The sequence below is a fragment of the Esox lucius genome, chromosome 16 (genome assembly GCF_011004845.1).
Source record: "Esox lucius isolate fEsoLuc1 chromosome 16, fEsoLuc1.pri, whole genome shotgun sequence".
NCBI classification, from domain to species: Eukaryota; Metazoa; Chordata; class Actinopteri; order Esociformes; family Esocidae; genus Esox; species Esox lucius.
Window position 1 is genome coordinate 34463439 of NC_047584.1, and position 144179 is coordinate 34607617.

General features: G+C 42.7%; 6 protein-coding genes and 1 pseudogene across 13 annotated transcripts; 4 read left to right on the forward strand and 3 right to left on the reverse strand.

Moving 5' to 3' along the window:
- Nucleotides 1-8322: 8322 nt before the first annotated feature.
- Nucleotides 8323-31250, reverse strand: LOC105027337 (cystathionine beta-synthase-like protein). Of its 3 annotated transcripts, none has more exons than XR_003777178.2 (15): nt 31114-31250; nt 21354-21728; nt 19225-19331; nt 15812-15946; nt 15516-15595; nt 15228-15432; nt 13993-14084; nt 13653-13778; nt 13226-13310; nt 11851-11956; nt 11496-11708; nt 11112-11220; nt 10789-10873; nt 9440-9693; nt 8323-9179 (listed from the first exon to the last, which is right to left on the reverse strand). XR_003777178.2 is itself a non-coding variant. In XM_029113619.2 (14 exons), exons 2-14 carry the CDS (start codon nt 21719-21721, stop codon nt 9527-9529), a joined length of 1878 nt encoding a protein of 625 aa, XP_028969452.2. In that variant the 5' UTR covers nt 21722-21728; nt 31114-31250; the 3' UTR covers nt 8323-9526. The 3 variants fall into 3 exon arrangements, 1 of the variants encoding a protein (XP_028969452.2); XR_004574602.1 differs by lacking the exon at nt 8323-9179 and adding an exon at nt 10403-10494 and having other exon boundaries at nt 9625-9693; XM_029113619.2 differs by having other exon boundaries at nt 8323-9693.
- A 1563-nt stretch (nt 31251-32813) lies between these two features.
- Nucleotides 32814-43321, reverse strand: LOC105027334 (annotated as a pseudogene).
- A 1332-nt stretch (nt 43322-44653) lies between these two features.
- Nucleotides 44654-50527, forward strand: gabpa (GA binding protein transcription factor subunit alpha). Of its 3 annotated transcripts, none has more exons than XM_010899411.5 (10): nt 44654-44761; nt 46078-46180; nt 46292-46436; nt 46770-46854; nt 47144-47368; nt 47461-47655; nt 48041-48097; nt 49058-49186; nt 49513-49705; nt 49802-50527. In XM_010899411.5, the coding sequence occupies exons 2-10, from the start codon at nt 46104-46106 to the stop codon at nt 50016-50018; spliced, it is 1323 nt and encodes a 440-aa protein (XP_010897713.3). In that variant the 5' UTR covers nt 44654-44761; nt 46078-46103; the 3' UTR covers nt 50019-50527. The 3 variants fall into 3 exon arrangements, with proteins under 3 accessions (XP_010897713.3, XP_010897714.3, XP_019910419.2); XM_010899412.5 differs by having other exon boundaries at nt 44669-44761; nt 46083-46180; XM_020054860.3 differs by lacking the exon at nt 44654-44761 and adding an exon at nt 45176-45726.
- Nucleotides 50528-51055: 528 nt separating this feature from the next.
- appb (amyloid beta (A4) precursor protein b) lies at nt 51056-75835 on the reverse strand. Of its 3 annotated transcripts, XR_003777177.2 has the most exons (19): nt 75501-75835; nt 67503-67670; nt 67296-67425; nt 67089-67201; nt 66535-66719; nt 65657-65883; nt 64670-64840; nt 60325-60458; nt 58130-58204; nt 57807-57965; nt 57550-57678; nt 57161-57260; nt 56988-57055; nt 54771-54915; nt 54626-54679; nt 54090-54178; nt 53668-53814; nt 53409-53579; nt 51056-53359 (listed from the first exon to the last, which is right to left on the reverse strand). XR_003777177.2 is itself a non-coding variant. In XM_029113617.2 (18 exons), exons 1-18 carry the CDS (start codon nt 75558-75560, stop codon nt 53478-53480), a joined length of 2256 nt encoding a protein of 751 aa, XP_028969450.2. In that variant the 5' UTR covers nt 75561-75834; the 3' UTR covers nt 51056-53477. The 3 variants fall into 3 exon arrangements, 2 of the variants coding, with proteins under 2 accessions (XP_028969450.2, XP_028969451.2); XM_029113617.2 differs by having other exon boundaries at nt 51056-53579; nt 75501-75834; XM_029113618.2 differs by lacking the exon at nt 64670-64840 and having other exon boundaries at nt 51056-53579; nt 75501-75832.
- Nucleotides 75836-78115: 2280 nt separating this feature from the next.
- On the forward strand, nt 78116-94727 carry si:dkey-192g7.3 (T-lymphocyte activation antigen CD80). 2 transcript variants are annotated; one of them, XR_003777179.2, is made up of 7 exons: nt 78116-78217; nt 79626-79684; nt 86046-86345; nt 86462-86764; nt 91832-92049; nt 93385-93509; nt 93657-94727. XR_003777179.2 is itself a non-coding variant. In XM_010899407.3 (6 exons), the coding sequence occupies exons 1-6, from the start codon at nt 78204-78206 to the stop codon at nt 93735-93737; spliced, it is 882 nt and encodes a 293-aa protein (XP_010897709.1). In that variant the 5' UTR covers nt 78116-78203; the 3' UTR covers nt 93738-94727. The 2 variants fall into 2 exon arrangements, 1 of the variants encoding a protein (XP_010897709.1); XM_010899407.3 differs by lacking the exon at nt 91832-92049.
- A 26546-nt stretch (nt 94728-121273) lies between these two features.
- Nucleotides 121274-132950, forward strand: piga (phosphatidylinositol glycan anchor biosynthesis, class A). Its single transcript, XM_034286999.1, has 7 exons — nt 121274-121440; nt 121803-122315; nt 124568-124838; nt 125289-125421; nt 129066-129198; nt 129488-129694; nt 131752-132950. Exons 1-7 carry the CDS (start codon nt 121306-121308, stop codon nt 132046-132048), a joined length of 1689 nt encoding a protein of 562 aa, XP_034142890.1. The 5' UTR covers nt 121274-121305; the 3' UTR covers nt 132049-132950.
- A 709-nt stretch (nt 132951-133659) lies between these two features.
- On the forward strand, nt 133660-142071 carry asb11 (ankyrin repeat and SOCS box containing 11). The gene is made up of 6 exons (XM_013137822.4): nt 133660-136673; nt 138341-138420; nt 139106-139213; nt 140540-140708; nt 140807-141130; nt 141304-142071. Exons 1-6 carry the CDS (start codon nt 136583-136585, stop codon nt 141426-141428), a joined length of 897 nt encoding a protein of 298 aa, XP_012993276.1. The 5' UTR covers nt 133660-136582; the 3' UTR covers nt 141429-142071.
- The last annotated feature ends 2108 nt before the right edge of the window (nt 142072-144179 follow it).

A 144179-nucleotide genomic window follows, 5' to 3' on the forward strand; every position in this document is an offset into this window, starting at 1 on the left:
GTTTCCTTGTTTAGACAAACACATCCTCAACAGGAAACTCTGACCCTGTTCAATGGAAACCAGTAAGTAAACAGGCCAGTTTCCGTAAACCTTTGATATTCCTTTTAATTATTATTGAAGGTGACACGCACCACAGACATTATAAAACAGCACACCCACAAAAATGAAATACACAAATGGATTTGTTTGTTATTTTAACTGACATTTATAATCAGTCAGGCCTGAGATGAAGGAACACCTGCAGGGTAGGAGAAGACTTAAGACAGCTGATGACCAGGGGGGTGTTTGTCTGACAGAGATGACCTGGGGGGTGTTTGTCTGACAGAGATGACCTGGGGGGGGTTTGTCTGACAGAGATGACCAGGGGGGTGTTTGTCTGACAGAGATGACCAGGGGGGTGTTTGTCTGACAGAGATGACCTGGGGGGGGTTTGTCTGACAGAGATGACCAGGGGGGTGTTTGTCTGACAGAGATGACCAGGTACAGCCATCCCCTGACGTCAACCACCTGGCCTTGGTGGATAGGAGCTCCCAAAATGGATTCCCTTTTTATTCTCTCTGAATGAACAAAATAATGCACAAACCCCACAACAATACTCAAAAACACAACACAGACAGGCGCACACGCACATAAAATTGGTAAATTAGTCCAGGACACCAGTTACTGTAATTAAACTTCTAGTGATCCTTGGTCTGTCATTGAGTCTGTTAGTCTCTCTCAGCCAGACATAATATTCAATCTGCTGAAATGTCTTTCCCCCCATGGCAAAATTTGTAGAATTACAGGAAATTGTACGCTCCCCCTTTCTTTGTCTACCAAAACACTCTACAACTCTAGAAGGTGAAATGTCAGGTTTATGATTGATATACTTCGAACATAAATTAGGCAGAAGGGCTCAAATGGAAAGCAGAATCTTCCCTGCAATGCCTCAAACTGGTTTTTGTTTCATCTCTATCTAACAAACACCCTGTGATGCCACATGGTGTGCTCTATTGTGCCTGTTCCTGCAGGCTGAAAAGGTATTTCCCAGGAGAGATTGGGCCCTTAACGTCATGACGTGGAATCGGAATTCTGTTGGACTGGGAATAAGGGAGGTACAGACACATACAGACACATACAGACACATACAGATACATGCAGACACATGCAGACACATGCAGATACATGCAGACACATGCAGACACATACAGACACATACAGACACATACAGACACATGCAGACACATGCAGACACATGCAGACACATGCAGACACATGCAGACACATGCAGACACATGCAGATACATGCAGATACATGCAGACACATGCAGACACATGCAGACACATGCAGACACATGCAGACACATGCAGACACATGCAGGTACATGCAGGTACATGCAGATACATGCAGACACATACAGACACATACAGACACATGCAGACACATGCAGACACATGCAGACACATACAGACACATACAGACACATACAGACACATACAGACACATGCAGACACATGCAGATACATTTTGACACATACAGATACATGCAGACACATACAGACACATACAGGTACATACAGACACATACAGATACATACAGACACATACAGACACATACAGACACATACAGATACATGCAGATACATACATAGTCTGTAGGAACTGTCCCTTTCCACAGAGATAGACATGCACACAGACATACAGCTCCAGAAAATATTAGGAGAGCAATGCCCCTTTTTCTTTCCTTTCCAAAAAAGTTGAAAAGGAAAGTTTTGAGTGAGAAACAGAAGCCTTCAATTTGCAGTGGTCTCTTAATTTTAACCCTTCTGTTCCTCACTCAAAACTTTCCTTTACGACTTTATTGGAAAGGAAAGAAAAAGGTGCAGTGGTCTCTTAACTTTAGAGATAGACAGGCACCCATACAGATATTGTATATACACTGATAAAACACACATTTCTTGCCAATACAGAGAGAAAAAGGCAGACAAACAATTACACACAAACACACAGAAAGAACCTCATGCTGTCTCTAAATCATGTATATCCCCCCAGCTGTTCTGTCTCTTCTGAAGTACTTTACCATCCTGCCCTGAGGGAGGGTGGTGGGGAGGAGGGGTGTTTAGATGGTGGGGAGGAGTGGTGTTTGGGTGGAACTTTACCTGGGTGGAGGGTTGTTTAGATGGTGGGGAGGAGTGGTGTTTGGGTGGAGGGTTATTTGGGTGGAGGGATGTTTAGACGGTGGGGAGGAGTGGTGTTTGGGTGGAGGGTTACTTGGGTGGAGGGGTGTTTAGATGTTTGGTTGGAGGGTTATTTGGGTGGAGGGGTGTTTAGATGTTGGGGAGGAGTGGTGTTTATTTGGGAGGAGGGTTATTTGGGTGGAGGGGTGTTTAGATGTTGGGGAGGAGTGGTGTTTATTTGGGAGGAGGGTTATTTGGGTGGAGGGGTGTTTAGATGTTGGGGAGGAGTGGTGTTTATTTGGGAGGAGGGTTATTTGGGTGGAGGGGTATTTAGAAGTTGGGGAGGAGTGGTGTTTATTTGGGAGGAGGGTTATTTGGGTGGAGGGGTGTTTAGATGTTGGGGAGGAGTGGTGTTTGGGTGGAGGGTTATTTGGGTGGAGGGGTGATCTACTGCAGAGACCATGTGACATATCTGCTCACCACTCTGGGTTTCCCTCCAAACACCACATCCACCCGCGACCAAACCACTCTGTCCAACCTACTTTCTTACCCCATTCCATTCCTCCCCCACTCTTCCTCTCATCCATTTTTTCACCCATATCACACTTTTATCTCCCTCTCCTTCCCCTGAACTCCCCTCCAGGCTCAGACAGCCATCTCACAGCAGAAACATCAGGCGGAACCAGAGAAGGTGGAGAAAGAGCGCAGCATCCATGAAGCAGGGGCTGTGGTTGAAGACGGTGGGGTGAGGACTGAAGAGACCATTGAGGTCTTCTCTGTGGCCTGTAGCCATTTTGACACCATGTGATTGCATTTACTGAGTATTGTCCAGATTACAGTGGATATCACAGACTGATTCCTGGAACGCCTTAGTTTTGCACAAACATTTTCATAGTTCTGCAAACCAAACATTAAATACAATTTGAAAGAACTGATTATGCCACATTTTGGTTATTATGATTGGATGAATGCCCCCTTTGAAGATAAACATCATAAAGACCAGACTGGGTCGTCAGTGTGTCCTATGACTCATACATTACATACATTAGTTACTAAGAGCATGTGTGTGACAGACCTTGGGCTGTTGACGTAACTGTCTTGTTGTAGACATGGTCCTGAGTTACCAACAGCAGTTACCAAACACGTTCTCAAGACTGGATGGTGCTGGAGATTCTGCGGTTCAATTCAAAACTGGGTAAAACAGCTTTTCAGTATTTTAATATAGTCATGCAATGCTATTCAGAGTTAAATGGTTCAGTGCCTATAAAATATTAAAAAGATTTTTATGAATTATATTTTTGTCAATTGTGCTTGTTTTTTCCAAGTATTTTATTTCCATTCTGTTTTTTGTTTTTATTGTTGTAATATAGGGATCAGTTGTAAAAGAGACCTTGGTCTCAGTTGATTTCTCTGTATAAATAAAGGTAAGTTAATAAATAAATGATGACCCAGGTGGTGGGATAATGTAACTGTTCAGGCATTATCTAACAGCCGATCTGAGGTTGTGATCCGGTGTTCCGGAACGTTTGTCAGTGACACCTATAACCAGGTGATGAAACCAACAGAGGAGTTACTGACGAACATTCTCCGTCATCGCCCACAGCAACCTCTGTACCTGCTCTGAAACTGATAGAGCTCAATTAGGTCCATAATGAAACCCCTCAGCGACATGGCATCCATACCCCTCTGTGTGTGTCTGTTTACAGAATTACACTTCTGGGGGAAAAAAGTCCCTGAAAGGATAGAAATACAAGGTGTGAGCTTGTGTTAAAACTGAGAGCTTGTGTTACATTTTGCAGAACCCAGTTAGGAAACATGCTCTTTGGGTTGGAGTAAGTTATTTGGGTTAAGGTTAGCGCTACAGGGTAGGGGGAATTTTGTTGGGGTCGAGAATAGTAAAATGTGTGTGTTTGTATGTCTCCGTTTGATGCACAATACTCTTTCATTGCTGTTTGGGAGGTGTCATAATGTCTATGACTCACTAGTCAGAATAATGCAATCATGATAAAAAGTTCATAACTTTTCTACTGCTACCAAAGTGTGTTTGTTCAGTACTGGCAAACTAGCAAGTCATCTTCATTTGCGGCAAGACATATTAAAAGAAATCTCCTATACTGTATTGCTTTAAAGTAAACCTGCGCAGCTTCCGGTATGTGTAGGTTCCCCAAGTGTCTCCGTTTCACTGTAGCCTATTTAATGTGCAGCAGCCATAATCTTCGTTAAGGTTTGAGCGAACCGAAAAGGCAGAAAAGTGTGGTGTTGCAGAGTTCAGTGCACGTCGCTGCTGGACGCAAACACACTGCCTGACAGAGCAGTTCCAATACTACTGTGCTGACTGAAACGTAATGTTTCTGAATCAGCAACTGACCTGTCCCTGATAACAGCCTGGTAGTCAGTTCACCAAGAATGACAAGGCATTTTGAATTAACATACTACGACCAACTAGCATGTATTTCCCCTTCACATCCTACTTCATTTTCTGTCCCTGTCCAGACCAATCAAGAACACGGAATGCTCCCTACAGCTAAACGGAAATCTCCAGTATTTTTTGCAAATGTAGTAACTTATGAGACAGACCCAACTCAAATGTTGACATAAATTAAACCTAATCACCTAAACATTTGCAATCTTACATACATTAACAGGTCAGTCAGTCAACACTTTACAGTTGCAAACATGGTCATTATTCCTCTGGCCATGATAAATGAAATGAATGCCTATTTACTGCTCATTTGTTTGTAAGAACATTAATGGGTTCCAATGTGGACCCATCATAGCCAATACAAAACATACTCATCTTGCTCCTCTGCTGTGAGATCAGCTGCTTGCAGTGTGACTGAACTGGTCCACATGATCCAGGCTAGCAGTTAGCCCAGTTGTCGCTGCTAGCTCATCATCACCGCTGTTGTGGCTAATTGGAACTAGGAGTTGGCTGGTTTACTGAAACACTGCATTTGTTTTGACAACTTTCTTGGTCTGGAAGATGTTTCAACCTTCGTGTTTTTCTCTTCTTGGGTCCCATTAGGAAAACCAAGCATTTAATTTGCCGTAACTTGTTATTGCAAATGACAAATAAACCTTTGAACATTCTTATTCTATGTTTCTGACATTATGAACAGGTTAGACTACTAGCTAGAGTGGACTTGACCTGAAGAACGACAAAGGTCGTTGCCAAAGTTTGGGCCAGTGTGACAACCAATCACTTATTACAATCCCAAATATGGACAACTGCGCTTCAGTAAGCAGCATCACCTAATACGATTTTCAAATCAATGACATTGACAAGACCCCTAATTTGATTAAACAAAACATTTGTAGCCTAGGGTCAGCTGGGCACTATTGTGCAGGCCCCCCAGACTTAAATATATATACACTCACCTAAAGGATTATTAGGAACACCTGTTCAATTTCTCATTAATGCAATTATCTAATCAACCAATCACATGGCAGTTGCTTCAATGCATTTAGGGGTGTGGTCCTGGTCAAGACAATCTCCTGAACTCCAAACTGAATGTCAGAATGGGAAAGAAAGGTGATTTAAGCAATTCTGAGCGTGGCATGGTTGTTGGTGCCAGACGGGCCGGTCTGAGTATTTCACAATCTGCTTAGTTACTGGGATTTTCACACACAACCATTTCTAGGGTTTACAAAGAATGGTGTGAAAAGGGAAAAACATCCTGTATGCGGCAGTCCTGTGGGCGAAAATGCCTTGTTGATGCTAGAGGTCAGAGGAGAATGGGCCAACTGATTCAAGCTGATAGAAGAGCAACTTTGACTGAAATAACCACTAGTTGCAAAGCATTTGTGAATCCACAACACGCACAACCTTGAGGCGGATGGGCTAAAACAGCAGAAGACCCCACCGGGTACCACTCATCTCCACTACAAATAGGAAAAAGAGGCTACAATTTGCACAAGCTCACCAAAATTGGACAGTTGAAGACTGGAAGAAGGTTGCCTGGTCTGATGAGTCTCGATTTCTGTTGAAACATTCAGATGGTAGAGTCAGAATTTGGCGTAAACAGAATGAGAACATGGATCCATCATGCCTTGTTACCACTGTGCAGGCTGGTGGTGGTGGTGTAATGGTGTGGGGGATGTTTTCTTGGCACACTTTAGGCCCCTTAGTGCCAATTGGGCATCATTTAAATGCCACGGGCTACCTGAGCATTGTTTCTGACCATGTCCATCCCTTTATGACCACCATGTACCCATCCTCTGATGGCTACTTCCAGCAGGATAATGCACCATGTCACAAAGCTCGAATCATTTCAAATTGGTTTCTTGAACATGACAATGAGTTCACTGTACTGAAATGGCCCCCACAGTCACCAGATCTCAACCCAATAGAGCATCTTTGGGATGTGGTGGAACGGGAGCTTCGTGCCCTGGATGTGCATCCCATAAATCTCCATCAACTGCAAGATGCTATCCTATCAATATGGGCCAACATTTCTAAAGAATGCTTTCAGCACCTTGTTGAATCAATGCCACGTAGAATTAAGGCAGTTCTGAAGGTGAAAGGGGGTCAAACACAGTATTAGTATGGTGTTCCTAATAATCCTTTAGGTGAGTGTGTATATATATATATATATATATATATATATATATAAAAAAATAAAATATTATACTACCCAGTGGCTCCTTGACAGATGCTAAAAAGACTGATAAGTCTGTGCATAAAAAAAGTCCTGGCAGGGAGAATTAGGAGGATTATCCAGTTTTCAGGCTTCACTTTTCACAATTTATTGTTTTATGTACCTTTTTTTTTTTATGCAGGTTCAATGAGCAGCGGAGTTATTTCACTGTGAAACAGGCACAACGTTCCTGTGTCACGGTGTCCGTGTCTTGGGGCAACCATACTACTGGTCAAAAGGAGATGCCTCTGATGCTTTCAAGACAACTGGGAACTCTGGAAAAATATTGTGACGTCATTGATCTTCAGGTCATAGTCTTAGTTTCTAACTAGAGATTCTTCCCACTCTGAGACAGGACACCCCAGGAGATAGGACATCCCAGGTGACTTTCATTTGACCTTATTAGCACAGACTTTTAAAAATATGTATTTTGGAGTGAAAAGATTTTTTAAATACTGAGAGGCAAAAGAATGTTGTCAGGGCAATCTGAGGAAAAACTAGTGGGTCAGGGTATCCGGACATGGTGATGAGTGTCCTGTATAAGAGGATGTGTAACTGTATCTGCAGCTTAGTGCATTTCCTCTACAGGTGGAACTGAGTCATGCATGATATGTACAGCCTGTTCACAACAGGAACACCACAGAGCAGTTCTGAGTGCCTTTCAGATGAACACTTATAGAGCAGATTAGATATTTCCTAAAGTAGCTTAAACACTGAATCACTCCAAGCCAATGTCATCCATGTCCTCCCAAGGCATCCTGGGTAAATAACCAATTACCCAGAGGCCTGGAAACAGAAGGATTAGATGGGCAAACTGAGTGTAGAGGGGTTATCATTTGGCTGTTCTGTTCAGTCATTTTATCCTTACAAGTAAAATTACAAGCTAAAAAAAAAAAGTTACTTCCATGAGATATTTATTTTTCAAGCTTTGGCCAAGAGTTGAATTTGTTTTTTAGTTAAATGTTTCTATTGGCCGGGGGGCAGTGCTCGAAGCCTCAGCTTCCAATAACTATGTACTGCTGAAGCATCGTTTTGAGTCTGATATAGTGCTTCCTGCAGAAATGTACTCCTCCATCTTTCATTTTCACCACCTTCCTGTCCAATAAATCATAAAAATCCAGAAAAACAGATATTGTAAACAAATCTTAGTGTATCAGAACAGGCAAAACCAGTTTTCATTAAGCACATGCAACTGAACTCATAAGCAAGCACTGCCTCCTTGTGGAGCAAACAGATAGCAAGTCTGAAAATAATACACAAAAATTATCTTACTATTATTATTGCTACACCCTTAATTTACAGGTAATTTGAATGACAACATCACATTTGCAGCAACAACCTAGGGTTAGCTGCCTGAGCACAACAAATATACCGGAGCGCAATAAATCTTCCTGGCACGATTCAATCTAGCATTGTTTTTGTTACTGGTCAGATGTTCTAAACAATATCTCCTGGCTAAAAATATTGTTGGTAGTAAAAATAATATTGAAATAAAAGTTGCGCACAAACATTAAACCTTTGATCAAGAGGAAAATTAACAAGCCTTTAATGGAAAATGGTAATACCATCACAAAACAATATTTATCAGAAAATCAAGATTTTTTTTTTATGAACAGCTGAACCCAGAGCCACGCTGAAAATGAAGATGGGAAAATCATTCAAATATCACTGTGCAACTTCAACCACATGCTCCACTTCATGTAAATACCGGAGCATTTTAGGAACAAGTCAATCACGTTCACATTCCTCCTTGCTAATGTGGAATAGATTACAACAGCTATTCATCAATGATCATACCTTACATAATATAGTACATGAATGATTGTATATCGAGTCAAAAAGCACAGATAAATAGCAACAGTTCCAACAGCCCAACCCCAACTGGCCCAGACAGACAGGCCTGCATAAAAGACTTGTACTATGAGGGACTCTAAGCTTTAAATACTCTCCCCACCCAACTACTAAATATGTCTTGTCTCAATACAAGAAAAAAAAAAAAAAGACAACACAAATCGTGATTGGGATGCAGATTGGTTTGTGTCAAACCCACCTATCCTGTAAGCCAAACCTTTCCAACAGAAGACAATAGAGGTGCATCCTTTCGCCCATGCAGTCCGAATATTGTCATGTAACATTTCTTATTTTCTATGCTGAATAGGTGTCTATTTCAGATCTAAAAACAAACATTTTCACATTTAGGTTGTCTTTCCTTGTCACTAGATGGTGATGTAACTCTGAAGTTATCAACCAAACAGCCAAGAATTAGATAGATGGGAATCTTAATACATTTCACAGTGGTAAGCTATATGATGACTATTTAGCTGACAGATTCCAGTGTGCTGAGCTGCTAGTGTAGCAAGCAGTTTCTAATGGTTTTTTTGTACCCTGAAAAACAAAAAGGAATATTTTTAATTTGACCTTAGATATTAAAGTAGTAAATTTACTTTCAAGACCAATAATGAAGAGGCAATGCTGAAGAATGCAGCCAATGGAAAGGCCTCTAGTTACTACATTACATGTATTTGTATACATTCATTTTAGCTAAGCTACATAAACCGCAGCATAGACTACTACATCATCATCATAACCTTACAACTCTGTAAGACTTAACCTCAACCCCCACCACTCCAACAGGTACTCATCACCTAAGTCTTCCTCTTCATTATTGTTGCTCAGAGGATTTGTACTAGCAAGCTGGCGGTCACTTCCTCCTCCGCATAGGAAACAGGAAGTCACAGCTCGTCCGTTAGTGAGCACTCAGACGTAATCGAGCACTCGGACAACGTGCGCTCCCGTGTGCTCTCTCGCCTTTCGCGTGTGGTGATGTAGTTGAGCATGTCGATAGCTGTCACAACTCCGAACACCATCTGTCTCAGACAGGGGACACCTTCAGCCACATCTACACCCAGAGGACAACACAGTTATTAGGGGACACCTTAGTACAACTAGAAAAAACACACTGTAGACAGTATTACAGATTTGTATCGTCAATCAAAAAGGTAAAATTACTGTTCCAATCAACTAAGTCCAAGATTTAAAAGATGAAGTGGAGAAATACCAAACTCTTTATCCAAGAATGAAGAAATACGGTGTTCGATAACTGGGTAATCTGCCAAATCAAATTGTTTACCAGAGGTTATGCAACTACCTTCCCGTTTACCAGTGTTACATCCCAATGAGAGTCAAATAAGCCCTTGTTTTTAAGGGGGATTGTGGGGCATTGTGGTTAAACCCAGGTTCCAGAGGTTTTCAAGCCATAGGTAATTTTGTATGCATTATTAAGTGATTGTAGGTGAATATCATTTTTTTTATTTTACAAAATATTTAAAAGGTTTAAAGTGAATTAGTCTGGTTCCCTGGCACAGCCGGGTACGTTCACCAGAACGCCCCCAGTGGACTTTGCCACCAGACCAACAATTTATTTACTTACGAGAACGCCACAAATTAAGAAAGCTACCAAAGTCAAGCTGAGGCAGCTAGGCCTGGGAGCAGGCTAAACGTCTTTATAGAGAAACAGAGGAAATGAACCAGCAGGAAGAGTTGAAACCATGACGACATTGCCTTTGGCTGGGCATTATGTCAGCAGACAGGTGTTTACCATAAGTTACCTGGAGAGGAACCTGGAGGACACTTATCAACGACCCCTGACCCCTGTAGGAGGGACAGCTCAGGGTTTTGGGTCACTTGATCACTTGATCACCTGGCCAACAGATAAGAGCAGGGGTTTCTAGGAATGTTTTTTTCTATTGTCTGAAAGAGGTCTAGGAATGTTCTTACAGAGGTCAGTTTCTAGGAATGTTCTTACAGAGGTCTGTTTCAATGGTGCAAAAAAAAGCAGAAGTAGCTATAAAGGCGAAAAATAAATGTAAGAGATGGGGGAAAAATGATGAATCAGGGAAAAATGATACAAATAGAGAAAAGGAAGTGGGTGATACCAGGAAGAAAGAATGATGGCAGATGAATGGGAGACAAGTGAACAGAAGGATAAACTCACACTGGATCTGCTCATGTACCACCAGAGCAAAGTGATCCGTCTCCAGGATACGGGACAGCTTTCCCAGGTTATCTGTAAGTCGCACCTGGGGGCGGAGGGGGAGAAATGACAGTCAGGAAACTCCTTTAGGAGACCATCCCCAGCGATAACCTCTAGGAGACCCTCCCCAGCGATAACCTATAGGAGACCCTCCCCAGCGATAACCTATAGGAGACCCTCCCCAGCGATAACCTCTTATTTGATAGCCATCTGATCTCACAGTGGAGGCCAGGTACTTGTGAGTAAGACGTATTGCTGATCTGCTTTTAGCGGAGAAGACTGACCTGTTTGAATTGTTTGTAGAGCACCTTGGAAACAGGGTCAGAGGCCTTGACCTTTCCAGCCAGCACTGAAGACAACATGTTGCCCAGGGTAACCATCCCTAGAATCATGCTACACACACACACACACACACACACACACACACACACACACACACACACACACACACACACACACACACACACACACACACACACACACACACACACACACACACACACACACACACACACACACACACACACACACACACACACACACACACACACACACACACACACACACACACACACACACAGAGAGAGAGAGAGAAAACACAGTCTTTCTCCAAAATTCAAACAAGAGGGTACATTGACAACCAGGTAACTATGGCGACTAAATCGTACCCAGACTCATCAACAACAGGTGCCTGGTCGAAAGCTTTCTCCTTGAGGATGTTGATGGTCTTCTTGATGTTGACCGAGGGGAGTACGGTTAGAGGAGCAGACAGGTTCAGGCCCTGCAGAGTCACATTCCACCACCAGGGTTTGGACTGCATCAGGTCTTCTGGAGTTAGAAAGCCCTTATCACACATCCACTTGTCGCTGAGGAACTTGGACCTGATAGAGACAAGTTAGAACAGCTTTAGAACTGAGGGTACTCATCCCTAAACACAGGTGCTACATACCAACTAAAAAAAAACGTTGCTTATCAATTCTCCTTCTTCCCACATGTTCTCCCCCTCCCTCTGTAGTTGCTTACATGTAGTTGCGGATGGAGTCTGGAAGGATGACCACACAGCGCTGTCCCTCCTTCAGCTCCATGGCCACTTTAACTGCTGCGGCCATGGCGGTGCCAGAACTACCTCCTATGGAGAGGGAGGGATGTTTTTCCACATTCACAGGGTTGTATGGTCAGTTCCCTGTCAGTCATTCACAGGGTTGTATGGTGCGTTCCCCGTCAGTCATTCACAGCATTGTATGGTCAGTTCCCCATCAGTCATTCACAGGGTTGTATGGTCAGTTCCCCGTCATTCATTCACAGGGTTGTATGGTGCGTTCCCCGTCAGTCATTCACAGGGTTGTATGGTCAGTTCCCCATCAGTCATTCACAGGGTTGTATGGTCAGTTCCCCATCAGTCATTCACAGGGTTGTATGGTGCGTTCCCCGTCAGTCATTCACAGGGTTGTATGGTCAGTTCCCCATCAGTCATTCACATGGTTGTATGGTCAGTTCCCCATCAGTCATTCACAGGGTTGTATGGTCAATTCCCCGTCATTCATTCACAGGGTTGTATGGTCAGTTCCCTGCCAGTCATTCACAGGGTTGTATGGTCAGTTCCCCATCAGTCATTCACAGGGTTGTATGGTCAGTTCCCCATCAGTCATTCACAGGGTTGTATGGTCAGTTCCCCATCAGTCATTCACAGGGTTGTATGGTGCGTTCCCCGTCAGTCATTCACAGGGTTGTATGGTCAGTTCCCTGCCAGTCATTCACAGGGTTGTATGGTCAGTTCCCTGACAGTCATTCACAGGGTTGTATGGTCAGTTCCCCATCAGTCATTCACATGGTTGTATGGTCAGTTCCCCATCAGTCATTCACAGGGTTGTATGGTCAATTCCCCGTCATTCATTCACAGGGTTGTATGGTCAGTTCCCTGCCAGTCATTCACAGGGTTGTATGGTGCGTTCCCCATCAGTCATTCACATGGTTGTATGGTCAGTTCCCCATCAGTCATTCACAGGGTTGTATGGTCACTTTCCTGTCAGTCAGAGAACAGCTTCCGTATCCCACCATACATCTGTTATTATCAAAATAACAGTTGTCTATTCATGCATCATGTCACTTAAAATGAACCTTATTTTCTTTGTGTTACTGCGGAGTCATTAATAAACATATCAGCTTTAAAACCCCTCACTAATCATACATCTGGATTTAGTGTCTGTATGTTAAGCCTCACAGCTCTGAACCACGTGATATGGAGGCAAAATATCTCCAATGACCCAACATGGCAAAGGATCAGAGAGCAGAACTCTTCACAGGAACAACTATCTACCTGTACACGCAAGATCCCAGGAGAACCTGAGACAAAGCTCCAATTTCTGACAATGAGCCAGTTGTGTGTTTGTTAACGTACCACAAAGAAGCCCCTCCTCCCTGATTAGCATGCGTGACATAGCAAAGGACTCCTCATCATTGGATTTATACCACATGTCAACCACCTGAAAAATAGAAAAATATTGACATATATGCTACCATCACACATGCATACACACATGTATGCATGTTGAAGTTATTAGTGGTTTCCTTCCACATGCAATTTCAATAAATATTTTTTCATGAGTGTTTTTTATCTCCTTTTCTCTGTCATAAGTTAGATCTTAGGGTAAACTCAGAAAATAGTAGGTTCCTGGAGGATCTTTTAGGGGTTCTTAAAAATAAAACGCAATTCTGACAGTTTTCAAAGTTAATTACCCCTAAATGATCTGAGAACATGTTTCTGTTCAGAGTGTACAGTTAGGAACCACACAGAGGTGAACTCTGGAGTGGTTGGGGTCACTCACAGATCTGTCCAACACAGTGGGGATAAAGTCATATCCAATCCCCTCCACCTCGTACTGGGTCTTATCGGTCTTGTTCAACTCCTCTGGCTCAGCCAAAACAGAACCTTCAGGGTCCACACCCACAATCTACACATGAAAAGAAATGTTAAGTGGACACCAAGAACCTAAATAACATTTAAAACACAAGAAAAAAAGGGTTTAATTTTAAAAACCTATTCCGGCCGAATGAATATGACTTTGGCAACACAGGTGACGATTTTACACAATTCAAAAATTTCTAAAACAACATTGTTCTAGAAGAACACTGTCTGAGATGTTGGGTCTATGACACACGTTCTACCTTAATGTTGGGGCATCTCTCCTTCAGCTTGCGGGCAATACCAGTGATGGTGCCACCTGTGCCAGCTCCTGCTACCAACATGTCCACCTTCCCTGCAAGGCCAAAGAGCAGAGAACTGTCTATTAGAGGAGGAGTAGTAGGACCATGTCGTAGTATGAACTGTCTATTAGAGGAGGAGTAGTAGGACCATGTAGTAGTATGAACTGTCTATTAGAGGAGGAGTAGTAGGACCATGTCGTAGTATGAACTGTCTATTAGAGGAGGAGTAGTAGGACCATGTCGTAGTATGAACTGTCTATTAGAGGAGTAGTAGTAGGACCATGTCGTAGTATGAACTGTCTATTAGAGGAGGAGTAGTAGGACCATGTAGTAGTATGAACTGTCTATTAGAGGAGGAGTAGTAGGACCATGTCGTAGTATGAACTGTCTATTAGAGGAGTAGTAGGACCATGTAGTAGTATGAACTGTCTATTAGAGGAGGAGTAGTAGGACCATGTAGTAGTATGAACTGTCTATTAGAGGAGTAGTAGGACCATGTAGTAGTATGAACTGTCTATTAGAGGAGTAGTAGTAGGACCATGTAGTAGTATGAACTGTCTATTAGAGGAGGAGTAGTAGGACCATGTAGTAGTATGAACTGTCTATTAGAGGAGTAGTAGGACCATGTAGTAGTATGAACTGTCTATTAGAGGAGTAGTAGGACCATGTCGTAGTATGAACTGTCTATTAGAGGAGGAGTAGTAGGACCATGTAGTAGTATGAACTGTCTATTAGAGGAGGAGTAGTAGGACCATGTAGTAGTATGAACTGTCTATTAGAGGAGTAGTAGGACCATGTAGTAGTATGAACTGTCTATTAGAGGAGGAGTAGTAGGACCATGTAGTAGTATGCGTTTCCACACACACACAGACAGACACACAGTCACACACACACACAGACAGACACACCGTCACACACACAGTCACACACACAGTGACACACACCGTGACACACCGTCACACACACACACGCACACACAGACAGACACACCATCATACACACACACGCACACACAGACAGACACACCGTCACACACACAGACAGACACACGTCACACACACAGACAGACACACGTCACACACGCACACACAGACAGACACACCGTCACACACACCGTCACACACACACACAGACAGACACACCGTCACACACACACACACAGACAGACACACCGTCACACACACAGTGACACAGACCGTCACACTGCTCAAGGATTTCCTCCGCTGTGGTGTCGTAGTGTGCCAGAGGGTTGCTAGGGTTACGGTACTGGTCCAGGATGTGAGCATTGGGGATCTCGTTTTTCAGCTGCCAGGCCACACCCACATGAGACTCTGGCGAATCAAAACGTGCGGAGGTGGGGGTACGAACGATCTCAGCCCCCAGTGCCCTCAGCACATCCACCTGTCAAATCACATAACACATAAATTTGAACGAACACACACACACGTACACACGTACACACGTACACACGCACGCACGCACACCTTCTCCATGCTCATCTTCTCTGGCATGACGATGATGCAGCGATAGCCTTTAACTGCAGAAGCCAGGGCCAGACCAATCCCTGAGGAGACAGAACAGACCGGGTTACTGGTTACAGGACAGACCGGGTTACTGGTTACAGGACAGTGGACTCAAGGTTTCAGTGAAACCACGTAAAACCACATATTAAAACATGACAAATGCACCTACATGAACAGACTACAAAAATGTACCAACCCTAACAGAAATACTGGAGGGTAACTATAGAAAAACCTACATATCCCACACACACACTCACCTGTGTTGCCAGAGGTGGGCTCGATAATGGTGTCTCCTGGTTGGATGAGGCCATCTCTCTCTGCATCCTCCACCATCCTCAAACTGATACGGTCTTTCACACTGCCCCCGGCGTTGAAGAATTCACACTTAGCCACTACACAGACGCACACACAGACGAGAAATTAGAACATTTAAAACATGAGCCAGTCAGCCCGTGTTCTAGTTCCTTTGTCACCATTGGTAATCATGAATCTGATAGGGTGGCTAGGACATGTGGAGTTCCCCAGGGATCAGTTCTCAGACCGCTTTTGTTCAATCTCTATATACTACCTCTGGGCCAAATTCTACAAAACAACAACATTAACTACCACAGCTATGCCGATGATACTCAAATATATATGGCTCTCGAACCGTATGACAACAGCTCAATAGACTCTCTGTGTCACTGTATCGAGCACATAAATACCTGGATGAACCAAAATTGTCTACAATTAAACCAAGATAAAACTGAGATGTTCGGCAACAAAAATAAAAAAAAGTATTAGAAAAGAGTTGGAGTCTCGGGCCCTAAAAACCAGGGACCAAGTGCGTAATCTTGGTGTTCTGATAGACTCAGACCTCACATTTTATCATCTAAAAAATATATAGCCAGAATCAAAGGCTTGGTGTCCCAAAAAGACCAAGAGAAGCTCATCCATGCTTTTATCTCTAGTAGGGTTGACTACTGTAATGGCCTCTTAACTGGACTCCCGAAAAAGTCTGTAAAACAACTGCAGCTCATTCAGAATACTGCTGCTAAAATCTTAACCACGACCAAGAGAACAGAGCACATCACTCCAGTTCTTAAATCTTTGCAATGGCTTCCAGTCAGTTACAGAATAGATTTCAAAGTGGTGCTTTTAGTTTATACATCTCTGAATGGTTTAGGACCCAAATACATTTCTGATATGTTTGAAGAATATAAACCAAGCAGGGCTCTTAGATCCATGAACACAGGTCAGCTAGTAGAGCCCCGAGTCCAAACTAAACATGGATAAGCTGCATGTAGCACTTATGCTGTACACAATTGGAAAAAACTACCAGAAGATCTTAGACGAACCCCAAACGTATACATTTTTAAATCCAGGTTAAAAACACTTCTTTTCTCATGTGCCTATGACTGAGCACTTAAACTTAACCACACTGTTTAGCCTTATAGCTTCCTCTGTTTTTATCCCATTTTTTATCTTTATATGTTTTCTTATTGTATTTTTTTATTATGATGTTTTCATTTGTTTTGAAGTTTTCATCGGAGTATTTGTTTTTATGTTATTGTACTTTCATATATTTTTCTTTGTAAAGCACATTGAATTGCTTTGATGTATGAATTGTGCTATATAAATAAACTTACTTGCTAATAATACACATATGATAAAATCGTATTCACTAGGTGAAACTGAAGTTCTATTTTTCAAAAAACTCCTCTTGGTTGTTGGATACCTTATTTTTTTGTCACCTATAGACATTTGGTGCATATGCTTAAAGGAGACGGGACCTATGCACTGTTGTTGAAATAAACTCGTTAGCCCCACTAGAACCCCCGGAAGAGATCCGCAAAGACGCTGATTTTTAGTAGCCCATTCACATGGGAAAAAGGACTTAGTAATTTTCTAAAAACTCCTCTCGGTTTTTCCATGGCCTATTCATGGACAAACGATGCATTTGCTTAAACTACGAGTCTGGACCTATACACTGGACCTAAACACTAGTGTTTGGATTAAGGCCTTTTGGTAGCCTGTCCACTAGGTGGAAATGTTTTGTATTTATCAAAAACTGTTAGGCCTTGTGGATCTTTTGTTTATCAGTTCATCTGGTTGCATTTTCACTATCCCTTAATTGTAATTGTTCTTTTTGTATGCTTAATTTTTATTTTTATTTGTACAGTTATGGTTACAGACTCTCCACCGCCATACATTCTAATTTTGAATGTAATTCATTTGCCAAAAAAGAGAAAACAAATCAAATTCTCTATAGATACCACAATAATATTGATACTGTGAATTATTTTGGCCACGATAACCATGTAAAGACAATCTGATATCGTGACAGCCCTACTCGAGTTCACTGTAAAGTCATTGGAAGGGGGCTGTCCAAAGGTCCACAGTTTCTCACACTCTCCCCCTCAAACTTCAGTCCAACAGATGACTGGAACAGACTCCCAAACCCAACGGACCAGATGGCCAAATCAGAATCATGTGGATACAGGCCTCTTTCTCCCACTAAGCTGTGAAAATAATTCACAGATTGACTTCAAACAATAAGGCCCATATTATTATTTTTTTAAAACACAGTCACTGGAGAGGTTTCTGCTGGATGGGGCCTTGCGTGGGCAGGGCCTGGCAGGGGCAGGGCCTGATTTCACAGATTATGAATGCAAACACCACACACAGAGGTACTACTAAGTGTTGGACATCATTATTCTGTACTCATGGTCACCTGGATAATCAACCGGAAAACTGTACAGCCAGGACAGGATCAGCCACTGGTCTGTCTAGCAGGTTAGGGGCCCAACAATCCCAAATCCCCTCTAATTCCAGCTAATCGATGCCATGGGTGGCACCGAAAAAATATTTCCCTCAGACTTCATGTCCTGACTTAAAGCTTATGACTTTTACAGCGCTGCCTGTTGACACCTGATACAAGAATGTGCCCCTCTCCTGCCCCCTTCCCCCCCAACTTGGCCCTCACAATGTAACCTATTCTCACAGAACAAATGGTCTTTTAGGTGGCCCTAGCCTTTCCCAACCCAGAGCAAAGCACCTCTGACAACGTTGCTACAGTCCTGCAGCAAAGAACCTTGAGACTGACATGAGCGATTCGGATGTTGACCAACTGAAAGAATAACTTTCATAGCACAAACATGTTAGAACAAGTCCTACTGATCACCATTTCACAGGTAAAAGGAACTCCTTTCCTCGCTCTTGAACTGTTCATTTGTGTTTTTCCTTGATCAATACTTGTTTTTTCTTGACATTTCCCTCTCACTCTCTATATAGATTACCTCACATTTAGTCATTCATTCTTGAAATTTCCTCATATACACACCACCTACACCACACCCACCAACGACAACCCACACACAAACACACACCAACACACTCCCTCACAGCTACAACCAAAAAGAGGAGATACGCAAATCCAGACTCCCTGTGGGGCCACACCCTTATAACCCTTATATCAGAGCCGGATTCAAATACTATATTACATAATATTTTGTTCAAGGGTTAGAAAAGTAAGTAATTGTTCAAATGTTGTGTATTTGGAAATATATTTGAAAATCCTCCTAAAATGTTCAAGATATTTAATTTATACAAATAATAATTCAAACACTAATAAAATATATGTTTTGGGCTGAAAATTAAAAAGTGTAAGTGCAAATGTAGAAATACTCACAGAGTTCACACTTGAGACCGAACATTTTGGGTATTTTGTTCATGTGGATGAGTGGTGTGTCTCCAATCCTTGCCAGGACGTTTGGTAGAATACTGGGGGTTTTAGTCCTGAAAGGTGACAAGGAAAATCAGAACAATATATATAGTGTCTGAAAATAACCAAAGAAACAAGGCAACCAAAAACCTGTAACATTATTTATATAAATAGGAAATTTTTGTTCCTTGGGTTGGTTTTATAACAGGTGAAGCTGTATCCTGATGCAGTCAATACACAGTACTCTCACAAGGTTCTGTAGTTTCTTGTTTGTAAGGCAGCGTTCAGCTATTGATGTTTTATATAATAACTACAATGATTGAGTGGAGAGATTTGGGCTTGTTAACATTACACAACATTTTCCAGAACATATCGTAGAAGACTCAAGACGCTAGATTAAATTGCTGTGCAAACTATCAATAGTTTGTGACACCACCTTCTGATGTAGAGTGCGCCCCTTTTTTATAGAGCCCCCCTGGATTTCACATGGATATCGCTCGATTTTCCCTCAACTGACAGAAACAAGTCTATTAGCATGGTACATCTTGACATGGCAATATTTGCCCACGCTTCTTTGTAAAAGCGCTCCAAATCTGTCAGATCAGACCTCTTCAGATCACCCCACAGATGTTCAATTGGATTCAGGTCTGGGCTCTGGCTGGGCCATTCCAAAATGTTAATGTTCTTCAGGTGAAGCCATGCTTTTGTGGATTTGGATGTGTGCTTTGGGTTGTTGTCGTGCTAAAAGGTGAACTTCCTCTTCATCTTTCAAACAGAGGCCTGAAGGTTTTGTGCCAAAATTGTCTGGTATTTGGAACTGTTCATAATTCCCTCAACCCTGACTAAGGCCCCAGTTCCAGCTGAAGAAAAACAACCCTAAAGCATAATGCTGTCACCACCATGCTTCACTGTGGGTATGGTGTTCTTTTGGTGATGTGCAGTGTTGTTTTTGTGCCAAACATACCTTTTGGAAAAAGTTCAACCTTGGTTTCATCAGACTATAACACATTTTCCCACATGCTTTTGGGGGACTTGATGTTTGTTTTTGCAAACTTCAGCCAGGCTTGGATGTTTTTCTTTGTAAGAAAAGGCTTCCATTTTGCCACCCTACCCAATAGCCCATTCATATGAAGAATATGGGAGATTTTTGTCACATGTAGCACACAGACAGTACTTGCCAGAAATTCCTGCAGTTGCTTTAATGTTGCTGTAGGCCTCCCTGACCAGTTCTCCTCATCTTTTCATCAATTTTGAAGGGATGTCCAGTTCTTGGTAATGTCTCTGTTCTGCTATATTTTCTCCACTGTGTTCCACGGTATATCTAATGCTTTGTAAATTATTTTGTAACCTTCTCCTGACTGATATCTTTCAACAATGAGATCCCTCTGATGCTTTGGAAGCTCTCTGCGGACCAGAGCTTTTGCTCTGAGATGCAACTATGAAAATGTCAGGAAAATCCTACTAGAACAGCTGAACTTTATTGGTGATTAATCAGAGTCACTTTAAATGATGGCAGGTGTGTAATGACTTCTATTTAACACAAGTTTGAGTGTGATTTGTAAAACAACCACATCTCCAGTTATAAGAGGTTGTGCACACTTATGCAACCAGGTTATTGTAAGGTTTTTATTTTTCATTTTTCCCCCTTGAAGATTTCAGTTTTTTTTCCAATTGAATTTTTCACATTATAGGTCGCATTAAAAGTGGAAAAAGTTCTGACATGATTCGTCTCATTCTTTAACATCACAAAAACCTGGCATTTTCACAGTGGTGTGTAAACTTTTTATATCCACTGTACATCTCAATCATGCCAGTGTAAATTCATACACGATGGAAATGATTATGCAAACTGAGATAAGTCTACCTTGTGTTTCATTTTCACCCTAGTAATATAAACAAGCCCTTAGCGTCAAAGTTGCCGGACTGGAAGTCAGAAAGAATTTAGCTCAGGCCAACCACCCCCAAGAACTGCCAAGTCATGATGAAACACAAAACATCTCAGACCTGCCCAACCTCCTCTCCCTAAGTGAAACAGAGCCTGGCCAAATGAAAAACTCTTGCAAGTGTAATTACAGGCCAGTGTTGATGAGACTCACCGTGCCAGGTGGGAATGAGGGGACTCTGCAGAAGACCCACCCAGTTTCCAGGTGCATCTGCTGGGTAGGTCAGGACGGATCCACTGCCTCTCCTCCACGTCTGTGACCGTGTTCTCCAGGTCATTCTCCCCCTCATCCCCACCCACTTGGCCCGACTTTGGAGCAGCCCTTTCACTTTTCACCTGAGCCGATCCACTCATGGAACGTTTCTTGCCATTCAACATGGCTTTTCCGTTCTCATCGGACCCCTCATTCAAAATGACAGTCCCTCTGTTGGCCTTGGCATCGCTGTGGTGGAGCTTGGCTGAGTGGGGGCAAACAGAAGGCACCGGACCCGAGGAGTCGGTGATGGAGGGGACCACGGGCATAGCTCAACTGGGGGGGAGACAGAGACAAAGAGACAGAGACAAAGAGACAGAGACAAAGAGACAGAGACAGAGAGACAGAGACGAATTTAATGATATGTGAATGAACTGAAAGGCCTGGTAGAATGTAAAAGGGCGGTTAACTTCTCAGCTAACACGCGTTGCCATTAAATTCGCAGTTGCAGTCTATTACAGAGACGACAATCCTTCCTGTCATTATTTTGCACAGGAAAAAACTACCCTACAGGACTTCACCCCCCCCAACCGGACTCTCACACACCCTGAAATAACATTCAAACATAGCTGACACTAGATCCATTCTGCAGACGTCATATGAGAAGTTGAGTTTACAAAAATCTATTCTGCAGACGTCATATGAGAAGTTGAGTTTACAAAAATCTATTCTGCAGACGTCATATGAGAAGTTGAGTTTACAAAAATCTATTTTGATTACTGAACTACAGTATGTGGATTAACACCTGCTAACAGAATAAAGTTCTGTTCTCCTAATGGAAAAATTTCCAGGAAAGTGAAACACTACTATTTGGTTGACTGAGTTCAAACTCATACAGATCTCAAAGTGCACAAGCTTTTTTGCTAGCAAACACCTAATAATCTTATTAACTTTAGAAACCAACTGCAGAAATGTTCCCCAGCTAACTTCAGCTCTAGGTGGAGATAATCCAAGCCTTTAGCTTGGAATGGACTGAAAACTCCAAGAAGAATTCAAATTAATTTGACATTGGGAATGAATAAGAAAAACAACTCAAGACCTCAATAACACAATGTCCAGCGCAGTACAGAGTATAAGTATTTGGAAGCACAATGGATTTGAAATGAAACAATTACTATGGTTAAAGTGCAGACTGACAGCTTTAATTTATGGGAATTTGCCTCCATAAACACAAACTTCTTTGGTCCTTGTGTGGTCAGATATTACCAACTGACTAGTCAAGATTATATGTGAACAGCTCTCTTGTTCATGTGCTTATGATACAAACAAACAAAAAAAGACTGAAGCCAATTGTCTAAATACTCATGGTTCCTTTAAATGGAGGAACTATGTACAAAACCTGCTGTTATTTCTCCATGTATAATTCAATAAAGATTAGAATTTTTTGGTATTTGCAAGAAACAAAACTAATTTCCACTGAATGTCCATTATAGAACTAACTTTACAGTGCTTTGGCCACATAACTCAAACAACAGCAAATATGACTGATCATATGAAGCCATTTATTATCACACAGTTGTTTTGCTCCTTTTTAAATCAGAATGATAACAAAAATCACCCAAATGGCCCTGAAAGTTTAAATACCCTTGAATGTTTGGCCTTGTTGCAGACACACAAGGTGACACACACACACACAGGTGAAAATGGCAATTAAAGGTGACATTTCCACACCTGTGGCTTTTTAAATTGCAATTAGTGTCTGTGTATAAATAGTCAATGAGTTTGTTAGCTCTCACATGGATGCACTGAGCTGGCTAGATACTGAGCCATGGGGAGCAGAAAAGAACTGTCAAAAGACCTGCTTAACAAGATAATGGAACTTTATAAAGATTATAAAGAAAAGAATATCAAAAGACATCAAAAGCCTTGCAAATGCCAGTCAGTAATGTTCAATCACATATTGTGGGGGATCTCTTGATACCAAGCCAAGGTCAGGTAGACCAAGAAAGATTTCAGCCAAAATGGCCAGAAGAATTGTTCGGGATACCAAGAAAAACCCACAGGTAACCTCAGGAGAAATACAGGCTGCTCTGGAAACAGATGGTGTGGTTGTTTCAAGGAGCACAATATGACAATACTTGAACAAAAATGTGCTGCATGGTAGAGTTACCAGAAAGAAGCCTTTACTGCGCCAATGCCACAAAAAAGCCTGGTTACTATATGCTCGACAACACCTTGACACGCCTCACAGCTTCTGGCACACTGTAATTTGGAGTGACGAGACCAAAATAGAGCTTCATGTTCACAACCATAAGTGCTATGTTTGGAGAGGTGTCAACAAGGCCTATAGTGAACAGAATACAAACCCCACTGTGAAGCATGGTGGTGGCTCACTGATGTTTTGGGGGTGTGTGAGCTCTAAAGGCACGGGGAATCCTGTGAAAATTGATGGCAAGATGAATGTAGCATGTTATCAGAAAATACTGGCAGACCTTTTGCATTCTTCTACACGAAAGCTGCGCATGAGACGCTCTTGGATTTTCCAGCACAATAATGACCATAAGCACGAGGCCAAGTTGACCCTCCAGTGGTTACAGAAAAAAAAGGTGAAGGTTCTGGACTTGCCATCACGGTCTCCTGACCTTAATATTATCGAGTCACTCTGGGGAGATCTCAAACGTGTGGTTCATACAAGATGACCAAAGACTTTTGTTATAGAAATTTTGAACTAAGGTACATTTGATAAATGTCTGTCTTTCCATTTGGCTGATATGTAGATCTTTACTTTGATTGTGACACACACGTCTGTATAATATCAGAGGATTTACTAAATTTAGCCATGTTTTAATTGATACTGTGAAAGTTATTCTAAGAGCTACAGACCCCCTGGAGCACTCCACTCCCTGACACAAAAAAAACAGTTTGAGATGGATTTTAACTTGTTTGGACTCTTTAAAAGAGAAACAGACATTATCAAAATTGGGTATTCTAATTCTAATTTAATTTCTGTCCTAGTAAGCAATCATTGGAATGTTGATGGTTAACAGAGGTTTCTTTAAGGTGAATGAAGAGAAAAAAGGTTTGTTTCACTATTGTCTGGCCTGGGTTGTTTCTCAAGATAACAACAGTGTCCCTTTTTGATAAGGTGACCATTCTTCAAGACCAGGGTCTGTTATCCTTAGGTTCATAGACCACCCCCCACTCCAGTGTGAGCCCTGGGGGACAGGGAGTAAAAAGGGGGGGGTCATGATTTATGACAGGATTTCAGAGTGTCTTTGATGTGCTAGGATAATAAGAAGAGACTTGGAGAATTCACACGGAGTTTCATCTTGTAGAGAAATTAGGCTAAATAACAGTTATGTTAGCTGACCTTCAAGATGGTGTGAAATCTTTTGATTTGCAATAAGGTATTTGATCCTTTATGTGAAACAATGGTGAATTTGATTATAGTTCTGATATAACACAATCAGATGTAAATTACATAGGTGAACTGAGAATTGTTCATGAACTACTCTTAGAGAGGGATACTTCAATGTAATCAAACTATCTTAAATTATGAGTTATTGGAACAGTAATGGAAAATGTGAAATTGTGTTATTCTGTTCTTTGTGTTGGTTGTTAAACCAACTATAGAAAAGAGTGGAATTGTTATTTTGCTACACTAGCAGAACAGAAGCACCAGAAATGTTAATGTTTTAACAATAATGTTACTGTTTACAACTGTTCTAATCTATTTGGACAAAAGAAGTAGAGAGATAATGGAAATATAGGGATTGAGTGTTTGATAGTGTGTGACTCTAATGTATCAGCGAGATGCAACAAGCTAATGATGTACTGTGCAGTTGGAACTAATCTTCTCAAGGATAATTCACACTTCAGATACAGGACATTTGAAAGCGATTCGGCAATAGAGGACTTGTTGGAGCCCAGAGAGAGACTGAGCTTGGCTTAAAAGGACAACTGTGAGGTGGCTGAGGTGAGATGGATCACACAGACAGACTGTCCTACAGCTGAGAGAGGAGTCGACTCTGGGGCGCTGCACATCTAGGTGCCGCACGTCTACAGGATGCTGAGTTCCTGTGAGCTGGACTGAATCGAGTCCTGATGATTCTGCAATGTGATGGAGAAGGCACCCTCCGACCGAGAGGATGGAGGCGTCGGAAAGATCTACTGCACAACATCATGCTACGCTGATTGGGTCCATACCAGGTACATCTCATCTGCTGTCCAGGTAGCTGAGAGAGGAACCTGGGGTCGACGACACACGCTACACGAGGATTTCAGTGTTTAAAGGTTAGACACAGTGAATTGAAGTCACTGAGGGAAAAGTGAATTTTATGGTGCTCGTAACCAGTCACTTTCTACCTGGCCTTTAGCTCTAGAGCCTTTAGCTAAAACTGGTCATCTTGGAGTTCACAAGGGAGAACACAGATTCTCCTGGCCTGGCTGATGAAGCAGCTAGAACGAAGGACAACACCTTGGAATATACATCTGACTCTTACGTTCTGTTGCATCAACCTGTCAAAGAAATGGTTCATAACTGACTGTCTGACGTTTGAAGGAGCAGAACATTTGTGATGACTTTGGAAGTACATCTAATTGGAACCATGGAGAGGACTTTTCAGTGAATTGAGCAATTGGCATGAGAGGACTTTGTAACAGTGATGAATTGAAGGATGCATTCAGTGATAGGCGTTTATGATGATTTTAACGTAAAAGTTTTGTTGTACTATGTTTTGATTCTGTATGATGACAATGTGTGATCTTGGATTTTATACGAAGGTAATCGTCAAGAAGAGTTTAAATCAGGATTCAGACATTTCAGATTTGTTCAGTTCTATAATCATTAAGGGTAATAATATTGACTGTGTCATGTTGTAAAAGAGTACTGTTTTGTTGCAGTCTACATCCTAATGAGTGAACTGTTTGAGGTTTGATACCAAGGTTTGACATGGTATCAAGAGGATGGAGTGTTATAGAAATTTTGAACTAAGGTACATTTGAGAAATGTCTGTCTTTCCATTTGGCTGATATGTAGATCTTTACTTTGATTCTGTATAATATCAGAGGATTAACAGGTATTTGGGCCATGTCCTCCTGCCTAGAAGAAGGGTGTCAGTCTTTTGTTCCTCAGGAATGTGGTCCTTGGGGGGAGTAAGGTCAGTTGGCCCCTTTGGGTAAACACTACAGTAAACATTATGGCAGGAAGGATAAGGTGGGGGAAGATAGCATTTGACTTGTGTGATAGAACAAAGGGAATGTGTTTGATTGACATGAGACAGATGGCAGCATCTTACCACACCCCTTTTTCTATGTGATATATACGGTTGAATGAGCTATATTGAGTTAGAGACTCCTCAGACGATTATGTGTGTGTAAGCGGTTGACGCGTCTCTCATATGTGCATAATAGTTAATAAAACAGTTATAATGTACAAAGAGAACTTTGTCTCTGTGTTCCTTACTCCGAGTGTCGATACATGGAATTTCCATTTTCTGATAACATGCTATAACATAGTTATATAGTGTGCTATGCAACCATTCATTAGCTTATTGCACTCTAATATTTCAACAACTCTATCGATTGCAGCTAGGTCACACTTATGTATATTACTGCCATACTTCCCATATCTAAATGTTCAATAATACTACCTAGATTGCTGGTTTACAGCACACTTTTTTATTTTATTGCTGCTAGCGTACAGTAAGGGGAAAAAGTATTTGATCCCCTGCTGATTTTGTACGTTTGCCCACTGACCAAGAAATTATCAGTCTATAATTTTAATGGTAGGTTTATTTGAACAACAAATAAAATAACAACAAAAGAATCCAGAAAAACACGTCAAAAATGTTATACATGGATTTGCATTTTAATGAGTGAAATACATATTCGACCCCTCTGCAAAACATGACTTAGTACTTGGTGGCAAAACTCATGTTGGCACAGAGGTCAGATGTTTCTTGTAGCTGGCCACCAGGTTTGCACACATCTCAGGAGGGATTTTGTCCCACTCCTCTCTGCAGATCTTCTCCAAGTCATTAAAGTTCCAAGGCTGATGTTTGACAACTCGAACCTTCAGCTCCCTCCACAGATTTTCTATGGGATTAAGGTCTGGAGACTGGCTAGGCTACTCCAGGACCTTAATGTGCTTCTTCTTGAGCCACTCCTTTGTTGCCTTGGGAGTGTGTTTTGGGTCATTGTCATGCTGGAATAACCATCCTCAATGCCCTGGCTGAGGGAAGGAGGTTCTCACCCAAGATTTGACGGTACATGGCCCCATCCATTGTCCCTTTGAGGCGATGAAGTTGTCCTGTCCCCTTAGCAGAAAAAAACCTGCAAAGCATAATGTTTCCACCTCCATGTTTGACGATGGGGATGGTGTTCTTGGGGTCATAGGCAGCATTCCTCCTCCAAACACGGTGAGTTGAGTTGATGCCAAAGAGCTCAATATTGGTCTCATCTGACCACAACACTTTCACCCAGTTCTCCTCTGAATCATTTATATGTTCACTGGCAAACTTCAGACAGGCCTGTACATGTGCTTTCTTGAGCAGGGGGACCTTGCGGGCGCTGCAGGATTTCAGTCCTTCACGGCATAGTGTTACCAATTATTTTCCTGGTGACAATTGTCCCAGCTGCTTTGAGATCATTGACAAGATCCTCCTGTGTAGTTCTGGGCTGATTCCTCACCTTTCTCATGATCATTGCAACTACACAAGATGAGATCTTCCATCAAGGGAGATTAACAGTTATTTTGTGTTTCTTCCATTTGCGAATAATCGCACCAACCATCCTAGATCTCACCAAGCTGTTTGACGATGGTCTTGTAGCCCATTCCAGCCTTGTGTAGGTCTACAATCTTGTCCCTGACATGCTTGAACAGCTTTTTGGTCTTGGCCATGGTGGACAGTTTGGAATTTGATTGATTGCTTCTGTGGACAGGTGTCTTTTATACAGGTAACAAGCTGAGATTAGGAGCACTCCCTTTAAGAGTGTGCTCCTAATCTCAGCTCATTACCTGTATAAAAGACACCTGGGAGCCAGAAATATTTCTGATTGAGAGGGGATGCATTTTTCTGGATTTATTTTGTTATTCTGTCTCTCACTGTTCAAATAAACCTACCATTAAAATTATAGACTGATAATGTCTTTGCCAGTGGGCAAACGTACAAAATCAGCAGGGGATCAAATTATTTTACCCCCCTCACTATATATTGTAGCTTTATTTTATTATTATTTTCTGTCCAGATATATTTTTGCTTATATATTCTTGTTCCTAACTCTACGTAGTTTGTCGGGTGCCATGTCATAAGAGTTTGGTGCATTTGACAAATAATGCTTGAAACTGAAATTAAACTATACATTGACTTCCTTATTCCTTGTATGGATTCCATGTATCCATGCACGTTCTCTAAGACAAACACTGACAATAAACCACAGGTTTAGTAGTAACACTATTTAAATCACTGCAAAATACAAATAAAATCCAATAATAACGTATATTACTCAGCCGAACCCAGTCACCCTGAATTTTAGTAATAAGCATTTTGACAATACCGTACGGAAAATGAATACATTTTAAATATTTTTTTATTTTGGGATACTTTTAAAAAGAACACAAAATTGCCAATTAATGTATTCAAGCAAATGTAATTACTACATTTAGAATATTAATTTTTTTACAAATATTACCAAATGCATCCAAAAAAAGCTGTCGAAAATATATTTTTGAATACATTTAACACATTTTTTAAATGTACAGGGGTATTTGGCATGCCATGTCTGCCATGATGTTTGGCTTCCAAGTCTAGTGTGCTAACCACTGCTCCAAATAGGAATATAATTTTATATACCTTATTTAGGCTAGTCGTGGCCTAAATAAGGTTGCTACAGTACGTTAGAGTATATTGGTGAGTGCAAGATGAGATGCATTTTGTAAATCTATAAATACAGCTACAGAAAAGCTTAACACACCACTGCACCTTTTTCTTTCCTTTCCAGAAAAGTTGAAAAGGAAAGTTTTGAGTGAGGAATAGAAGTGTTCAATTTGCAATGGTCTCTTAAATATTAACCCTTCTGTTCCTCACACAAAACCTTCTTTTCGACTTTTTTGGAAAGGAAAGAAAAAGGTGCCGTGGTTTTTCTAGAGCTGTATATATGGATTTCAACACCTAAACGTGAGGTCATCAGTGCATCACTAATGATGAACATTTGAAAGTGTTGTTTTTATATTAACTGTGTGAAGAAAAGTGCACTGCATTTGTTTAGAAAATATGGTCTTATTGTCTGTAATATAATTTTTATTCCAGCAACAAAAGAAAAACCATCCCTAGGTTACACCTAACGGACCCCACAGTCCTTGCCAGGCCCAATATTCACTAAAACCTGAGACCTCCAAGGGAATAACACCTGTGTTTAGCTGTAAAAGAGTTCTTGGTCTCAGTTTGTGTTCCTTGTTGAAATAAAGGTATCATAATATTCAGGTCTGCTGTGAAGTGATAAAATATAAGCCTTACATGAATATCATTTAGGACTGTGAACATTAATTGTTTTGACATACATTTGGACAAAATGTATATATTTATAAATTATTATAAATCAACATTTCAGAAATACATTTTGATATCTGAAATGTCATTTGAATTAAGTTAAAAGTATGTATACATTTTAAAATACATTTCATAATAAAAAGGTGAAATATATTTTCATACCTGAATTGTATTTTGAATAACGTTGAATAACAATGTATATGACATATATTCATCAAAAGATTGTACATGCATTTTGCAATTTCAAAAATATATGAATTTCCGTATGGGAACCACTCCAGCCTCCCTTATGGTGGTATTAGTGACACAATGACAATATACATAAGGATGACAATAAAACACCAATCTCTTGAATTCCAATGCAAATGAATTATAACGAGCTCAATACTACCGGATTTGGAAACTTCTAGTTCCCATTGGGAAATGTAATTTGAATGTCACTAAAAACACGAGAGTGGTGATATTTCACAACTGACTTTTTCAACTAAAGATGATAAAATGTGTTTCGGTACATTTCTTCCTCCTCAATAATATGGACAATATAACTAAACCGACCAAGCCAGTTAACGACTGCATTTGAAATGTTAGCAAACGTAAAGCTGATAATTTCTTTAATTAAAAAAAAAAACATTCTCACGTCAATTTAGATACTACACTACTACGAATAAAGATGTAGCTAGAGATATTTATCCCTTCCCCTCGGTTACTAAACTACTAATACATTCTACACACATTCCTTTCAATGGAACGTAATATGATACGGTCATGATTTATAGGCAACATTTCCTGAATGGCTAGAATAGATGATGCAATAGCCGCATTTTACATTGTCCACGTTAGCTAAAGCAGCCTACCTCGCCAAGTACTACCGATGATTCTCGGACGTAAATGGTGTTTCATCATGCTTGTTCCTGTCACTCACTTTTGTCACATTCTCAAATTACAGTTTGACACCACAAATGTAATCCACCCTAGATCTAAAAATAGCACAATATTGTATGTAGCTAGCTACAAGTCATTATTGGAATGCGACAGCGCTGCAACAGAACAGGAGGCAAGTGATGTTGAAGCGCAACTTGTAAGAAGCTCCCGTAATAAATACGGAAAAAGAAAATAAGAATAATATGTAGATTCATATAATTCCTCTTTATAAAACACTGATATTCACTCACCTTTGACCTTATGTACGTAGTTGTAATATGATGTACAGTACTATACTGGTCTGCGATCTAATTACAAAGACGACCGAACACCGATAGCGACTGGGCTAGCGGTAACACGCTTTAAAGAACCACAACACCGCCCAATCTGATTCTCGTGTCCTTGTTTGGTGTGTCCGTTGATTGGTTACCGAAGGGGCGTTTGTTTGGTCTTTCTCTTCCAATCAGTGTTTACACATTTGTCGGGCCTTCTCGCAGTGTGGCACATGGTCCGGAAGCAGTCTTCGTGTGCATAGACACGCTTTCACAAGTGTAACAATAATAATTGTTGGTTTTCAATTTAAAAACCAATGGATGCATAAAATGGCAACCAACTACAAACGTTGAACTAATTTGTCATGATTACACTTTAACAGCTCTTTTGTTCATGCGCTTATGATACATACAAACACATCTGCCTAATAAAAGACTGTGAGGCCAATTGCCCAAATACATGTGGTCCCTTTAAATCAGACCTGGGCAAGATAAGGCCCCGGTCCGGATACGGTCCGCGATACATCCAAAACTTTAAAAATAAAAAAAAATACTTAATGAGGTCTGCAGATTACGTTTTTTATTTTAAATTAAAAGTCCCGTGGCACTCCCACTATTAAGTACAGCAGTATCATCCTGTCTGTTTAAAATACATTTAAGTTGAAACAAGCTATTTGCGTTGCTATGACACGTAGGGACAAGCACCACAATCTATGCGCGGAACTTATAATTTGTTCACTGTCGCACCTGATGGCGTCATCTCTGGAAATGAGCCTGCCTAAGAAAAGTTGATTAAGAGAGCAGGATATTTAAAAAAGAATGGACAGGAAAATATTTATTTGCAGATGTCGCAGGTAAAGCAACTTGCTTAATATGTAAAGCTAACGCCGCAGTTTTTACAATTTGCAGATTTGTACAATTAGAGAGCAAGCTTGCGGACAAAAACAAAAAACTGTCACCCAATGCTAAAATTCAACAAGCCCAAGCACAGATCCAGCCTCACTGACGAACATCTTGCAGCAGTACCGCACACTGCTTCAACAGTGACTTCACCTCACTTGTCAACACCCATACGAGGCTCACCTCTTCTTATTGAGTAAGTGGCCCTAAAAGTTGATTTCTTGGGTCTGGGCTGCTGGAATAGCGGTCGTTAAAAGCATGTAGTGCAAAACATATAATATACTGTATGAAGTTAGATAACTGCAAATGTTGGTATACTTGCCTTGAGTGAAAATCATCAAGTGATTTAATTGACTTATGTCTGCCCTAATAACTTTTTGTTAATAATATACCTTCTGTAATATAGCCTACTCTGTAAAGTTAGGTTTTAAGGCAAATATGTGTTGCAACATTTCCATTGAGTATAGTGTTGCATGGAAAAGAAATATGCATAAATATAATATGCAAGTTAACAGAGTTAGCTATGTTGTGTGTCTTTTAGGCATGTTGGTAATAAAAGTAATCTGGCCTGCGATGCTCTCTGGAATTTTCAGTGAAAAATATTGCCCACCCCTGCTTTAAATGGAGGCCCTATGTACAAAACCCACTGTTCTCAAAGTATATTTCGATATGGATGAAAATAAACTCAGACTGAAGCAGAGTGTAGTTTAACCCCATTATCATGGGATCGACCACACAAAAATTATTCTCTGTAATCCAGGTTATGGAAGACAAAAACGTTGCATCGACCTCATGGTCCCTTTCCAGGTTAATTTGTGCTTATTGGTCAAGCATTTTCTGAGTGGTAAATCAGCTGATGGAATCAAGTTACTGGAAACAATGAGTGAAGTCAGAACTATGACTCATTGAAATTCAGTATAAAAAAACATTTCCCAGAGTAACTATTTAGAAATTGATCCAGTTTGAAATGCATACAAATACTTTTTATTAATTAATGTAAAGGCATGTTTTCTACTTGTTGAATAAAAATAAAATAAGTCAAACATTTTCAAATTAATTTTGGTCATTGAACGCAATTATATGGAAAGGCCAAGGGGGAAGTAATTATCTGTGAAGGAGGGCAGAATGGTGGGATTTGGGGATGGACAGAGTAAAGGGAAGGGGTTGGTGACTTGGTTTAAAATCTTCCAGAACGTTCCCTGTCCCTGGAGTGGCGTTTCTCACGGTCACGTCCCTCACCTCCTCCCCTGCCTCGTTCCCTCAAGCGGGAACCCCCTTCTCTGGTACAGGAGTGGGAACGATGCCCCCCTCTGAGGAAGACAGAAAAACAGGAGCCAGGTAAATGAATTTACTTCACAGAGAAAAACAGGAGCTAACAAGAAATGGGGATGATTAGGTTTGCCAAGACCCCGGTGATATCACCCCAACTCTTAAGAAAAGTGCCATGAGGTCTTCAGTGACCAGAGTCAGCACATCAGTTTTAACTTTCACACCGAAATGGATTAAAAGAAAGCCGTCTTGCGGATGGCACTTGAACACAGCAGTTCTGTGAGGAACCGTAACCCGTCTTTCTGTGAGGAACCCTAACCCGTCTTTCTGTGAGGAGCACTGACTCCTACCCTCTCTTCCTGTGCCGTCCATACAGCTCCTTTCTCAGCTCCCTGGAGGTGGGCTTCAAATGCATGAAGTTACAGAAGCCTCCTCGAGTGCACTCCCTTGGGGGGGAGGGGGGGGGGGACTAACTTCAAAGCACTGAGGGATGCCGGGGGGGGGGGGGGGGTAAGTAGCACAGCAATTCTTGAATTAAGAAATCTCTGCAATGACTCGGCTTGATTCAGTATTTACAGAATTGAAATAACCTAACTTAATAATAATGAAGTTTTAAAGGATTCACTATTAACATCTTGTGTGTTTTGGTGCGGTTGGGTACTGACCCCATCTCGTACTGGCGGCAGCAGGCTTCTCTGAAGTCGGTAACAGGAGACAGCTCAGCGTGGATGGGTTGACCATTAAACCACTGCTTTCTCTGCGTCCTCCTCACCATGGAACTACCCATCAAGACAGAGTTCATCATGTGTATAAATTCTAACGAGGCATAGACCATTTGTGTTTTTCATGGAATAAGAAGAGGAATTCTTTTAAACAAGCATACACAGAACCCATCATCAACGTCAAACATGCCTACCTAACATTTGTCTAAACATAGTCTAACCTTAATGCACACACACACCTTCACATATACGTTTCCGACCAAATGGTCTCCCAGATTATCACACACATTCATCTCCTCTACCTCTCCATATTTCTCTTCCATCTCTGTGAAGACCTCCTACAACAAGAGAAACATAGGGGAAGAGAAGACATTTTAAAATAAAGTGTATTTTCCAAGCATTATCAACACACATGAAAAAAGGCAATCAATGGTTTCAATGTCAGTATGTGTGAACAGTTTCAGTATTGTGACACTAGGAGAAATGATGCAAGGTTTGTCTGAGTTGCAATCTCCTCTCCAGTCAGGAGGTGCCCTGCTGATGTAACCAGAAGTGTCACTGACTCACCTCAAAGAACTCATCATAATGCTCCTGTATCTCCATGTCACTAACAGCACCTGGTGGGAACAGGTTGGAAGACGCAAATAAGGACCAAATCACTGGTGACATCAGCACTGTTTTCATTAATTAAATGCACAACACAAACATTTGGAATCTCGACTGACTGGAGGGAATCTTTAATAATCCATCTAACAGCACCTGATCCAGTAAACATTGTAGACTGAAGAACGGAGTGCCCGGAGCTAAAGGGTCAATGGTCAAATCAAGTTAATTGTGGACTGGTCAACTGCCCTTTGTGACAGCCTAGTGTCTTATGACACATTTTCATTTAATTCAGTGGTAAAAACAAGACTCTTAGAAAATTCTGCCTTGAATGGATGCTGCCTATAGGAGTATGTATACCTTGAGAATAGATTAGTAATCCTGTAAATTAAGTTCCAATGTCCAAAACTTTTCACAAGTCTTAGATTTTTAATTAGTAGAAACATATTGTATGCAAAAACATACAACAGTAATGTGGTTCCAGAAATATGCCCTGAATGTCATTTTACACAACACTAGTAGCAGTTGTATTATAGCCTTTTAAAAGGATCCCGATCAAACATCACTACATGAATGAAGGTATTCATCTTTCAATGTCAGATAAAGAGCAAATATAGCATCCCCCAAAAGGATGTGTGGGCAAATGAAGAAAGAAAAAGATAGAAAGCAAGGGAAACGTAAAAAAAAGTACGTAAGAAAGTCCCTGTTAACGGTGGGAAACTTACAGCGTAAACCACCGGCAGACTGAGCAGTGTTTTGAGGGTTACGGTAAATGTTCAAGAGGGCAATGGTCTGAAATACAAAATTTACATTTTTGAGATATCTTCAGGAAGATTTCTAAAATGTTACTTAAATAGGCGCATTTACTCCCACCCCCCTCCCCAGAAATGGTGTTCTAGTGTCGCAGCCAGGCTCTGAAAAGGCCCTGATAGGTAAGGATCCACGGAGCTGGTCCAATCTGAAAGACAGGAAGCTGAAAAAAGCTAATATTTCAGAATGACAATACGACTGGCAAATAATATAAATATAATACAATCAACTATTTATTCAAAGATGATAAACAAAACATTGATATCAGGTCGTAGGGGTTCAACATTTCTACCAGAACATGCTGATTCATGGGTTACTGAATGCCAAGATACATTTTCAAAAGCATGTTTTGCCAGTCATTCTGAGATCATCAGCCAGGAGACAGAAGATGTCTGCATAAGAGCTACACGGTCACAGACCCACGACTTACCTGGGAGGCAATGAGTTCCTATACAGTGGGGAGAGCAAGTATTTGATACACTGCCGATTTTGCAGGTTTTCCTACTTACAAAGCATGTAGAGGTCTGTAAGTATCATACACTTCAACTGTCAGAGACGGACTCTAAAACAAAAATCCAGAAAATCACATTGTATGATTTTTAAATAATTAATTTGCATTTTATTGAATGACATAAGTATTTGATCACCTACCAACCAGTAAGAATTACGGCTCTCACAGACCTGTTAGTTTTTCTTTAAGAAGCCCTCCTGTTCTCCAATCATTACCTGTATTAACTGCACCTGTTTGAACTTGTTACCTGTATAAAAGACACCTGCCCCCACACTCAATCAAACAGACTCCAACCTCTCAACAATGGCCAAGACCAGAGAGCTGTGTAAGGACATCAGGGATAAAATTGGAGACCCGCACAAGGTTGGGATGGGCTACAGGACAATAGGCAAGCAGCTTGGCTGTTGGTGCAATTATTAGAAATTGGAAGGAGTTCAAGATGACGGTCAATCTCCCTCGGTCTGGGGCTCCATGCAAGATATCACCTCATGGGGCATCAATGATCATGAGGAAGATGAGGGCTCAGCCCAGAACTACACGGCAGGACCTGGTCAATGACCTGAAGAGAGCTGGGACCACAGTCTCAAAGAAAACCATTAGTAACACACTATGCCGTCAAGGATTAAAATCCTGCAGTGCACGCAAGTTCCCCCTGCTCAAACCAGCGCATGTCCAGGCCCATCTGAAGTTTGCCAATGACCATCTGGATGATCCAGAGGAGGAATGGGAGAAGGTCATGTGGTCTAATGAGACAAAAATAGAGCTTTTTGGTCTAAACTCCACTCGCCGTGTTTGGAGGAAGGAGGATGAGTACAACCCCAAGAACACCATCCCAACCATGAAGCATGGAGGTGGAAACATCATTCTTAGGGGATGCTTTTCTGCAAAGGGTACAGGACGACTGCACCGTATTGAGGGCAGGATGGATGGGGCCATGTATCGCGAGATCTTGGCCAACAACCTTCTTCCCTCAGTAAGAGCATTGAAGATGGGTCGTGGCTGGGTCTTCCAGCATGACAACGACCCGAAACACACAGCCAGGGCAACTAAGGAGTGGCTCCGTAAGAAGCATCTCAAGGTCCTGGAGTGGCCTAGCCAGTCTCCAGACCTGAACCCAAAGGTGGGCCAAAGGTCTGTATGGAGGAGTGGGCCAAAATCCCTACTGCAGTGTGTGCAAACCTGGTCAAGAACTACAGGAAACGTATGATCTCTGAAAATGCAAACAAAGGTTTCTGTACCAAATATTAAGTTATGCTTTTCTGATGTATCAAATACTTATGTCATGCAATAAAATGCAAATTAATTACTTAAAAATCATACAATGTGATTTTCTGGATTTTTGTTTTAGATTCCGTCACTCACAGTTGAAGAGTACCTATGATAAAAATTACAGACTTCTACATTCTTTGTAAGTGGGAAAACCTGCAAAATCTGCAGTGTATCAAATACTTGTTAACCCCACTGTACATCAGCTTGGCTTAACTTAGGCCTCCCATGATACGTTTATACCATGGAAACATTACATCTAATATATAGGGTTTGGTATAGTTACATCTAATATATAGGGTTTGGTATAGTTACATCTAATATATAGGGTTTGGTATAGTTATGCTGAGGTCAAATATAGAAATCTTTTTGACAGATATGCAAATTTAAATTTCTGATGTCTATCACAAACAAACGCTGGGCACTTGGTCAAAGTCATTTTTCCTTTAGTCAGAATGCACCTGAAAAGGACCTAGTTGTTTATCTCTGCACTATAAAAGCGTTAGAAAACAGTTAACATGTAATGAGTCTAAGGCTTGGGGTTAAGAATGTCACTGTAAACAGTGTGGAGATTCTTTCACTCAATGTCACTTTCAGAGAACGTAATTCTATGACATAGGTCTTCTGAATGGACTCGTATACAGGCTATAGAAAAGTACAGACATTTGATTGGCGACATACAAAAGTATTGCGTGGTGTTTTGGCCACTCCTGCTACCTGGACCTCCAGACTGGGCAAGCCTGATAGGGGTGGGCTAAGAGACTGAGCGGAGACACTTACAGTGGGAGCCGTCGGCCGTCTGGGCACTGTTTTGTGGATTACGGTAGATGTTTTCAATCAAGATGGTCTGCAGAGGGGGGAAAAACTAAAATAAATAAAAATACAAAAACTAAATCCATTCCCCATGGAAATATAGACTAAAGCTTACATTTATAGACTAAAGCTTAAGGGGGCGGAGCAAATCCAGGTATCTAGAACCTATAGGAGGGGGAAGGACCAAATCTAGGTACTTAGAACCTATAGTAGGGGGAATTACCAAATCCAGACACCTAGAACCTATAGGAAGGGGAAGGACCAAATCCAGACACCTAGAACCTATAGGAAGGGGAAGGACCAAATCCAGACACCTAGAAACTATAGGAAGGGAGTGTAAAGCTATTAGATCCAAATTTTGACTAAGTACACTTTTTGGAGGTGAAGTTCTCCTAAGACAATATTATTTTTGTGCTATTGGTATTAAAAAAGGTAGCGCCGTTGAATTATGTCTGACCAAACAGTGTTTTGCGGAAGATGTTTTGGTCTGGCATAGTGAGACGCAGGATGTAACAAATACTTTGGCTACTGAAGACAATGCCCAGAACTATCTTGTACCCACAAAAACCCAGGACGTATGAAAGGTTGCACCTGTGTCAGTAATATGGTTGCACAAAATTGACTTTTATTTAATGTCCTGAGGACATTAACTAGCACAGTATTAAGTGATCTATATTCACAGTCAGAACTTAGTAGGATTTAATGAAGATGGTTATTGGCAAGCCCTTCTGTTTTCATCAAATGAAGTCAGTCGATGCAAAGACCTCTCACATGCACCAGCACAAGTCTTTGTGATAGAACCAAAAAATATGGTAATTAGGGGAGAAAAACATCAACCACAACTGAAAGTCACTCCAATTCAATGTAAATCACATGATATAACTGCACCAGTCAGAACATTATACACCCCCCCCCCAACTTGCTTAAATTGTGACGAAGACTACAGTCAAATACTTTTTGTGGCACTACTGAGATTGGCAGTCAAGAATATGCTTTTATCCTAATTTGACTCTATAGTTTCAATAGGATCACATTATACATTCTATTTATAAAATGAAATAAACATTGCAGAGCAATGATGGCTGAATGATTATCCTTAAACTTCAGAAAACACTAATCAAATAAGAAATTGGAGATATGACCGATTTTGCCAACAATTTGTTTATAGTAATACACTTGAAACTAATAGCCAACCGAAAACTGCAGACAGTGCCTTCCCGCGCGATCAACTTGCCTTAAAAATCGAATAAAACGCAGCCAAACGTGGTCATCGATTGATGCTTTGATGTACACAATAAAATTAAAGCTTTTTGCTAGGAAGATTAGTGAAATATGTAGGCTAAACTGTATTCTCAACAAGGAAACAAGTGGCAGCAATGAGAATCGAGAGACTGCACGTCCTACAAAAGAAAATGTGTCCAATTGACAAACTAGCCTGGAGCACAACAACTGCTATTTGAGGTAGTGATACAATTGCAGTCATCTTTTAGAAGTTGAATGAATTTACTTACCTGGCTGAAAGTTGGTTTATTATGTAATCAGGAGCACCGGTCGCCATGGCGGCAAGCACCAATTTTCAAGTAGAAAGAACAGTTCACCCTGACAAAAATAGAATTATAATTGAAACTCAGCTAAACAACGACGAAATACATATCACCTAATCAGTACCTCATTAAGTAAAATGAGGTGTGCCTGTGTTGGAATTTAACATACACTGGAATGGAATGGCTGCCATACATGTAGAGATGCTGATTTAAGAAAAAATAGGAGTGATCTCTTTTTCCAGAGCTGTTTAACCATTGAGTCACATAAGTACTCAAATGTAAAGAAATTTACTGAGTTCACACAAAGCATGATTCAACAAAACATTTGTTAATGTAAAAGTGATATAATAAAATTATGAAATAACTGAATCAGATTGTGGAAACTTTTATACTCTTTTTAAACTTGTTTTCATTGTCCATGATCAGGTGCAGTTCTGAATCCCAACAACAAAGGAAGGTGAAGATAGAATTGATGACCACTCAGACTCATTTCTGACAATGAGGAAGAGTAAAGCTTCAATTTTTGCTTGTGTTATTGTATTTTAATGGTTGGATAATATTTCTTCTTGTTTGATCAGTTTATAGTCAAAATAAACCTAATGATTTTTCACTATTTCTCACCATTAGAAGAACCCAAATGAAGAGTAAGGCATTAATATTGGCTTATGTTCTTATATTATAATTATTTGTAAAAATAGCCAGTTTGATAATATCTCTTATGTGATCAGTTGATAGTTGGATTTCAATTTCAGTGATTTGAGAAGGATATAACTCTATTAGTGGAAAAGGTAATTGTTTAGCCTGGTTATTGCCATTGAAGACCTGCAATGTAATTGTAGTAAACTAGGTGGGATTTCCTACTTTATCCTTCATGTTTGTTTTGAAGTCCCACACATTTCTGATTTTAATTTCTGTACCTTTGACCAACTTGGGAGAGAGTGAGGTGGGTGATCAATATACATTTTCTTGATTGTTTGTAAATGTTATATTATTTTTTACTACATTTCATATGGGGGTCTTCTATATTATATCATGTACTTTGTTAAGAGACAATACCTGGACTGATGATCTAACAGCATTGACATAATTATATCTGAAAAGGGGTTGATAGAATAAATGTATACATAATACCTCACATGCTCACTGTAAAACTAAAGTCTGTTTAGAGCCCTGCTGATTGTGATGTGCACCTTTAAGAGGGCATGGGACAGTTGGAGTGGATAAAAACAAAGTTTGAGAGAAGTGTCATGTGAGATATGTTGACTGGACAGAAATGTACTTAAATTTACCTATTCTAGCTATAGGTGCAAATAATTGTTATGGCATATTAAAAAACCTGGTACAAAATATTGTTTCACAAATTACAAATGGGTTACTTTAATTAAATAGCATTTCAGGTTGTATTTATGTAAGATCATTATCTAACTGGTTCCAAATGTAATTTACCTTGTCAGTACGCCATGACAATGTAATATTGTTTGCTGGGAAATGACTACATGAGCAAAATATCTAGTAGGGTTGACTATATGTGGATTGTGCTAGTTGACCAAATGGATTTTGCCAGTGCAAAAATAAGCATTGCATAACAAAATACTGCAAACATGCCAATGGTCAGCAAATGACGAATAGGCAACCTTAATTACATAACGTTGTCATGACGTACAGGTCGGGACAATTACGTTGTAGCAACCAAAATAGGAACTACACTTTTCCGGTTGCTGCAACGTCAGACTGTAACCGGTACGAAAACGGACTGTCTCGCTACGTCGTGACAACGTAATATTTTTCCGGGTTAATTAGTTCAGATAGCTTGGTCAGTTATACTGGATGTTTTCTGGTGTTTGACATACTAGTACTATAACTACGTGAGTATCACAGGAACCAAGCAGTTTTTGGTGTTATATTCAAATGTATAATAGGCTCTTGATTTAGAACATAACACAGCAAAAACAACATACTGATCCAGACCTCAACTGGAAGCATTGCGAGCAATCTATAGAAAACGTTCAATTTGCCCTATTTCAGTTAAACAGCTATAAACCATAGCGTTTAGCTAAGGTTGGATAGCTAGCCATTCTAGGCAATGTCAGGTTCCTAACACTAAAATCAAATACAGTCGTGTGAAAAAGTAGTTATACACTCTGGAAAGTACTATATGTTTTATTGGATTAGTACAAATCTGTAAAATATGATTAGTATGTTCCAGGAAAAATAAATAAAACCGTTTGCCATAATCCGAGGTAGATCCGAGGCCATGGTCCTCAGTCGGAAAAGGGTGGCTTGCCCACTTCAGGTTGGTGGAGAGTGCCTGCCTCAAGTGGAGGAGTTTAAGTATCTAGGGGTCCTGTTCACGAGTGAGGGAAGGATGGAACGGGAGATTGACAGACGGATCGGTGCAGCTTCTGCAGTAATGCGGTCGATGTATCGGTCTGTCGTGGTGAAGAAAGAGCTGAGCCGCAAGGCGAAGCTCTCGATTTACCGGTCAATCTACGTTCCTACTCTCACCTATGGTCATGAGCTTTGGGTCATGACCGAAAGGACAAGATCCCGGATACAGGCGGCCGAAATGAGCTTTCTCCGCAGGGTGGCTGGGCGATCCCTTAGAGATAGGGTGAGAAGCTCGGTCACCCGGGAGGAGCTCAGAGTAGAGCCGCTGCTCCTCCACATCGAGAGGGGTCAGCTGAGGTGGCTTGGGCATCTGTTTCGGATGCCTCCGGAACGCCTTCCTGGGAAGGTGTTCCGGTCCCGTCCCACCGGGAAGAGACCCCGGGGAAGACCTAGGACACGCTGGAGGGACTATGTCTCCCGGCTGGCCTGGGAACGCCTCGGTGTCCCCCCGGAAGAGCTGGAGGAAGTGTCTGGGGAGAGGGAAGTCTGGGCATCCCTGCTTAGACTGCTGCCCCCGCGACCCGGCCCCGGATTAAGCGGAAGATGATGCGATGCGATGCGATGCGATGCGTTTGCCATAATAGTTTTTTTCTGACAGTTTACACTGACAGGGGGCGAGTTCGCGCTGTTGACGGGATTCCGGACATTTTTGAGGCATGCAAGGGTGAGGCTCGCTGATTCCATTAGCCGGTATTAAATACAAAAATCGTGAATCCTCATCATCCACTGCACCAACACATTGAAAATAGTGGGTTCTGAATTGGGTGACAGGATCTGAAGATCGCACCGGTGGGACCTTACTGTTGAATTTTCCACTGCCCAAATCAGTGTAGGGAGTCATTCAGATAACGATATCAAGTGCATATTTTAGAGGGCAAAATATCAAAGTGACTACCTTATATGAAAGATGTATGCGTATTTTGTCGACTACAATTTTTACGTCATAACAACACTTCCGGTCACGTCTCTAGGGTCAACAAAACCGAACAATAACTGTGCGCTAGCCCTGTAGAACAACGGTGTAAATAGATGGATATTTCAGAAAGATAACATTGTCGGCTTCTTTTGGCCATATTACGGAGTCCCTGATTTTTTGCTTCGGCAACGGATTCTCGTTTAAGTCATTAGGCTAAGGGAATCTCTTTTTACAGGGGTTAGGTTATTTAGAGGGTTTCGAATTTGTTCCTCACTATCAACAAAGTTGTTCAAATGTTTTTCTTCCCGTAGGTAGGCTGCTAGGATTATCAACCGGAAGTATGCCGTCACCTGCACCCACATAATTTATGTTTATAGTTTGTGTAATAAATATTGTTTTTTGTTTAACAGTACATGTATATTAATTAAGTATACTAACAATAATTTGTTTTTCGTGAAGTCCTTCAGAAAATAAAAAATATATATTATTGCGTTTTCTAAGTGGCTCTTCAAGGGAAAATATTTTCAACTATTTTGTAAGGAACACATTCAAACCCCGGGATGGTAAGTGGTGTTCAGAGAGAATATACACGTCTTTGTAGACGAGAAACGTGTTTTGGCCGACCACTAACATCTTCGGAGACTCAGTTTCTGTCAGGCTGTGGAACGTTTCGTAACTACAGATAAGATTGAACAGTTCATGTAGTTGTGCTCGAAGCTACGTGTAACTGCGTTGGATTACATTGGAGATGTACGGGTTTAGTACATTTGCCCGATGAATGATTAATTTTGTGAAAAAATGAAAACATTAGAAAAGACATTGTTTTGAAAGATCTGTACAATCGATTTCAGCTCCAATAATTTATTCCCTTTGTAACGCATGGCACAAAATGCAGGATCCGTGGTCAACTGGATTTTCTGCGAAAGGGCAGGACAGGGTAATGGAATATTATCTGATAGATGGATAAATCCGAATTTTATTCACTTGGACAGGGGGAAAAAATCACTTTGTAATACAATATAGACGTACTTAACATAGACACAATAGGTAACTTAAAAACAGTGGTTGTGAAATGTGATTATTTGGGCACTGAAATTGTCTGAGTGGCTGTAGTGAACGACCCAGCAGTGAATCAGTTACTGTACACCATGTTATTATTTATTCTCTTGGGTAAGGTACCTTTTGTGCAGTGAGCATGAGGTGTCTAAGCATTATACAGATGCCACCTACTGGTACGATCTTCTATACTACATTACCAACACTATAATATGCTTTTATTATGAACTGGAACTGGTACTACTTGTACGATCTTCTAGATTTCTACACATTACCAACACTATATAATATGCTTTTATTATGAACTGAACTACTGGTACGATCTTCTAGATTACTACATATTATCAACAGTATATCATATTTTATTATGAACTGGAACTATGACATTTTTAGTTATTGTAACTTATCTCATTAACTTACAATGTAAGTTAAGCCTCAAAGGATTGAGATTGTATGACTATAGCTGCGAGTATAAAAACGATTTAGGACATGGAGGGAAAGGGAATACTGATGGATGCACAGTGATTGTTCTTTTATACAAAGCGTACTGGTCGAAGTGAAATACATGCTGAAAAGTGTCCATACGTATATACCTTGATATCAAACATCATACATATACACGCAAATCTAATTGCAACAAAATTCACACAAATCGAATGATTTATTTGAACCAAAAAGTGAACTATGTCTAAAAAACAACCTTGTCCCCGCCCCCTCTAGTCTTGTTGACCAAATACTTGCATGAATTCGATGAGTGGAAAGGCTAGCTAGCTTGCTATCCTACATCGAGTCAAATCAATTCACAATCTTGGAGTGTATATTTGAAGAGGTATGTGCGTCATATTTTTATGTATGTATTACATCTATTAGCTACATTGTCTATCTGAAAGGAATTGTTAATTCTTTCACTATGCCCCGTTGGTCTTCCCGCTTTTTGTATCAAACTGTTAACTTAGCTAGCCTAGCTTCTAATACTCCGTAGTTAGCTAGTTGATCAGCTATGGCTCATGGAATAGTAAATGCGTTTAAAACAATCACTTGCAGTGACATTAAGTCTAAATACTACTGAATGAAATAATTTACCTCTTTCAAAACACTGTAAAAACGAGTACAGTACACGCTTTGCCATATCAAGAAGTCCATCCAAAATGTTAGCTAAAGGCAAGCAAAGGTAGCAGCTAGACAGCTAATAATTGCTAACGACAACCGCAGCTTGTTCATTATAGTCCAACTGCTCATCGCGTTCATGCGTTACAGGTTTAGTGTAATTGCAATACGCTTTCATAATGTTATCAGTATCATTAATTGTATATTTTAATCGAGTAAATTACTCCCGTATTTTCCCCTGGCCGCTCTCGGAAGTCTGTACACTGCACTAAACTTAGCCAGGATTTCCGGCTCCTTTGCATTTGCCCCTCTGCTGTTTTGTTTCCGTTTCTTCCATTTCCGTTTCAAAGTTTTCCAGATTCTAAGTTTCAGAGTGTATTTAAATCGACATTTAAATCAGCTATTTAGTGAATTATGTGTTTTAGTCTGTATGATTTGTGTATTTCACATGAGTCCGACCCCGTTTAGCGCATGCCTCGCCCCTCCACGAAACATCTTACAAATATGCTAGCTAGGAAGCTTTGTATTGCTTCAACATTGTAGAGCTATGCTACACGTATATATTGGTATCTATAATTTTGCGAAATGTTTACATTCAGATGAACTTCAATTGATCTAGTGTAATTCACGATTTATCAACTAATGGCCCACCGCAAGGCCTACGCTTTGGAGAGGCCTCGCCCTCGAGTTAGTACTTTAGCGCACACATAACTCTGCCACCCAATGGAAATCGAGGCTGCTTTAACTCAATTCCCATCAAGCTCTGTCACTACACTAGTTATATTAACCTTGTTGATGTTTTTACTATTGTATATTACTTGTATAAAATGCATTAATGACAATTATGTACCATTAAAGTCACAATGATAGTCAAATGACAGTTTTACAAGTAGTCCTGAATGTAATTGTAATAATATTTCATTATATCTGATATGAAACCTGACTTTTTGCAACATTACATATATATATTTTAATGTTTAATAATGTTTTAATAATGATGGCTACTTATACCCCAATCACTACCTGTCTTATCCTCAGAATAGGTTTGAGCTTGGTGTACAGCCATGTCTAAAAGTGAAGCAGAGGAGATGATAGAAATTGAGATTGATGGTCAGGAGAAACAGGATTGTCTGGAGGAAGGGTGAGTGTGATATTTTACCATGTAAACAAGCATCCATAAGCCCTTAATTTAAGAGAGCTCTAATGCTCCTGATTACCATTACTGTGTGTGTGTTTGTGGTGTCATTTCCAGGATTGAGGAACAGACCATCACATCAGCTGATCTGATTCAACAGGACATAGACATCAATGAGCCAATCGGTAATCTGAAAAAGCTCCTGGAACCCCGCATCCAGATGTCACTAGATGGATATGAGATCTGTCTACAGGACATCCAGGTACATGAAGCTTTTATTTATGGGGTTTGAAATACTTGCCCATATTCCTTAAAGCTTATCAAGGCCATATTCATCCAGTGGTTATAACAATAAACTGTCTAAAGATGCTTGTGCCCAGAATTGATATTAATGGAGCGTCTCATGTTGAGAATGTATTTTTTTGTTTTATATGTTCTAGATATACAATTTATTTGTCACCCTGACTGTGTCTCTTATTCTCCATCCTTTCACCTCTTCTTATTCTGCCCTATTCTGTTTTATCCTCTCTGGTCCTCTGGTCTTTCCCTCTCCTGTCTTTTGCTCTCCTGTCGCCTTTTCTTTCTTGCTTTCCAGCTGCATCCAGACCACAGCCTTTTTGACCAAGGAGTGAAGACAGATGGCACAGTGCAGCTCAGCCTACAGATCATCACCAAACCAGGTAGCCAAAGCGTAGACATTTCCCCAGGGTTTACCACAACCCTGGCACCAGGTAGCCAAAGCGTAGACATTGCCCCAGGGTTTACCACAACCCTGGCACCAGGTAGCCAAAGCGTAGACATTGCCCCAGGGTTTACCACAACCCTGGCACCAGGTAGCCAAAGCGTAGACATTGCCCCAGGGTTTACCACCAGCATCCAATCTGAAGACACACACATCTTGCACCATATCAATCAGACTGTCACTAATCTTCCATCACACTCTAACCTCCCCTCTCTCCCATCATCTAGGTGAGGAGAAGTTGAACATTCTGGAGATTGTGAAGCCTGTGGAGACAGTGGAGGTGGTGATTGACCCAGATGCGGCGGGGGAGGAGGGTACCATGATGGAGGACGGACAGCTGATTGCAGTGGAGCGATCCTCCCTGTCAGACGACACGTCGGAGCAGGTCACCCGCTGGGCTGCTGCCCTAGAAGGATACCGCAAAGAGCAGGTCCGCCTGGGGATCCCCTATGGTGAGGACCTACGCCCCTATGGTGTTTAACGTACAAACAAGCTGTATTCAGTCACAGCCTTCTAGTGTGTAATGTGCCTCTCTTCTCTTAAGACCCAGTACAATGGACGGCAGACCAGGTGATCCACTGGGCCGTGTGGGTGATGAAAGAGTTCAGCATTGATGAAATGGAGGTGGGAGGGATTCACATCTCGGGTCACAACCTCTGCTCCTTCACCCAGGAAGAGTTCCTGCAGAGGGTCCCCAGTGGAGAGATCCTCTGGAGTCATCTGGAGTTGCTTCGCAAATGTGAGTGTGTGGTAGTGTCTGTCTGTCTGTCTGTCTGAGTCACTGGTGGTAGTGTCTGTTTGTCTGTCTGAGTCACTGGTGTCAGTGTGTGGTAGTGTCTGTCTGTCTGAGTCACTGGTGTCAGTGTGTGGTAGTGTCTGTCTGTCTGTCTGAGTCACTGGTGTCAGTGTGTGGTAGTGTCTGTCTGTCTGACTCACTGGTGTCAGTGTGTGGTATTGTCTGTATGTTGACTCACTGGTGTCAGTGTGTGGTAGTGTCTGTATGTTGACTCACTGGTGTCAGTGTGTGGTATTGTCTGTATGTGTGTGGTTTTCTGTCAAAACAGAAGCTAAGGAAAGTGCATGAGAGAGTATGAGCATGATCAAATATATTCATGTCTTTACAGATGTGTTGGCCAGTCAGGACCAGTCTGGACAGGAAGCCACAGTCACCATTGACCAACGTATGTTTATTTCCTGTCTCTGACTCACTGTCACCCTTAAGTTCCTACTACAGCATCTTGTTCTCCTTGTGTGAGTGGTTGACTTTTCACACAGATTTTTAATTAGAATATTTGACTGAGTCCTGAAAAGTCAAACCTACTGTAGACTTGTTTCAAGGAATAAGTAAAATGCTGCTTTGATTTTATTTATTTCTGTGATTTACAATGCTGTAACTTGAATGTTGCACTCAGCAGAGTAGATCCACCCCATACAGAAAATGACTGTTTTCACACCAAAAATGTCCAGATAGTCAAACTTTTAATCGGCCAACGAATATGTGGGCTAATTATAACTCAGATTATACGTATCTTCACATACTGATTTGAACGTTACTTTTGGGGCTGATGACCAACTGGGAATTCTGTTGAATGTTTCCTCAATGGTAGCTGAAGATTTGGTGCATTACTAAGCCTTGATAAAGCCTTGAATCTGAAGGCAGGTGATTAGTAGATAAAATCTAAATACGTTTTATCAAATTAATGTTACATACAGTATAACGTTAACTTGCTAGTTAATATTTAGGGGAGTCCACTGAATTTCCATCGCTACCTATTCTTGACGGAATTTGCTAGCTAATGACAACATTGCCATCTGAAAGTACGTTTGAGAATATTATGGCTTTAGGGTTAGGGTTATGGCTTTATTAGGGTTATGGCTTTGTTAGGGTTATGGCTTTGTTAGGGTTATGGCATTCCCAAGCCTGTTTGATGTGATTTACACAGAACTGTCATTAGCCCCTTTACATTTCTAGCCAAATGTTAGGGGTGTCTATGAGATGTTAGTGATCATGGCAACAACGTGAACGATTGATGGAGGAGCAAAAGATGATTGGAGGATATCCCCAGGGACCACGGATGTCCTTGTGTCTGTTGTCATTTGATTAGTTTGGCTGTGTTGTTCATTTTCCTGTCCACCCCCAGAGGTACAGATTATCCCTGCCGCGGTGCAGACCACGCCTGCCACCATCAAGGTGCTGAAGCAGAGCCGTGGACCCAGAACGCCACGCATCTCGGGGGGAGAGGAGCGGAGCTCACCAGGCAACCGCACAGGTACACCGACTGCTTGTGTGTGTGTGTGTGTGTGTGTGTGTGTGTGTGTGTCAAGGACACTTCATACTGTTTTGCTCTTTGACAACAATTTGATTAAGGCTGGATCTGGGTGAGGTGTAACGGACTGAAACAGACTTGGTCATTTAATCTCACATGAACAATTCCGTAGTTTTTTTCTCCATAGTCAGTTAATCACAGAGGCACATGGAATTGACTCAGCTTCTACATTTTTGGTGCGTGTTTATGGTTGTGATTCTATGGGGGTCTTAACAGTGAGTGTGAACATGCACATGGACACACAGTCACCTCTCCGTCTCACCTGTCAGGTAACAACGGTCAGATCCAGTTGTGGCAGTTCCTGCTGGAGCTGTTGACTGATAAGGATGCCAGAGACTGTATCTCCTGGGTGGGTGAGGAGGGGGAGTTCAAACTCAACCAGCCTGAACTGGTGGCCCAGAAATGGGGCCAGCGCAAGAACAAACCCACCATGAACTATGAGAAACTCAGCCGAGCTCTCAGGTGTGTCTGTCAGACTCTGTCGTATGCCTTGTCTGTCTCCTAAACTGTTGTCTTTTCCACTCATCTTTCATTATTTATGTGAAATGTTCTTCTCAGGTATTACTACGATGGTGACATGATTAGCAAGGTGCAGGGCAAGCGCTTCGTCTACAAGTTTGTTTGTGACCTGAGGACTTTGATTGGCTACAGCGCAGCAGAGCTCAACAACCTGGTGACAGAGTGTGAACAGAAGAAGCTGGCCCGCATTCAGCTGCATGGGATTGGCCAGCCTATCACCACGGTGACGCTGGCCACCTCTGCCACGGACAGCTAGGGGGGAGGAGAGGGGAGGGGGGGGGGGGCTGGGGCTCCAAGACTGCTCCTGATAGAAGATTCCCTTAGGCACAGATCTAGGAAAGTGGAAATGATCACCTGTCCTTGTGTCAATGGGCAACTTTGTCCCACTCCTTTGGGTTTAGTTGGAGATGGGCTGTGGCATTTGGAAGGTTATTTTCTTATTTTAACCAGGAGGGAGAGGTTTGTTGGACTGGAGGGAGTGTCTGGAATGAGTGTGACATTATGGATAATGTGTGCATGAGTGTTTGAGTGGTGCGTATGTGTTGGATAATAAAATGAACTTTGCATTTTTTTGTTCCTTTATCTCCAGCTTAGTATCGTTTCCATTGTATATACCGGTACTGTTTTTGATAGCCATAAGGGCAGTGTATTTTCATATTTTCCATTTATAAAGGATCTGTTTTGTATTTTATTTTGTGTTTCCCTGATGAGCTGGACCTTTTCTGTCCACCAGGGGGAATAAAGTGCCAGGTGTTTTCCTAAAGACTGGGTTTGTCCTTGATCTGACATGCTAGCACCACCATGCTAATTCAGTGTGATGTGTATGCCTTCTCACCCTCCTAGATAAACAGTTCTTCTTTGGATTCCAGCTACATTTACAGAATATACATTTAACACCAGATATTTGTATGTACATTCTAAATTTTATTGATGGCATAAAGTGTAGAAAGCATTTTCTCAGTTTAAGCAAATGATTTGTATAGGTACACAGAGTCAGAATTAACAAATGAATGAATGCCTTCATTTTCACCAACCACTGGGCATAGTAACAGAATCCTATTATATAAGTAAAATCAAAGTTTTGCACAGGGCCCTGCTTTTTGCCTTTCGTGTATAATTAAACACATAGAAATGTAATTAACAGAACAGTGTTGAGTTGACCATGAGAACCATTTTCATTCTATTTCTATACATTTAATCTTATCCGATGGGCAAAATCCAGGGAGATTTCTTTCCAAACGAGCCCAGCAGATACCCTGAAGGAGTATCCTTGATAACATCAAAACACTGACCTGATTCAAGAGCTTTATTCTGTGTGTAGTGATGTGTGGAATAATTGCACCATATGAATGTCACATTCATTTCTATTGGAGGCTGTTGGACATTTAGGGTACAGGAAATGTCTTGTTTCTACTATTGCCTCTAAATACTGATCCCAGATCTGGGGTGCACTCTGTTAGATGAAATATTTATTCAGAATGTTGCAGATAGAAATGTAACAAATACTATCTGACAATGTTTTCTGTTCTACAAAACACATTTCTATCTGAAAATTCTACAAAGTTGCACACTTAAAAGGGCCATGTATTTAGGCTCATACACATTGGTCCGAGTTCAATCGTTATACTGGTCTGAGGTCAGTATTTCTTCAGCCTCTGCTTTTAAAGCCAGGAGGACAGACTTCATGAAGACAAGCAAGAAAGGGACCACGCAATACACTGTACATGTTTTAAAGAAGAAAAGATGGAAAAATAGTGGTGTTGTGTATCAAGACATTGTGAAGGCAATGTGTTCAAGAGTGAGTGTGTGGGTGTGATGAGAGGAAAGATGAGGAATGTCAATTGTACATTCTAATCGCTATCCTCCTCTTACCACAGACAGACAGACACGCGCACACACACACACGCACGCACACACGCACACACACACACACAGCACAAAGGGAATGGTAGAGAGAAGGTAGGCAGGGCTGTTGTGAATGTGTAATAGATAGAAAATATAGGACGAGAGCTTGAAAGAGCCTGAGAATGATTTCTGTTTCCATAAATGATATTCATAGGTCTTCACAGACCATATAGAAATAGGTCAAACAGAGTGGAATGTTGAGATTTCCAGAATGCCAAAATAAGGAAGGGAGCTTAAATAAATCCATGGACATTGATTATCAGTTAACTGACAGGGAAAACCAGATTGATTATCAGTTTACTGACTGGGAAAACCAGATTGATTATCAGTTAACTGACTGAGAAATACCGATAAACAGCATTAATACCAGTAATAATCAGACTCTCTAAACGAAACTCAGAGTGCATAAAACGCAAACAGTAACACAATCGACTTCCTCTCAGATACTATTACACTTCATATTATATTACATATAGGGATCATTCAACCCATGCAGCTAACAAAGGATGAGGCGGGGGGAGAGCACAGATTCTGTTTAAAGCATGTCTCCATGACAACAAAGCAGACCAGATTCTAAATACTTTTTTCTCTTCTTCATATCACAAGATCACAAAGAAGACACAAAAATGTACAATCCTGCTAAAAAACTACATGAGAAGCCCAGTCGGTAAGACAGGAGCTGGGTTCTCTCCACATATATCTGTCAATCAATATTGCCATGCACTACATATAATTACAGCTATTTTTTGTTGCCGTATTTCAATACATTACGCACAAAATAAAAATATAAAACGCAAACATTCATTATTTCTTCGCCTTTTACATATTTCTGATGATGTATTGTTCATATATATTTTTAGTTTTTTGGGGGGATATCTTTTTTTCCTGAAAAACAAACCTGAAACGCTTCGGGTAAATAATCCTGCAGACGCGCTCAGAGCAGACTGAAGCCTTGCTTCCATTGCTGGCGCCAAGAGCTGTTATGTCATCACCAAACACATCACAGCTGTCATCTGAGAGGGGGAGCCAGAGAGGAGTGTATGGGGGAGATGGAGGTGGTGACCGTGCTTCTGAAGGGTTGGGGAAAAGGAAGGAAGCTTGCAGGGGAAATATGGGGCCTCGTTTTAACCCGTCAGACCTGTGAGATGAGTTGTGGAGGGCTGACCCACAGTTATGTTCTGTACAAACCCTGCAGGATCTGATCTGTGATTGGCTAAAATAGATATAGAAGAACAATACCTTTGTCTTACTAATCATAGCTATGGATGTTGATGTGCTGCACTCTACAAGAAAGGGAAGGGGAGTGTGGGGCTTGGTTCCATTTCGGCCCCTAACCCTAAGAGCCCATCAGTTTACACAGAGCTTCAGTCATACTGGTTTCACCAATCCATTCCGTTCAGACACATTGAAAACAACACATGACAAGCTAGAAGAAGGGTTTAGGGACCAACATGGAATGGGGCCTAGGTGTAAGGGATTAAGAAGGGTTTAGGGACCAACATGGAATGGGGCCTAGGTGTAAGGGATTAAGAAGGGTTTAGGGACCAACATGGAATGGGGCCTAGGTGTAAGGGATTAAGAAGGGTTTAGGGACCAACATGGAATGGGGCCTAGGTGTAAGGGATTAAGAAGGGTTTAGGGACCAACATGGAATGGGGCCTAGGTGTAAGGGATTAAGAAGGGTTTAGGGACCAACATGGAATGGGGCCTAGGTGTAAGGGATTAAGAAGGGTTTAGGGACCAACATGGAATGGGGCCTAGGTGTAAGGGATTAAGAAGGGTTCAGGGTCTTGGAGGGGTCAAGTGGTCCTTAATTCTGCATCTGTTCAAAGAACTTGTATGTGGGGTTCTCATAGCCATTCTGCTGCATCTTAGAAAGGTGACGTTCTTCTGGGGTTACTGCAGCATCCACCTAGAACATAAACACACAGCCCAGGTTAACACACACACACACCAGGTTAACAAACCTATCCACCCACACACCCACCTCCCTGACTTACCTCAATGACTCCATGATGGATGGAAGTGTACTGCTTCTTCCTCAGCATTATGAGAGTGATGACGATGACCGTTGCTATGACAACCCCACCCACCATTAGGCCGATGATGGCACCCTTGTTGGAGCCCACGTCCTCAGCAAAAAACACCTGTCAGTACCCAACCCAACAAAGACACTGGTCAGTACCCAACCCAACGAGGACACTGGTCAATACCCAACCCAACGAGGACACCGGTCAATACCCAACCCAACGAGGACACCAGTCAACCTCCAACCCAAGAACTTCTGCAGTTAGAGATGGGAACGGTATTTAACTCCATTCTCCAATACACAGATAAACAATAGTTTCATAAACATAATATGTTAAGCTGCTATGCCCATCTGTAATAGATTAATTTGTCTTAGTACTGCAGGTTTCTCTACCAGTTTTTCATGGTGCACTTGATAGCTGGAGCTCTGCCTCTCCTTCTCCATCCGCACCTCTGGGAACTCCTCTGGCTTCAGAGCAGAGACTGAACACACAGAGAAATTAACAATAAGTCAGACCTCATACACACTAAAGAAGCAAACATGACAAGCACCACAGACACATTCATAGCGAAAACACAACTATAGTCACACTCATAGAGAAAATCCAATTATAGACATATTGATAGAGAAAATCCAACTATATACACACTCAGAGAGAAAACCCTATTATAGACATACTCATAGAGAAAACCCTATTATAGACATACTCATAGAGAAAACCCTATTATAGACATACTCATAGAGAAAACCCTATTATAGACATACTCATAGAGAAAACCCTATTATAGACATACTCATAGAGAAAACCCTATTATAGACATACTCATAGAGAAAACCCTATTATAGACATACTCATAGAGAAAACCCTATTATAGACATACTCATAGAGAAAACCCTATTATAGATTTACTTCACACCCACACACTTACCAGGTCGAGTGGGCAGACCTCTGTCAGGAACTGGACGAGCGTCAACAGGCTCAACTGTTTTTAGAAACAGAGAAAGCAGTCAGACAAAAGCTTCGGAGTGTGACCAATGTAATGAATAATGCCGGAAACATCAGCAGTGCTTCACCATGGTTCTCTGTGTTGGGCTGGTTGAAGCTCTCCGGGTGAATAAAGCCCAGTCGGTCCAGGCCCATGTCGGGGTCCAAAGGGGCAGAACTATATGCCTGGTCGGGCATCAGGGCATCATTGCCATAGCTCACCCTGCCATCAGTCTGCCAACACACAACACACATACTCACCAGTCTGTCAACACACAACTCAAATGCCTGACACACAACACACACACTCGCCAGTCAGCCAACACACACACACACACACACACACACTCGCCAGTCAGCAACACACACACACACACACACACACACTCGCCAGTCAGCAACACACACACACACACACACACACTCGCCAGTCAGCAACACACACACACACTCGCCAGTCAGCAACACACACACACACACACACACACACACTCGCCAGTCAGCAACACACACACACACACACTCGCCAGTCAGCAACACACACACACACACACTCGCCAGTCAGCAACACACACACACACACACACTCGCCAGTCAGCAACACACACACACACACACACACACACACACTCGCCAGTCAGCAACACACACACACACACACACACACACACACACACACTCGCCAGTCAGCAACACACACACACACACACACACACACACACACACACACTCGCCAGTCAGCAACACACACACACACACACACACACACACTCGCCAGTCAGCAACACACACACACACACACACACACACACACTCGCCAGTTAGCAACACACACACACACACACACACACACACACACTCGCCAGTCAGCCAACACACACACACACACACACACACTCGCCAGTCAGCCAACACACACACACACACACACACTCGCCAGTCAGCCAACACACGCACACACACCCACACTCGCCAGTCAGCCAACACACACGCACACACACGCCAGTCAGCCAACACACACACACGCCAGTCAGCCAACACACACACACGCCAGTCAGCCAACACACACACACACACACACACGCCAGTCAGCCAACACACACACACACACGCCAGTCAGCCAACACACACACACGCCAGTCAGCCAACACACACACACGCCAGTCAGCCAACACACACACGCCAGTGAGCCAACACACACACGCCAGTGAGCCAACACACACACACACGCCAGTGAGCCAACACACACACACACACACGCCAGTGAGCCAACACACACACACACACACGCCAGTGAGCCAACACACACACACACACACACACGCCAGTGAGCCAACACACACACACACACGCCAGTGAGCCAACAGACACACACACACGCCAGTGAGCCAACAGACACACACACACGCCAGTGAGCCAACAGACACACACACACGCCAGTGAGCCAACACACACACACACGCCAGTCAGCCAACACACACGCCAGTCAGCCAACACACACGCCAGTCAGCCAACACACACACACTCGCCAGTCAGCCAACACACACACAAACACACTCGCCAGTCAGCCAACACTCACACACACACACTCGCCAGTCAGCCAACACACACACACACACACACACACACTCGCCAGTCAGCCAACACACACACACACACACACTCGCCAGTCAGCCAACACACACACACACACTCGCCAGTCAGCCAACACACACACACACTCGCCAGTCAGCCAACACACACACACACACACTCGCCAGTCAGCCAACACACACACACACACACTCGCCAGTCAGCCAACACACACACACACACACACTCGCCAGTCAGCCAACACACACACACACACACACTCGCCAGTCAGCCAACACACACACACACTCGCCAGTCAGCCAACACACACACACACACTCGCCAGTCAGCCAACACACACACACACTCGCCAGTCAGCCAACACACACACACACTCGCCAGTCAGCCAACACACACACACACTCGCCAGTCAGCCAACACACACACACACTCGCCAGTCAGCCAACACACCCACACACTCGCCAGTCAGCCAACACACACACACACTCGCCAGTCAGCCAACACACACACACACTCGCCAGTCAGCCAACACACACACACACATGCCAGTCAGCCAACACAGCCAACACACTCGCCAGTCAGCCAACACAGCCAACACACTCGCCAGTCAGTCAGTGTGTGTTGGCTGACTGGCGTGTGTGTGTGTTGGCTGACTGGCGAGTGTGTGTGTTGGCTGACTGGCGAGTGTGTGTGTGTGTGTGTGTAAAACTCACCCTTCCATCGCTCTGCAGAGATGAGACTTGCTGAGACAACTCTGACTGAACCCTCTGCATCAGGACAGCTAGACACCAACATGACAAAGGGGCCAGTTTTACCAAAGACAGATTATGGACTGAATAACATCATGACACAGCAGTATTTAGCTGGGAGTAGGATGGACACTCACACACTTGGTCCTGGATTTCATTGGCTACACTGGGAACCTTGTAGAGAAGCCCCAGGGACTGGTTCATCCTCTCGTCAATCACACGCAGGTGTGTCATCACCTGGAGGTCAAAGTGCAGAGGCCAAATATTACACAGGACACAGAAGATCAATGTGCTTACAGGTACTGGTTGGGAGATGGGTTGCTGTTTGTGGGTAGTGTATTATAGTGGTTGGGGGAGTAATGTAGTATATGGGGTTGCTGTTTGTGGGTAGGTTATTATAGTGGTTGGGGGAGTAATGTAGTATAATGGGTTGCTGTTTGTGGGTAGGTTATTATAGTGGTTGGGGGAGTAATGTAGTATAATGGGTTGCTGTTTGTGGGTAGTGTATTATAGTGGTTGGGGGGACCTGTGGTCGGATCTGAGCTGCCTTCTTGGGCTCAACCATGCGAACATGTTCGTAGTGTTTCAGGGTGTGTTGTCTGTCCTTCTGCTCTGCACGGACATACTTCTTTAACAGGCCCAAGACCTGACGAGGCTGAGAGAGAGAGAGAGGGAGGGATAGAGGTGGTGGGGGGAGAAGGGAGAGAGAGAGACAGAGAGTGAAGCATGAGAATACATATTTTATAGATCCAGATTTCCACGTTAACCCTTCCATTCCTGTACCCGTGGAGGGCTGGCCTGCAGGGCACTCAGGTAGTTCTCCAAAGCCACACGACGGCGGCTGTTGAGCAGAGCCTCCACCCGGGCCATGTGTGTCTCCACCAGCTGCTGCCTTTCCCCTGCTGCCTCCTGCTCCAGGGCCTCCACCTTCTCCTGGAAGTGCTGCACACAGTCCCAAAAACACACGTCACACACAGTCCCAAAAACACACGTCACACACGCTCCCAAAAACACACGTCACACACGCTCCCAAAAACACACCTCACACACAGTCCCAAAAACACACATCACACATAGTCACAAAGGTAGAAACTCAGCCCAATTACCTGGATGACAGCCTTCTTGTCGGCGCGAGGGAGACTCTTGGCTTGTCGCTCTGCCTCCTCCCACTCTCTCATCACCTGGAGAGACAGTCAGTCATATGATAAACACTCCATCTCTCATCACATGGAGAGTCAGTTACATGATAACACTTCTCTGTCCATCTTTCATCACCTAGGGACAGTCAGTCATATGACTGAATTGCTCCCTTTCCTCCGGATGTGTACCAAACGCACTAAAAATAGCGGAAATTAAGCCTCCTAAAAAAATCTAATCTGGATCCCGACATATTAAACAATTATAGGCCAATAACAAACCTCCTGTTCCTCTCAAAAATCTTAGAAAAATGTGTTTCCCAACAACTGAATGCCTTCTTAAAGACAAATAACATTTATGAAATACTCCAGTCTGGTTTCAGATCCCATCATAGTACTGAGACTGCACTCGTGAAGGTAACAAATGACCTTCTAATGGCCTCAGACAAAGGTTCCGCATCCGTCCTGTTGTTTCTTGACCTTAGTGCTGCTTTTGACACTATTGATCACTCCCTTCGCTTAGAGAGACTGGAAACCCACATTTTCTAGCCTGGTTTAAATCTTATTTATCTGAAATATATCAGTTTGTTAGTGTGGATGGCATATCCTCTGACAAGTCAAAGGTATGCTTTGGTGTTCCTCAAGGCTCGGTTCTGGGCCCATTATTGTTCTCACTATATATTCTCCCTCTGGGCGATGTAATCCGAAATCACAATGTAAACTTTCAGTGTTACGCTGATAACACACAGTTACATATTTCAATGAAGCATGTAGAAGCCCCTAAATTAGCTACTTTGGAAGCATGCGTTTCAGATATTAGGAAGTGTATGACAAAGAACTTCTTGCTCGTAAACTCAAGTAAAACAGAAATTCTCGTTTTTAGGACCCAAGAAACAAATAGCGTTGTTAGGTCGTATCCCAAAAAACTGTAAAAAACCTTGGCGTTACCCTTGACCCTGACCTCTCCTTTGAAGAACATATAAAATATGACTTTCTATATAATATAAACTTGATAGAAGTTTATATCATATAGATAATTATATTTTTGATAAACTTTCTATCAAAAACTGATGCAGAAAAATTAATCCATGCTTTCGTTACTTCTAGACTAGATTACTGCAATGCTCTTCTCTCTGGTTATCCAGACAAATTAATAAATAAACTTCAATTAGTGCTGCACACAGCTTCTAGAATCCTAACTAGATTTTTTTTTTTAACACATTACTCCTGTACTAGCGTCCTTACACTGGCTGCCTGTTAGGGTTAGGGCTGATTTTAAGGTTTTACTCTTAACCTATAAATCAATACATGGACTTGCTCCTACTTACCTTGCTGAAATTATCCAGTCATACATACCTACACGTAACCTTAGATCGCAAGATGCAGGCCTTTTAATTGTACCTAGAATTTCTAAACAAACAGCTGGAGGCAGGGCCTTTTCTCATAGAGCTCCACTACTGTGGAATGATCTGCCAATTAAGGTTAGAAATGCCAACTCAGTGCAAACTTTCAAGTGTCTACTAAAAACTAATCTCTACAGCACGGTTTATAATTAGGTGTAGCCTGGCCCGGGGCGTGAAGGTGACCAGTAGGCTTGATACTGTCCACCCTTACTGTCTTGCCAGGTGGGCTCTCGTCACTACTGGGATGCCCTCCCTCCAATGCCTTTCGGGGGAAGAGTCACTGGCTTGTTGTTTACTCTCTGTTGCGCACTTGTGCAATTGGGCTGTACGCTGCTGGCAATACTCGGCCCTCATTCAAGGGGGTTGTCCCTGTCCTTGTCCACCTGGTCATACTTCTGACCTAGTCTAAAATCAAATAGCCTCTGGATTTAGCCCAGAGAAATGTATTAATTATTCCAATTGGACTCTTAATATCTCACCCGGCACAGCCAGAAGAGGACTGGTCACCCCTCTGAGCCTGGGTTCTTTCTAGGTTTCTTCCTAAAATTCTGCCTTCTTAGGGAGTTTTTCCTAGCCACTGAAATTCAACACTACTGTTGTTTGCTCCTTGGGGTTTAAGGCCGGGTGTCTCTGTAAAGCACTGCTGTTGTAAAAAGGGCTTTATTAATGCATTTGATTGGCTGATTGATATGATAACCCCTCCCTCTCAATCTCTCATCCCTTGTTGACAGTAAGTCCCATGATAACCCTTCTCTCTCCAACCTGGGACATCCTCTCACGGTGTTTAGCCTCTAGACTCTCCTTGGCCTTCTGGAAGTCTGCATGTTCGCTGTCATCTCCAGGAGCCTCCAGATAGTGGTCCACAGCATCATGTGGTGGCGGGGCCGTGGTGGGCACTAGTGAAGACAGGTGGACGGGGGGTTAAATACTGCTCAGGCAAGCTAAAGCTCAGCCCTTTACTGTCTCTGAAACCTGAAACTGTATTACGTAAGAACATCAGGCCCACACACACACACACACACATAAACACACACACACATAAACACACACACACATAAACACACACACACATAAACACACACACACATGTTAGAACAGAAAAACTGTCAACCAGCAAGTGAAAGGTATTCATACAAAGTAGTAGAATTGTACACATTTTTATCCAGTATGTTCGTTGTTCTCGCTAGTCAATAATCATGTTTCAGTCAAGATACCTAGATGTGATTGTACTACTCAGTCTAGATGTTCCTAATGGCCTGTTTGAGTACATTCTGAAAACTCCCAAGGTTCCCCTCTGACTGAATGGAGTGTGGTGGTGACCTTGGCAATACTCAGCTGAAGACTAACAACTGTAAAATGATGTCTTCGTTGCATGGGAAAGATGAAAGTATGTGATAAACTGGATGTCAGATCCTTTGCAACTAGCTGTGAAAGTGACACTGCTGAGCCAAAAGGATCACATATATACCAGTTTACTTTATTAACCCAGACAAGTCAATGAGAACACCGGTGTCTTGACCAGTTACATTTTTAGTGTTTTTATTTTTTTTGGCTTGTGTATGTGTGTGAGACTGGTGATTAGATCAGTGAATCTCGCCCAGTCAGAACAGTCAGGGTACCCACATCAGTAGTGATCTGCTTAACTGTGCAGAAAGTTCAGGAAAACAGAGGAACAATCTGGCTGGGAAATGTAATACAACGACACACAGATATTTATAGGTTACACAATATCATGGACAGTTAAAAGCAGCATCACTAGACAAATATTGTAAAACACTTTCACACACACATACAGCCGTATTCAACTAACTCATACTGTCCAGTGATATCGAGCTGAGTGAGTAATATAATTATTGCAAAAGCAGAAGACAGACATGGTTAGTATGTGAGTGGGTGGGTTAGGTAGGAAGTGTGATGGCTATTTTCAACCAGTGACATTTTCTTCAAATGTCTTCATCGATATGTGCTAGAAATGTGCTAATATCTTTCCCATCTCTTGCTTAAAGGTCAACTTGGGGGATGAATAATGGCCTTATTCCACCTTGTGTGGTTCGTTGATGATGTTGATAGTTACTCCCCCTTGACAGACACGATTGCGGTATCCAGAATAGGGTAAAGTGGAATTCCCAACTCTCAGTATGTTATTGTTACAGAAGCTGTAGAACTAAAAAAGAACAGCACATCTGTAGAAAAATATTTTATTTTTATCCTTTTAGTTTTACATTGTGTTAGAAGATAATTAATCCATTATACAGTTTATAGCAGTTAGTTTTGAGTTAGATTTCCATGCTTCTTCTGAGTCATTGGGTAACAAATAAATATGGCATCCAAAATAACACAGCTGACTGCAGCTACTGCACTTTAACAGTTTAAAAACTGCAATCTATTTTTCTAAGGGCATATTCTGCCTTTTACCAAGCTGCCATAGACTACGTTGAACACAGAACCTCTGACAGTATTCAGACTACATTGATAAGAACATGGAACCTCTGACAGTATTCAGACTACGTTGAACACGGAACCTCCGACAGTATTCAGACTACGTTGAACACGGAACCTCCGACAGTATTCAGACTACGTTGAACACGGAACCTCCGACAGTATTCAGACTACGTTGAACATGGAACCTCCGACAGTATTCAGACTACGTTGAACACGGAACCTCCGACAGTATTCAGACTACGTTGAACACGGAACCTCCGACAGTATGCAGACTACGTTGAACATGGAACCTCCGACAGTTTTCAGACTACGTTGAACACAGAACCTCCGACAGTATTCAGACTACGTTGAACACGGAACCTCCAACAGTATTCAGACTACATTGATAAGAACATGGAACCTCTGACAGTATTCAGACTACGTTGAACACAGAACCTCCAACAGTATTCAGACTACGTTGAACACAGAACCTCCGACAGTATTCAGACTACGTTGAACACAGAACCTCCGACAGTATTTAGACTACGTTGAACACAGAACCTCTGACAGTATTCAGACTACGTTGAACACAGAACCTCCGACAGTATTTAGACTACGTTGAACACAGAACCTCTGACAGTATTCAGACTACACGGTTAAGAACATGGAACCTCCAACAGTATTCAGAAGCTAAGATCGACTAGAGCAGTGTTAAATTCAGACAATTTTATGTGGTCTGTGAAAACAAAACAAACCTGGGGATTTGGGTTTGAACACTAGGGTAAGTCTGGATTCAATGTGTGCCAGTTTATGTTCCAGCTGACTAGGGTACGTCTGGATTCAATGTGTGCCAGTTTATGTGCCAGCTGACTAGGGTACGTCTGGATTCAATGTGTGCCAGTTTATGTGCCAGCTGACTAGGGTACGTCTGGATTCAATGTGTGCCAGTTTATGTGCCAGCTGACTAGGGTACGTCTGGATTCAATGTGTGCCAGTTTATGTGCCAGCTGACTAGGGTACGTCTGGATTCAATGTGTGCCAGTTTATGTGCCAGCTGACTAGGGTACGTCTGGATTCAATGTGTGCCAGTTTATGTGCCAGCTGACTAGGGTACGTCTGGATTCAATGTGTGCCAGTTTATGTGCCAGCTGACTAGGGTACGTCTGGATTCAATGTGTGCCAGTTTATGTGCCAGCTGACTAGGGTACGTCTGGATTCAATGTGTGCCAGTTTATGTGCCAGCTGACTAGGGTACGTCTGGATTCAATGTGTGCCAGTTTATGTGCCAGCTGACTAGGGTACGTCTGGATTCAATGTGTGCCAGTTTATGTGCCAGCTGACTAGGGTACGTCTGGATTCAATGTGTGCCAGTTTATGTGCCAGCTGACTAGGGTACGTCTGGATTCAATGTGTGCCAGTTTATGTGCCAGCTGACTAGGGTACGTCTGGATTCAATGTGTGCCAGTTTATGTGCCAGCTGACTAGGGTACGTCTGGATTCAATGCTGAGGTGTCCTTTCGGATGTCTGCAAAGCTCCATGCAATTTCTCTGGTGTCTTGTTCCTAAGATGACCTGATTCCTTGGACCATGCCTCAGGACTATCAGGCTTGACAACTCCTAGCTGTCCCTCCCTGTCCAAAGTCCAACTGGTTGTGTTGCAGATCTAGAGTCTGCCTGATGATTCCTTCTGTCACTGCCTATAGCCCACCTGGTCTCCCCTGTCCACCTGATTGTCCCTTGTACTTGTCCACCTGGTCGTCCTTTGTACACCTGGTCTCCCCTGTCCTTGTCCACCAAAAATATAATGGACAGTTCCCAAACGCATTTTGGTTTTTTGTGTGACTACGCGTGGTTTGCAAGCCACATGTGGGGTGTATATCTGTCCCAAAAACGTTTGTTGTTTTGCTATCAACGCATTAAGTTTAAATTGACCAGCTCATGTAGCTATCAATAGTATGATGTCAATCCACTTTTTGGAGCACAGGTAACAATAAGGAATAATTTGGTTAACGAAAAGAAACCAAATTAATCAGAATTCTTTTTTTTAAAGTAGCTACAGTTTAATAGTAGTGTAAGTGTAATGTTCACACATTTACATATTGTAGGGGGGGCTCTATTTTCCTGTGAATCACATGCCAGTTTTGTGCTCCCAGGTATCCCACCCTGCCCCACCCACATGGTCACATGACTCCATTGATAATGAACAGGACTCTTTGAATTGCTCAGTGGGCATGGCCAATTATAGTCCTCACCAGCCCTGCCAGAAGTAGACTGGCCAACCCTCTGGTTCCTCTCCATGTTTCTTCCTAGGTTGCAAGCCTACTAGGGAGTTTTTCCTAGCCACTGTGGATCAACTTGTTGTAGTTGCTTACTCTGAGGTTTCATGCTGGGTATCTGCAAAAGGACTTTGTGACAACTACTGACGTAAAAAGGGCTTTATAAAAGTTTAATTGACTGAAACATTTGATTTTACCCTCAAGCTGAAGCTGAAACTAGATCTGTAAAATCATCTTTCAGTGCAGTAATACATTACTTGTTTTTCCAAATGTCTAAGAGCCATCAGACAGACAGATGGTGTCAGACAGACAGACGGTGTTAGACAGACAGACTGGCAGCTTAGTGGCAGTCAGGAGACGGTCCCAAGGACCAATGATCGAGGACAGAGGGGCCCAGTCAAAGGACTTACACACGCTGGAGCTGCAGACAGACAGGCAGTACTCCTCTGAGTCAAAATTATTCCGGTTGCCCCCACATCCTCCAAAGAGGAAAGGGGCACAGGTGCCCTTGTCTGGCACAAAGAACCAGCGCTCCAGCATGGCATGGCATGGCCCCGACTCAGCATGCGCCCAACACACTTCTGTGAGAGACACACTCATGAACACACACTCATGAACACACACTACGTGGGTATGTGTTCACAAACATTTTCAAGCAAACATGACTAATGTTTTTGGATTGTGAACTTCTCCATAAATTCCTGGGGAAATAAAGAAAACCAGTACCTTTTTCTTTCTATCCATGCCGTGTCCTCCCCCCTGACCACTTCCTGTTTCAATCTATGCAGTGTTCTCCCCACTGACCACTTCCTGTTTCAATCTATGCAGTGTTCTCCCCACTGACCACTTCCTGTTTCTATCCATGCCGTGTTCTCCCCTCTGACCACTTCCTGTTTCTATCCATGCCGTGTTCTCTCCTCGTACCACTACCTGTTTCTATCCATGCCGTGTTCTCCCCTCTGACCACTTCCTGTTTCTATCCATGCCGTGTTCTCCCCTCTGACCACTTCCTGTTTCTATCCATGCCGTGTTCTCCCCTCTGACCACTTCCTGTTTCTATCCATGCCGTGTTCTCTCCTCATACCACTTCCTGTTTCTATCCATGCCGTGTTCTCCCCTCTGACCACTTCCTGTTTCTATCCATGCCGTGTTCTCTCCTCGTACCACTTCCTGTTTCTATCCATGCCGTGTTCTCCCCTCTGACCACTTCCTGTTTCTATCCATGCCGTGTTCTCCCCTCTTACCACTTCCTGTTTCTATCCATGCCGTGTTCTCCCCTCTTACCACTTCCTGTTTCTATCCATGCCGTGTTCTCCCCTCTGACCCCTTCCTGTTTCTATTAATGCTGTGTTCGCTCCTCTTACCACTTCCTGTTTGTATCCATGCCATGTTCTCACCTCGGACAACTTCCTCCACTGACTCGGTGGTGGTGGTGGTGGTGGTCGTCATGGCGATGTTGGAGGTGCGTTCACCACTATCTCGTTCGTCAATTACATCATCCTCATCGTCTTCCTCATCCTCATCCTCATCACCGTCTCCATCTTCGTCTCTGTCAAAGGACTCCTCTTCTTCATCTTCCTCATCTTCAGGGGTGTCAGCCCCCTGATCTGCCAGCCGTGCCATGCTGCAGAAGAGGGAGAACGTTAATGTGTCTGTAGCCTGGTGGAGCAGCTCATTAGTCAGAGTCACATGAACAGCATCCCAGCAGGGACTTGGGTTCACATCCCAGTATCCCCCTTCCTATTGTCCTCCTCCTTTCCAACTGTGGAAATCGTTCAAACAGCCCAAAATACCCATAAGAAAGGTTTTGCCAGTTGGTTAATTAACACAGAAGTAGCTTTAAATATGATGTGTATTTGTGACTGAAGGCATTGCCTTTTTCTGTACACGTTTGTGTGTTTGTATGTGTCTGTGTGTACGTTTGTGTGTGTCTGTATGTTTGTGTGTCTGTATGTTTGTGTGTCTGTATGCACTGTGGCTTGTGTCTTTGTGTACATGTCTGTGTGTCTGTTTGTTTGTGGGTCTGTATGCACTGTGGCTTGTGTCTGTGTGTACATGTTTGTGTGTCTGTATGTTTGTGTGTCTGTATGCACTGTGGCTTGTGTCTTTGTGTACATGTTTGTGTGTCTGTATGTTTGTGTGTCTGTATGCACTGTGGCTTGTGTCTTTGTGTACATGTTTGTGTGTGTCTGTATGTTTGTGTGTCTGTATGCACTGTGGCTTGTGTCTTTGTGTACATGTGTTTGTGCGTGTCTGCATGAGTCTGTGTGCGTACCTGTTATCGGTATATTCTGTCTCAGCTCCACCCCACCAAACGTCGGACTCAGTCTGCTCTGCTCCATCTGACTCCCGCTGCGTTTCCGTAGGGCAACATACAAACTCCACCCCTCGGAAACGGTCAATGCCGCATGGCAACAACATCCCGTAGTCATGGAGATTCATTGTGCGGTCTCCACAGGACTGACAATAACAGTAATTAGAAAACATCTCATTGCCTCTAGCTGAAGATTGGCCTTCAGACTTTATTATATGCCAAAACTCTGTGCTATCCACATGTTCAGAAATTAACCATGCAAAAGGTGATACAAATAAAAAGACCATTCAGTCCTGCAGGGGAATATGGATGAAGATAAAGAATTGTTGAGTCACCACAGCAAAGAACAAACTAATACTACAGAAAGACTATTCCAGAAAGAGAGAGAGGCAGACACACAGACAGACAAGGGAAAACCATGTAGAAAGAGAGAAGGAAGAGAACAGAGGATTGACTGTTTAAAGAACACATTAAATACAACAGAATGAGGGGAGATGACTGAAAAGGGTTCTGACCTCTTTAGCAACAGTGTGCCAATGAAGGTGACTGTCACACATGTCCATTCTCTCCTGGTGCAGGAACTTGCATTTATCAGGAACCAGCAGGGCATCACTCACAAACTCCCCAACTAAAATGTATTAAAGAAATTCAATCAATATTTGTTTTGTTCATAAAACGTGTGTCCTGCACGTGTGTCCTGCACGTGTGTCCACAGGTCTCACCCAGGCACCGGTATGGGACCACGATATGGGCCAGACTGCGACACTGCTTGCGTCCCTTCTTGCACCAGTTCTGAATGCTGATTGGCTGGTTGGCCTCCACTACATTCGTGATCTGGAGCTCGGGGTACACCTGGGGAAAAGGAGGGGTTCAAGGAACGTACTTCACAGTTGTTCTGGTTACATTTCCAGAACATTAACGGTTTCTACCTCCTGGCAGTACTGCAGGATTCCCTCCTTGGTTACGATACAGGTCTTGGTGCCTGACGGATCAGACTCCCACTTGCCACTCTGGACGTTGACATGCATGTTGAGCTTCCCACAGAACATGGCTACCTGAGGCTCTGCTAGCAGAGCCACTGCATCATCAGAAGGCACCTGGGGGAGGGAGGAGAGGGGGAGGATGGGAAATGGAGGAACAGAGGGAGTGCAGAGAGGTTTGAGTAAAGAGTGATTCATATTACTGGAATTTAACAAAGTGATCTCTGACTCAAAACAGGGGTTCATATTCATTCCTACTTTTGTGGTCATCACGAGGTAATATTACCCCCCTTTCACTGGGCGGCAAACACACACACACACACACACACACACACACACATCACTCTAATGCCGTTACAATTTTAGTTATGATTAAATAAAAAAAGCATAGACACTTTTAATCAACTGAGCCTGCCGGCTGGGGCCCACATTCTGTATCACCGGCCACACCACAGACAACCGGCCACACCACAGACAACCGGCCACACCACAGACAACCGGCCACACCACAGACAACCGGCCACACCACAGACAACCGGCCACACCACAGACAACCGGCCACACCACAGACAACCGGCCACACCACAGACAACCGGCCACACCACAGACAACCGGCCACACCACTGACAACCGGCCACACCACTGACAACGGCTTCCTGAGAGAATGAGGACTGTTGTTTAGGAACAGAAAAACCTTACTGAACGTCTGTAAAAGTCACATGGAAAAGGAGTGCGATAAAGTGGGCGTCACAGAGGGAGTGCTATAAAGTGGGCGTCACAGAGGGAGTGCTATAAAGACGGCGTCACAGAGGGAGTGCTATAAAGACGGCGTCACAGAGGGAGTGCGATAAAGTGGGCGTCACAGAGGGAGTGCTATAAAGACGGCGTCACAGAGGGAGTGCTATAAAGACGGCGTCACAGAGGGAGTGCTATAAAGACGGCGTCACAGAGGGAGTGCTATAAAGACGGCGTCACAGAGGGAGTGCTATAAAGACGGCGTCACAGAGGGAGTGCTATAAAGACGGCGTCACAGAGGGAGTGCTATAAAGACGGCGTCACAGAGGGAGTGCTATAAAGACGGCGTCACAGAGGGAGTGCTATAAAGACGGCGTCACAGAGGGAGTGCTATAAAGACGGCGTCACAGAGGGAGTGCTATAAAGTGGGCGTTACAGAGGGAGTGCTATAAAGTGGGCGTCACAGAGGGAGTGCTATAAAGTGGGCGTCACAGAGGGAGTGCTATAAAGACATGTCCACTTTACAAGGTGTGATGAAGTGAGAGCTCACTTCTTCCAACCCTTCTATGGTTATTTGACGTGGCTAAAGCTTCCTGCCACATAGAACAGCAACCAGACATGTTTTAAATGGCCATATAATAGCCTAGATATAAACAGCATTAAGTAATGCTATGAACCAATTATTACAATTGCCTGATCAAAATAATTTGAACCAGATCGCAATTATTTTCATAGACAACCATCTTTTTGCACAATATTTTGATTCCAAAATCTTGTTTCCAATCTGAATAAGGGATTTTGAAGCCAATACCATGCAAATGATGTCATTTTCCATAGGATATCAGAGGGTTTGACAGCTCTGTGGAAAGTTATAGGTGCAGATCATTTACTGAAACTTGTTTGCTTCTAAATTTCAGTATGTTTAAATCTAGTTTAGAATTGTTTTGCAGTGCACCATAATGTAGCCTAATTTCACAATTTTATAATTGAAAAGACAAGCACGTTTCAGTCGCTTGCATTGAGCAAGAACTCATTCAAGCCTGGAAAATATTGTAACTAACATTGAAAGTCGAGTTTTTCCTAATTAGATAATGCAGACTGAAATATATGGATATACATATATGTTGTCCCATTGCATATTAAACATTGAAACCCGTTCTGCTACGTAAGGAAGGCTATTTCAAATAACTAGGCTATTTTAAATAACTAGGCTTTTCTGTGGTCTTGCTGGCCTCAATCACACCATGGCTTGTTTTTTGCCGGACCACGGTAGCGGAGCCGGCTAAGAATAGCAAATTTCTCTGAGGGAGTGAGAGTGGCTGACTGGCTGGCCCTTGTTAGAAACGTAGAGAGGACCCAGGCTCAGAGGGGTGACCATTTCAGCAAGGTAAGTAGGAGCAAGTCCATGTATTGATTTATAGGTTAACAATAAAACCTTAAAAATCAGCCCTAAACCTAACAGGCAGCCAATGTAAAGAGGCTAGTACTGAAGTAATGTGTACACATTTCTTTGTTCTAGTTAGGATTCTAGCAGCCGTGTGCAGCACTAATTTAAGTTTATTTATTGATTTGTCATGGTAACCGGAGAGAAGAGCATTGCAGTTATCTAGTCTAGAAGTAACGAAAGCAATGATTTGTTTTTCTGCATCAGTTTTTGATAAAAGGTTTCTGATTTTTGTAATGTTTTGGAAGATGGAAATAAGCAACTTTTGAGACATATGTTCATCAAAGGAGAGGTCAGGGTCAAGGGTAACGCAGAGGTTTCTTACAGTTTTTGGGATACAACCATGCAGCCGTCGAGGTTCACAGTGAGATCTGCTAACAACGCTCTTTGTTTTTTGGGTCCTACAACAAGTTTTCATGGCACCTGTCAGTGGGTGGGATATATTAGGCAGCAAGTGAAAAATATGAAAAATATGTGAACCAGTGACAGGGTCATGGGCGGCCAAGGCTCCTTGATGCACGTGGGGAGCGAAGGCTGGCCCGTATGGTCCAATCCAATGGACGAGCTACTGTAGCTCAAATTGCTGTTAAAGTTCATGCTGGTACTGATTGAAAGGTGTCAGGACACACAGGGCATCTATATGGGGCTGCGTAGTCACAGACCAGTCAGGGGGCCCATGCTGACCCCTGGAGAGCACATGGCACCAGGAAGCACTAGGGGGGAAGGGGGCAGAGACAGTGTGATGCTTGGGGCAATGTTCTGTTAAAAACCATGTGTCCGGCCATTCATGTGGATGTTACTTTGACACCTCCTACGTGAGCATTGTTACAGACCATGTGCACCCTTTCATAGCAACGGTATTCCCTGATGGCATTGGCCTCTTTCAGCAGGATCATGGGCCCTGCCACAAAGCAAAAATGATTTGAGGAACACAATAATGAGTTCAAGGTGTTGACTTGGCCTCCAAATTCCCCAGACTTCAATCCAATCGAGCATCTGTGGGATGTGCTGGACAAACAGGTCCGATCCATGGAGGCCCCACCTCGCAACGTACAGGACTTAAAGGATATGCTGCTAACGTCTTGGTGCCAGATACCACAGCACACTTTCAGAGGTCTAGTGGAGTCCATGCCTCGACAGGTTAGGGCTGTTTTGGCAGCAAAAGGGGGACTTACACACTATTAGGCAGGTGGTCATAATGTTATGACTGATCGGAGTATATAATAAAGAAATCCTATTTTAATGATATTATAGTTTTTAATTTGCTTGTGATTATTAGCTTTGGAGAGGGATTGTGTTATAAATCCAATCACACTATTTTCCACCACCACACTGTAATGTTCAAAGGATTCACTGCAGCAGTGAATGTATTGTATGAAGTACTCAGGAGTTTGTAAAGTTACAAACAATGTGAAATCATGGGGCAGTGTGTGCTACAGCCAGGAAAACTATGTTGTACCTCCTCTTTACCCACAATGCAACACAGTAAAATACTGTACATATATCATTATCAACCCCCCCCTTCCCGCTGATGTCACCCCCCGCCTTCCTGCTGACGCCCCCAACACCACCCCCAACGTCTACCCCCCCACTGCCCTTTTCAACAGGGCCAAAGGCAGAGCATACTGGGATAATTGTGTTTTTGTTCCGTTATTCAATCAGAGGAAGTTTCATTGTAGCTAGCTGTCTGGCTGTGCCATTTGTCTCACATACAACAAAAAGACATATGTGGCAAAAAAAGAAAGAAACTCAGAAGTCTGCTGCTGTTCTGCTGTTGATAGACCAAAGGAAAGAATTCAAAAGCAAACAAGATGCTGTGAACTGGTGATCTCATTAAAATCAAGACCCTAATTATAACAGCGGCCTTTGGTGCAGATTATAACTCATAGCTATGTTTCATAACGATGTGGGCATAACTCTTATAGCCCAAATATTATTATTGCAAATGTCTATGTACAGCTAGATCCGGAAATATTTGGACACAGACAAGTTTTGTTATTTGGTCTGTTCACCATTTAAATAAAAAATGCAGGCCCTCAGCTATAGTTTGAGGGTATTCATCCAAATTGGAGGAAGGGTTTAGGAATTACAGCTCTTTAATATGTAGCCCCCTCTTTTTCAAGGGACCAAAAGTAATTGGACAACTGACTCAAAAGCTGTTTCATGGAAACGTGTGGGCTATTGCTTTGTTATTTCTTTATCACTTAAGCAGGTCTGTAGTTGAATCCAGTGTGGCATTTACATTAGGACGCTGTTGCTGTGAACCCACAACATGCGGTCAAAGGAGCTGTCTATGCAAGTGAAACAGGCCATCCTTAGGCTGCAAAACAAAATCCATCAGAGAGATAACAGGAACATTAGGAGGCCAAATCAACAGTTTGGTACATTCGGAGGAAAAAATAACACACTGGAGAGCTCCGCAACACAAAAAGGCCTGTGGTCCCCGGAAGACAACAGTGGTGGATGATCGTAGGATCCTTTCCATGGTTTAGAAAAACCCCTTCACAACATCCAGCCAAGTGAAGAACACTCTCCAGGAGGTAGTCATATCATTATCCAAGTCTACCATAAAGAGAAGACTTCACGAGAGCAAATACAGAGGGTTCACCACAGTACAAACCATTCATAATCCTCAAGTATAGAAATGGGTTAGGGTAATACACAGCGGAGGCAGTGTGATGGCATGAGCATGCATGGCTTCCAATTATATAGTCTGCTCAGATTCAAACAAATTAATTGGACGGCACTTCACTTACAGGTGGACAATAATCCTAACATACTGTTAAAAAGCACCCTAGGAGTTTTTTATGGCAAAGAAGTGGAATATTCTGCAATGGCCGAGTCAATCACCTGATCTCAACACAATCAAGCATGCATTTCACTTGCTGAAGACAAAACTTAAGGCAGAAAGACCCACAAACAAACAACTGAAGACAGCAGCAGTAAAGGCCCAGCAAAGCATCACAAAGGAGGAAACCCAGCATTTGGTGATGTCCTTGTGTTCCAGACATCAAACAGTCATTGCCTGCCAAGGATTCTCGACAAAGAATAAAAAATTAACATCTTAATTATGAGTGTTCATTTGTCCAATTATATTTGAGCCCCTGAAATAATTGTGTATGAAAATGGTTGCAATTCCTAAACGTTTCATACAATATTTTTGTTCAACCCCTTTGTATTAAAGCTGAAAGTCTGCTCTTCAGTTGCACCTTGGTTGTTTCATTTCCAATCCATTGTGGTGGTGTAAAGAGCCAAAATTATGGAAATTGCGTCAGTGTTTTAAGCAAACAAAAACTTTTCTGTAGATGCTTATGGTCTCTTTGACAAAACTCCCAGCAGAGGTGATATCACAAGGTGTTTGCTGTCTTCTGACAACTGGGAAGCTTTTTCACACTACAGATTAATTTGTCTAGACTGAGTTGAAGGTGGTGGTGGGCTCTAGAATCCTAATTAATTCACCTGGGTTGCCATTAAGCACTTCTGGGATCTGATACCCTCCCTGAATCCATGGTCAAATACAAGATGATCACACAGTATTTGTCCAGCTGTACAAGTGTTTTGTTGTGAAATGTAAATGTATTTCTGCCAGCTCTCCCAAAAACACACTCAAACACATGGCATCTGGCCTGGAATTAGCCATCCTTGATGTCGACGCTGGAGAAGTCAGCAGCCAACCACATCAGCATAGGGACTTCCTCAGGCAGAGCAGATGTCTGAATTATTTGTCAATAACTCTTTGCCTCTGTTAACAAGCTAAATTGCACACCGGAAAATGAGAGGGGAGAAGGAAGCTATGTAAGAGTAGAGGGATTACGACAAGGACTGGACATTAAAGTTTAGTCACGGTAACTCAACCGATACACAGTAGGGCAGCCAGGCAATAAAATATTCCCTGAAAGAAACTTGTTATTTTAGTGTTCAGTTGCAACAGGATTGTCAGAAAAAACATTGGTTGTTTTAACCTTCCTGCCAATTGCTAACGGCAATCAGCAACCAAATAACATTTACAGGAGCAGTTGACTTCAGGCACCACCATCTCAGGGAAGCTGAAGAAATCCCCAGAAGAAACTGCTTCATAGCAGAGAAAGAGACCCATGTCCCTGGGACGTGTTCTCTACAGTAACCACAGCACAGAAGACCTGCAGTGTTCTCCCGCTGGGTTACATACACCCATAACCAATGTTACTTGACAGTATGTCACTTCGAGTGCCTCACCGTTACTGCAACCTGAAGATACATGTCACACTAGAGCAAGAAGCTGGACTCGGGAAATGACTGCTGACCGATCTGAGGAGCCAGGAAAGGTTTGTCAGGTCAGCCTGTGAGGCTTCGCCCGCCCATCCTCTCCCTGATATCCTCACTGAAAGCCTAATTTAGAGCCTCTGTGAGGCTTCTACATTGTTTTTCTTCATGATTAATGTGACTGGCACACTACTAATGAATAATGCAGTGTCAGCTAGCCTGCAAATCAAACCGTTTCTGGTTATTGATTCAGCTAATTAATTACTTGGTGTGCTTTAATGTGTCCAGTTGGACAGCTTGCTCGGTTACAGGCACACAAAACAAACCCACACGCGCACAGCAGCTTAAGTAACCGTTCCAAAATAATATTTAGACGATGAAAAAACATATTTGAAATAGACGACTGTTTCTGAATATTAGAGCAGTTGAAACAAGTGATTTTTTGTTACACGCTAGTGTTGACTGACTTGGTTTCGGTATAATGCTTTGTTTTAGTTATGTTGGTCTTGCGCTTGCGCTATGAAATCGAGTACTACTGTAAGCCCAGGCTAAAACATCCATCAGACACGATTGGACACGGCCTGTGGTGAATCATTTGATGTTGTTGCAGAATTCTTTAAAATCAAATAATGACCTGTTAAAAACAGCCACATTCGCAATGATGTCTAGCCACCTTCTCAACAACGCAGCACCGACGCCATCTTACTTGTGTCAAGATTCATCCTTTACCATTATCCTAACCACATCACCCAGTCTCCGCTGGCTGCTCCAAGAAAAAAAATGTAGCAAACGTTGTAGCAATCTGGTCTATCTCCGGCCAATAGTCGATGCGCAGTTATTTCCCCGTGTCAGAACAGCAACACTCTTTCAAAGGAATAATGCTAACTGGTTTTATCGTCAGAATGTATTAACAGTATGCAGCAGTACAGATTAAACGTGTAGCCTACATTGCCCACAGGCTCTTGGACCGTCACTGCATCAGTGATTTAGAATGTCACAGCCTACAATAATGGATACAATAGGCCCTACCATTTTCGCTTATAAAATGCTTGTCAGAAGAAAACGGACGAATACTTAGGGGAATTTCAGGTACATCTAATTTACTGCCAAACGGCCAAGGATCGTTGACAGCTAGAACTGTATAAGAAAATGTAATTAAACTGAAAATATTAACTTTTGCAGTGAGACTTCAATATTTCCATCCACGGTTTGACGGAGATAAAAATCTCACTCGCTACTACGCAGGCTGCAATGAGCGGAGTTGTTGGAATGAGATGGAAGAGGAATGGAGGCTGTATAATATAATCGCATTAAAACGTATTGCGTTCCGGTGTCGTGAAATAAAAATGTTGACATTTAAAACAAAAATCTATATCAAACGCAATATTGTTAAACAGTTTTGGAGAAATCACTTTTTTTCAGCTCATCCGTAACCTCCGCTAATACAGGGAGGGGGAATGGCTTATGGAGGTTCGTGCTTCGCGCAATACACCAAAAAAACGCACCAGTTAACACCCTTTATTTACCTCAGATGCCTGCGTCAAGGTCACAACCCATAACAGCAGAAATGCCGTTGGCTTGTCCATTTCGTTGAATAAAGTCTTATCGTCCAATATTTGGAAAAAAAGTCCGATAAATCCGTTGTCTGGGGCGCTTCCCGTTCCACCGCAATCCCAGGTTGTTAGCGATAAAGTGTGTTTGGAGCGGACGGACGATGGATCGCGAGAACGAGGCTGTCCAGCTGCTCCAAATCCTGTCACCTGACCGGTCCGCGAGAATAGGAAATGGGAATATATTAAGTTTCGGATGTTGATTTCTTATGGTTAAAATAAATCTGGTAGTCCACTAATTTGAATAAAGATTTTGCTTTTACCAATTCGCAGTTCCCTACAAACGAGAATTGACTGTGTGCCACACATAGGCCTATACACAGAGAGAGAGAGAGAGAGAGAGAGAGAGCGAAAGAGAGTGAGAAGGGGGTGCTGAGAGCTCAAGTCCAGGATCACAGACACATCACAATCGTTGTCTGACTGTCAGTAAGTAGTTTGAAAGCTAGGTATGGGAATTTTCCAAATGTTACCCTCAGTGATATTTTTGGGGGTATAATCGTGTTATTAAAAAGCTACAAGATTTAGGCAAGTGTGAGGTTGTCTTCCTGATCACATAGCAAATGTTACATATTGACATTTACATATTTATAATGTTACATTATCTATTTTAGGTAAATTATGTAATCCATTAGGATTAAGTAATTTGCCTAACCCTAACCGTTTGTGTGTGTGTGTGTGTGTGTGTGTATAAATATACTAAACATATCAATTATTTATTACATAAATAATTGATATATTTAAAAGCAACACAGTTGCTGCTGCCAAAAGCAGGAAGAAAAGATGGCAAATAAATTGCTGACTGTAAATGCCGGAGCATGTTAGGTGTGCAGCGTAAGTTACCATGGCAATGTAATGCAGTGACAAGTGAACCACTGTCGTGACACTGAAAACCCATGGTTTAACCTGAAGTTAGCTTGCTTACCCAAAATCCTGCTTCGTAGTACAGGCCTCAGCTTAGCACACGTCACTGCTACTTTGACACACACTTTCAATTAAACATTTGGGGTCACTTAGAAATATCCTTGTTTTGGAAAGAAAAGCATTTTTTGTCCATTAAAATAACATCACATTTATAAGAAATACAGTGAAGACATTCTTAATATTGCAAATGACTATTTTAACTGGAAACGGCAATTTTTTAGTGGCATATCTATATAGGCGTAGAGAGACCCATTATCAGCAACCATCAGTCCTGTGTTCCAATGACACATTGTGTTTGCTCATCCAAGTTTATCATTTAAAAAGGCTAATAGATCATTAGAATAGACTTTTGCAATTATGTCAGCACAGCTGAAAACTGTTGTGCTGATTAAAGAAGCAAAAACCTGTAATTCTTTAGACTAGATGATTATCTGGAGCATCAGCAATTGTGGGTTCAATTACAGGCTGGCTCAAAATGGCCAAAAACTATTTTCTGAAACTCATCAGTTTATTCTGTTCTGAAAAGTGAAGGCTTTTCCATGCAAGAAATTGCCAAACATTGAAGATCTCGTACAACGATGTGTACTACTCCCTTCACAGAACAGCGCAAACTGTCTCAAACCAGAATAGAAAGAGGAGTGGGAGGCCCCAGTGCACAACTGAGCAAGAGGACAAATACATTAGAGTATGTAGTCTGAGAAACAGACCCCTCACATGTCCTCAACTGGCAGCTTTTTAAATAGTACCCACAAAACACCATTCTCAATGTCAGCAGTAAAGAGGTGACTCTGGGAAAGGCCATATCTCAGACTGGCCAATAAAAAGATAAGATTAAGATGGGCAAAGGTACATAGACACTGGACAGAGGAAGATTGGAAAAAAGTGTAATGGACAAAATATCTAAGAGTGAGGTGTTCAGATCACAAAGAAGAACATTTCTGAGACACAGACCAAATGAAAAAATGCTGGAGGAGTGCTTGACGCCATCTGCCTGTTTTAAAAAAGACCCATGTACTTGTGGACCAGGCCTCAGCGTAACGCTTCAAATGGCAAATTACTAGCGTCTTGCAAAAAAGAAAAGGCAATTTACTGTCCCCTAGTGGCATATGTAAGTAATTCAATGAAAAAAAAAGAATTAGACTCATTATAAAACATATGGGCCAGGGGTATCAATAATGCTGACGTGGATCATTCTTAATATTTCTCAATTACACCTGTAGACAGCGACTTAGGACAAAATAAGTGCAGGAACGGAAAAATCGAACATTAAACTACGTTCATCAAAATGTATGTGTTAAAGGCTTGTTCCATTAAAGTAGCCTATTCCAGACGGCTCTTTTACCTAAAAAAGAAACCGGAACGCTGTTTGCCTAATAAAATTAGTACCTATACGCCGTTCCGGCCCAAGTCAAGCACTGCCTGTAGATGTGATACAAAGCGTCTCTTAGGAGCACATGGGAAATCGTACCGTATTTGAAGTCACGGTAAAATAGGTTAGGTTGTAATTAACCGTACTGTGCAAATCGATCGCTCATTAACACTGAACTACTTGTAAGCCTAGATACTGGCGCAACAACTTTCCCGTAATCGTGACGTCAGATGAATGGAGTGAAAAAAGTTGACACCCATGATTTTCACTTATTCCGCGTTTTGCTTTCAAGCTGGGTAGACGCACACATTAAATCTTGTCCGGAGAAAATGGGAACGTACAAGTAAGTAAATAATTTTGAAATATATATTACATCCCTAGTCAGAAATGAAAGTAAATGTAATTATGTATGTGCAGGCGGAAGGTGTTAAGTTATTGATATTTAATCTCAAAACGATTATTCATGATAAATCGTTTTTCTTGGTCAAAGTATTGGGTCAAATCCCGATTCCAGCCAAAACACCTCGGCTACATTTTCACTGAAAGGCTGTTGTGAACTCGCTAAGGCACTTTAAGACCAAACCTGAAATGCATTGCAATTTAACTATCTATGAACGGATTGTAGACTTTTGAGTGGTGGGGGAAGGTTCTCCATCCATAATTTATATGAGCCAAACATTGGATGAAGACCGACTCCGAACTATGAAGGAACTTTAGGGACTTTATTAAATAAATATATACACCATGAAATAATTTCATCTACAGAAAATATACAATTTAATTGATAAAAGAGAAACATGTAACATTAATAGTGTATTCTGCATTTTACGATTTATTGCGCAATTTCATATTTCACAATATTTTTATTTCATGGTTGCAGTCTTTGTGATATCTATCATTATAGAATCAGTCACTTTCACCCATCAAAGTTGGAAGGGGGGCTCTACCGAATACTGTTTTTTGATTGGCGAATCCACTTAGGTATCAACATGGGTATCCAACGTAGGTATCAACATGGCTACACTGTGTGACTTGGTGAGGAAAATGCTTTCTACTGCAGATAAAATTGAAACTGCCGAAATTATTACAATCTGGACGCACATTTTTCGATTTTCCGGGTGAATTGATTCTACGTCCAGGGCTAGCAACATTGCAATCGGAGCTCTCCGTACGTGGCATACTCCGTTGTCGAAGTTCTTCAATGTTTTCTAATACAACATCAAATGTATGTCCTGGTGTGACAGGGACTCCAGCATTGCAACCTCTTCGGCAATTTCTTCGATTTTATCTTTAAAGATTGTAATATCTTAAAATTGAATCTGCGTTAGACAGCATTTTGCTTATCAAGTCATCCGTTGCAGCCATGTTAATGCCTGAGCGTTACAAATGAAGTGGATTCACCAATCAAGAAACAGTATTCGGTAGAGCCCGCCCTTCCAGCTTTGATGGGTGAAAGTGACAGATTCAATGACGGATTCAATAAGGACAGATTTCCTGCAACCATGAAATAAATACATCTTGAAATTGTAAAATAAATTGTTAAATATAGAAATACACCATTAAATGTTATATTTTTTATAAATTATTTTATTTATCATTTAAATGATATTTCCCTTTATATCTAATTATTTCATGGTGTATATATTTATTTATGAAAGTCCCTAAAATTCCTCCATACAGAACAGGTGCATTGCTTGGATTGTTTGCATCCCCTCTAGCAGTTAATTTTTTGTATCTGTTTTAATCTCCAGAACACCCTCCCTGCAATGCACTGTGCTGGGGTTAACAGCAATCTTAATCTCTGCCTCAGGTAAGTTATTCTCATTACCCCAGTAGTCTTGATGTAATAGTAATCCAGTCCTTGAGTCATAGTGTTCCAGTCCTACAACATATTTTTGTTGTAGCCTAGACCCTGCAGGGTTTATTGAATTTCTGTCACAATCTTTAAACCCTCGGAGAGGTGAATCAGGTGAGTTGGTCAGAGTCTGTGAGCGGAGTTGAGCTGTTGGCTATCCTGCTCATTGCTCTCTGTGTGAAGGTTAGACTCTGCTCCACATCTTTCTCTTCGCTTCGACAAAATAATTGCAGCTCCAAATTCGCTCCATTCAATTATTTTTTTTTCAGTCATAATTCAGTATTCTTTTTCAGTCATAATATTCTTTATTTTTTATATAACCAAGCCATAGGGTAGTATTTTAATTAAGGCTAGCTTGTTACAACATGAAGGGATAATAATACAGTATAGGCCTATTTGTAATCATCATTTCAAATAGTGTACAGAGTTATCTATCAATCTTTTGACCCAGATGTTTAGCCTGCACTAAACAAGTAGGAAATGTATAGCCTAGACTAAACAAGTTAGGCCTGGGGTTTAACATTTTCTTATTTTTTTTTCACAAAATAAATACAAAAATAGTCTCTGATCTATTCATCTGTAATTCTGATCATGCATTAATGCTCTCCAAAAATGATGATATTGATTAAAAAACCCAAAAGTTTTGTGTACTCTGTGTGTCATTCATGCAGTAGATCAGCGTGGCACATTTACATTTTGTGTAAGCCCGCCAAGAGAAAGACAGCTCACATAACAGGGATTGTAATTGTTGCTATCTGATTTCTGGTGAATGTGTGTATATACAATCTTTTTTCGAAAAGAAAAAGTACAAAGTGTTTCCTTTAGCAGTAGAAGCACTAGCATCAAAGTTAGGACATGAGAGTGCCACTGCCTCATCTGAAGCTACAATCTCAGTTTGGTGAAGATGGCTCTTTACAGCTAGCTAGTCTAGCTCCGTGGTTCTGAAACATTTATGAACACCATTTATGAAAACAAGTATTTTCAAGGCCTTTACATTACATTTTTAAATAGCATATGATTATAGTTATGTAAAGAGTTAATGTCTGATTGACAATTTATTCATAAGTGTAGGCAGCTTGGATGTACATTTCAACTTAAGCCCTGAATGTATAGACCAAAATAGTGGACGAGTCATAATCCCCATAAAAGGTGGTGTGTTCAGGGCCCTGGGATACCCACAAGGATGGACGTACAAATGGGTGTGTTTGAATGTAATTACAGTAAAATGACAAATCACTGGTCGCCATTTACAGAATACGCAAACAAATTTTTAGGTTTAGATTTAGGGTTATGGATTAGATACTTTTGGTTAGGGTGAGGTGTTTTAGATTTAGGGGTAAGGAATTAGATATTTTTGGGTTAGGATGAGGTGGTAGTTTTAGGGTTATACATACACATTAAATATAACCCATTCCGTGTCACTGGAGACAACCCTAACCCACTCCATTACTTTGGTCGGAGATCGTTCGTGTCACTGGAGACAACCCTAACCCACTCCATTACGTTGGTCGGAGATCGTTCGTGTCACTGGAGACAACCCTAACCCACTCCATTACGTTGGTCGGAGATCGTTCGTGTCACTGGAGACAACCCTAACCCACTCCATTACGTTGGTCGGAGATCGTTCGTGTCACTGGAGACAACCCTAACCCACTCCATTACGTTGGTCGGAGATCGTTCGTGTCACTGGAGACAACCCTAACCCACTCCATTACGTTGGTCGGAGATCGTTCGTGTCACTGGAGACAACCCTAACCCACTCCATTACGTTGGTCGGAGATCGTTCGTGTCACTGGAGACAACCCTAACCCACTCCATTACGTTGGTCGGAGATCGTTCGTGTCACTGGAGACAACCCTAACCCACTCCATTACGTTGGTCGGAGATCGTTCGCGTCACTGGAGACAACCCTAACCCACTCCATTACGTTGGTCGGAGATCATTCAACTGATGAAATGGCAACCTAACAAAACCTTTTTTCTCTGAAACAATATATTTTTACTCAATTTAAAATGTCATTTTGCTATGGCACAAAATAAATGGGCTATCCATCTGCTACAGACTGCCCACTTTTCCAACCAATAGCAGAACCGTGAAAAATATTTACATCATAAAGACATTCGGTCCTCACTTTGACTATACCTTTTGGGGGTTAGTTTAAAGTGTAGGGGAGGAGGGGAAATAGTATTTTGTGTGGGAATCATATTTTGGGATTCTCACAAAAATTTACTGTGTCTCACACTCATCCACTCATTCCCACACACATCCTGTTTCTCCTTTCTACTCTTCATTTTGTTTTGCGTGAGTCAGGAATAGACATATTATTTTGAATAGCTGGACTCATAAATGCCATGGGTCATGGATTATTGAAATGTTCTTAAACAAGCCATGTTGAGTGGGAGTGAGAGACCTCAGCATCAGTAACTTGCTCAGTCAACATGGAATATATTGACCTTAATTGATGGCAGTCAACATGGAATATATATTGACCTTTAATTAATGTCACTACTAGATACAGTACTAGATACAGATTCACAAGGACAACTCTTCGGGACATATTTGTATATCTGAAAAACACAGTAACACTATTTATTTACCTTTGTTCTCTTTTACAGCTGATCCCTGTATTACAGCAATAAACATTTGTTCTCAAAAGTTTGCATTCCCTTGGGGAATTGGTAATGTGTGCCATTTGTAAAGAAAAGACATGTTTGCCTGCTCACTCATGTTATCTCTTAAGGGATTCATATTCAACTGTAGGCCATAACAGAATGGCACAGTCACAAAACAAAACATGGCAACAAAGAAAAGATGAACTGACCCCTGTTCAAAAGTCTGCATACCCTTAGTTCTTAATAGTGTGTATTGCACCCTTCAGCATCAATGACAGCGTGCAGTCTTTTGTAATAGTTGTCTATGAGGTCCCGAATTCTTGCAGGTGCTATAGCTGCCCATTCATCTTGGCAAAATGCCTCCAGGTCATGCAAAGTCTTTGGTCATCTTGCATGAACCCCACATTTGAGATCTCCCCAGAGTTGCTCTATGATATTAAGGTCAGGAGACTGTGATGGCCACTCCACTTTCCTGTGCCTTTAGAGTTCACACACCCCCAAAATATCAGTGAGCCACCAGCATGCTTCACAGTGGGGATGGTATTTGGTTCACTATAGGCCTTGTTGACCCCTCTCCAAACATAGTGCTTATGGTTGTGTTAGAAATCAGCCGTTTCATATAGTGGTTGAAATAATGATTGCGTACCCGGTTGTCAAGGGAGAAAGTAATTCAATTATTTATTGCAGTATTTGATTGTCCATTGTTCATGATGTTACAGACTCAGTCTTCATGAACTCAATCTCTTCTCATAGAAACTTCTGGTTGTCCTCTACTTATTGACATCCCCACCTGGAATACTCATCCCAGTACTGTTGGCTAATTACTGTCGCGCTTCAAAATGAACGTGACTTCCTGTGTACAGATTAACAGATGTTCTTTTGTTATATAAACATAACAGCACTTCAAGAGTTGTGACCATAAAACTACATTATTCTTCATTATTATTCTCCAAATTACAGTGTGCCAGAAGCTGTGAGGTGTGGCAAGGTGTTGTCGGGCATATTATAACTGGACTTTTTTGTGGCATTGGCCAGTAACGGCTTCTTTCTGGCAACTCGACCATGTAGCTGATTTTTGTTCAAGTATTGTCGTATTGTGCTCTTCGAAACAACCACACCATCTTTTTCCAGAGCAGCCTGTATTTCTCCTGAGGTCCATCCATCCATCCATCTTCTTCCGCTTATCCGGGGCCGGGTCGCGGGGGCAGCAGTCTAAGCAGGGATGCCCAGACTTCCCTCTCCCCAGACACTTCCTCTACCTCTTCCGGGGGGACACCGAGGCGTTCCCAGGCCAGCCGGGAGACATAGTCCCTCCAGCGTGTCCTAGGTCTTCCCCGGGGTCTCCTCCCGGTGGGACGGGACTGGAACACCTTCCCAGGAAGGCGTTCCGGAGGCATCCGAAAAAGATGCCCAAGCCACCTCAGCTGACCCCTCTCGATGTGGAGGAGCAGCGGCTCTACTCTGAGCTCCTCCCGGGTGACCGAGCTTCTCACCCTATCTCTAAGGGATCGCCCAGCCACCCTGCGGAGAAAGCTCATTTCGGCCGCCTGTATCCGGGATCTTGTCCTTTCGGTCATGACCCAAAGCTCATGACCATAGGTGATAGTAGGAACGTAGATTGACTGGTAAAAACAAGAGCTTCGCCTTGCGGCCGATACATCAACTGCATTACTGCAGAAGCTGCACTGATCCGTCTGTCAATCTCCCGTTCCATCCTACCCTCACTCGTGAACAAGACCCCTAGATACTTAAACTCCTCCACTTGAGGCAGGCACTCTTCACCAACCTGAAGTGGGCAAGCCACCCTTTTCCGACTGAGGACCATGGCCTCGGATTTGGAGGTACTGATTTTCATCCCCACCGCTTCACACTCTGCTGCAAACCGTCCCAGTGCGTTCTCCTGAGGTTATGTGGGTTTTTCTTTGTATCCCGAAAATTCTTCTGGCAGTTTTGGCTGAAATCTTTCTTGGTCTACCTGACCTTGGCTTGGTATCAAGAGATCCCTGAATGTTCCACTTCTTAATAAGTGATTGAACAGTACTGACTGGCTTTTCCAAGGATTTGGATATCTTTATATATCCTTTTCCATCTTTATAAAGTTCCGTTACCTTGTTACGCAGGTCTTTTGACAGTTCTTTTCTGTTCCCCATGTCTCAGTATCTAGCCTCCTCAGAGCATCCACGTGAGAGCTAACAAACTCATTGACTATTTATACAGAGACACTAATAGCAATTTAAAATCCCACAGGTGTGGGAAATTCACCTTTAGTTGCCATTTTCACCTGTGTGTGTCACCTTGTGTGTCTGTAACAAGGCCAAACATTCAAGGGTATGTAAACTTTTGATCAGGGCCATTTGGGTGATTTCGGTTATAAAAAGCAGCCAAACTACTATGTGGTAATAAATGGCTTCATATAATCACTATCTTTAAATAAAAGGCAGTTTTTTTTGCATGATCAGTCATATTTTGAAAATTAATGCCAGATTTTCACAATTTCTCCCAGGGAATGCAAACTAATGAGCACAACTGTATGCACTTGGTCTACAAATACTTTTTGGAATTCCACTAATTCTCCTCTAAAAAAAAATTCCTTTTAATTTTGGGGCCGTATAAATCTATAGGCAATATCCAGTGCAAAAATGATTGGTCAATTTCACACTTTCTGGCTGTCTCTTATCTGTAGTCATATGAGTAATACTGAGGAATGTGTTATAGGTCAATGTTTTCTAAGATGTTCAGGAAGTGAAATAATATCCAGACTAGTTTTGTTTTATAGTATATCTTTTTTTAGATATTGTAATGTGGTCTTGTGTGTTGGTGTAAATATGTAGTGAAATTGAATATGCTAATTTAACACCTTCAACATTCCTTTAGTGTAGTTATGTGTTCACATTTTAGCTTGTTAATCATTATGAGCTTCTCATTTTGTGACATAACTACATAGGGAATGCTAAACATTAACAGGGGTTTAACCTCTGTGGTTCTTTATGTGAACTTCTGCCCCAAATACACTTTTTGTGTCTGCTGAGAAGATAATAGAAGTTAACAGAATTAGGCCTATTGAATTGGGGAGGCCAGAGCTAGCTAGATTCCGCTACAGTAAATACTTCAAATGGCCTCATAAAAAGATCTTTGTTTAAGGAACAACTGCCCAGGTTGGGTGTGCCCAACCCCCCCAATTGCCAAATACCTCTGGCGTTTATTTAATTAAGCACCTCTTCTCTCATATACAGTCAAAAAATGGAGGGTAATGTGAGTTGAGAGGGTAGGTTGAGTGTTAAGAGAGTATGAGGATACTGTAAAGAAACTTACTGACACATGAAATATAAAAGGATGTGAAACCATGGCAACTTGACTCAAGCTATGAACATACAGTAATACTACACTCAACTGTGATTGGTCAAACATTTAGTCTCTTTTGTGTCCCTCAGTGGAACAACAGCTTTGGTCTGTCTACAGATGTCCTGGAATAGTACATTTTCAGTTCAGACATCTTGTCACAGTGTGACATCATATACCCAGATCCTTTAATCTGACTTGAGTTCTGGAATCGTCTGCCTCAATCCACTCTTGCCAATTGACTTCTTTTAATCAGTGTATCTGGTATACAAACACATGGAAATGAATGTGGCAAAAACATGGAAATTAACCTTGAAACTAAATGAAAAAAAATGATTGTTCTTTTTTTTTGTTTTTGGTTTAAGGGTCTCCAATGCAAGTAACTGTGGGTCAGAGTGTCCTTTTTTCCTGCCCCTGCACCTGTCAAGACAGACAACCAGTAAAATACTTTCATTGGCAACAAAACGTAAAAATCCTGTCATATCAAGAGGACAAGCTAAAAATCGAGAAAGGATATGAAGACAGGGTCACCATCTTTACAAATGAAGACAAGGAAAACTGTTCCCTGAGTCTCTCTAATATCAATGTTGGAGACAATGGAACATACCGGTGCTACTTTGAGTGCAGTGCTTTGGATTACAAATTTATAGATTTAAATGTGGTTGGTAAGTCATGGTTTACATTTTAATTTCTCTAAGGTTTGTTTATTTATTTATTTTCATTTTCTGCTTGAAAAAGTACTAAATCTTAGGCTGTTCACTATCTTCTTTCTGCTCTCTAGCCAACTACAGTGTTTGTATGAACCCTGTTCAAAACCAGGATACTGTGGGATCTAATGGAAAAAAGGAGTACCAGTGCAAAGCCTCAGATGGCTACCCAAGGGGCCGGATTTACTGGGAAGTGGATGGGCGCCCTCAGAATGGAAGCTCGATGGAGATTCACAAGGACAACTCTACAGGCCTCTACACTCTGACCAGTAATCTGGCCATTGAGCTTAACAAGGGTGTAGAACTACTGTGTGTGGTGGAGCACAAAGGCCAGGTCTATCACACCAGCTCCCATTCTATGTGCACCAACAAGCCTGGTGAGTACAGGACTGTAGAGGTTTTTGCATGACAGCCTGATATAAACACAACACTTAATGTCTGACCCTTCTAGGTGTCTGTGACTCCCAGCCAACTGAAGCATATAACAGAGAGTGATGAGAGCCAAAAAAATATATTAGTGATAAAACACATGGCTGAATGATAGACCACATACAGAGATTTGAGTACAGGAGCTCACATGCATATTCACTGAAAAGCCAAAGCATTATGACCACTCACAGGTGAAGCGAATAACGTTGATCATCTCCTAACAAGGGCACATGTCAAGGTCTGGGTAGATTGTTTGCTTATCATCTAATCAGTTCTGGTAGTCAACATGTTGGATGCAGGAAAAATGGCAAGAGTAAAGACCTGAGCGATGTTGACAAGGGCCAAATTGTTATGGCCAGAAGACGGTCAGAGAATCTCTGAAATGGCAAGGTTTATGGGGGTGCTCCCGGTCAGCAGTGGTGAGTACCTACTGACAGTGGTCTGAGGAGGGACAAACCACAAACCGGTAACAGGGTGTGGGGCGCCCAAGGCTCATTGATGCATGAGGACTACGAAGGCCATCCCGTCTGGTCCGAACTGACCGGTCGATTGTGGCACAAGTCACAGAAAATGTTAATGATTGTTACAGGAGGAATGTGTCACAACACACAGTGCATCACACCCTGCTGTGTCTGCGTAACCACAGACCAGTCAGAGTGCCCATGATGACCCGTCCACCATCGAAAGCACCTACAATGGGTACTAGACGGAACTGCACCTTGGAGTCACGTTTTGTTTTACATCACGTGGACGGCCGTGTATGTGAGCACCGTTTACCTGGGGACGTGACCAGGATGCACCGTGTGAAGACGACATGATGAGATTATGGGAGTCCACATGATTTGCAGGACCCCAGGTTTCCCAGCAGAACATTGTCCAAAGCATCACACTGCCTCCCCCGGCTTGCCTTCTTCCCATAGTGCATCCTGGTGCAATGTGTTCTCCAGGTAAGTAAGCAAGCAAGTTTATTTATACAGCACCATTCATACATCGAAGCAATTCAATGTGCTTTACAAAGAAAAATATATGAAAGTACAATAACATAAAAACAAATACTCAAATGAAAACATCAAAACAAATGAATACATAATTATAATAACACCATTTGATAGGTACTGACCACTGCAGACCAGGAACACCCAACAAGGGCTGCAGTTTTGGAGATGCTCTGACCCAGTCGTCTAGCCATCCCAATTTGATCGCTCAAATCATTACGCTTGCCCATTTTTCAACTTTGAGGACAGAATGTTTACTTGCTGCCTAATATATCCCAGCCACTGACAGGGGCCATGATGACAAGATTATCAGTGTTATTCACTTCACCTGTCAGTGGTCAGAATGTTATGGCTGATGGGTGTAGTTTTATTTGCGTTTATTACCAAGCTATGGTCCATAAGTGTTTTTGCAACAGTTGGAAATCAGACAGCACATGTGCAACAGCTTGTTCAGGAGAGGGAACTGTAGTGTATATTACTGTCATCAGCATTTCTTAAGGGTTTTATAGCGTATATTAAATATATAAATTAGAGCTCCATAGATAATTGGAGCAGCACAAACCAATACGCCTGGATCCAGTATATCAGCCCAGTGGTTGATATAGTGTCTATAACTAGCAATTTATCAAGGACCTCTTTTTCAGTGAACAGACTCAGTGAAAACCTTTGACTCTTAAAACCAGTGTTCCTACATAATTACTTGTTTTAAATTTATTCCTCTGTCATTTATTCCTGTCGTTTTCTTATCCTCATATAAGGTATATGCTTATCTGCTATAGAAGTAAAAACACTAGTCAAACTGTAGGAATAGTTTGACCTCTGGAATGGCTGAAATACAGTCAAGTCTTAATTAAACGTGGTTCCGCCTAAGGATTCTCAAATGCGTACAATCGCAGTGGTCACTGACATCCAGCAGAAATACATTGTTTGCAATATATGTTTCTGGAACATTCGTCAAAATATACACTGCTCCAAAAAAAAGAGAACACACAAATCACACTGAGTCTCAAAATATAATAAAGATTAACAAAATGTACTGTACATTGTGTAATTCGTTGAGAACAAAATTACATAATAATGGTAAATGAAAACCAAAATCACCAACTCATTGAGGGATGGATTCAAATTGACACCGAAAATCAAACTGAAATCACAGGCTGTTCCAACTTGCGTGAATTTCATCACAGCAACTCATAATGTGACTCAGTAGTGTGTTTGGCCCCCACGTGCCTGTATGCACTCCCAACAATGTCTGGGCATGCTCCTGATGAGACTGCGGATGGTGTCCTGGGGGATTTCCTCCCAGACCTGGATCAGGGCATCAGTGAGTTCCTGGAGAGTCTGTGGTGCTACTTGGTAGTGTCAGATGAACTGCTAATTAACATCCCAGAGGTTCTCAATTGGATATGGACTACCTGTGCAACCTGAATGGGCTGCAGGTACCGCCTCATGCTACCAATAGTGACAAAGACATTAGCAATACAAAACTAGAGAACAATCAGTCAGGAAGGATAAGGAGAGACCAGTTGTCTGTGGCCACCACTTGCAAAACCATTCCCTTTTTGGGGGTTGTCTTGCTGTTGCCTCTCCAGTGCACCTGTTGTCACTTTCATTTGCACCAAAACAAGTGACATTGATTCACAATTGCTTATGCTTCCTAACTGGACAGATTGATATCCCTGAAGGTTAATTGACTTTGTTATATTAATTGATTGTGTTCCCTTCATTTTTTTGAACAGTGTATAATCAATCAATGTAAACTTTATAGGCTCATTTTATATTTGTCCTTGTTGGCTTGGTGATTAGCTGGGTTTGGCCAAAATATAACTCCTTAATACTGTCTGCTTCCTGTGATTCCCAGTCCAGGTTAAAATAACCAATGATAATAACTTAGTTTGATATCAGTGTGGTCAATTGGTCCATTAGCGGATTTAACAAACTATCTTGGCAGATAGTGGGAAATATACACTAACTATAATATTACAATTGTTTTCTTAATGTAATACTTAAGGCTAGCAATTCAAATTCCTTAAGAATACAGATAGACTTACAGGGATAGTTAGGCCAAAACTCATATTTGGGTAAAAGTCCATTTACCCTGTGTTGGTCCTGAAGGCATATCCATCCATCCATCCATCATCTTCCGCTTATCCGGGGCTGGGTCGCGGGGGCAGCAGTCTAAGCAGGGATGCCCAGACTTCCCTCTCCCCAGACACTTCCTCCAGCTCTTCCGGGGGGCATATAAAGTGATTATTCAAAACAAATTATTCAGCTCTGTCCCCATCTGTAATTCATCCACATTCTTGAATGGAAATGGTGCATCCCACTATAGCAAAGCTGCACGGCAAGCAGAAAACTACTCTAAATATTTTAATTTCATTCATTTTAAATAAACGTGTACTTCCTATGTTTACCGGTCAGTTTTGTTCACAATCGTATCAATCCACGTGTTCTTTCGGTAAGAGGAGGTGTATACGTCACAGTAAACTAAAGTTAGTATTCGCTAGCTAGAAAGCAAGTTACCCATTTCATCAATGATATTCACCACAGACAGTCACATTTTATTTGCTTGAGAGAGAAAGGAAAAGACGTGTCATGTCTGAACCAGGAAAAATACTTTTCAGGGGATAGAGCCTTACTTGTTTGAACCAGAATACAGAGGAAGAATTGACCGAACTAGGCTTGGACAGCAGCTGATGGGGCAACAGGGAACCAGTTAATCCCCAACCCTTGCCCAGAATATCCGGAGATTGGTGTTGTAGTTGTGGATCATTCAATCTAATGCCAACCGAAACTGATTGCTTTTGTTGCAAAAAGTGGGAACTATTGATGGAGAAGTTGGAGAACATGAATGATACCTGAAGCTGAACTCATCCCAAGATGTTTGGTTGATCATGGGGATTTCCGTCTTAACTCCTGGGGTGCTGGAGACTTTTTTTTTTTATTCCATAAATGAACTGGGAAAGGCGTTCTAGATCCGAGGGACCCAGTGGCCAGCTCTCAAAAGAATAAGTAGCTACCTAATATTAGCAAACAAGTGTGTAAGGCAAGTTTATTTGGATAGCACATTTCAGAGTAGATTGAGTAGTTTTCTGCTTACAATGCAGCTTTGCCATAGAGGGACACACCGTTTCCATTCATGAATTTGGACGATGCAAGTAATGGTAATTCTAGATGGGGACAGCTGAATAATGAATTTCTGCCTTCAGGAACAACTCATGGTAAGTGGCCTTTTACCCAATTATGGATGTTAGCCGAATTATCCCTTTAAGAGAGACTGACATTTTATTAAATTTTTTCAAAGAATTGTCACGTCTCTTTTTCTCAACCTTTGAGCTCCAAATACATTGTGCATCAAGTGCAATATCTGCATAATATCTCTTCGTAGATGGTCACATTTCAAAATAAGTAAATCAGGTTTAGCTTGAGATACCAGAATTTTAATAAAATCCATCTTGGACAATAAACTGATCTATGTGTAAAAACCCAAGACCCTTCAGGTTCTGAATGTACAGGTGCATCAGAAAAATTTAAATTTTGTGGAAAAGTTTTTTTTCCATAATTAAAATCAGAAAGTGACACCTCAAAATATTATTATAAAAAATGAATAATACAGAAATGTCGACCTGAGAAAAGCTCTAATCAGCTAATTAACTCAAAACACCTGCAAAGGTTTCCTAAGTATGTTCATTTATGTACTCTACTTGGTCCGGGCTCCTTTTGCACAAATTACAGCATCAATGCAATATGGCATGGAGGCATTCAGCCTGTGGCACTGCTGAGGTGTTATGGAAGCCCAGGTTGCTTTGATGGCAGCCTTCAGCTCATCTGTGTTGTTGAATCTGGTGTATCTCATCTTCCTCTTGACATTTTCCTCTGGCGAGTTGGCGGGCCAATCAAGCACAGTAATACCAAGGCAGCAAACCAGTTACCAGTAATTTTGGCCCTGTGCCAAGTGCTGCTGTAAAAGGAAATCCGCATCTCCATGAAACATGAAGTGCTCTTAAATCTCCTGATTAGATGGCTGCACATCACCAGCAGATGACATGGCACCCAAAATCGTCACAGACTGTGGAAACGTCACACTGGACTTCAAGCAACTTGGATTCTCTGCCTCTCCACTCTTCCTCCAGGCTCTGGGACCTTGATTTACAAATTAAATGTGAAATTTATGTTTGTCTGAGGAGAGGACTTTGGACCACTGAGCATCGGTCCAGTTCTTTTTCTCCTTCGCCCAGGTAAGATGCTTCTGAGGTTGTCTCTGGTTCAGGAGTGGCTTGACGCTAGGAATGTGACACTTGAAGCCCATTTCCTGGACACGTCTGTACATGGTGGCTCTTGATGCACTAACTCCAGCCTCAGTCCACTCCTTGTGAAGCTCCTCCAAGTTCTTGAATCGGCTTTGCTTGACAATGCTCTCAAGGCTGTGATCATCCCTGCTGCTTGTCCTTTTCATACAACACTTTTCCCTTCCAGTCAACCTTCCATGAATATGCTTTATGCACTCTGTGAACAGCCAGCCCTTTCAGCAATGACCTTCTGTGGCTTACGAGTGTCTTCTGGACAACTGTCAAGTCAGTAGTCTTCCCCATGATTGTGGTTGTGTGTACTGAAGGCTCAGGACGTTAACTAGCTGATTATAGCTCTTCACAGGTCGACATATCTGTATTGCTAATTTTTTTTGTCTGAGATTCTGGATTATTTACTGGATTTGAGCTGTAAGCCATAATCATCATGATTGAAACACAATAGGCTTGAAATGTTTTACTCGATGTGTAATGAATTTAAAATATATGAAGGTGTCACATTTTGATTTAAATCTTGGGGGGAAATTAACCTTTCCATGATAATCAGTATTTATTAAATTGTTTTGGTGAATTGTCAGCATTAACAGGATTGCTAGCGGAATTTATATTTCTTAAGATAGTTGAGTGACTACTGTATGAGGACAATATTACTACTAATAATACCTCTTTGTTTATATGAGCTTGTAATAATGTCAGATATATTATTTATTATATTTGTCAGAAATAATACTACTAATAACGTAAGTTGAGTTTGACATTATTATTTGTATAAAATAAGGTAGAGCAATCAATCAATCAATCAATCAAAATTTATTTATAAAGCGCTTTTTACAACAGCAGTTGTCACAAAGTGCTTTACAGAGACACCCGGCCTTAAACCCCAAGGAGCAAACAACAGTAGTGTTGAATTTCAGTGTCTGGATTTACAGTCCTGGAGTCTGGAGTAGTCAGTGTCTGGATTTACAGTCCTGGGAGGAATTACAATGTTTCTGTCTCAATTCATACTAAAGTCCTAAAACATCTGCATATTTCAGATTGACAGGCAAGGAGTGTATGGATGTGTGGGGGGTGGGGTGAAATATTGAATAAGCCCAGGACAAAAAACCCAACAGGATTAACCTGAATTTCGAGCCTGATTGAAAATTCTGAAGAAAAAAAACAGTATTGTAGTGATCCATCACTGTGGCGTTAAAGGAATAACTTTTTTTGAAAGCTGAACACCGTTACCATAACAAAATGTCATTTTCCCCAACCTGTTCTTTACAGAGGCTTTTATCGGACCTGCAGTAGGGGTGTCTGTGGGGATGTCTGTGGGGGTGGTTGTGGTGATTGTTGCAGGAGTTCTCTTGATGTTCCTACTGACTAGACCCCACCGACATGGAATATCCCCGGTGAGTCTGTCTGTGTGTATATCTCTACATGTCTGTGACTCTGTCCTGTCTGTTCAGTGCTATGGACATTGATTTAAGTATATCTGGTTTAAGTATATAACTGAGATTACTGTTGGGTAATCAATGTATTTTCTATTTCCTTTTTAGATGTTTTTTTTTAAGCAGCAGAGTGACACAGAGATTCAGGACATTGAAATAGCTGTGTCGTTAAAAGCAGATGACGCTTGACTTTGTGGATTCTCTACTTCCTTTGGCGCATAAGAAAATGGAGGAATAATCACTTGCAACCAGAGGAACTGAAACTTTCACTGCAGCAGTATTGAGCAATGTGTCGTTCCATCATGTGTGAAGTATTCAGGGGCGAAAAAAGGCCTACAGCACCTGAAAGTTGTTCATATGGATTTGCTTTAGTTTGAATGTAGCCCCCAAGTAATGAATATTATGGCCATGGTGGCAAGGTTAGAAAGGAGCAGCACGATGAGAGAAATGACTGGTCAATGGACTGAACTGGCTAGACTTGCCTGAATTAAGCTGGCAGACATCCATCATGTTGGCCAAAGTCAGCTTGAGCCTGTAAATTGCCACTGTAGAGTTGAGTAGGTGTTTTCACAATGAAGGGAAACATTCAACGTAGTTTTATATTTACAACTATGAACTAATCATGTCAACGTTTCTATATTACTCCAGGTTCACTGTGTTGGTCAAATGGAGATATTTGTGGTCTGAATAAAGAAACCCCTTCTAAATGTCAAACTGCTGTGGGGGATCCCCAGGCCTACTGCTGAAACCTTTCAGAATAGACTGGTTGCAATTAGAGAGAATCTGCATCAGGAAGTCACCACTTCCTAAACCTTTTGAATCAAGTGTTTTATTCAATGTATTTGTTTTTACCTTAGGCCAACTAAATTATTTTTACATACCAGTCTGTTCCTATGTGAATTGAATTTAAATGTGAAATCAAGATTGTTTGTTGCAAGGCTTCCACTTGCAAATGTCAAACTAATCCTCTGCAGCTGTATGCCTGCTGTATAACAGAGCCCATTTTGTTTTATTAACCATATTGGTTGGGGAAAGAAAACAATGTTTAGTTTGGGGGGGAACTTTTTTACTGAGACTTGACTAACCAATCCAAGCTCCAAATGTTTTTATACCGCTTTTATACCACTTCTATTAAGTGACTGTACCAAGACCGACTTAATAAAAAGTGTATGTGGGGTGCATCATTGTTTTTTTGTTTTATTTGGATAAATCACAAATTAGATTTTATTTCTGAAAAGTAGCTGAAGAGGATGGAGACAGTGTGTGGGGGGGAAAAAGGAGAGGGACAGATTCTGTCCCATGCTACAGCAGTACATGTGGACAGCACCCTGGGCAAATATTCACAGAACCTGAATGGATGTGAAACTTCCTAGTTTAAAAACCAATGGAAACAGTGATGCTGGACATGGGGAAAAAAAAGTCTGCTTCTTCAGTTACATTAAGAACTATTGTGACACCATAACACTGCTCCTGTCCAGACAAGAATGTTTGTCGTTTACATAATCTTCAGGGCCAAGTTTGATAAAGGTTACCCATCTGGATTTTGCCTGTCAGGGACAATTACATGCGTAACATATTCTAAAACTCAAAGGAAAGCTTGAGAACAAAGTCAATAATCAGATATTCTACATGGCTTATAAAACCAATCACAAACAAATTGTAGCTACAGAGATGTAGGTAATCTATTTTGAAGTTACTTTACTTTCAAATAAAGAAAAAACTTTAAAAAGAAAAAACACTCCAAAGACAAACTAATTCCTCTCCAAGAACTGCCACCTTAACGTGGTGGAGGGGTTTGAGTACCCGAGTGACCCTAGGAGCTATGTTGTCTGGGGCTATATGCCCCTGGTAGGGTCTCCCAAGGCAAACAGGTCTTAGGCGACGGGTCAGACTAAGAGCGGTTCAAACCCCCCTTAATGAAGAACAACATAATGAGTACCGTGACGTCGCCCGGTATGGCGCAGCCGGGGCCCCACCCTGGAGCCAGGCCCGGGGTTGGGGCTCGTATGCGAGCGCCTGGTGGCCGGGCCTTCCCCCATGGGGCCCGGCCGGGCTCAGCCCGAACGGGTGACGTGGGGCCGCCCTCCCGTGGGCTCACCACCCACAGGAGGGACCATAAGGGGCCGGTGCGAAGAGGATCGGGCGGCAGTCGAAGGCAGGGGCCTAGACAACCCGATCTCTGGACACAGAAACTAGCTCTAGGGACGTGGAATGTCACCTCGCTGGCGGGGAAGGAGCCTGAGCTAGTGCGTGAGGTTGAGAGGTTCCGATTAGAGGTAGTCGGGATCACCTCTACGCACGGCTTGGGCTCTGGAACCACACTCCTTGAGAGAGGATGGACTCTTCACCACTCTGGAGTTGCCCATGGTGAGAGGCGGCGGGCTGGTGTGGGTTTGCTTATAGCTCCCCAGCTCTGCCGCCATGTGTTGGAGTTTACCCCGGTGAACGAGAGGGTCGTTTCCCTGCGCCTACGGGTCGGGGATAGGTCTCTCACTGTTGTTTGTGCCTACGGGCCGAACGGCAGTGCAGAGTACCCGACCTTCTTGGAGTCTCTGGGAGGGGTGCTGGAAAGTGCTCCGACTGGGGACTCTATTGTTCTACTGGGGGACTTCAACGCCCACGTGGGCAACGACAGTGACACCTGGAGGGGCGTGATTGGGAGGAACGGCCCCCCTGATCTGAACCCGAGTGGTGTTCAGTTATTGGACTTCTGTGCTAGTCACAGTTTGTCCATAACGAACACCATGTTCAAGCATAAGGGTGTCCATCAGTGCACGTGGCACCAGGACACCCTAGGCCGCAGGTCGATGATCGACTTTGTTGTCGTCTCATCTGACCTGCGGCCGTATGTCTTGGACACTCGGGTGAAGAGAGGGGCGGAGCTGTCAACTGATCACCACCTGGTGGTGAGTTGGATCCGATGGCGGGGGAGAAAGCTGGACAGACTCGGCAGGCCCAAGCGAACTGTAAGGGTCTGCTGGGAACGTCTGGCCGAGTCTCCTGTCAGAGAGATCTTTAACTCCCACCTCCGGCAGAGGTTCGACTGGATCCCGAGGGAGGTTGGAGATATTGAGTCCGAGTGGACCATGTTCTCCACCGCCATTGTCGAAGCGGCCGCTCGGAGCTGTGGCCGTAAGGTCTCCGGTGCCTGTCGAGGCGGCAATCCCCGAACCCGGTGGTGGACACCGGAAGTAAGGGATGCCGTCAAGCTGAAGAAGGAGTCCTATCAGGCCTGGTTGGCTTGTGGGACTCCTGACGCAGCTGACGGGTACCGACAGGCCAAGCGGGCTGCAGCCCGGGTGGTTGTGGAGGCAAAAACTCGGGCCTGGGAGGAGTTCGGTGAGGCCATGGAGAAGGACTATCGGCTGGCCTCGAAGAGATTCTGGCAAACCATCCGGCGCCTCAGGAGAGGGAAACAGTGCCCTACCAACGCTGTTTACAGTAGAGGTGGGCAGCTGTTGACCTCAACTGAGGATGTCGTCGGGCGGTGGAAGGAATACTTCGAGGATCTCCTCAATCCCGCTGTCACTTCTTCCATTGAGGAAGCAGAGGATGAGGGCTCAGAGGTGGACTCGTCCATCACCCGGGCTGAAGTCACTGAGGTGGTCAAGAAACTCCTCGGTGGCAAGGCACCGGGGGTGGATGAGATCCGCCCTGAGTACCTCAAGTCTCTGGATGTTGTGGGGCTGTCTTGGTTGACACGCCTGTGCAACATCGCGTGGCGGTCGGGGACAGTGCCTCTGGGATGGCAGACCGGTGTGGTGGTCCCTCTTTTTAAGAAGGGGGACCGGAGGGTGTGTTCCAACTATAGGGGGATCACACTTCTCAGCCTCCCCGGGAAAGTCTATGCCAGGGTACTGGAGAGGAGAATACGGCCGATAGTAGAACCTCGGATTCAGGAGGAACAGTGTGGTTTTCATCCGGGCCGTGGAACACTGGACCAGCTCTATACCCTCTACGGGGTGTTGGAGGGTTCATGGGAGTTTGCCCAACCAATCCACATGTGTTTTGTGGATTTGGAAAAGGCATTCGACTGTGTACCTCGCGGCATCTTGTGGAGGGTGCTTGGGGAATATGGGGTCCTGGGTCCTTTGCTAAGGGCTGTCAGGTCCCTGTACAACCGAAGCAGGAGCTTGGTCCGCATTGCCGGCAGTAAGTCAGACTTGTTCCCAGTGCATGTTGGACTCCGGCAGGGCTGCCCTTTGTCACCGGTTCTGTTCGTAATTTTTATGGACAGAATTTCTAGGCGCAGCCAGGGGCCGGAGGGTGTCAGGTTTGGGGACCACACAATTTCGTCTCTGCTTTTTGCAGATGATGTTGTCGTGTTGGCCCCTTCTAACCAGGACCTTCAGCATGCGCTGGGACGGTTTGCAGCCGAGTGTGAAGCGGTGGGGATGAGAATCAGTACCTCCAAATCAGAGGCCATGGTCCTCAGTCGGAAAAGGGTGGCTTGCCCGCTTCAGGTTGGTGGAGAGTGCCTGCCTCAAGTGGAGGAGTTTAAGTATCTAGGGGTCTTGTTCACGAGTGAGGGAAGGATGGAACGGGAGATTGACAGACGGATCGGTGCAGCTTCTGCAGTAATGCAGTCGATGTATCGGTCTGTCGTGGTGAAGAAAGAGCTGAGCCGCAAGGCGAAGCTCTCGATTTACCAGTCAATCTACGTTCCTACTCTCACCTATGGTCATGAGCTTTGGGTCATTACCGAAAGGACAAGATCCCGGATACAGGCGGCCGAAATGAGCTTTCTCCGCAGGGTGGCCGGGCGATCCCTTAGAGATAGGGTGAGAAGCTCGGTCACCCGGGAGGAGCTCAGAGTAGAGCCGCTGCTCCTCCACATCGAGAGGGGTCAGCTGAGGTGGCTTGGGCTTCTTTTTCGGATGCCTCCGGAACGCCTTCCTGGGAAGGTGTTCCGGTCCCGTCCCACCGGGAGGAGACCCCGGGGAAGACCTAGGACTCGCTGGAGGGACTATGTCTCCCGGCTGGCCTGGGAACGCCTCGGTGTCCCCCCGGAAGAGCTAGAGGAAGTGTCTGGGGAGAGGGAAGTCTGGGCATCCCTGCTTAGACTGCTGCCCCCGCGACCCGGTCCCGGATAAGCGGAAGATGATGACATGACAGACAAACTAATTTAGATTTGTTTTTCAACGACTGTTACAACAAGCACTTGTAAATGCTAAAAACACTGTCTGCAAAGTTAAGCAGCAAAACGGTGTATGGGCCTGTTGAGTGTTTTGAAAAGGAGAGACATTTCCCCTCTACGTGTGGCACAATTACAGCATCATTCTGAATAATTACATTATCACATGGCATGCAACACTTGAAGTTGTATAAATGAGTCCAGATCTGATAATGATTACCAAACTAATAAAGCACAAGACACTACAAGCTGCCGTTTATATCAACATCATCAATCCCATAAGAATCACACTGAGAGGTTTTAACATACATACCACAAGGCTTGTGTGTTTGTTTCTTGAGTAAACACTATCTAGTCATCCACAAACTATGTGAATACAATGTTTCACCCACAATAACAACTAGTTCTCATCATTGACCAAAGTACCTACCTTTGGTTAGTTGCCGTTTTTGTTAATAAAGAAAAACCCTAATCTACCACACTGGCTAAAGATGTATGAATGTATGATGAAGGCTTAGCATTCCATGAAAGTCCACATTTGTTATTTTTATCTGTAAGCAAAAAGCTCTGTGGAGACATTTTACTGAAGGCAAATCTTAACACGGTACACACTGTCCTAGACAAAAATGCAGGAAGTCGGGTCTCAGCCCCCCCCCAACCAGACAGTATCCCTCAGCCCCCCCCCAACCAGACAGTATCCCTCAGCCCCCCCCAACCAGACAGTATCCCTCAGCCCCCCCCCAACCAGACAGTATCCCTCAGCCCCCCCCAACCACACAGTATCCCTCAGCCCCCCCCCAACCAGACAGTATCCCTCAGCCCCCCCCCCCAACCAGACAGTATCCCTCAGCCCCCCCCAACCAGATAGTATCCCTCAGCCCCCCCCAACCAGACAGTATCCCACAGCCCCCCCCCCCTACACTGGATAGTATCCCTCAGCCCCCCCCCCCCACTGGATAGTATCCCTCAGCTCCCCCCCCCCCACTGGAAAGTATCCCTCAGCCCCCCCCCCCCCCCCACTGGATAGTATCCCTCAGCCCCCCCCCCTCACCGGATAGTATCCCTCACCCCCCCCCCCCCTCAATGGATAGTATCCCTCACCCCCCCGACAAAGGACAAAGATGGCACAAAGCATGACAGTTCCTCTGCCTCACCCGAATAGACATTCTGTAAAATATGTTTGTAGCCAAATATTAAATATGTTCTCTCAGGTGGATGGCAGACAGCGTATACGACATTGTGCGGGCAAGTTTACTGATGGCTTCACAATGCTTTGCTTTCATGGTGGTTTACTCAGAAAGGCAGCTGCAGATATCAGGATAAATGACTAGAAAGCACTTGATTGTCTCTGGTTTTAGTTGGTAGAGCATGTATGGTTACATTTATTACAGCCCACGTACACTAGCCCACGTACACATTTCTCATTACACTACAAGTGTATATAAAGTAGTGTATATAGGGCAGTATATATTTGGTGGTGTAAACGGGCTAGTCTACACGGGCTAGTGTACAGTGGATATAAAAAGTCTACATACCCCTGTTAAAATGCCAGGTTTTTGTGATGTAAAAGAATGAGACAAAGGTAAATCATGTCAGATCTTTTTCCACTTTTAATGTGACGTATAATGTGAACAAATCAATTGAAAAACAAACTGAAATACACATGCTAGTGTACGTGGGCTAGTGTATGTGGGCTAGTGTACGTGGGCTAGTGTACGTGGGCTAGTTTACGTGGGCTAGTGTACGTGGGATAGTGTACGTGGGATAGTGTACGTGGGATAGTGTACGTGGGCTAGTGTACGTGGGCTAGTGTACGTGGGATAGTTTACGTGGGCTAGTGTACGTGGGCTAGTGTACGTGGGCTAGTGTACGTGGGCTAGTGTACGTGGGCTAGTGTATGTGGGCTAGTGTACGTGGGCTAGTGTACGTGAGATAGTTTAAGTGGGCTAGTGTACACAGACTAGTGTACAGTCGTGGTGAAAAGTTTTGAGAATTACACAAATATACATTTTCAGAAAGTCTGCTGCCTCAGTTTTAATGATGGCAATTTGCATATACTCCAGAATGTTAGGAAGAGTGATCAGATGAATTGCAATTCATTATAAAGTTCCTCTTGCCATGAAAATGAACTTAAGTCCAGCAAGCACCAGGACAGTCTCCATCGGCAGCCCACTAGCTTTTTGCCGCTGCAGCCGCTAAGCGTTTCTGCAAAGCGTCCGACATCTTCTCCCACCTGCACGGTCAGTTGCCCCTTTCTGGTACCTGGGGACCTGGTTCTGGACAGCCTCATCAGTGGCATCCCGGTTGGAGAGATTCTTCCTCATGACTCCTGTATTACACTAATCAGATATTATACTTGAATGGTCTGACAAGATTTTGAGAATTGCATGACATTCAAGACAAATGAAATGTTTCATGAAGACAACATGCTAGTGCAACTATAGTCTTGTTTTTACCTGATTGTAGAGCCAGCTGTGCCCTCATCTTGACATTCTCTTCAGTCAGACATTTATCAGAAGCTAAAAAGCACAATGAAATGTCAATAGCTTAATAGTGAAATAAACAAAACTGCCATATACATGCAATTTCAGAAAGGCTGTACAGTATTGCATTTTAGTAAAGGGCTGACGTTCAGACAAATGCATTTTCATTAAGACAAGATGCTAGCGTAACTATAGTATTTTACCTGATTGTAGGGCCAGCTGTGCCCTCAGCTCGACCTTGTCTTCTGTCAGCCACTTGATCTTTTCAGAAAGTAAAGACAGACAGTTAATTATTCAGTCCTAAATATCTGGTTATTTTACAATCAGAACTCAAATTGCAGTGTCTGCCAAAATTTAAATTTTTACCTTCATGTGCAGAGCTAAAACTTCCCCCAACCTCTGCCTTCTTGCCCTTAAAAATAAACTGAAATTGACAAATAAAATTGGAAGCAACATGTTTTAATAACAAGTTAAGCATCTGGGTTAAGTGAATGAACCCACACTTACCTATGTAGAAATCTACAGGGTGGCGTGGAGTACCTCTCTGGTGCCTTGGAGTACTGCGCTTGCTCCATCCTAAAAATAAACATAAAAGTTGGTGAACAGGTAAATATGGTGAAACCAAGTAAACATTGCAGCAATTACAAAATCAATATGTAATTCACATACCTCCAGGGCTGCAATCCACAGGGTGTTGTGGTGTAGATGTGCGTCCTTGGAGTGGTAGGAGCCCATACTGGAACGATTTTCGCTCCTCTGGTGATAGACACGTCCGGAAAAGTTACGGTTTTGTAAGTATTTACCCTGCAAAACATATTTTAATACATTTTCAAATTCACCTGCATGCTTGATGAGCTTATAATGGACAGCCTCCCAGGTGTCTTCAGGTGGTGAAAAAGTTGTGGCTGAAGGACTTCCTGCTGGTGATGCTGTTTGGTGGCCAGTAGCAAAGTCTCCCTTTGAGCCACAGACGTGGAACTACTGCCACACAGTCATCCTCCTCCGGGAACAAAACTACAGAAAACGTCATCACCTGAAAGCAATGTTTAGAAAAGAGATTTAATAAACCGGCAGCATAAGACACACACAGGCTAGTTAAGAACAATGTGGATACACAAAGACACCTCAGTAACGGAATTGTAACAAGTGCAGGTTAAGCTAGTCTAACTAAATTTACTGCCAAGAGTAACGTTATCCAGATGATGTGGATAACGTTACACAAAGAAACACGATTAAGGTAACTTTACGTATCAGTTGATAAAAGTTACAAGGTGTAAGCACATATTATAACATTCTAACTTGTTGATACACTAAGAAACACAATTTAGACAAATTAGCTAACGATGTTATCATACCTGTTCAACTGTTGATATGCGAAGAAGCACAAAACATCCGAACTTGAGGATAAACGAAGAAACAAAAAATAGTAAGCAACCAACTTGTGGACATACAAAGAAACAAGGGTTACTGTAGGTATTTAATCTCGCTGTTTTTTTCAAGCTCAGTTTCTATAACTTGTTTTCCTGCCAATGGTTTAGAACTTGCGTTCAGCTACCAGTAACTTGACTAAAGAATGTTATAATAATATTGCAAACAATCCTTGTTTAATAAAAAACAGTCATTATGTTCTTACTCAGTAACCTAACAACACTTAACGCTAGTTATTTATAATAGAACAGAACTAACCATAGCTACAGTGGGGAGAACAAGTATTTGATACACTGCCGGTTTTGCAGGTTTTCCCGCGTACAAAGCATGTAGAAGTCTATAATTTTTATCATAGGTATTCTTCAACTGTCTGAGACGGAATCTAAAACAAAAATCCAGAAAATCACATTGTATGATTTTTTTATAATTAATTTGCATTTTATTGCATGACATAAGTATTTGATCACCTACCAACCAGTAAGAATTCCGGATCTCACAGACCAGTTAGTTTTTCTTTAAGAAGCCCTCCTGTTCTCCACTCATTACCTGTATTAACAGCACCTGTTTGAACTCATTACCTGTATAAAAGACACCTGTCCACACACTCAATCTAACATACTCCAACCTCTCCACAATGGCCAAGACCAGAGGGCTGTGTAAGGACATAAGGGATAACATTGTTGACCTGCACAAGGCTGGGATAGGCAACAGGACAATAGGCAAGCAGCTTGGTGAGAAGGCAACAACTGTTAGCGCAATTATTAGAAAATGGAAGAAGTTCAAGATGACGGTCAATCTCCCTCGGTCTGGGGCACCATGCAAGATTTCACCTCATGGGGCATCAATGATCATGAGGAAGGTGAGGGATCAGCCCAGAACTACACGGCAGGACCTGGTCAATGACCTGAAGAGAGCTGGGACCATAGTCTCAAAGACAACCATTAGTAACACACTACGCCGTCATGGATTAAAATCCTGCAGTGCACGCAAGGTCCCCCTGCTCAAGCCAGCGCATATCCAGGCCCGTCTGAAGTTTGTCAATGACCATCTGGATGATTCAGAGGAGGAATGGGAGAAGGTAATGTGGTCTGATGAGATAAAAATAGAGCTTTTTGGTCTAAACTCCACTCGCCGTGTTTGGAGGAAGAAGAAGGATGAGTACAACCCCAAGAACACCATCCCAACCGGGAAGCATGGAGGTGGAAACATCATTCTTTGGGGAAGGTTTTCTGCAAAGGGGACAGGATGACTGCACCGTATTGAGGGGAGGATGGATGGGGCCATGTATCGCGAGAAACAACCTCCCTCCCTCAGTAAGAGCATTGAAGATGGGTTGTGGCTGGGTCTTCCAGCATGACAACGACCTGAAACACACAGCCAGGGCAACTAAGGAGTGGCTCCGTAAGAAGCATCTCTAGGTCCTGGAGTGGCCTAGCCAGTCTCCAGACCTGAACCCAATAGAAAATCTTTGGAGGGAGCTGAAAGTCTGTATTGCCTGGAGAAGGATCTGGAGAAGGTCTGTATGGAGGAGTGGGCCAAAATCCCTGCTGCAGTGTGTGCAAACCTGAAATGTATGATCAACAGGAAATGTATGATCTCTGTAATTGCAAACAATGGTTTCTGTACCAAATATTAAGTTCTGATTTTCTGATGTATCAAATACTTATGTCATGCAATAAAATGCTAATTAATTACTTAAAAATCATACAATGTGATTTTCTGGACTTTTGTTTTAGATTCCGTCACTCACAGTTGAAGAGTACCTATGATAGAATTACAGACTTTTAAATGCTTTGTAAGTGGGAAAACCTGCAAAATCGGCAGTGTGTCAAATACTTGTTCTTCCCACTGTGTCGGGATCCAGATTAGTATTTTTTTTTAAAAGAGGCTTAATTTTCATAATTTTTTGTGAGTTTGGTACACATCTGGAGGAAAGGGAGAAATGTATTATGTTCACCATTGGCAGACCTAGCACAGGAAATAGCTCCTTAAGTAATTTTGTTGGAATTGGGTCTAGCTGACAATTTGTGGGTTTAGAACTTATTTCAAATTTAGTAAATGTGTCGAGCAATACGGTATCAAAAAATGCCCCATTGACACCTGGTCAGGGAGGTTCATGACATTCTCAGGACAACTGAGATTTTGGGGACTATAACTATTTAAGGAGGAGTCAGTTATTTGTTTTCTAATGGTGATGATCTTTTCATCAAAGTATTTATTAATTACAGCTAAAGTGAAGACCCACTTTACTTCTTGAGTGTTGCTTTTTTGTTATCTTTGCAACTGCATCAGAGAGAAATTTTGGATTGTTTTTATTCGCCTCAATCAGGTTGGAGAAATAAGCTGAACGAGGAAATGTGAATGGTTTTCGGTATTGTAGTGTACTGTCTATCCAGGCTAGTCTGAATACTTCCAACTTGGTGGAACACCACTTTTGCTCAAATTTTCTGGAGGCTTGCTTGAATGCTCTAGTATTGTCTGTGTACCAGGGAGCAAGTTTCTTGTTGCGTATTTCTTTTTTTTAAGTGGTGCAACTGTGTCTAAAGTATTTTGCAGTGTTGAGTTTAGATCCTCGATTTGATCGTTTGCGGATTTATTTACTCTGTCATTGATGAGCGAGCTTGAAAGAATATCAAGGAATCTATTTTTAGTCCGAGAATTTATAGTACAGCTTTTGAAACTCATTGTTTGCTGAGCAAGTGGATTTCTTGTTTTAATGGTAAATGTAATAAGACAGTGATCCGATAATACAGGCTTTGGGTGGGAAATTATTAGAAGTACAATATATATTTCTCGTGACAGGACTAAATCTAAGGTGTGGTTGTGGCAGTGCGTTGGACTTGAGACATGTTGGATAAAACCCACTGAGTCAATTATGGCTTCAAAGGCTTTTTGAAGAGGATCATTGGACTTTTCCATATGAATATTGAAATCGCCAAAAATGTGAATACTATCTGCCATGACTACAAGGTTAGACAAGAATTCTGGAAGCTCATTGAGGAACATTGTGTATGGTCCAGGGGGCCTGTAAATAGTAGCTATGTAAAACGATTTATCAGCCTGGTTAGTAAAACTTCAAAAGAATGAAAACCAGTGATGTGTTTGAGAGTACATTTTTATTTACAATCCTCAAGGGGTGGGTGGACAAACAAAAACCCACAAATTCTGACAAACTCCAAGCATTGATTATGCAAGAATGGGCTGCAGGATGTGGCCCAGAAGTTAATTGACAGCATGCCAGGGCAGATTGCAGAGGTCTTGAAAAAGAAGGGTCAACACTGCAAATATTCACTCTTTGCATAAACTTAATGTAATTGTTAATAAAAGCTTTTGACACTTATAAAATGCTTGCAATTATACTTCAGTATACCATAGTAACATCTGACAAAAATTTCTAAAGACACCGAAACAGCAGAAAATGTATATTTGTGTCATTCTCAAAACATTTGGCCATGACTGTACGTGGGCTAGTGTAAGTGTTTAAGAAGATCCAGCTGCTAAATGTCTCTTTACTGATTTCAAGTTTCAAGTTTCAGTTTCAAGGTATATTTATCATGTGCACACAACATCAAACATGGCATGGCACCCGACAACTACGTAGTGAGAGTTAAGGAGAAAAATATAGCTAGACAGAAAAAATAAAGCAATAATATACATAACACTGTAAACTAGCAGCAATCTGGGTGGTATTATTGAACATTATAGATATAGCAGTAATATACATAACCCTAACCCAGTAATAAAAATACCCCTAACCCAGTAATATAAATACCCCTAATCCTAACCCTGGATCTCACTGGCATCTGACTGGCACATAACAGAGAGGGGCAATGGACCTGACTTGCACATAACATAGATGGGCGTTTTGGATCTGACTGGCATGTAAAAGAGAGGGGCGTTTTTTATCTGACTGGCACATAACAGAGATGGGCGTTTTGGATCTGAATGGCACGTAACACCCCTTTCAACATGATTTTGACAATCACATGAAAAATGGTATATGATATCTTTATTTGGACCACTCAGCCAAAGGTGATTGTACTAAATTAATTATTAAATATGATACAGATAGCTCTATTTTAAGAAACTAGGGAAGACTATTCTCAATAAATAAAATAAACAAAAAAAAATGTAATCCCTGTGTCCCTTATCAAATAGCCAGTAGTGGTGTATGCAAATGTTTTTGCAATTTATTAACATCACCTGTAACAAACTTTGTGTGACCTGCTCTTCACCCAAGTAATAGCTTCTGAAGTTGGTTGAGACATTCCTACGGTTGTTTCTTACAAGCATGCACATGTATGCTGAAGAGTGGTGAACACAATCTCTCTATCGCTATCGTCACACTGACTGGGCCTCTATAATCCTGACTGGGGTTTTGAAAACCAAAAAATCTAGTGAATATCCCACATTATCTTCCAAAATAAAAGTTTTTTACCTTTTATTATAATGACCAGACTGAGACCAAAGTCTCTTTTATAGCTGGGCCCTACGTATACATGTTTACACATACAGTTCAGGTTCAAAAATTTAAAACAGAAATAAAAACACAGAGAACAGACAAAACAAAAGGATCACAGATAGCAGAAGACAAAATACAATGCTTTAAAAACAGGTGTTATTCCCTTAGACGCCCCAGGTTTAGCGGATATTCGGCCTGCAACATCAAACATGTTTGGAAACACAATTGTATTATTATTATTATTATTAATACTATAACTTAATTTTAACCAGGAACACAACTTGAGACCAAGGTCTCTTTTACAGCTGGGCCCTGTGTATACATGTTAACATACATATATACAGTTTTGGTTCAACCCTAATTAACAGTTTTGTTTAGGAAGTCAGTCTCACCCTTCACATATGTCTGTTGATTATTTGTCATTGGTGTATAATTGTCACGTCCTGGTATGGAAGGCTTGTCCAGCTAGTGTGATCCAATGCCCTCTCTCACGGACACTTGTTTTGTTGTTTATCGCCCTCAACGTTTTCCCTAATCACATACAATATATTTAAATGTATGATATGACAGAGAGAGATGTATTTAAATTTTACAAATGCATATTTTTTTCCCAAGAAGGTGACATATCAAGTAAAATATGAGAGGCTTCATATCCTAGGAATATACAACTTGATTACTTTTGGGAATAGGAGATATGGGATGAACTGCTTTGCAAACAAACAACTTTTATATCCTAGTTAAAACCACTTGCTGTTCAGCTTCTGTAACGAGGACGCGCATGGAGGACGTGCATCACCCCTCCCAACGTGGTGTTCGGCGCGCGTCATCGCCGGCCTTCTAGCCACGCCGCTCCTCCTCCCACGGCACTGTCCTGTCTTGTTATTGCACACACCTGGTGTCCATTCCCTCATTAGATCGCTTATATAAGTTCCTGTGTTTCTGGCTGTCTTTGTGTGGTATTGTTCTATGTTTGGTGTTTGTATTGCGTAGCAGTTGCACGCTTGTTTGTTTTACGCGTGCCTATATTCTAAATAGAAAGAAGAGTAACTACCTCCCTGCGTTTGGCTCCCTTATTTCACGCACCTTGACACACCTTTGACAGAATACCACACCTGAGCATGGAGTCAGCGGGGAGCGACCTTATCCATCAGCATGGGAGCATGATCGCGTCCCTGGGGGAGGCCGTGACAGAGATGGTCCAAGCTATGCGGCGGTTGGAGGCGAGGCTGCCATCTGAGCAGCAACCCCCGACACACAACCCAGCTGGAGTGCCCCTGCCATCGTCTCCACCGTCGCCGAGGAGGACCATACAACTGAGCCTTCCCCAGGGATTCGGCGGGGATGCTGCCCAGTGCTCTGGGTTTTTGCTCCAGTTGGAGCTCTACTTCGCCTCCATCAGCCCTCACCCGGGGGATAGGGAGAAGGTCTCGGCCCTTGTCTCCTGCCTGAGGGGCAAGGCGTTGGACTGGGCCAACTCCGTTTGGTCCACTAACGGGCCGGAGTTGGCCCATTACGGGGCGTTTGTCGGCCTCTTCCGGGCCGTGTTCGATCATCCGCCCGACGGCAGGGAGGTCGGCGAGCGTCTCGTGCACCTGAGGCAGGGGACAAGGAGCGTGCAGGCCTTCGCCCTGGAGTTCAGGACCCTGGCGGCGGGGTCGGGCTGGAACGACAGGGCACTTATAGATCATTTCCGGTGCCACTTACGGTCTGACGTCCGTAGGGAGCTGGCATGCCGGGACGCCATGTTGACGTTCGACCAGCTCGTCGACATGGCGATCCGGCTGGACAATCTGCTAGCCACCCGCGGACGCACCGGGAATGATCAGCCCCCTCCGGTACACCCCGTCGCCGGACCTGAACCCATGGAAGTGGGAGGCGCCGCACGTAGGGAGACGGTGCGGTCTAGGGAGTGTTCCTTTTGTGGGAGGAAGGGACACTCTGCCTCCCACTGTTTCCAGCGTGAAAGGGTCGAGCGGAGGAAGCCTGACACCCCTACACCGAGTCAGGTGAGTAGACCACACACACTGTCAGGGCTCTCTGCGAAGCACATGACACTTTTGGTGGCCTTCCCTGATTTTCCTACTAACTCCCAGTGTAAGGCGCTCGTAGACTCAGGCGCAGCTGGGAATTTTATGGACAGCGGTTACGCACAGAGACTGCGCATTCCGCTGGTGCCATTGTCTCAACCTAGGTCCATTACGGGCTTAGACAGCAAACCACTAGGCACTGGTCTCGTTGAGCACGTCACGGTGCCCATCACGATGATCGTACAGCACACCCATACTGAACAAATTGAATTCCACGTTATCCACTCACCTGCTTTCCCTGTGGTGCTGGGTCTTCCCTGGTTGTCGGGACACAACCCGACTATTTCCTGGTCGCAGAGAGTATTGACAGGGTGGTCTCAGGGGTGTCAGGAGAGGTGTCTAGGTGTTTCCGTAGGTGCGACCTCGGTGGAAAGTCCAGACAGTGTCTCCGCAGTGCGCATTCCCCCGGAATATGCCGATTTAGCGCTGGTTTTTTCTAAGGCCATGGCAAGTCGTTTGCCACCACATCGGCCCGGGGATTGTGCTATAAATCTCAAGGGGGACGCTGTGCCTCCTTATTGTCATGTGTATCCCCTGTCGCAGGCTGAGACGGCAGCGATGGAGACCTACGTGGCCGAGTCCCTGCGGCAGGGGCAGATCCGCCGTTCCACCTCGCCCGCCTCCTCGAGTTTCTTTTTCGTGAAGAAGAAGGATGGGGGTTTGCGTCCATGCATTGACTACAGGGCGCTGAATAAACTGACGGTCCGTTATTCATATCCCATCCCCCTTATTTCCCAGTACATCGAGTCAATGCATGGGGCGCGCTTCTTCACGAAACTGGACCTCAGGAGCGCGTATAACTTGGTGAGAATCTGAGAGGGAGACGAGTGGTTGACGGCCTTCAGCACCACCACGGGGCACTACGAATACCTGGTGATGCCGTATGGGTTGATGAATGCCCCGGCAGTGTTTCAGTCCTTTGTGAACGATGTGTTTAGGGACATGCTGGGGCGCGGAGTTGTGGTTTACATCGACGACATCCTCGTGTATTCCGCTACGCGTGCTGAGCATGTGTCTCTCGTTCGCAGGGTGCTGAGGCGACTGTTGGAGCATGGCCTGTACGCTAAAGCAGAGAAGTGCACATTCTTCCCGCGAGCCGTCTCCTTCCTCGGGTTTCGAATTACCGCCGATGGGGTGGAAATGGAAGTTGATCGCGTGTCAGCCGTGCGTAATTGGCCCGTTCCTACCACGGTTAAGGCGGTACAGCGGTTCATTGGGTTTGCCAATTTCTACCGGAGGTTTATACGGGGCTTCGGCAAGGTAGCAGCTCCTATCACTTCCTTATTGAAGGGTGGGCCGAGCCAGATCACCTGGACGGCTGAGGCAGACGAGGCATTTCGCACCCTTAAGAGAATGTTCACCTCTGCCCCGGTTTTGGCTCACCCCGACCCGTCACTGCTGTTCATAGTGGAGGTGGATGCATCTGAGGTAGGGATAGGTGCTGTGTTATCCCAACTATCAGGTACCCCTCCTAAGCGTCGCCCCTGCGCTTTTTACTCGCGGAAGCTCAGCGAGGCAGAACGCAACTATGGCGTCGGTGATAGGGAGCTGTTGGCTGTGTTTAGCGCCTTGACTGTTTGGAGACATTGGCTCGAAGGAGCGAAACACCCGTTTGTAGTCTGGACTGACCACCGAAACCTGGATCGTCAGTACGTCCCGCTGGATGTTCGTGACCGTCTCATCTACTGGGCCCACACGTCCCCTTCCACGGGTCACCCGGGCATAGACCGTACTGTGCGCTGCCTTACCGATAAGTACTGGTGGCCTGGTCTGGCTAAGGATGTGAGAGTGTACGTGTCCTCCTGTTCGGTGTGCGCTCAGTGCAAGGCACCTAGACACCTTCCGGCAGGTAAGTTACATCCTTTGCCCGTTCCACAACGACCATGGTCTCACCTGTCCATTGATTTTCTGACCGATCTTCCCCCCTCACTAGGCAACACCACGATCCTGGTTGTTGTGGACCGGTTTTCAAAGGCCTGCCGGTTCCTTCCTCTTCCCGGTCTCCCGACGGCCCTGCAGACCGCGGAGGCTCTTTTCGCCCATGTCTTCCGGCACTACGGGGTGCCGGAGGACATTGTTTCTGACCGGGGCCCTCAGTTCACGTCTCGGGTTTGGAAGGCCTTTATGGGCCGGTTGGGGGTCTCGGTCAGCCTCACCTCCGGGTTCCACCCCGAAGCTAATGGGCAGGTGGAGCGTGTGAACCAAGACCTGGGGAGGTTCCTGCGGTCCTATTGCCAGGACCGGCCGGGGGAGTGGTCGGAGTTCCTGCCCTGGGCAGAGTATGCCCAGAATTCGCTCCGCCACTCCTCCACTTCCTTGACCCCTTTCCAGTGCGTCCTAGGGTACCAGCCGGTCTTGGCACCCTGGCAGAGCCAGCCCGAGACCGGGGCTCCGGCGGTGGACGACTGGTTCCGGCGCGCCGAGGACACCTGGTCAGTAGCTCATCAGCACATCCGGCGCGCCGGGGCTCGCCAGAAGTCCGCTGCCGACCGCCGGCGTAGCGACGCCCCGGTCTACACAGTGGGCGACCGGGTCTGGCTCTCGACCCGGAACCTCCCTCTCCGCCTGCCCTGCCGGAAGCTGGGCCCGCGGTTTGTGGGGCCGTTCAAAGTCCTGAGGAGAGTGAACGAGGTAACCTATAAGTTACAACTACCCCCTGATTACAGGATTAATGCCTCGTTCCATGTGTCTCTCCTCAGGCCGGTGGTGGCTGGTCCCCTCCAGCAGTCTGAGGTGCGGGAGGTCCCTCCGCCCCCTCTGGACATTGAGGGGGGCCCGGCGTATTCGGTCCGTTCCATCCTCGACTCGAGGCGCCGGGGGGGGGGCCTGCAGTACCTGGTGGAATGGGAGGGGTACGGCCCGGAGGAGCGTTGCTGGGTGCCGGCGGTGGATGTTCTTGATCCGGAGCTCCTCGCCGACTTCCATCGTCGGCGCCCTGATCGTCCTGCACGGCGTCCTCCGGGTCGGCCCCGGGGCTGGCGGGGGCGCGCTGCCGGAGCCGCGCGTCGAGGGGGGGGTACTGTAACGAGGACGCGCATGGAGGACGCGCATCACCCCTCCCAACGTGGTGTTCGGCGCGCGTCATCGCCGGCCTTCTAGCCACGCCGCTCCTCCTCCCACGGCACTGTCCTGTCTTGTTATTGCACACACCTGGTGTCCATTCCCTCATTAGATCGCTTATATAAGTTCCTGTGTTTCTGGCTGTCTTTGTGTGGTATTGTTCTATGTTTGGTGTTTGTATTGCGTAGCAGTTGCACGCTTGTTTGTTTTACGCGTGCCTATATTCTAAATAGAAAGAAGAGTAACTACCTCCCTGCGTTTGGCTCCCTTATTTCACGCACCTTGACACACCTTTGACAGCTTCCCACAATTCAAGACACTGTTAGTGGCATATGCATCAAGACTATGGGGCTTGCATGTCACTGAAAAAATACTTTGAATGTGACAAAAAAGTATTTACTCAACGTGACAAATATTTACAACCTGGAGCTAATAGACAAAGGCACTTCACGTATTCTTGATCTCAGGTATCATGATGCAAATTTTAAATGTGAATGCCATCACGTACTGTACAGGAGGTGAGTAAACATATCCCCAATAAACAAAATATTGTTTGGATTCGAGTCAAAAATCTATAGTTTTCAACTACATTCTTTTTAACCAAAAATCTATTCTACATGCCCTACACAGCCTTGGAAACTCTTGCACATCTTCCAAATGTTCCAAAATACATTTCCTGCATTGCCACTATAACATCTGTTTTTATGTGTATCCTCTTATTCTTTCTTGCACCTGCTGTCAGATCACCTTCCATCTCCCTGACAAGACACTGCATCAGATTGGAATCATCATACCAGACTGCAACTGCAAAACTGACCACATCCACTCCAACCAGGATACACATCCCTTCTGCACTCATTTGCACCATGACCAAACCTTTTCAGTTTTTAAAAACATCCTCTTACTCCATTTTCTAAACTTGATATTGATCTTCTTATGTTAGGAAATTCATATGACATGAAATCTATGCACCAACTAAAGACAAGTAATAGGGGCGCCAGGCTTTTTCAGGGATGTTCTAGCTTGTCCTTGGAAGATTGCCTCACCTTCTGTGTATTAAGGATTTGATTTGTAATGACATGTGTAAAGTAAATAAACAGTTTATATAATCGTCTGTGACTTGTATGTGCCGGTATTTGCACCGGTGAGAATGCAGAGCCGTTTGGTCTTTCCTAATAAACAAAGCTCTTTGGCTTTCCCTAACCCTAACAGGCAACAGGCACCAAAACATTGGGCTTCAACCTTCACTTCCTCATCACCCCTAGAGATGACTCATTTAACAGGCACAAGACTCCAAAATGCAAATCACAAAACTTCATGTGTCAAAATCCACCTTATTAAATAAAGGGTTAGGATTAGCATTTTATAAACTAGTCCGAACTTGTTTGGCCTGTAATCTAACTATATAGCCTATTCACCACCACAATAAAATAATGTGAAAGAATAGTTGTTGTTAGAAATCAGCCGTTTCGTATAGTGGTTGTAATAATTATTGCCAACCCGTTTGTCAAGGGAGAGAGAAAGTATATTATTTATTGCAGCATTAGAAAGTCTTGTTCATGAGGTTACAGACCTGGTCTTCCTTACACAACCTCAATCTCATCTCACTCAATCTCTTCTCACTGTAATGTTGGTTACAAGCTGATATTTACATTGAAGGGTGTGTCTACCTAGCAAAGATCAGATTTCCAAGACCGTAACCCCCATGCCAAATGGTCAATGTAAACATTCCTGTGGTCATTGGAGCACAACCTAAAGAGAGATAATCTAAACAGAGAAGTTTCTGTTGTTCTCATTATTTAGGCACATTCACCTACAATGAAATGTACATTCACATTGTAATTGTTAATGCTCAGATTCCACATTGTCAAGGGATTATGATGCATGCATTATTTCCACTTACAGTATCTCACAAAAGTGAGTACACCCCTCACATTTTTGTAAATATTTGATTATATCTGTTCATGTGACAACACTGAAGAAATGACACCTTGGTACAATGTAAAGTAGTGAGTGTACAGCTTGTATAACAGTGTAAATTTGCTGTCCCCTCAAAATAACACAACACACAGCCATTAATGTCTAAACCGCTGGCAACAAACGTGAGTACACCCCTAAGTGAAAATGTCCAAATTGGGCCCAAATAGCTATTTTTCCTCCCCGGTGTCATGTGACTTGTTAGTGTTACAAGGTCTCAGGTGTGAATGGGGAGCAGGTGTGTTAAATTTGGTGTCATCGCTCTCATACTCCCTCATGACCATGACAACGAACACAAGTTCAACAATCCTTTACACAACTCAATCTCAGTCTCAATACCTCTAAAACAAAAATCATGTGGTTTTACCGAAAGGGTACTACGCCTCCTCCTGCACTTAACATCACCACCTGTAATGGGGCTATTCTAGAACAAGTCACTGCATATAAATACCTGGGCATCTGGTTGGACACCTCTCTTACTTATTCTACCCACATATCTAAGCTGCAATCTAAGGTTAAAGCCAAGCTTGGTTTTCTTTACAGAAACCGCTCTTCATTCACCACTTCTGCCAAACTTACTCTTATTCAAATGACCATCCTACCCATTTTAGACTACGGAGATACCATTTACAGGGTTGCCTGCAAGTCCACCTTGTCAAAACTTGACTCTCTTTACCATTCTGCTATCAGGTTTGCCACAAATGCGCCTTACAATACACACCACTGCGCTCTCTACACATCTGTCAACTGGTCCTCCCTTCACAATCGTCGTACAATTCACTGGTTCACGTTCATTTACAAGACCCTTCTTGGTCACTCACCACCTTACTTAGGTCACCTGCTGCAGCCTAAGCCTGCCACTTATGATACCCGGTCTTCACTTTATCTTCAATTAATAATTCCAAAAACCAAAACAGCTATTGGTCTAATATCATTTCAATCTGCTGCCGCTCGGGACTGGAATTCGCTCCAAAAAATTCTCAAAATTGATAAGCTAATTTCAACCTCATCATTTAAAGCTGTTATATCACACTTGTACACGGACACATGCAGCTGCTTCTCTTCATAGTCATAAATAAAAATAGGAAAAGGAAAGGATAGGAAGGAAAAAGGGAAGGGGAAAGGAAAAAGAAAGATGAAGGAAGGGAAAAGAGGGAAAAAAAGGGGGGAAGGAGAAAGGAAAGGGGAAAGAAGAGAAAGGGGGAAAAGAAGGAAGGAAAGGAGATAAAAAATAAATAAAATTAAAAAAAAAGGGATTGGGAAGGAAAGGGAAAAGAAAAAGAAAAAATCTATAATAATACACAAATAGATAGGGAGAAGGAATGAGAAGTTTTTTTTTATTTTTTTTTTATTTTTTTTTGGAGCAAATAGTTCTATGTAGAGCTATTTATCAATTCTATATACACATACCTGGTTAAAGTGGTCTGTTGTCTACTGTGTTGAGTTTGCAATTGTATTTATGTAATTGCTAACTTGTAAGTATCTATAATGTTTGTTGTCATTTTAACTCTACTTCCCCTTTTCCTCTAAGTGGTTATTCCACTTGTCAGGCCGCCATTGTAAATAAGAACGTGTTCTTAATGACTTGCCTGTAAAAATAAAGGTATAATAAAAAAACAAAACATCCAAGATGACCACTGCCTTGCTAAAGAAGCAGAGGGTAAAGGTGATGGACTGGCCAAGCATGTCTCCAGACCTAAACCCTATTGAGCATCTGTGGGGCATCCTCAAACAGAAGGTGGAGTGCCAGTGGCAACATGTGAAGCTCTGGTGAACTCCATGCCCAAGAGGGTTAAGGCAGTGCTGGAAAACAATATATTGACATTTTCGGCCCAATTTGGAAATATTCACTTAGGGGTGTACTCACTTTTGTTGCTAGCGGTTTAGACATTAACGGCTGTGTGTTGTGTTATTTTGAGGGGACAGCAAATGTACACTGTTATACAAGCTGTACACTCACTACTGTACATTGTAGCAAAGTGTCATTTCTCAAGTGTTGTCACATGAACAGATATAATCAAATATTTACAAAAATGTGATGGGTGTACTCACTTTTGTGAGATACTGTATATTGGATATGTCACTCCCAGAGATAAAGGGGCCTCATAGCAGAAGCTCCTCAAAGTACCTTATACAGGAACCATTAGGGTAATGTACCTTGCAACACAGAAGGTTTCACCATACAATTAATGACAGTTGTAATGAGCACTACACCTTTTAACACAGAGCATCCTGTTCTGTAGATTTAGTCATATTAACAAGTTGTGGTGTCTCCACAACCTTCAATTTCCCTTGCCCTCTCTACACTCTTTCTTGCTTCCAACAGTGTTAATTTCTGAACCACTTTTTAAAATGAAATCTAGTCTTAGTCATTTTGACTAACATATCTGAAGGTTTTAGTCACATTTTTATCTTTTTTTATCATATCATGTCAAATTTGACCCACCCCCTGTACCTAGACAACTGTACAGGAATATAATTGTATATATTTTTTAATAATACATTTTTTTGTCTAATTCATTTTACATGTCAAGTATAATGACTGTGAAATCAAGGCAAATGTTTCCAGGTGTATAAATATACACTGAACAAAATTATAAATGCAACACTTGTTTTTGCCCCCATTTATCATGAGCTGAACTCAAAGATTTAAGACTTTCTCAATGAACAATGAAGTCCTATTTCTCATAAATATTGTTCAGTGTACAAAGTAATGTATTACAGAAATCAGACTATTTTTAACAGTAATGAGTAACATAACGCATTAGATATTTAAGTAATCCTTTTCTAGTTAATTTGTTAAACAAATAATGTGTTACTCAATTTCTTTGACGGTGAGGTGACGGACAGCCCCATCCTCTCCCACTTTTCCCGGTTTTCTTTTCATCCATGAACACATCCCAGACTTTTCATGTGTCTCGTCTTCCATTATCACTCACACCAGGTCCCAATTCGGTCATTTGTATGTGTTTAAATGTTGCTCATCTGTTCCGCTCATTTGACTGTTATGGTTCCATGACTCCGTTTGCGGTCATGTACGTGGTGAGTGTTTCGTTTCGTTTAGTTTTGGTTTGGTTAGTACCCTTTTGTTTCGTTTAGTGTGTTCAAGTGATTCAAGTTATTTTCATTACATTTCACAAACATCGACTGCCACTCTGCCTGCGCCTGGTTCCTTCCTCTCCACCAGTACACCAACCCTGACAATTTCCCTCAGTGCAAAATAGTTTTACGTAGCGTTTATTTTCTCCAGAAGAGGCAACGAAAGGATGCAAAGTTGACAGCACCAGCTCTACCTGCTAAAGTTCCTGATACACCTACCAAAGCCACTCACCCAGCTCCCATTCATTTCAAATCAATATGTATCGTTGACAAGCAATTTGTGCATGGGAAGGCTGAGATTAAAGAACTAAATGGTAATATTATTTGTCATTATGGTATCAGATTACTTGAGATAATGGGTTTGGTCGCTCTTGCTGTATAATGACTAATGATTGATAATGTTATTTGCTGGTGACTGACACTGATTATGTAATACCTGACTATGTAATAATACGATAACCCATTAAAAGTGACCAATACGTGAATACAGAATCAAAGGACTAATTTAACGCCTTACTTTCTACCGCAAGTAACTATTAAGCTGGTTTTACTTAATATCAGCCAACAAATCATTCTTGGTAAATTACATTATAATATCCTACAACTTAAATTTTATGCATCTCACTGAAACGTGGCTAACAGAAGAATGTAGTGATACTGATCTCAATGAGACAGCACTCGAAGAATTTGATTATATGAATATGTGTCGAAATGGTAGGAAAGGAAGAGGAGTGGCTGCCCTATTCAAAGATACATTCCAGTGCAAAGAGAACACACATGGTAATGTTCCATCTGTTCTACATTGAAGGGCTCTCCCAAAATGTTGTTTATAACCATTTACAGACCTACACGACACAACATTTTATCGAAAATGTTGCTGAACTACTATGTTATAGCCGTTGATTGCAACTTGTTTGTGGGATTGCATCTGTGGGATGTGCTGGACAAACAAGTCCGATATATAGAGGCCCCACCTTGAAACTTACAGGACTTAATGGATCTGCTGCTAACGTCTTGGTGCCAGATACCACAGCACACCTTCAGAGGTCTAGTAGAGTCCATGCCTCAATGGGTCAGGGCTGTTTTGGCGGCAAAAGGGGAACATATACAATATTAAGCAGGTGGTCGTAAAGTTATTGCTGATCGGTGTGTATTGAGATGATGCCCTTTCAAATTGCTTTTGTTGTTTGTAGTATTCTTCTAGCTGTAATTTGTACAGGGAGAGTAGCCATAGAGAACCCAGTCAATCCTTTTCCAGCAGAACAGAGAACAGTCTGAGAGTTATCGTTGGAATGACCTGGCCATGACATTTCGCCAATTATAGCATTGCAACATTGGGATGAGAAGAAAACTATTTTGATAATGCTCATTCATGCTTTTGATTGGACAAAAAAACACTGAGAAGCGCTCTTCACAAAATCCTCCCATTCTATTATGGTACTTATACAAGATTTTCTTCACAAAGATAATTTCATGTTGTCTCTTTTTTGTCCACCAAAAATAGTTATTGTCTTTTCTGGATCTATTTAGTCAATTATCTTCTCATCAAGTGCCAATGACAAATAGGTATTTAACTAATATATTTGAATAAATAACACTATTCCATAAAATATCTGCTGGTGTGGGATCAGCAACCTCACCGCTTCTTCACCCTGACAAGACTCTGCAACAACTTTGGATCATATTTCTCACCACAATTTCAACACTGCTTCCCATCCAATGTCAATATTTGTTTTTACTTAGTGATATTTTGGGGACAAATGCACTTTCTCCATATTATATATAATCCAGCTATACATGCATAGGTGGGTGTTCTTTGACAAAAAAACAGAAATATTGACAGGATTTCACTATGGAGGCAACAGGCATCAAAACACTGAATCTCCTCCACTTCCTCATCACGCCAAGAGATTAATCATTTAACAGGCACAGGACTCAAATGCAAAGCACAACATTTCATGTGTCAAAGTCCAACTTATTCAATCAAACACACACATTTAAAAACGGTAATCATCACTTGCTGTCTGGCCTGTAATCAAAGCAAAGTATATACCCTATCCAGTGGTCCCAAAGTATATACCCTATCCAGTGGTCCCAAAGTATATACCCTATCCAGTGGTCCCAAAGTATATACCCTATCCAGTGGTCCCAAAGTATATACACTATCCAGTGGTCCCACAGTATATTCCCTATCCAGTGGTCCCAACCCTTTTCAGTTACTGTACCACGAACAGAAACACTTGCCTATGCAGCACCACAATAAAATAATGTGTCAGAAAATCATCCACTAAGTGGATTTTGAGGATTGCCATGTCCAGATGCAGACCCCTCGTGCTCTTGCCCCCTTTAATAGTTCTGTAGTTTAATGGCTGACCACAAACTGCTGAAAGGTGCATGCCACAAACTACTCAGAGTGTAAGGAAAAATATATATTTCTAAAACGTTTAAATGTACCTACAAAAGAAATGAAAAACAAAATAAATTTTTTTGGGCTTCTGTTAAATGTATAAAAAAGGTTTTATTGAAAACAAACTTACACACTACAGAAAATATATATACTTCTAACTAAAAGTAAAACGTTTTCCTGTTTTGAATCAATATATTTTTTTTAAATGAATGTACAATTAAGGATGGGACACATGACAGGGTTTAATGTTCAAAAAAGGTTAATGGTTTTCCAGATCTTATAAAAGACAAGTGTGGAGCATTGTGCCCTCTGCAGGTTGACACCTGCAACATAAACATTAAGTATTTCCGGATAACAAAACATTTGATGTATTATGTAGCTTTTATCTATTGCATATAGCCCAGATTCACAAAAAATTAAAAGAAATACATCAAATTACAGTACAGTATACTGGAAGAGTTACTAGCTACAGTAAAAGTCACATCTGTATCTCATTTTATTTAGAAACTCACAACCCGTATAGAACAGTCATGTGGGAGGAACTTCAAATAAATGTTCATGCAGCATATGACCAGACTATATTTATTACATTTACAACCCGAGCCACATAAGATGCATGTAAATTAATGAGAGTACAGTGCTGCTTGAAAGTACATGAATTCTGCAGGAGGATGACCTCTTCGGTCACAACCTAAACCGCTATGTTTGCAAAAATCCAACACTGCCTACAACCAAAATAACCAAACACTGCCTACAACTAGAATAACCAAACACTGCCTACTACCAGAATAACCAAACACAGCCCATAACAAAAGTAACCTTATCGCAAGAGTCAAGGATGGTGGTGGGAATTTCCTGATCTGGGGCTGCTTTTCCTATACTGGACCTGGTTGACTGCACATCATATAGGGAACCATGCATTCTAAAATACCACAGATTCCAAAGGAGAAAGTCTGTCCATCAGTAAAGGAGCTAGGCTGAAAATAGGTCTTCAAACAAGACAATGACCAAAGGAATCAAGCAAATGTACCAAAGAAAGACTCAGGAGAAAGATGATTTGTGTTTTTGATTGGCCAAGTCAAAGTCCTGACCTTAATCCAATCAAGATGTTGTGGCAGAACATGCCAGACACACCTCAAACCTGAGTTTTTGTTAAATAAACCACATTTTGAATAAACAATGAAAATATATCTTAGAGTTTTATTTAGGTCAGTAATTTGGAATGTCTTTATTATGACTTGGGGTTTAGATAAGGAGTTTATTTTAATATTTTGTACAAGAATAATGAACTTCCCATTAGGTTTCACATACTATCAAGCAGCACTGTACACGAAAAAATATATATATTGAGCCCTGTTACTTAGTGTAATTTCACATCTTCACTTTTCCACGGCATGCAAATGGATGAGGATTGGAATGTTAAGTAAAGACTTGTGAACTGGTGTAATCACACTTAAGTAATCCACGAATAACGTTGGATTGCAGCAGTCGTAAAACCCCCAAGAAGTAGAAGTTAGGTTGGGTAATACAAGCAATGCACACAACATGCTGCGAGGATATTCCTGACAACAGCAGGAGGCACCAACGACCCTAGATTTTAGTTCACAAGAAGAAGAAGACATGATGACGCGGACCAGGAAGTGGTTCGGCTGTTTTGAATTGACAGATTGTGTTTCAACAGTAGCTGAGTCAAACGATTATATTTGTAGCTATATAAAGAAAGACGGTTTTACTTTGTTTTACTTTGTTTCGAAGGTAAGGTCTTATTCTCCCAAGGCAAAATCCTTTGAATGTTCTAGGTAGAAACAGCAACATAGCAGCTCAGTTAGCAACATTGCTACATGTGCCGCATGATTAGTTTGTCTATGCTTGCTAGCTAGCACGTTAAGCTTAATTTAAAGCCACTATTGCCATGGATGGATTATAATATTTTTCTCAAATACACTACTAACATAAATTGAGTAGATACGTGTTTACTAACTGCTTATTCACAGTATATCTTTCTTTAGGCTTCATTAACAAAGTATTTGATATATGATAGCTTCTAAGGCTGACCTCAGCAGATTGTTGTTTTAGCTCGACATTGTAATATGGATAAAATGTCATTGTTCACTCAGGACCATTATTGTTTTCCTCTGAAATGGCTGTATGAGTGTCGCACACACCCACAGTCCCCCAACACCATGGGCCAGAGAAGGAGGGGTGTGGCACTCCCTTCTCCAGCCAAACACAGAAGCCCTGAAGGTCTGAACATGGCTCCCCAGTACCCGGCCACAAAGCACAACATCTGTATGGTGTCTGACTTCTTCTATCCAAACATGGGAGGGGTTGAGAGCCACATCTACCAGCTTTCCCAGTGTCTGATTGAGAAGGGCCACAAGGTGGTGATTGCCACCCATGCCTACGGTACCAGGAAGGGGATCCGTTACCTGACCAACGGACTGAAGGTCTACTACCTGCCTCTGCAGGTGATGTACAACCAGTCAACAGCTACCACCTGCTTCCACAGCCTGCCCCTGCTACGCTGCGTGTTCACCAGGGAACGCATCACCGTGGTCCATGCCCACAGCTCCTTCTCTGCCATGGCCCATGATGCACTGTTCCATGCCAAGACCATGGGCCTCAACACAGTGGGTTACAGTTTAATTCCTCTTCTCCTTCATTGCAGAGGGTTGTGGCTCTAAAGAATCCTCTTAGTTGGCACACTATTCCCTATACAGGTGCTGGTCATAAAATTAGAATATCATTAAAAAGTTGATTTATTTCAGTAATTCCATTCAAAAAGTGAAACTTGTATATTATATTAATTCATTACACACAGACTGATATTTCAAATGTTTATTTCTTTTAATTGTGATGATTATAACTGACAACTAATGAAAATCCCAAATTCAGTACCTCTGAAAATTGGAATATTACTTAAGACCAATACAAAAAAAATGTTTTAGAAATGTTGGCCAACAGAAAAGTATGAACATAAAGTATGAGCATGTACAGCACTCAATACTTAGTTGGGGCTCCTTTTGCCTGAATTACTGCAGCAATGCTGTGTGGCATGGAGTCGATCAGTCTATGGCACTGCTCAGGTGTTATGAGAGCCCAGGTTGCTCTGATAGTGGCCTTCAGCTCATCTGCATTGTTGGGTCTGGCATATCGCATCTTCCTCTTCACAATACCCCATAGATTTTCTATAGGGTTAAGTTCAGGCGAGTTTGCTGGCCAATTAAGAACAGGGATACCATGGTCCTTAAACCAGGTACTGGTAGCTTTGGCACTGTGTGCAATTCCAAAACCTGTTGGAAAATGAAATCTGCATCTCCCTAAAGTTGGTCAGCAGCAGGAAGCATGAAGTGCTCTAAAACTTCCTGGTAGACGGCTGCGTTGACCTTGGACCTCAGAAAACACAGTGGACCAACACCAGCAGATGACATGGCACCCCAAACCATCACTGACTGTGGAAACTTTACACTGGACAAGCAACGTGGATTCTGTGCCTCTCCTCTCTTCCTCCAGACTCTGGAACCTTGATTTCCAAAGGAAATGCAAAATGTACTTTCATCAGAGAACATAAAAAGGACTGGACTGCTGCTGAGTTGTCTTTAGCCCAGGCGAGACGCTTCAGACGCTGTGTCTTGTTCAAGAGTGGCTTGACACAAGGAATGCGACAGCTGAAACCCATGTCTTGCATACGTCTGTGTGTGGTGGTTCTTGAAGCACTGACTCCAGTTGCAGTCCCCTCTTTGTGAATCTCCCCCACATTTTTGAATGGGTTTTGTTTCACCATCCTCTCCAGGGTGCGGTCATCCCTATTGCTTGTACACTTTTTTTTCCTTCCCTTCTCTCTATTAATGTGCTTGGACACAGAGCTCTGTGAACAGTCAGCCTTTTTAGCTAAGACCTTTTGTGTCTTACCCTCCTTGTGCAAAGTGTCAATGGTGGTCTTTTGGACAGCTGTCAAGTCAGCAGTCTTCCCCATGATTGTGTTGCCTACAGAACTAGACTGAGAGACCATTTAAAGGCCTTTGCAGGTGTTTTGGGTTAATTAGCTGATTAGAGTGTGGCACCAGGTGTCTTCAATATTGAACCTTTTCACAATATTCTAATTTTCACAGATACTGAATTTGGGGTTTTCATTAGTTGTCAGTTATAATCATCAAAAATAAAAGAAAGAAACACTTGAAATATATCAGTCTGTGTGGAATGAATGTATACATTATAAAAGTTTCACTTTTTGAATTACTGAAATAAATCAACTTTTTAATGATATTCTAATTTTATGACCAGCACCTGTATAGTTCACTACCTTTGACTTGGTTCTTTGGTAAAAAATAAATAAAAAAATTGCGGTGTAGGGCAGTGTTTCTTAAGGATGGGTATTGTTATTTTAATATTTTTCATTAAGTTAGGATTCCACTCCTTGTGTTAGTATTCATATAGCAAAGAAATACAACATTGAAATGTATAGGCCTGTTTTAAAAATTAAAATGCATTTTGTAAAATATTTTTACATACAGTATGAGGATATGCATATAAGTCTTAAATAGTTGTATGACATGCACACCTATTTAAGTTAACCTCCGACCCTTCACCTGTCAAGTTGTTTACATTGGTCATTCAAAGCGACTGTGAAAGCCGAGTGAACATGCACAATGTGTACTGTTAGCACGTGGATAACAATTAATTGGTTTAAAAGGATATACGTTTATGGGTTAAGTGTTGCTGAGACGAAAGTGTCTTGCCTGTGTTTAGGTGTCCATCTGACATACATGAGTAAATGTTGTGATTATGTTTAGGTGTCCATCTGACATGCATGAGTAAATGTTGTTATTAGTTTTAGGTGTCCATCTGATCTAGATTAGTAAATTTCATTGCCTGCTTCCAGGTATTCACAGACCACTCCCTGTTTGGCTTTGCCGACGTTAGCTCCGTGCTGACCAATAAGCTGCTGACGGTGTCTCTGTGCGACACCAATCACATTGTATGTGTGTCATACACCAGCAAGGAGAACACAGTCCTAAGGGCAGCACTCGACCCCCAGATTGTTTCTGTCATCCCCAATGCTGTTGACCCCACAGACTTCACCCCTGACCCTTCCCAACGCCATGGCGACAGGATCACAATCGTTGTGGTCAGCCGCCTCGTCTACCGCAAAGGTATGTGGGTTGGTTATGATGATAGGTGTGACCACCCAGACATGGGATTATATACAAAGGTATGTGGGTTGGTTATGATGATAGGTGTGACCACCCAGACATGGGATTATATACAAAGGTATGTGGGTTGGTTATGATGATAGGTGTGACCACACAGACATGATTATATACGAAGGTATGTGGGTTGGTTATGATGATAGGTGTGACCACACAGACATGATTATATACAAAGGTATGTGGGTTGGTTATGATGATAGGTGTGACCACACAGACATCATATATATCAGATTTTTTTTTCCGGCAGCTATTCCATTTAATAATTGTTTATTACCTAATTAGATAACATTTTCTGGAATTGGGGTTTATTTACGGGTAGCTCATGGACAATAAGGAGTCTAGTATAAACCTGTATATGATACTAGATTCTGCTGTTGTCCCTCTATTGTTTAGGAATAGATCTCCTTGGAGGGATCATCCCAAAACTCTGCCTTAAGCATCCAGATCTACATTTCCTGATTGGTGGAGAGGGACCAAAGAGAATTGTGTTGGAGGAAGTGAGAGAGAAATTCCAGCTACAGGACAGGTGTGTGTGTGTGTGTGTGTGTGTGTGTGTGTGTGTGTGTACGTACGTGCAGGACAGGTGTGTGTGTGTGTGTGTGTACGTACGTGCAGGACAGGTGTGTGTGTGTGTGTGTGTACGTACGTGCAGGACAGGTGTGTGTGTGTGTGTACGTACGTGCAGGACAGGTGTGTGTGTGTGTGTGCGTACGTGCAGGACAGGTGTGTGTGTGCGTGCGTACGTGCAGGACAGGTGTGTGTGTGTGTGTGCGTACGTGCAGGACAGGTGTGTGTGTGTGTGTGCGTACGTACGTGCAGGACAGGTGTGTGTGTGTGTGTGTGCGTACGTACGTGCAGGACAGGTGTGTGTGTGCGTACGTACATGCAGGACAGGTGTGTGTGTGTGCGTACGTACGTGCAGGACAGGTGTGTGTGTGCGTACGTACGTGCAGGACAGGTGTGTGCGTGCGTACGTACGTGCAGGACAGGTGTGTGCGTGCGTACGTACGTGCAGGACAGGTGTGTGCGTGCGTACGTACGTGCAGGACAGGTGTGTGCGTGCGTACGTACGTGCAGGACAGGTGTGTGCGTGCGTACGTACGTGCAGGACAGGTGTGTGCGTGCGTACGTACGTGCAGGACAGGTGTGTGCGTGCGTACGTACGTGCAGGACAGGTGTGTGCGTGCGTACGTACGTGCAGGACAGGTGTGTGTGCGTACGTACGTGCAGGACAGGTGTGTGTGTGCGTACGTACGTGCAGGACAGGTGTGTGTGTGCGTACGTACGTGCAGGACAGGTGTGTGTGTGTGCGTACGTACGTGCAGGACAGGTGTGTGTGTTTGTGCGTACGTACGTGCAGGACAGGTGTGTGCGTGCGTGCGTACGTACGTGCAGGACAGGTGTGTGCGTGCGTGCGTACGTACGTGCAGGACAGGTGTGTGCGTGCGTACGTACGTGCAGGACAGGTGTGTGTGTGCGTACGTACGTGCAGGACAGGTGTGTGTGTGCGTACGTACGTGCAGGACAGGTGTGTGTGTGCGTACGTACGTGCAGGACAGGTGTGTGTGTGCGTACGTACGTGCAGGACAGGTGTGTGTGTGCGTGCGTGCGTACGTGCAGGACAGGTGTGTGTGTGCGTGCGTACGTACGTGCAGGACAGGTGTGTGTGTGTGTGTGTGTGTGCGTACGTACGTGCAGGACAGGTGTGTGTGTGTGTGTGTGTGCGTACGTACGTGCAGGACAGGTGTGTGCGTACGTACGTGCAGGACAGGTGTGTGCGTACGTACGTGCAGGACAGGTGTGTGCGTACGTACGTGCAGGACAGGTGTGTGTGTGTGTGCTTACGTACGTGCAGGACAGGTGTGTGTGTGTGTGCGTACGTACGTGCAGGACAGGTGTGTGTGTGCGTACGTACGTGCAGGACAGGTGTGTGTGTGTGTGTGTGTGTGCGTACGTACGTACGTACGTACGTACGTGCAGGACAGGTGTGTGTGTGCGTACGTACGTGCAGGACAGGTGTGTGTGTGTGTGTGTGTGTGTGCGTACGTACGTGCAGGACAGAGGTGTGTGTGTGTGCGCGTACGTACGTGCAGGACAGGTGTGTGTGTGTGTGTGTGTGTGTGTGTGTGCGTACGTACGTGCAGGACAGGTGTGTGTGTGTGTGTGCGTACGTACGTGCAGGACAGGTGTGTGTGTGTGTGTGCGTACGTACGTGCAGGACAGGTGTGCGTACGTACGTGCAGGACAGGTGTGTGCGTACGTACGTGCAGGACAGGTGTGTGCGTACGTACGTGCAGGACAGGTGTGTGTGTGTGTGCGTACGTACGTGCAGGACAGGTGTGTGTGTGTGTGTGCGTACGTACGTGCAGGACAGGTGTGTGTGTGTGTGTGTGCGTGCGTACGTACGTGCAGGACAGGTGTGTGCGTACGTACGTGCAGGACAGGTGTGTGCGTACGTACGAGCAGGACAGGTGTGTGCGTACGTACGTGCAGGACAGGTGTGTGTGTGCGTACGTACGTGCAGGACAGGTGTGTGTGTGTGCGTACGTACGTACGTGTAGGACAGGTGTGTGTGTGTGTGCGTACGTGCAGGACAGGTGTGTGTGTGTGTGTGTGTGTGTGTGTGCGTACGTACGTACGTACGTACGTGCAGGACAGGTGTGTGTGTGCGTACGTACGTGCAGGACAGGTGTGTGTGTGTGTGCGCGTACGTACGTGCAGGACAGAGGTGTGTGTGTGTGCGCGTACGTACGTGCAGGACAGGTGTGTGTGTGTGTGTGTGTGTGCGTACGTACGTGCAGGACAGGTGTGTGTGTGTGTGCGTACGTACGTACGTGTAGGACAGGTGTGTGTGTGTGTGCGTACGTACGTACGTGTAGGACAGGTGTGTGTGTGTGTGCGTACGTACGTACGTGCAGGACAGGTGTGTGTGTGTGCGTACGTGCAGGACAGGTGTGTGTTTGTGTGTGTGTGTATGCGTACGTACGTGCAGGACAGGTGTGTTTGTGTGTGTGTGTATGCGTACGTACGTACGTGCAGGACAGGTGTGTGTGTGTGTGTGTGCGTACATACGTACGTACGTATGTACATACGTACGTACGTACGTACGTACGTGCAGGACAGGTGTGTGTGTGTGTGTGCGTACATACATACGTACGTGCAGGACAGGTTTGTGTGTGTGTGTGTGTGTGTGTGTGTGTATGCGTACGTACGTACGTGCAGGACAGGTGTGTGTGTGTATGCGTACGTACGTACGTGCGTGCAGGACAGGTGTGTGTGTGTGTGTGTGTGTGTGTATGCGTACATACGTACGTACGTACATGCGTGCAGGACAGGTGTGTGTGTGTGTGTGTGTGTGTGTGTGTATGCGTACATACGTACGTACGTGCAGGACAGGTGTGTGTGTGTGTGTGTGTGTGTATGCGTACATACGTACGTACGTGCAGGACAGGTGTGTGTGTGTGTGTGTGTGTGTGTGTGTGTGTGTATGCGTACATACGTACGTACGTACATGCGTGCAGGACAGGTGTGTGTGTGTGTGTGTGTGTGTGTGTGTGTATGCGTACATACGTACGTACGTACATGCGTGCAGGACAGGTGTGTGTGTGTGTGTGTGTGTGTGTATGCGTACATACGTACGTACGTACGTGCAGGACAGGTGTGTGTGTGTGTGTGTGTGTGTGTGTGTGTGTATGCGTACGTACGTACGTGCAGGACAGGTGTGTGTGTGTGTGTGTGCGTGTGTGTGCGCGTACATATGTACGTACGTACGTACGTACGCACGTGCAGGACAGGTGTGTGTGTGTGTGTGCGTACCTACGTACGTACGTGCAGGACGTGTGTGTGTGTGTGTGTGTGTATGCGTACGCGTACGTACGTACGTGCAGGACAGGTGTGTGTGCGTGTATGCGTACGTACGTGCAGGACAGGTGTGTGTGTGTGTGTGCGCGCATACATACGTACGTGCAGGACAGGTGTGTGTGCGTGCGTACGTACGTCCAGGACAGGTGTGTGTGTGTCTACGTACAGGACAGGTGTGTGTGTGTGTGTCAATATACAGTGTCAATATATTAATTCTTATTAAAAAAAAATGTTAAATCTGCTTTATTGGTCTTTGTAACACAGAACCTCATGGAATTGGGATGAACTCTGTGGATTTGCTTTTCTCAGGGTTCGACTCCTCGGGGCCCTGGAGCACAAGGATGTGCGAGGGGTGTTGGTGAAGGGGCACATCTTCCTCAACACCTCCCTGACCGAGGCCTTCTGCATGGCCATAGTTGAGGGGGCCAGTTGTGGACTGCAGGTCTGTCATCACCAGACAGGAATTATTATGACAAGGATGAATGGATATGTCTCTGTACTGGTTTTATTACACTGCTGGACACCCAGAATCCCTGCATTGATATTAAAACAGGGGTTGGACAGGGGGAGACATTTCACTGATTCTGATGGTTTGGGTAAAGTTTTAATTTGAACTTTTAGCAGTGTTAGAGTTAGAAGTTATGGTTAGGGTCAGTGTTTACTTTTTGGGGGGTTATGCTTAGGAAAAAACACAAGCTGTTGTTTATTTTGGGGTGTTCATCTATGTGTAGGTGGTGAGTACGCGTGTTGGAGGTATCCCTGAGGTTCTGCCAGAGGACCTGATTACGCTGTGTGAGCCCACTGTGCGTTCTCTGTGTGATGGACTGGAGAATGTCATTGCTAGACAACGTTCAGGCTGCGTGGCCACCCCTGCCTCCATCCACGCCAGGGTCAGCACCCTCTACACCTGGAGGAACGTAGCAGAGAGGACAGAGAAGGTAGGCTCATATCAGGGGTGCAAAATCTTGTCCGTGAAATTCACTGTTTTTACTTCTAAATAGTCTGGTCTAGGTCTTCTGCGGGTAGGAATATTTTTTTTCCCCCTGTCTGGCCAACCTGTGTCATCACACAATGTGCACTCTAGAAGAATCTTCCTGTCTGCTCTCTTGTCAATTCAGCTTCCTAAGGTAGCTAGCTAAGTTGGCTCTGGATGGAACCGTGTATCTGACCCTAACCCATGACAAGGTAATGGAGAAGTGCCAATCATAATGCAGACATCCCAACTCTCCATGAAGTTAAATACACCTGGAGGAGGTTGGCTCATATACACCAAGACTTTAGCAGCAGATCCTTTTAGTCCACATCCACATGAGTGGCAGGACCCAATGTATCCCAGCAGAACACTGCCCAAAGCGTCACACTGCCTCCGCCAGCTTGCCTTCTTCCCATAGTGCATCCTGGTGCCATGTGTTCTCCAGGTAAGCGACGCACACGCACCCGACCATCCACATGATGTAAAAGGAAACGTGATTCATCAGACCAGGCAACCTTCTTCCATTGCTCTGTGGTCCAGTTCTGATGCTCATGTGCCCGTTGTAGGGTGCTTTCTGCAGTGGACGGGTCAGCATGGGCACCCTGACTGGTCTGTGTCTACACAGCCCCATACACAACAAACTGTGATGAACTGTGTGTTCTGACTCCTTTCTATCAGTACCAGCATGAACTTTTTCAGCAATTTGAGCTACAGTAGCTTGTCTGTTGGATCGGACCACACGGGCCCGCCTTCGCTCCCCACGTGCCTCAGTGAGCCTTGGCCGCTCATGACCCTGTCACCGGTTCACCGCCTTTCCTTCCTTGGACCACTTTTGATAGTTACTGACCACTGCAGTCCAGGAACACCCCACAAGGGCTGCAGTTTTGGAGATGCTCTGACCCAGTTGTCTAGCCATCACAATTAGGCCCTTGTCGAAGTCGCTCATCCTTACACTTGCCCATTTATCCTGCTTGTAACACATCAACTTTGAGGACAGAACATTCACTTCCTGCCTAATATATCCCACCCACTGGCAGGTGCCATGATAATGAGATTCAGTTTTAGTAATAATTTCAAATTCAGATTTTTCAGACCACAGGGCAGTTTTCCACTTGGCCTCAGTCCATCTTAAATGAGCTCGAGCCCGGAGGTGGCAGCGGCGGTTCTGGATCTTGTTTCTATATGGGTTCTTTGCTTGGTAGAGTTCTACTTGTAAACTGTGTTTACAGACTGTGGTTTTTGGAGGTGTTCCTGAGCCCATGCAGTGATTTCCACCACAGTATCATGTCTGAGGGCCCGATGGTCACGGCCATCCAGTATTGGTTTTAGGCCTTGTCCCTTGCATACAGATTTCTCCGGATTCTCTGAATCTTTTAATGATATTGTGTACCACATGACGAGATCCCCAAACTCATATTGAGGAAAGCTATTCTTAAATTGTTGCACTGTTTGCCTGCTCAGTTTTGTACTGAGTGGTGAACCCCTCCCCATCTTTCCTTCTGACAGGCCCATCCTCTCTGGGATGCTCTTTTTATTCCCAGTCCTTTTACTGACCTGTTGCCAATTGACCTAATTAGTTGTGAGATGTTCCACCAGGTTTGGGTATTTTGTATTGGACCACTTTTCCAGGGTTGTTTGTCAAATGCACCGAACAACACAGCATCATCCTGCACAAATACATTCTTATGACATGGCACCCGACAGAGAAGAGTATACAACCAAAAATGTAGCTAGACAGAAAATAATAATAAAATAAAGCAACAAAATACATTACACTGTACACTAGCAGCAATCTGGGTAGTACTGTTGAACATTTAGTTATGGCAAGTATGGCAGTAATATGCATTACAGTGTGAACTAGATATTACAAATCACTCTGACACACATTTTATTACATTTACACGCACTTAAAGTGCCAATGACACCTTGAACCAACATATAATCTCTTAGTGTATGTTTCCTGAACTGTGACACATTGATGTGGAATGCCTTTAACTGAAAGGTATTGATGTGTTTCTATAGGTGTATGACTGTGTTGCTGGGCAGGAGGTCCTTCCTCTGGACAGGCGCTTGGTCAGACTGAGAGCTCATTGTGGCCATGTGGCTGGCTCCATATTTGCCTTTGTTGCTGTCCTCGACTTCCTGTTCCTTCTCCTCCTCCGCTGGCTGTTCCCAGACCAACTCATGGATGTTGCCATGGATGCTACAGGCCCCCAGGGACTGTGGAGGCGGGGCTTCGACAAGAGGAAAGGAAGTTACTCTAAAAGTGCCATGTTGACCAAAGAGGAGCCAAGTCCAATCCAGACTAAGCTGTGTTGACCCTAACCCTCTTCCATCATGAAACAACATACTTCTATATTTAATGACTTGATCTCTGACCTACTGGGGTTTTTGTAACGTGGTTTACAATTGGTGTTTTTTCTTGCTCAGGTATTAACGTTTGTAAATTTAGATATTCCTTCCTATTCTTGGTATTTCCTGTATTCACCCCAAAACCTCATGACACCCCTACATTATTCCACTTGTAGTTCTGTTTTGATTTTATTTTCTCTCTTTGCTTTGGGTACAGAGGGATGTAGGCACACACTGACTTTAGTTGAGAAGAAACGAAGGTTCAGGGTTTGCTGATGTCCAGGAAAATACTACTCGTACTGGTTGCCACCGACGGTAGTATGAAGTTTAAGGGGACTGTCAGAGCGTAACCCCAACTGCTAACCTTGTTGGTCCTTTAATGAACTGTATCTTTTGATTTGAGTAGTTTCTCCTGTATTTTATTCATATCATGCTTTGCCTCAGGCTTTTTTTGACGGGCGAGATTGTTTCATTTCTACCGATGTTTGTGAGCACAGGATGAAGGCTGTGTCCTGATCTCCATCCTAAACACTTCTGGAGGTCATAGATGAATCGATTGGTAATATAGGGAGGTTTTTTATTCAACTGACTCTTTTATTGTGATGAGTGTATATATTTATAAAGTGGGCCTCTGTGGGGATTGAACCCTGAGTTGGCAGGACCATGGTCTTACCAAGTGAACTACACAACCATCACTCACCCAGCAGAGGGGGCAATTTGCAGATATGCCAGTCGAACCCTCTTAGAGCTTTAAAAGTGCCCTGGGCTAAATGACAAAGTGTTAGGGGTTGATTACACATTATGTTGGCCCTGTGTTTTTGTTCTTGATCATTATAAACATTGGGTCTCTTGCCCTATGATAGAAATTACTTTTGTCCTTTCAATTGCCCATTTGACCTGTCACATTTTATTCAAATTATTTTCCACAGCCTGGGCCTCAAATGTAAAATATGTACAGGCGCAAAAAAAAAATTCTATGAACCGCTGTCCAGATTAAATGTGTATCAGTACAAAGGGAGGAGGTTACTTCCTTTTCAAGGCTGGGAATACAGCACGAGTCTTCCTGGTTGACTGGGTGCTGCATATCTGCTGTTGACTATATGGGACGTTTCTGCTTTAAGAGGTTGGCAGGCCTCTTATGTTTTACAGATCTGCACAAGTAAGAGGAGCTTCCAGAGGTGCTGCTCACTACCCTCGCCACCAACATACAGTCAGGAAAGTCATTCGTTCTCTTCATGAAATTGAGCGAAATTGAATGCAAAAAAACTAAACGGCACAAGCAAGTTCATTTATATAGCACAATTCATACACCGAAGCAATTCAGTGTGCTTTACAAAGAAAAATATATGAAAGTAAAATAACAAAAACAAATACTAAAATGAAAACATCAAAGCCAATTAATACATCTTAATAATATAAAATACAATAAGAAAACATAAAGATTAAAAAAAGAGGGTTAAAACATAGGAAGCTATAAGGCTAAACAGTGTGGTTAAGTTTAAGTGCTCAGTCATAGGCACGTGAGAAAAGAAGTGTTTTTAACCTGGATTTAAAATGAAACAACTTTTGGGGCACGTCTAAGATCTTCTGGTAGTTTATTCCAGTTTTGTACAGCATAAGTGCTAAACGCAGCTTATCCATGTTTAGTTTGGACGAGACATTTTTAAACCCCTAAAGAATTAAAACATTTAATAAAACGAACCAAGGCGGTTTATGAAATTCTATACTTTGTAGTTGGTCTCAGTTTCTGGGGATTGTACTGATTCCTTTCTGTTTCCCTGAGTATCCCTTTGTCGACCATCACTATGGATACAAAAAAATTATACTAAAATGTTTTGTGAAGGGTGAAAATATATGGCCACAATGAACTAAGGCGAAGGAATTAATACCAATAAATTGACCAAACCTAAAACTAATGCCCCAGACTTGTATAACCTAAAACTAATGCCTCAGAATTGTATAACCTAAAACTAATGCCTCAGACTTGTACAACCTAAAACTAATGCCTCAGACTTGTATAGCCTAAAACTAATGCCTCAGACTTGTATAACCTAAAACTAATGCCTCATACTTGTATAGCCTAAAACTAATGCCTCATACTTGTATAGCCTAAAACTAATGCCTCAGACTTGTATAACCTAAAACTAATGCCTCTGACTTGTACAACCTAAAACTAATGCCTCAGACTTGTACAACCTAAAACTAATGCCTCAGACTTGTATAACCTAAAACTAATGCCTCAGACTTGTATAGCCTAAAACTAATGCCTCAGACTTGTACAACCTAAAACTAATGCCTCATACTTGTATAGCCTAAAACTAATGCCTCAGACTTGTATAACCTAAAACTAATGCCTCAGAATTGTATAACCTAAAACTAATGCCTCAGACTTGTATAGCCTGAAATAACTGGTTGAAAACCACTGAATCACTCTGCCTGAATTGATGAAAGAGCTCATCACATGATCACCTATCTGAAATACCAGCAGAAAGTCCTATGAAAAATGATCCTATTGAAACAGAGCAGTACACCCCCCTCCCCAAATGAGCTGCTGTCATCCCCATTTCCCTTTTTCTCCACTCTTGGCACTTAATTTGCATGTTACGCATGTCCCCACCATTTGCAGAAATGTGCCGAAGCTGAGGGAGTGAAAATATATCTACGGTTTGCTGGCTTAACAATGAATACTATTGTCTAATTACATCACAACTGACTTGGCTATATCGGATTTCAAGACATGACATAACCTGTTACAAAGATGAAATATGTCTTAACACTTACCTGTTGCTGTTGTTTTTCTGACAATGGCAGGAGGGTTTTCTCTAACTATAACTCTAACTACGTTTCTCTAACTATAACTTGGTCAAACTCCACATGAATTACATCATTTGGTGTGTCCCAATGTTTGATCAGTTTATTAGTCCACCCATCATTTTTCAGAAATGACATAGGTTCTTCAGCACAGTGGAGGGAGCTCTGAGTTGGTTACTGGTCCAGGCCCTGGCCTGGTTTGGTAGTTATAGCAATCTCTATGCTCTTAAGAAGTGAGCTTGGTGTTGCATTGCATCTGGAAAACTTGACTAGGATGTAAATAAGGGAAATGTGTTTTTCCTTTTCATGTTGGGTGAACGTTTATTATAATTCAATATTTGTGTCACTCAGGGCCTCAAATGTATTATAGGCACATAAACAACAAAACATTTGTTTTCACTGTAAGCACCTGGTCAGCTGTAACAACCAGCTGTAAAAGGGGAGGAAATGATTTTCATGATTGACAACAGGGCCCCATTCACACCTTTTTAGGGACCTGGGAATGGGTGCTGCTATCTTTATTGTTATCTTAAAAATATGTTTTCTGCGTACAGAAGAGGTTTGTGATATTCATGAACCCCCGTTGTTTCAGAGAGTAGTGGAGTACTTTATACACGGGAGGTCCCTGAGGTGCTGGAGACGCCTATAGATAGACATGAATTAAATGAACCTTTGACAGAAACATTTAGAAACCAACCTATGGGGGGTTTCACAAAAAGGGATTCAATTGAAACATTTTCCTGCCTATCTCCACAACCTATTTCACATTTTAAGTAAAATAAAAATGCATAATAACTTTACATTGAGGTGACATAATATTGATTTGAATAAGCTTGTCAGCTACAATAATTCATTTGGTTGTTTTTATAGGATACAATTTATCATGAAATGCACAAAAAATTATAAAAAGTTAGAAAATCTACCTCTAAGCACACTGGGAAGTTGTTTAATTTTACATCAGGACAATTAACATATTATTATAATGCTAAAGACACTTCTGAATGAAACATTTTTAGGGTGAGTTTTATTCATGACTGTCTCAGTCTTCAAGTCTGCTAGGCAAGAAACTCAATGTAATTGATATCAGAGGTGCTTATTTAATTAAGTTATTCTATATATGTAAAGACACAAAATAAATCTTCTAAAATCTTCTAAATGGATAATAATAATTCATTAATTATTCATAAATGTTTTGACATTTTAGTCAATTAGCAGACAATCTTACATTACATCAGTCTTAAGATAGCTGGTGGTAAAACCAAACCACCCTGGTTATGGAAGAACACTGTACTTTCCCCTACACTTATATTTAAATAACTTTATGCGCAGTGGGAACAGGCCATCCCATATAACATCTGCTGAATTACTCCCTGCTTTTATACTGCTCTAATTGGATTGATCTGAAAACAGAATGTTTGTCTTCTTCACTAAAGGTCATTGATCAGAAAATAAAAACAACTGTTTGTGTATGTGTGGGTCCACCAGTACATTGTCAGGCCTTTACTTACCTCTATTGTGATACAACAGTTACCTTCATTTTCCAAGGACAGGGGGGTTGTGGGTGTGATACTCCCTAATTTTGAGGGGAGGAGGTAGCTTGAAGACTGATAAGAGAGTCTGGGAAATTCAGCAGCAGCCAGACAGGTCTCTGGATCCCACTCGGCATTGTTGACTCAGTCTCTGTTTGACCATGGCTGGTGCTGAGATCGCCCTGTGCAGTCGGCCTTGGCAGGGCTCCTTCAACATCTATGGAGGACTGGCATGCAACTCACTCATGGCTGGTATGGTGTTTTGCTTTACTTCTGCTGGTTTGTCTGTATATTCTGTTTGGTAACACGTTAATGTTGGGAGAATGACAATAACTGCTCTCTAAAAAGTGAGACCAATCTTTGGTATCTGTGTTTTAGTCTTGGTCACTGATTTTGTTGTTCAAATAAAACGTGAGGTGTTTCAGATATTTCAGGACATTGCGTTGGTATTTACTATTTCGTAAGCCACTGACAAAGCTGGTCAAAACCAATTAAACCACAACAAAATGCATACTAATACAAAGTACAAATAAAATAACAGAGAAACAATATTAAATGCACAATATAAATAGAGTACATAATACACAACAGTTTGTGTCCACTTTACCATGTGTTTTTATTGCTAGCTTGAGTTACCTGAGGTAACAAAGACTTGCATGTCTTTAAAGAGAACTCTGTGGGCATCAGAGGCGTCGCTAGGATCACAATACATTCGGGGCTTAGCCCACCCCCCACTCCGCCCGGGACAGAAAGTAGAGCGTTTTGAATGCACACGCGGCAAATGTTGATGTACAGCCTAGTGGCCTACACATCTACATGGTCATAATGCGCGATCAGATTTATAGATGACTAGATCAGGGGATATTTTTGTATTATTATTATTTTTTCATCTATGCATAAAAGATCCGGGGCTAAAGCCCGGGTCACCCAGGCCTAACGACGCCACTGATGGGCATGTATGCTGTGAGACTGATGGCTGTCTGAGCTGTTGTTGTTTAAACAGACAATTTGATACCTCCAACACATCAACAACCTTTACAAAGACCAATTGCAGACAATGTCTATTCTAACCAAGACTGATTTACATTCAAACTGTGGACATTTGCCCTGTTAACTGGGCAGGGTCTGCAAGACTTGTTTGGTACATTGTGATGTAAAGAAACAGCCAACTCGATACTGCTTTGTGAGCAAGCATTTAAATTGTGTTCATAGTATATTAGAAGAATATGTTGTAATTCATTGAGTTTATTCAAACAGAAATGGATTGTGTGGTCAATAAACATTGTCCAGTACAATAAAACAAATAGGAAAATGCCTTTCTATCACAATCAGTAATTTATAACTTCTACTGATGTAATGACCCTGAAAGCAAATCAACACGCAAGCTAGTGTCACTTTTTTTTGGAAAAAGAGAATGTCTTTGTTTATATTTGTCACAGAAAGTGTTTTCAGTGATTGTTTGGAATTGGGCTTCACTGCCTCTCTTGTCCCATGGTGCTATGTGTGGACAGGCTGTGGATGATGTTTGTGTGTGTGGACAGGCTGTGGATGATGCTTGTGTGTGTGGACAGGCTGTGGATGATGTTTGTGTGTGTGGACAGGCTGTGGATGATGCTTGTGTGTGTGGACAGGCTGTGGATGATGCTTGTGTGTGTGTGGACAGGCTGTGGATGATGTTTGTGTGTGTTTGGACAGGCTATGGATGATGTTTGTGTGTGTTTGGACAGGCTATGGATGATGTTTGTGTGTGTTTGGACAGGCTATGGATGATGTTTGTGTGTGTTTGGACAGGCTATGGATGATGTTTGTGTGTGTTTGGACAGGCTATGGATGATGTTTGTGTGTGTTTGGACAGGCTATGGATGATGTTTGTGTGTGTTTGGACAGGCTATGGATGATGTTTGTGTGTGTTTCAACAGACTCATGGGCAGACAGGACTCCTCTTCATGACGCTGCCTACCAAGGCAGACTCCTGATGCTGAGGACTCTAGTTACACAGGTTTTGATGTTTTCATTTGAGTATTTGTTTTTATGCTATTGTATTATTATTATAATTTTTTTCTTTGTAAAGCACATTGAATTACTTCTATTTATGAATTGCACTATATAAATAAACTTGTTTGACAGTCAAACACTGTTTCGTAGATGTGGCATACAAATGCCACAACCCTTACTAGAAAGAATGCAGTCTAACTCGTCTAAACTGCATGTGAAATACTACCATTTGCCAAATGATATATTTCTAAACAAATGTTTTAAGTACATATATTACTGTATGTCACACATTCGTAGATATAGATATAGTAACAGTCAAAAGTTTGGACACATCTACTCATGGGTATTTCTTTGTTTTTACTATTTCCCGTATTGTAGAATAATAGTGAATACATCAATACTATTAAATAAACCAAAGGGAATCATGTAGTAACCACAGTGTTAAACAAATGAAAATAGATTTATATTGTTTATTCTTTTAACCACCCTTTGGCTTGATGACATCTTTGGACACTTTGCATTCTGTATATGCATGTAAACATGCCTTTTAAGATGTAATTTAATAAATGCATTTTGAGGTACTCATTACCTCTGTATGGGATTATAACAAACAGCTACAGTACACTGACTCCTCCCCTACCGTACACTGACCCCTCCCCTACAGTACACTGACCCCTCCCCTTTCCCAGGGGTTTCCTGTGGATATGATGACTATGGACAGGGTTTCTCCCCTCCATGAAGCCTGCCTCGGAGGACATTACGCCTGTGCCAAATTGCTGCTTGAGAACGGGGCCAATGTAAGGACGGCATTCTGTTTTACACTTAAATTACTGTTTTTATTTAATAAGTAAACCACCTGGAAAGTTGTTTTTTTGGACACAGGGATATCTGAGCTAAATTTCAACATCATTAATTGATTTAAATTTCCACCCAATTTATCAAATTACCCCTGATTAAAAAAAATAAAACATGAAATTAAAATAAACAGAAATGCAATATCCTTATTTGGAAAAAGGTTAGTACACCTCTACCTATTTCTATCACTTAAAATGGCTACAATTTGAATCAGGTTCAAAGGAAAAGAATACATTCCATAAAGATTTGAAACTCTGTCTGGTTTGGTCTTAAACATATGGGTATGTGGTAACACATCATGCCAAGATGATGCTAAGACATACCTGAGGCTCTCAGAAGAAAGACTTTTGATTCCCATTAGTCTGGGGGGGGGGGGGTACAAGAACATTTCCAAACAATTTGAAGTACATGTTCCACCGGTTGACAGATCATCTACAAATGGAGAGTATATGTCAGACCAGTGGCAATCTACACAGGACAGGTCATCCCACCAAACTCCAAGGGCTGACAGAAAGAATTCCCTAAGAACTCCAGGGTAACATCCAGGGATCTACTGATCTATCCTGTATCCAAGGTGGAAGTGTTGAGTTAACAGAAAGAGACTGCTCAAACTTGGCCTACATAGAACATCAGGAAGGGAGAGCTTCTGCTCTCAAAGAAGAATATCAAAACACGACTGATATTACAAGATAAAACCTGGTCAAGTTCAAAACTACCGGAATAATGTGTTCTTGACAGATGAGTCAAAGATGGAGTTGTTTGGTCGCAATGCCAGATCCCATGTTTACCAAAACCAAAACACTGCATTTGAATAGAAGAACTTCATACCAACCGTAATGCATGCAGTCGGTGGCATTCTGGTTTGGCCTGATTTTCTGCCTCAGGGCCAACTTGCCATCATTATGTCAACCATGAATTCCATTTTATACCAGAAAAGTCTAGAGGAGAATGTGAGGTTGTTTGACAAAAAGCTGAAGCTGAACCAAACATGGATTTGGCAACAGGACAATGATCCAAAACAAAAAAGCAAAGTTACAACAGAATTGCTCAAAAAGAAGAAATGGAAGATAATGAAAGGGGCGAATCAGCCCAGATCTTAACCTTATCGTAAAAAGAGAATATGAAGGAATCAATGAGCCTGAAATATTTAGCATTAGCACACATTAGATTTCATTGCAAATAAAAAGAGTGATTTACTCCATTGAGATTGGTCTAAATAGTCTAAACTGAGGCCTCTTCGTGTGATTGGTCATTGTGTCTGTCTACAGGTGGGGATTGTATCAACAGATGGAGCCACGCCCCTCTTCAACGCATGCAGCATAGGGAGTATTGCCTGTGTCCAACTGCTCCTACAGCACTGCCCCACTGTACATCATCCCTTGGCATCGCCCACACATCATCCCCAGGCATCGCCCATTCACCAGACTGCTAAGAAAGGTGTGTTTATTCTACATATGTGTTTGTGGAATGTATGAGCGGCACAATTTAAAATGATCATTCATGTGTTCAGTGAGTATAAGTTACTTTCCCCACAGGACACAGGGAGTGCCTGGAGCTGTTGCTGTCCCATGGGGCCAACATAGACCTGGAGTTGCCTGGGGTGGGAACGCCTCTCTATGCTGCATGTCGGGCTCAGGCAACGAGCTGTGTGGAGAGGCTGTTGCAATCAGGTGCTGATGTCCAGAGAGGGTGTGGCCAGGACACACCCTTACATGCAGCAGTGCAAGTGGGAGGAGTCCAGATGGTGGAGCTGCTGATGGACTATGGGGCTGATGGGAGCTGTAGGAACTCAGAGGGGAAGACTCCTCTGGAGCTGGCAGCTGTGGAAAGTGCAGTCAGATTAACAATGCAGAGAAGAGGTGAGAGAACAAACAATCTGACATTAAAACATGCACATGTGAGTTTCCTCAGACCTTTTACAGGATGAACGTGTCTACTGATGGAAGACTAAAAACAAAATGGTCCATGTCTGACATACTCTTTCCTCTCCTACATCCTGTTCTCCTCTCCTCCTCACTTTGTTCTCTCCCAGGTCCCTGCACTCTCTCTCAGCTGTGTCGGTTCTGCATTCGGAAGAGTTTGGGACGAGTTCGTCTGAATAGAACCTCAGTCCTCCAACTTCCTCTCAGACTACAGGCGTTTCTGCTTTACCAGTAACACTGGAACACCAACTCTTCACGTTTTACCAGTAATCCTGGAACACCAACTCTTCACGTTTTACCAGTAACACTGGAATACCAACTCTTCACGTCTTACCAGTAACACTGGAACACCAACTCTTCACGTTTTACCAGTAACACTGGAATACCAACTCTTCACGTTTTACCAGTAACACTGGAATACCAACTCTTCACGTTTTACCAGTAACACTGGAATACCAACTCTTCACGTTTTACCAGTAACACTGGAATACCAACTCTTCACGTTTTACCAGTAACACTGGAACACCAGCTCTTCACATGTTTTACCAGTAACACTGGAACACCAACTTTTCACGTGTTTTACCAGTAACACTGAAACACCAACTCTTCATGTTTTACCAGTAACACTGGAACACCAACTTTTCACGTGTTTTACCAGTAACACTGAAACACCAACTCTTCATGTTTTACCAGTAACACTGGAACACCAACTCTTCTCGTTTTACTAGTAACACTGGAACACCAACTCCTCAAATGTTTTATAACATAAATGTTATACTCTGTTATGATGTAGCTTTCCGTAGTGATTTCTAAGAATTCATGTCTGATGGTCTGGTGATCTACTATAAACTGGATGAGCTAGGTTCCATAGCATTTCTCTTCTCTGAGTTGGCTGCATTCTTTTTTAAACAATTATATTCAACATATCGCAAAAACATATTTTATGTTAAAAACTGCTTTCATCTTCATTATATTTATTTTTATGATTATTTTAAAAATAATAATATTAATAATTAGGTAATATGAACACATCACATACTTATATCGAACCACAGCCCATTTTCCTGGAAAATCATTATCAAAAGCAGTCTTGGTTAACCCAGAAAGAAAGTATTGCGTAAGCAGTCAGATTCATTGAGAGATGAAATTGGAACAGGAGTCAGTAACTTCCTTTATTAAAATTAAAAGATTAAAATAACTGTGAATTTGACACTACAACAAATGCATTCAACAGCACCAAGTTAGGTTTCTGTAGACTGCACACAAATGTGAAAGTTTTCTGAGCACTGTCATCAGTCACTTCCTCCCCTTGATCTTCATGCCCATCTTCAACCACATCTTTATCAACATCTTCATACCCATCTTCATCTGCATCTTCTTCCCAATCTACATCTGCAACTTCATCTCCATTTTCATCTTCATCCCTATCTCATCTGCATCTTCATCCCCATTCTTCATCTGCATCTTCAACCAAATCTTCATCTGCATCTTCGTCCCCATCTTCGTCCCCATCTCATCCGCATCTTCATCCCCATTCTTCATCTACATCCACATCTTCATCCCCATCTTATCCGCATCTTCATCCCCATCTTCATCTGCATCTTTGTCCCCATCTTCATCCCCATCTTCCTCCCCACCTTCATCCCTATCTTCTTCTGCATATTCATCCGGATAATCTATGAGATTCATTAGTGGAAAGGAAGGGAAGCTGACAGATCCCCTGGACTCCAGCTGTAGAGTAAACTGCTCCTAAGGAGAGCCACATGCTTTTTCGTTTAGAATGTGTGAAAACAAGTGTTTGCTCTCATACGGTGTTCACTTGAAAAAGTATAGAAGAGGGGAAAAGCTTTATTTTACAGTGGAACAGTAGAGGGTGATTAGCTGGTAGTAGTCATATATGGTTTTAACGAGAGGAAGAAACTAATTTCACTACAGAACACCAGCTATTGAAGCTGCAAAAACACACTCTACGAATACACTAGACAACACAAATTCCCTCACCAGTCATTGGATTGTGTAAAAGTATTTCAGAGGCAATTCAGAGCAATTGAAGCAGCAGTAGACAGAAATGTTGAGGAGTGGGATTATATAGAAGATGAGAAAGAAGGCCATGGAATGGATCTTAAGGTGTTGTTCACACATCACAAAAGAGTCATTGGTCAATGTTGAACGTGTGAAGGTCAGAGAACAGTCCCTCAGGAAAGGCAAAGATCATGGAGACCCAAACGGCTCCTGCTTCATTGCTTCCTAATATCGACGGCATATTTTCCTTAACCACTCATTCTCCCTCCAGATTCCCTCCCATTCTTCAATGCCCTTGGTCACAAAACGTTAGGGGCTGTGAAATAAAACACATGAATCGAATGACAATCATCAACAATAAACAAAAAGAATTAATAAATGCCCAGTGGAGAATGTTTTCCTGTGACTGAGGAAGGCAGAATAAAATACTGTGCTTCAGACTGACCACAGCAGATAGTAGAATAAAATACTGTGCTTCAGACTGAACACAGCAGATAGTAGAATAAAACACTGTGCTTTGTACCCTCGACTGAACACAGCAGATAGTAGAATAAAACATTATGCTTTGTACCCTCGACTGAACACAGTAGATAGTAGAATAAAACATTATGCTTTGTACTCTCGACTGAACACAGCATATAGTAGAATAAAACATTATGCTTTGTACCCTCGACTGAACACAGCAGATAGTAGAATAAAACACTGTGCATAGTATTGAACACAACAGATAATAGAATAAAACACTGTGCTTAAGACTGAACACAGCAGATAGTACAACCCTGTTTCCCAAAAAATAAGGACGCTGTGTAAAATACTAATTAAACAGAATGATGAGCATTAATCCCCAAGCAAGCCCTTCCCTGAAAAGACATTGTCTGGATGGCAGCATATTTTACTCCAAAACCTGTATATATATTTAGCATTAATGTTACCATCACAGGTGTGCAAGACACCCATGCCATGT

Excerpts from the sequence above, each read along its gene's own strand:
- appb (XM_029113617.2), bottom strand. The coding sequence starts at position 75,560 with ATGGACAAGCCAACGGCATTTCTGCTGTTATGGGTTGTGACCTTGACG. Across the intron at positions 54,680-54,770 it reads GCCCAACACAGAGAACCATG|TTGAGCCTGTTGACGCTCGT; the intron begins GTGAAGCACTGC and ends TTCTAAAAACAG. Across the intron at positions 53,815-54,089 it reads AAGTGCACCATGAAAAACTG|GTGTTTTTTGCTGAGGACGT; the intron begins GTAGAGAAACCT and ends GGGTACTGACAG.
- gabpa (XM_010899411.5), top strand. The coding sequence starts at position 46,104 with ATGTCTAAAAGTGAAGCAGAGGAGATGATAGAAATTGAGATTGATGGT. Across the intron at positions 46,181-46,291 it reads CAGGATTGTCTGGAGGAAGG|GATTGAGGAACAGACCATCA; the intron begins GTGAGTGTGATA and ends TGTCATTTCCAG. Across the intron at positions 46,855-47,143 it reads ACAGATCATCACCAAACCAG|GTGAGGAGAAGTTGAACATT; the intron begins GTAGCCAAAGCG and ends CCCATCATCTAG.
- LOC105027337 (XM_029113619.2), bottom strand. The coding sequence starts at position 21,721 with ATGCCCGTGGTCCCCTCCATCACCGACTCCTCGGGTCCGGTGCCTTCT. Across the intron at positions 15,596-15,811 it reads GCCCACCTCTGGCAACACAG|GGATTGGTCTGGCCCTGGCT; the intron begins GTGAGTGTGTGT and ends CTGTCTCCTCAG. Across the intron at positions 14,085-15,227 it reads AATCCTTGAGCAGTGTGACG|GGAAGGTGGACATGTTGGTA; the intron begins GTCTGTGTCACT and ends TTGGCCTTGCAG.
- si:dkey-192g7.3 (XM_010899407.3), top strand. Across the intron at positions 86,346-86,461 it reads TATAGATTTAAATGTGGTTG|CCAACTACAGTGTTTGTATG; the intron begins GTAAGTCATGGT and ends TCTGCTCTCTAG. Across the intron at positions 86,765-93,384 it reads TATGTGCACCAACAAGCCTG|AGGCTTTTATCGGACCTGCA; the intron begins GTGAGTACAGGA and ends TGTTCTTTACAG.
- piga (XM_034286999.1), top strand. The coding sequence starts at position 121,306 with ATGATGACGCGGACCAGGAAGTGGTTCGGCTGTTTTGAATTGACAGAT. Across the intron at positions 122,316-124,567 it reads AGACCATGGGCCTCAACACA|GTATTCACAGACCACTCCCT; the intron begins GTGGGTTACAGT and ends GCCTGCTTCCAG. Across the intron at positions 125,422-129,065 it reads AAATTCCAGCTACAGGACAG|GGTTCGACTCCTCGGGGCCC; the intron begins GTGTGTGTGTGT and ends TGCTTTTCTCAG.
- asb11 (XM_013137822.4), top strand. The coding sequence starts at position 136,583 with ATGGCTGGTGCTGAGATCGCCCTGTGCAGTCGGCCTTGGCAGGGCTCC. Across the intron at positions 138,421-139,105 it reads TGAGGACTCTAGTTACACAG|GGGTTTCCTGTGGATATGAT; the intron begins GTTTTGATGTTT and ends CCCCTTTCCCAG. Across the intron at positions 141,131-141,303 it reads ATTAACAATGCAGAGAAGAG|GTCCCTGCACTCTCTCTCAG; the intron begins GTGAGAGAACAA and ends GTTCTCTCCCAG.